The sequence below is a fragment of the Triturus cristatus genome, chromosome 12, assembly GCF_964204655.1.
Source record: "Triturus cristatus chromosome 12, aTriCri1.1, whole genome shotgun sequence".
Lineage (NCBI taxonomy): Eukaryota > Metazoa > Chordata > Amphibia > Caudata > Salamandridae > Triturus > Triturus cristatus.
The window spans coordinates 120,407,348-120,551,526 of NC_140595.1; the positions used below are offsets into that span (position 1 = coordinate 120,407,348).

At 45.1% G+C, this 144,179-nt stretch overlaps 2 protein-coding genes and 1 pseudogene across 2 annotated transcripts in view; all 3 read left to right on the forward strand.

The window, feature by feature from the left end:
• The first annotated feature begins 3,075 nt into the window (after positions 1–3,075).
• LOC146772833 (cytochrome P450 2J2-like) lies at positions 3,076–72,739 on the forward strand (annotated as a pseudogene).
• On the forward strand, positions 54,119–80,326 carry LOC146772834 (protein S100-A2-like). The gene is made up of 3 exons (XM_085637317.1): positions 54,119–54,270; positions 77,037–77,183; positions 80,143–80,326. The coding sequence occupies exons 2-3, from the start codon at positions 77,052–77,054 to the stop codon at positions 80,281–80,283; spliced, it is 273 nt and encodes a 90-aa protein (XP_085493443.1). The 5' UTR covers positions 54,119–54,270; positions 77,037–77,051; the 3' UTR covers positions 80,284–80,326.
• A 52,600-nt stretch (positions 80,327–132,926) lies between these two features.
• Positions 132,927–144,179, forward strand: part of LOC146772835 (rho guanine nucleotide exchange factor 11-like) — a 337,239-nt gene continuing 325,986 nt past the window's right edge. The window contains 1 exon segment of the mRNA XM_085637036.1: positions 132,927–133,008. Within this exon segment, the coding sequence (XP_085493162.1) occupies positions 132,927–133,008 (82 nt within the window).

Sequence of the window (144,179 nt, forward strand, 5' to 3'; positions counted from 1 at the left end):
ATGGTTGGTGGTGGCTCCGCCGTCCTGTGTCCACCACAGAGAAACAAATGTGCAAAATCAAAGAGATCACACAGGGCACTATGGGACGCAGCTCCAGAGTAGTGAATATTTAATGAGCCGGGGACAGCTGCTGCCTGTCTGTTTCTTTTTCCTCGCCGCATTGCCTTTTCTTTTTTATTTGGGGTGCCCACCCCTGGATGCCCCAGTAGGCTCCCGGGCAGGCAGCCTCTCCTTTGCTGCCTGCAGAGCCAGGAGTATTCTTCTCTCCTGCCTGCTCCTGAGGGCAGGGTGTTTGCTGCTGTGGTGGCCTGCCGCTCACCAAAGACAAGGGCACGGGAGCAGGGCCCACTGTAGGGGTAGAGAATCACCCGGAAGCGAAGTTCCTCTTGCTCAGAGGTCGCGCCAGGGGTCAATGGTCACATTCTTCTTCAATTCATATCTCGGGTCCCTTTGGGCAAATTTGCTCCATTTGGCCTCATTTTCCTCCAGGTGGCCTAGCCACCTGGGGCACTTTGCTTAGGCCTTCTTGCCTCTAAAGGGAACTTTGCAAGGGGCTGATTCTATTGGCTTCCTGCGCCACCCTTTGTTTTCTTTGGGCTACTCTCCTGCTTGGTGTAGAAGTTCAGTTCTCTACCCCAACTAGTCCTTTGGGGAGGTAAGGGGACCAACTTCCCTGATCCTGGGGAGACTCCACTGATCCTGAGGGCAACTGTAGATAGAGTCCTTAATCCAGACGGATATCAGGGGGGTCCTCCTTACAGCTGTCCATGACTGCCGCCTCCAGTGCCAGTGTCCAGCAGAAAATTACAACAAAGTGAGAGCTCTTCCACTTGTGCAGGGCCTGTTAAGGGGGTGATGAAGGTTCCAGAAGTGAGGCACCTCAGGCCTAGCCTGTGGTGCCACATCACCTCTCCGCCCCTGTCCCAATCTTCCTGCACAGCCTGCTGGGGCATTTCAAACTGGCGTCACCCTGGAATCCCAAGTCACATCTGCTCTGGGGGCCTAAGCTCTGCACCCTGCTGACATGGTGCAATGAATCTGCTTTTCACTAAAAGAACACACCCAACCCCTGCACTCCCTTTCTGGGAGGCAATTATACCACTGCACATTTAAAAATACATTTTGAACAGCACTTCCTAAAGACGAGGAAAGGACACAGCACTCCCTTTAGGCAAGGCAAGAAAAACAAATTCAGGTGCTGTGCAACAACACACAAGTTTATTAATGAACAGTAGGCCAAATATATCAGTAAATGTAGATTCATTAGTATCAAACACTTTTAAATGAACAAGTAAAATCTTGGGTTTATTACACAATGCTCTCTAAACAAAGGCGGTCTCAGATGCCAAATGCACAAGATTATACATATGTATACACAGCAGAGGATTACTCTGGATGTCCACCTCCCACACCACAAAGAAAACACCTCAAATGATCAAAGCCACTGGCTAAACATCACAATGGCAATAACCACAAAACTCAATACACATCTCCTGGTGCAAACACTGCTTCTGCATCTTAGCCTACCTCTGACCGGGGGAGTTCACAGCCGGGGGGGGTCACTTCGACATAGACACGTCTGCCCTCGCTCCGATTCCAAACTCCCAGTTTCTCAGTCTACAACCCTCAGCTTTAAACACACTAGAAGATTTGTGAAAGACCTCCTCCCAGCGACAGAGTAATTTTACCAGAACTGGCCAAGTTCCAAGCAAGCATCCCCATGGCAGTAAGGAGCTCTCAAGTCCCTTCCTCCATTCTCACATCTTCCAGCCTCTATCTTGACGAAGCTCTCACAAGGCCTTCCAGAGTATAATAAACAAAAACAATCGCTCAGGAAAACAGCAAGACCTTGAATGTGAATAACCCAAACAACTTGCAAGCACTGCGGTGCATGCAGAGAAACAAGGCAAAGTCAGACATGAGGCCCTGTCAAAGCCAATAGTCAAAGTCAAAGAACAAGATGACATTAAGCCACTCCAAAGCCAATAGTCGGAACTCATAATTCACATAACCCAAACACCATACACATTTCTGCACAACTGCTTATAGCATCACTTACTTTATCTCTCATTGTCCTATAGCATCACATACTTTATCTCTCAATGTACAACACCAAGCACATGTGTGCACCACCGCTCACAACACTGCACTTCAAGACCAAAGAGTACATTCCACACCTCTCTCTCCCTCTCACACCTTCTGATATTGGCAAGACTGTTCTACTCCGTGACAGCTCCCACTGAAAGACAGGAAGATTACGGGAAAGAAGAGAAGCAGGCATATGCAGGACCGTCCTACATTAAGGCTAGGGCAAAATGACACACTAAAGTCAGTTAAAATGGTGGTAGTTGAGGGCCATCAAAGGGTGCCAAATCACAAGAGCGCCTCTTTTATTGCACATGGTATCTCCCACCAAATCTTCAAAGGAAACCCCCTCTTGTGTTGGCTCCAGAGGTCTGGGTTCCCCCTTTTGTGTACTGGGCTTTGGCAGGCCCATCCCTAGTACAGTACAGTGTGACAGTTGACTGATTAACGCAGATCATTCCGTCTCACTCTTTTCCTCATCAGGAGCTGAGTGAAGCACTGTTAATTACTACCTCTGTGTGGGAAGGCCTCTATTCCTGCTGCTGGTGAGAAATGTAATTAACTTGGCACAGCAGAGTGACAAATGGCCTGGGCACTGATCCTGAACTGAGCTAGAGAAATATGACAATCCTGGATGACCCTTAAGCTGCACGGATATCTATTGGGAAATTGCAGAATTGATTGCCCTGTATCGGTTAAACCCCAATTCGAGGTGTCACTGTAGGTCAATGGTAAGCAAAGCTGCACTCTAAGCCTTCCCCATGGGTGAATAATAAAGTGTCATTGCAGACAAGACAGTAAACCACACAGACTTTCCATGGTCAATATCCAGTCCTGCAAAGTCCCCTCTGCACCAGGCTACCTGTGCGCAGTTGACCATGAGAGGAGTCTCCAACCCGCAGCCCTCACATATGTGCACATGTGTAACCAGATATGTGCCCCTTTGCCCTTGCAGAGGCCTTATTTTAAAAGTGGACACTGGGGGTAAACATGCACAGTCCATTTATCATGAGTTTACCATGGGTGAGTCACAGGTTGTGAGGTTCATCCATGGTAAAAAGGTCACATACCAGGGAGTCAAAAAGCAAAAAAAAAGTCCAGGTGGATTTGATGGGCAGAAGCCATTTCCTTACAAGTCTCATTCCCTCAATTTTATCACTTTCGTGTTTTTTTTAAAGATATGTCTATGGAACTGGGGGCAAACATCTTTTTGGCTGCCAACTTAAAGGCACAGCATTATAAAACCCTGTTTAATTTGTATTTTACCCCAGCTAAGCTGTTCAAATGGGGGAAAAGAGAGTCGGATGAATGTCCAAGGTGCGGTTTGGGCCCGGCTGATAGCACACATATGTTCTTCTCATGTAATTCTCTCAGTTTGTTAAAATGGGGGTGGATTGAGGAATTTTGGCAAGAAGTAACTAATCAAGTGATTATTATTACCGCACCCATGATGTTATTTGGATATGATAATCGGGCTAAGCTGTCAAGACCCTATCGAGATTTTATATTTATTACAACAGCAGTCACCAGGCTTTTAATAGCTTCAAGGTGGAAGGATAATGAACCTCCGTCATATATGGCCTGGCTCCATAGGCTATTATCCATCCATATGCAGGAGCTGGCTTTATATAAGTGTAAGGGGTGGCGGGCGAAAGAGAAAGGTCATCAGATCTGGGGGCTAATGACCAGTTGGATTAAAAAGGATCGCAGGGTTACCGCCAACAGGCTGGGAATCGGTTAATAATCCTTTTGATTTCAGCTACGTAGGATCTCTCGCCGTTTCTTCCCATGCTTTAACCTATTAGCTAATAACACAAAGGGCCCCACGACGTCAGCTCAGCCGCTGCGGTAACTGCAACTGTAATAATTGTTGTCAAGTTGAAGGGGGGTTGGAATAAGTTGAATTACAGACGTATCTTTTTTTTTTTTGTATGCTCCTAATGTATCTTGTTTTTCTTTTCTGGCTGAAACTAAAAAAAAAAAAAAAATTAAAAACAATTTCATCACTTTCACCGTTGTTTGGTCCATTATTATTTTTCTCTAAACCCCTCTTGGTGCTTCCAGGTGACCCTAGGGTCGCATGGAGCACTATAAAAACATAAGAATAAAATAATAGCAGTGTCCATCATTCTTAAGAAGAAAGTTGCAACCAATAAGCCAGTGGGTGAACCATGGTACTTTCACTCGAAGGAAGTACTACATTGAAATAATGAAGATTTTCTTTAAAATAGGGTAAATGGGTAGATAATCATGATCTTTTAAAATATTAACAGAGCGTAGTTTGCCTGCAGTAGAGGTGAACGAAGAAGTTGTCAGCTTTAAAGAGAAGTCTGATCATTTACAACAGCAGTAACCTCTGACAGAAGCCTAGATCCCAAGCAGTCAAACCGGCATCTCACATTCCCTCCCTAGACCATCCAGATTATCAGAAGCACTGCATAAAAGAAACATTCTAGGCCTGGGTGAAATGTAAATTACCTCAAAGTAATTATGACATTCAAGAATCTTGCGTGAGAGCAAACCTCAAAATTTCCATTATGGGATTTCATTTAGTTTTCTCCTGCTGAACACTAAATTGCATAGAAAATGTTTTGCCTTTAGACATTTTCTGCTTGAACACGTGTTCTAGTAACTCGTGTATGAAAAAAGTATTGCAACAGATGGGCAGTCCACAAATCACACTAAAATTGCAATTTCACAAACCCCTCAGTTTTCGACCAATTGGGTCACGGTATACCAGTTTTGCCTTTCTGAGCAATAGTTATTGAGCAATACACTTGTTGGAGGTTTATATCAAAGGGTGTGTCGCAAACTATTTTTTTCAAACCAGCGTGGAATGGCGCAATAGACCCTCTTATACATCAATGTTTCCTGACTTTTCTCGCCGCATCCCCACAAGGCAGGCACTCCCTTCCTGCCTCCACCCTAGTCCAAATATGATAACCTACACGGCTTGACCGGAATTTGACACCCATGAGCAGAATTATAAAAGCTGTGTTTAGGCTCTACTAGGCTTCTGGAAATGTATGACAAATTTCAGATCTGTGTACATGCAACCTGTTTGGCAGCTGAACTCAAAATCTAGCTAGTGCTCAGTGTGACATCCTAACTCAATAAAATGAGTGAAACTGATTTGGGTGATAGTAACCCCTGACTAAAGAGGTACCAACCTACAAGACTACGGTAGATAGTCCTTATAGAAGGGAAAATCTTTTCAGAGGGTTTTGGAGGCACAAAACTACTCACAGAACTTTGATACCCCATTTGTAAATTGGTTATTTGGGATAAATCCGAGGCACGGTTTTAGGAAGTAAGGAAGAGAATAATTTAAATCAACATTGACTGAGCCGATTCTTTCGTTTAGGGAAATATTTTAAGCATGTTTAAGTGGACAATGAGAACATTTATGAGCTAGACAGCAGTGAGGAGCTACGTAAACTTCCCTAACATACATGGTCAAAATGCAGTGTAAGATTCTCAATCATTCACCAAGCTACCCAAACCCACCCACCTCTCCCATACCCAGGTACAGTACTGAATGCGGTATTAGTCCTTCACTCCCCTGTCCATGTCAGATCCGTGTTCTTTTTTTTTAGCTTCACTCATAAAATAGTAATGTGTGAAGCCTCACTAACACACATGTGATCTGAAGTTTCATCACTTGACTGTTGTTAATCCTCTTTTGCATCATAGAAGCAACTTAACAAAAAAGTAACTTCCCTTGTATGATGTCAAACGAATGAATAAAACGTAACTATAGCGGCCACGCTCCTTTCTTTATTTACTTTGCCAGCATGATCTGCTTTAACTATAGCAGCCGCGCTCCTTTCTTTATTTACTTTGCCAGTATGGTCCCCTTTGACTATAGCGGCTGCACTACTTTCTTTATTTACTTTGCAACGGCGGTCCACTTTCACTAGCCAATGGCGGCCTCACGGGCGCAAGGGAGGCACACATTTTGCACATAAGTGCGTGGGGCCGCCATAGGCTAGTACTCCGTACTACCGGATCTCCCGTGCCGTGTCCAACACCAAATGCTAGTTTCATTTGTGAACGGAAAATTTGAGAATACAACAATAGTCAATAATACCTTGTTCTATACAGTACTCCATGCTGGGCGAGTCTATAGCCCAAATTAGATAGCATGATATGTATTTGTAAAACACATCTTCACTCCTTGGGGTATCATAACAGATGCCTCTTTTACTCACCTCAATGCTAATTCATTTTATTGACCTCAGAAGGATGAAAGACTAAGGGCCTAATTAAGAGTCTGGCAGTCCCTGGACCGCCAGACTCGCTGGGGCGCAGCGGTGATGGTCCAGACACCGCTACACCAGCACCCCAACCACTATGTCACAACTTTGGCGGTTGGACTGCCATTGCACAGCCACTAGGGAGCCGGCGTTCCCCTGCATTGGCATAGTAATCAGGACCTCAGTATATGCTGGTGGTGCCGCTGTGGCACTGCCATGCATCTTATGAGTTTCAGGACCACCAGTGTGGTCATGAAGGTCTTTACTCCATGAAAAGTCGACGGTCCTGAAACAAAGGTGGCCCTACAGGCACCCCTGTTCTCCATTTACATGGGAATGCATGCAGTGGGCACAACATGTACACCCCTGTGTGCATGCACCCCAGTTCCTCCATGGCATGGACTTTACAGTCCATGCCATGCAGGAACTGTTTTTGGCATTCCCATTGCAGTGCTTGTTTTCAGAAGCACCGCCGTGGGGCGCCCAAAAATTGCTTGCCAGACACAAGAAAACTCGTAATCTGGCGGGTGGTGGGATCAAGGGTTTGGCAGTGAGGGAGCAACCCATCGGCGTGGCGCACCACTCCTGGGCCACCAAACTTGTAATAAGGCCCTAAGTGGAACCACCTGGAGACCAATCTGTGAAAATGTGGTCAAATAAATCCCTAGAGGAGATAAAATAGTTCTCTGAGAAGAATGGAAGGGTAAGCTAACTATGCAATAACCAGACTGGTCACCGACAGATCTATTCAGGTTCCATGTGAAAGCTTTCAACTCACTCAAAGTGGTGATAGAACACATTTGTGTTTTGGGGTGCAGCTATCAAAATTACAATACTGCAGTTATAGAGAGTGTGAAAAATCCCAGCGTCACAAACAATAAGTGTAGCAAATTAGGCACACCCATTCAGAAGGAGAGTGGTAAGGGTTTAGAAGTTAGCTGCTGGTGCAATTTGAAGCACACTGTTACTAATATATTGCTAAAGTATAGTGTGGTAGTGCACTGTCATTTAAAGGCAACACATTTTTCATTGAAATGGCCACTAAATTTGCAGAGATATGCAGTTGCACTGATAAATATATATATGAATCTATATAAAGCCCAAAAATTGCCTTTCAGAGACTATTTATCATTTGCACATCAACAAGTAAAGTGTCTTGATTCAATTAAAACATGCGCTTCATAGTGCTTTCCTAACTGCCATTTTTTTTTAAAATGCATACCGTTCTTTTACAGGTATTTATATTTTATTTAGTGTTTTAAAAAAATGACATCCTATAGCCTAACATATTACACTCCCTGTGCCTCAACAGGATTGATATATTTATATATAGTCCAGTTTCCAAAACCCTCTCAGTTTCAGGCAGAGGAAGAGAAAGAGGTGCCAACTAGAAGATTATAAAAACAAAAGGAGAAATATGACAGAAGACATAACTTGACATTTGATCTCTCGCTTTCAATGTAGAGGAGACGAGGTAAAAAAGCCTCTTTATTTCCCATTCACCTTCTGAAGCTCAGCATATTGACTTTGACGGTGCTGAAGCACCCTCCCCATCCCTACTTTCTAAGCAATCCTTCTGGATAATGACCTCAGCCATTTAAAGATGGCAAGAACAGTAGTGAACAAGGATATCATTTTATTCTATAGGACACATCCTGTAGATGAATAGCACAGGGAAAAAAGCATCACATCCTTAAAAAATAATATCTATTGATGTGTTTTCATAGAAGTACGAAACTGCAGTAAACGAACCTTGAAGGTCAATGGTACCCTTGTAGGAATGGATGTCTTCTTAAACTACGTGCCCTGCAATTATCAATGTCATGTACCAGTCTTGCGATATTCTGTATTACGCATGTAAAAACTTTAGGTGCTCTTGGAACTTTGAGCCCATAACAAGCCAAGCTTTCATGTAACTTCTGCCTTCCACCCTCAATGTACCCAGGATGTGGTATTACGGCGAGAGCTTCCAACTTTGGAGCTGAACAAGATAGGTTCAAGTCTCGGGGTTGGCTCAATATCCTGTAATTCTGGGTAAGTGTGCAGTGCCTAAAAGAAATTAACGTGACCATGTGTAATGTAACCGGTATTCATATGAAGCGCTTTAATACCTCTAGGTTGAGTTGGCACTACATAAAAACTGCAGGAAAAAAACTGGACAAAGAGGTCAAAACAAAGCATTAACATAAAAAGTATAGACAAATAGATGCCATTTAGTGGCTGATTTGTACAAAGTGAAAACGTAAAACCTGGATAAATTGCAGCTTCCCCACAGAAATTGTGTGATCTTTGGCAAATATTTTTTTTTCAGCAAAACTATTTTTCTTCATCTTTCTGCATAAAGCACATTCAAATACATAAATCAGAAAACCAACTATACAAATACCCATTGTGTTTGATGTAATAGACTAACGTTGCTCTATAATGATCTGGGCCGCTGTACTGCTTGATTTTCCTGGCCTTCTTGTGTTGTAGAGCGATCAATATGACTTCAGTCTCTTTCCATCCAAGTCTAAGGACTAGAGTAGTGAATAGGGCCTATCTATTAGACACTTTGACACAATCCCGTGCTCCTACCCATAGATCAGGGCCTACATACATAGCCTAGGGGATAGATTCGTTAGCATCGAGGATAACTTGCCCTATAGTGAGGGTATTTCATGGAGTCGTGCTGAATTCAGGCCTGGTAGGCCTCAGACAGGAGAGACTCCATCTTTCTTTCTGCTCCGGCAGCTTGGGACACTTCTAGAGGGAGGGCGATGTTTTAGTTATGAGGTGTTATTCGCTCGGAGAGAACCGGTTCAGGCCGGCCCTTATCGAAGGAGTGTATTTTTCCCCTGCCGAAGACACTACATCAGGCTGGCCGGCTGGGAACGTGTCCTTGGCACGGGGAGGTACAGGAATTTGGTGGGCGGCAGGTTTCGAGCTGGAAATTTCCATGAGAGAATGCACCTCTATATTAGTGAAAGTCTGAGTTAGATATGGGTACTTGCTTCTAGACCATAGGCGGCATCTGGCCGTTAGCAAAAAAGCTACTACTTATTCCAGGGAAGACAGATGACGAACTTGAATCTAAAGAGGAGAGAGTAGCCGATGAGGAAGAGGTTCCAGTGACTCGGAGAGGGAGAAGGGAGTAGATCCGCGACTGCGGAGGTGTGACTTCCAGGCGAAGCCGAGGCACAGAGAGAGAAGGGAACCTAGATGACCATTGAGCACAGGCTACATACAATTCAGGTGATGTCGACCCCTTTTTCTTTGAAGTGTATAACTTAACCTTTCACTTTCCTTGCAGGTTATATATATATATGATGTATTCTGCGAATGTGCATGTGGCATTTAAATAAAGTATTTAGCTTGTCGTGAGTTAGCATGTGTTGTGTATTTTTGTATAGGAGGATAGCCTATTCTTTTAGTCAGAGTTAACTCAACATGAACAGAGGTTAATCCTGGTCAGGTAAGTGGTAACTGGATGAGGGGGAAACGAGCCCCTCGAACTAGAGAACAGGTTGTGCTCAACTAATAGTCTTTGTGTGATCTGATATATAGTAATCCCGATTCCCCTGTCATGTACTGCGGTAATAATAGGATGAGCTCGTGCTAAGGCTGCCGTCTGGTAGGAGATTCTGGGTCTGACTGAGGCCGCGAGACTGTGTGTGTTGCTGCCGTCTGGGTAGGAGATTCTGGGTCTGACTGAGGCCGCGAGACTATGTGTGTTGCTGCCGGCTGGGTAGGAGATTCTGGGTCTGACTGAGGCCGCGAGACTGTGTGTGTTGCTGCCGTCTGGGTAGGAGATTCTGGGTCTGACTGAGGCCGCGAGACTATGTGTGTTGCTGCCGTCTGGGTAGGAGATTCTGGGTCTGCCTGAGGCCGCGAGACTGTATGTGTTGCTGCCGGCTGGGTAGGAGATTCTGGGTCTGACTGAGGCCGCGAGACTGTGTGTGTTGCTGCCGTCTGGGTAGGAGATTCTGGGTCTGACTGAGGCCGCGAGACTATGTGTGTTGCTGCCGTCTGGGTAGGAGATTCTGGGTCTGCCTGAGGCCGCGAGACTGTGTGTGTTGCTGCCGGCTGGGTAGGAGATTCTGGGTCTGACTGAGGCCGCGAGACTATGTGTGTTGCTGCCGTCTGGGTAGGAGATTCTGGGTCTGCCTGAGGCCGCGAGACTGTGTGTGTTGCTGCCGGCTGGGTAGGAGATTCTGGGTCTGACTGAGGCCGCGAGACTGTGTGTGTTGCTGCCGTCTGGGTAGGAGATTCTGGGTCTGACTGAGGCCGCGAGACTGTGTGTGTTGCTGCCGTCTGGGTAGGAGATTCTGGGTCTGCTGAAGGCCGCGAGACTGTGGTTGGGCTGTGAGGTCTTGATATATATATATATATATATAATAGGAATTCCCTGTCCTTAGGTGGTACATATATATGTGGTCATTTAGGTGTAAAAAGGCCCTAGGGAGGGGGTAACGTTCTGGTTTGGGTCAGAAGGGCTCTGTAGAGCGGGTTCCATCCGATCTGAAAACCCAAGCAGAACATTTGGCGTCACGAACTGTTTACGAAACCTGTGTGCGTTGTCTTTGTCTTGTGTTTGCTTTCAGCGTGTGCGTGGTTTTCTTTTTTATATATTTGCGTGTATAGTTTTTTTCTCTCTTTCTTTCTCTCTTCCTTTTTTTTCTTCTCTTTCTCTGCGTTTCTTTTTCTTACTTTTTCGCGATGTTTTCTAAGAAATCTAAATCTACTCTTAAATTGTCCGTTGATATTCCCGGATGGGATTCAACGCCTTATGGAGCCTTAGCCCGTGAGTGGGCTGACTCTACTGGTCTGAGTGAAAATTGGAACTCTTCTTTGGAGTCAGCGGAACCGGCTGACGTGATTACTTGTTTGCAGACGGCACCTGTATTGAAGGGTGAGGAGGTTCCCGCTTTGGGGCGCAGAGGTTGGGTTATTCTGTCTGCGTATCGGATTCTGCATGAGAGATTGTTGAAATTGCAGATCTCTCTTAAGGATGTGGAGGCACACTTTGTTGAGATTCAGAATTCTAATACTTTATTGCGGTGTCAAAATAAGTTGCTTTCTGACAAACTTGACACTTACCAAACGGTTGCCGAAAGGGCGGCTGTGCGGATTGCTCGTTATAAGTACAAGAACAGGCGTGGTCGAGTTTCGACGCGTAAGGTGCGTCTGGTCGTGGCGAAAGCTGGACTAGATTGGAACCCTGATGAATGGGATGGTAATATCTGGGACTCGACTACGTCTTGTTCCTCGGGTGAGGAGTCTGTCAAGCACGAGTCTTCTCGTTCCCGTCATGAATGTAAGTCTGCTTCTCGCACCTCTGATGGTGCCCCCCGTGATTACGCTCGCTCTTCGGGCGGCATCGATGCTTCTTACACTGATTGTCCCTCTACTAGTACTGCTCGAGCTCCTTGTGATGCTCGTCCCGTGGTCTCTGCGCATCCGGTTTTTCGTCGGAAGTTGCAGCAGTCTCCCAATGCTCCGCAGGGTGTTTCTTTAGACTGTTTAGAAGATTTTACCCAACAAGAAATTAGTGACATTTTGCTGCGCTTTCGGCAGCGGACTGGTGAGGCTTTGCTCACATGGATGGTGCGCCTTTATGAACTAGGCGCTGCTGGTATTATGTTGGATACTGGCGATTGTTTGAAATTTTGTTCTTTGAGTTTGGATTCTACTGTGCAAGATCATTTTCGTAACTATAATGGTGGTGGTCAAATTTCTTTGCTCCAATTGGCGACTGAGGGTTGTAATTTGAAGTATCCTACTGAATCTGACTGGCCTGTCAATGACAAGCCATGGTATACCTTGCGTGATGCTGCGCAACGTCTTAAGGAAGAAGTGATGAAAACGGCTATTTTTCTGGGCACTGCTGACAGGTTGCTTGATGGGATGTTGACTTCTTCTGTGCGAAATCGTATCATTCGCTCTTCTCCTGTTGCCTACAAGCAGGTCATGATGACTTTGTTGATTAACCAGACTGGTAATGTACTATCTACAGTGTTGGAATCGGTACGCCAACTCGGTGAGTTGGGTGACTGGTTTAAACCTGAACGTCAGTCCCGGCCTGACACTCGTACTCCTGGTGAATATAAATTTACTAGACGTGATATCTTTACTGGTCTTTTGGCTGATGGTGTGCGTCGGGAGGACATTGATGGTGAGACTACTGCTCGTTTGTGGGAGATGTTTCGCAAACGGGGCTTGGATCGGAAGGAGGGTGCCCGGCGTGTTCGAACGACTGCGTGTGATCGTGGTTGTTCTGATGGTAGCAGTGATGATGATCGCCGTGGGCGCTCTGATCGTCGTGATGATCGGCGTCCTGTACGTGATCTGTCTCCCCGTCGAGAGCGGGACAGGGAGAGAGAGGGGGAAAAGGAAAGGGGGAGAAATGATCATGCTTACAGCAGACGTAGAGATGATAGGGATCAATCCCCTGAGTTGAGAAGGAGAGAGGATCGACACAGTTTGGCCGATCGAAACCTGCAGTACAATGCAGAGGACAGGAATCCATTTCGTAATAGAGATGGATATGAACAGGAGGTATCGATACCTAAGAAACGTGAGAGTCTTTATCCTGATTTGTCCTGGTACACAGAATGCAGTAAGAATGACTAGGAAATAGGTCAAGCTCCGGTACACAGATGGGCTCACAGAGATAACAGACCCTATGTAGATATTGATATTTATTGGAGACATCGTAATATCCAAAGGGCCCGAGCATTAGTTGATACAGGAGCGGAGGCCACTCTTATTCATGGAAAATCAAAGAAATTTACAGGGCAGCCTTTTACTATTACCGGATTAGGAGGAAAAGAAACCCCTGCAGTTCAAACTTTGCTTGAAATGAGAATAGGTAGAATCCCTAGAAAGGAATATTCTGTATTAGTGGTGCCACTCTTAGAATTCATAATTGGAATTGATATTTTGAAGGGAATGACGTTGCATCTTGATGATGGGTGTTACCAATTTGGAACGACGCATTATATCTCGTCCAGACCTATACGGGTTGGTCGTTTAAGGATGCCCCCTATACAAGTTCCCCAGGCGACCAAAGTGGTTTGTCAGAAGCAGTATCGTATTCCGGGTGGTCATGAAGAGATTAGTACCACCATTCAGGAGTTGGTTGATGCAGGCGTTATAACTCCAGTTACTTCTGCTTGGAATAATCCTGTTTGGCCGGTGCGTAAGAGTGATAATTCTTGGCGCATGACTGTTGATTATCGAGAATTGAACAAACACACGCCCTCTTTGACTGTTGCAGTACCGGATGTTATCACCCTGATTGAAAGAATCCAAACACATCCAGGTACATGGTATGCGTCCATCGATATTGCTAATGCTTTCTTTTCTATTCCAATTGCCCCTGAGTGTCAGGAACAGTTCAGTTTTACGTGGAACGGGCGTCAGATGACGTTCAGAAGTCTTCCTCAGGGCTATGTGCATAGTCCTACGATTTGTCACCGGCTGGTGGCAGAACATTTGGCTGAAGTACCAGTTCATCCCAAAATTCAGATATGTCATTATATTGATGATGTTTTGATCCAAGGCGAAACACAAGAGGATGTTCAGACACAATTAGATAGAGTCATTGAGTGTCTGCGTGGGAAAGGTTGGGAGATCAACCCGGATAAATTACAAGGTCCGTCTCAAGCTGTAAAATTTTTAGGTATTAATTGGCACGAGGGACACCGCGAGGTGATCCCTCAAGTTAAACAGAAGATTCTTGATTTTTCGGTTCCGAGGAATAGGAAGGAAGCCCAGAGCTTCATTGGCTTATTTGGTTTTTGGCGCCAGCATATTCCTCATTTGAGTCAAATATTGGCCCCTTTGTACCGAATTACACGTAAAAAGAATGCATTTGAATGGGGTAAGCAACAGCAAGATGCATTTAGTCTGGCGAAAGAGGCAATTCAACATGCTATGGATCTATGGCCTGTACGTGATGGTGATGTGGATTTGAATGTGTCTGTGCAAGGCCCTTATGCAAATTGGAGTCTATGGCAGAAACAAGGCAGGAGTAAGGTACCGTTAGGGTTTTGGACCAAAAAGCTACCTGATGCTGGTGAGCGTTATACACCCTTTGAGAAACAGCTACTTGCTTGTTATTGGGCTTTGGTGGATACTGAGCAATTGACTTTGGGACATGACATATTTTTGCGTCCTGAAATTCCTATTATGCAGTGGGTTTTGAGTTCACCAAAAACTCATCGAATTGGGCATGCTCAGGAGGCGAGTGTGATTAAATGGAAATGGTACATACAAGACAGGGCACGTGTGGGTCCGAAAGGAGTTGCGTTTTTACATGAGCAAGTGGCGCAAGCACCATCGACTGAGACTGAGAGTGAGTGTTCCGTACCTTTAGAACAGGAGTCCCCTGTCAAGTGGGGTAGATCTTTTGATGATTTGTCCGCTGAGGACAGAAACCATGTTTGGTTCACAGATGGGTCGGCGAAGTTTATTGGAACGACACGGCACTGGAAGGCGGTGTCTTATAATCCGATCACACAGAAACTGTTGAGCACAACTGGTGAAGGGAAGAGTAGCCAATTTGCCGAGCTTTACGCTGTTTACCAAGTTTTGAAACAGGAGTTACCTGGTACATGTCATATCTTCACCGATTCCTGGTCCACTGCCAATGGACTGGCTGTTTGGTTGCCGACCTGGCATTCCCATAATTGGAGGTTACACTCCAAAGAATTGTGGGGAAAAGAGTTATGGCAAGAGATTTGGGAGATGCTCCCACAGAGTACTGTTACCATCTTCCATGTGGATGCTCACACCCCAATAGACTCCCTTGACAAATTTTTTCATAACATTGCAGATGAAAAATCTAAAATTGCTGAGGCAGTGGTGGACAGACAAGATCCTGATATTGCGGGATTGGCGAAATGGGCACACCAGAAGGCAGGACACTTTGGAGAGAAGGCCACTAGCAGGTGGGCTGCTGATAGAGGAATTTATATTCCCCTGGATCTAATCAAAAATGTTATCTTACATTGTCCCGTCTGTCAACATATCAGACAGCGTAAGGTACCCCAAATTGTTAGAGGCCATTTACATCGCGGGAAACTGCCCGCTCAAATTTGGCAGATTGATTACATCGGGCCCCTTCCCATGAGTAGAAATTGTCAATATGTTTGCACAATTGTCGATACATATAGTGGCTTGCTGGTAGCTCTTCCATGTAAGCAAGCCACCCAATTGAATACCATAAAAACATTAGAATTGATTATGATGTATTATGGTGTGCCATTCCAAATTCAATCTGATAATGCATCCCATTTTCGTGGAAGATTGGTACAGGAATTCTGTGTGGAAAATAATATTGAATGGATATTTCATATACCCTATTACCCGCAGGCCTCAGGCCTGGTGGAGAGATTGAATGGCCTGCTAAAGGATCAGTTACGAAAGTTAACAGATGACAAGTATAAAAATTGGCGAGACTTTTTACCCCAAGCACTATTGATCCTGAATAATCGTCCTTTTTTAAATGCTGAATCTCCGCTTATGCGTTTGTTTCCCCCAAATGTTGAGACTATGCCTAATGTAATCAATGAAACTGTGATGTATTGGGAAATTACTCCCGGAGCTCTGGCTCCATGCAGAGCGACCCCAGGGTCGGCAGGTTTAGACTTGCATGCTATGGATGACACCGTTCTGGAAAGTAAAAATCGGGTCATCATTGCTACCGGTGTTGGTATTCATATACCACCGGGGAATTTTGGATTGATCGCCCCTAGATCGGGGCTGGCTGTAAAAGGCATCCAGGTGCTTGGAGGAGTTATCGACAGCGACTATCAGGGAGAGATTAAGGTACTTCTGCTAAATAGCAGTGAGATTGACTTGCTGATACATCGTACTGACCGAGTGGCTCAATTACTCATTATGCCTGTTTTCAGTGGTGAAATAATGAAAGGCACTGCCCCAACTTTGCTAACTGTACGTGGCCAGAAAGGCTTTGGCTCTACGGATAACCCTGGGGCCAAGGTTTGGGTGCAATCGCCTAAGAATCCCCCTGAACAAGCAGAGGTTATTGCCACCGGTCAGGATAATACCATTTTGGTTATGAGGCCAGGGAAAGATAGCTGGGAAGCTGTCCCAGCTGATAAATGTTATTTACGAGAATGATTAATGCCTGTATTTGGTTCTTTTTCAGATCATTCTTTGGATTGTTGCTGCAGGATGTGCCGGCATTGGACTCCCTTCGGACTACTTCGGCGAGAGAGAAGGGATCCCATCAACCCGGGATGAACTGGGAACCCGAGTGTTGCGTTCCTTCAATGCGTGGGATTCATCATCGAACTTTTGGACCTTACTGGCCAAAAGAGTAACTGATGCCCCTCACTTCTGTTTGACACCGATGAGATCTGTGCACGATATTCTTGCGACCTGCCTAGTTGCTGTCCCCGCCTCGCTGGAGACTTTAATCAGTATCTTTAACATTTCGAAGGCTCGTCCGAATATTATTCTGGGTGATTTTGCTACCCATGTATATTGTCCTTTGTGTACTGAACTGCCGAATGAGCAACTCCCCATCCAGTCCCAAATAATTACGTATAATATTACACAAGGTGACCTATGCTTCTTTCTTACATGTAATCCTAATGCAATTTCTGAATGCCTACGCCTCAAGTTAAGGGGCGCCACTTCCTTTACACCTCACGAACGAACTTTGTGTTTCCAGAGGACACCGACGACATGTGTCTCAGTCCAGAACAATATGACTTGCAATAGTTTGGTAGTTACTCCCAGTCACTATCGTGCGATGTTGCTACCTGCCGGATGGCTTTTCTCATGTGGTAATACTTCCTGGCCATATGTCCCCGCAAACATTTCCGGAGGCCCGTGTGCCATTACTAGATTGAGTTTATTAATGTTTTCATCACATCCAAATGCCAACTCTCGTGTGCTTCGAGATACAGTGATGTTACCAGAGGATTGTGACTCATCTTTGCATTTATATTCCAAGTCTGAATACCTTAGCCTAGCTGTTTCAATTATTGGTGTTCCTGCTTTGGCGGTTTACAATGCCAAATCCATTGGGAAAATGGCTTGCTGGATGGTTAAATCTATTAATCATACTTCTACAGTCTTGTCTGACTTGCTATTAGACGCCCAGGGTGAACGTAGGGCCATTTTGCAAAATAGAGCAGCCATTGATTATCTTTTGCTTAAACATGGACATGGTTGCTCAGATTTTGAAGGCCTCTGCTGTTTTAACTTATCTGATCATACACAATCCATTCGTACACACATAGATAAATTGCATGACTTAACCGATGAAGTTAGAAAACACATTGATCAGGGCTGGTTTGACTGGCTCTTTAATTGGTTACCGGACATGCATATGCTACGCTACATATTAGGTGGCATTTTGATTGCTATTGCTGTTTTGATTTCTATCTGTTGTTTTATTCAGTGTATCCCTTCACTGCTTCAATTCTGCACATCTGGTACTAGACATAGATCGGTTAGTTTTGTTTCATATTATTCTTCCACCGATGTTAGTTCTGTTTAATGTATGTATAATAGACTGAAGTCAAGGGTGAAATGTACTGCTTGATTTTCCTGGCCTTCTTGTGTTGTAGAGCGATCAATATGACTTCAGTCTCTTTCCATCCAAGTCTAAGGACTAGAGTAGTGAATAGGGCCTATCTATTAGACACTTTGACACGATCCCGTGCTCCTACCCATAGATCAGGGCCTACATACATAGCCTAGGGGATAGATTCGTTAGCATCGAGGATAACTTGCCCTATAGTGAGGGTATTTCATGGAGTCGTGCTGAATTCAGGCCTGGTAGGCCTCAGACAGGAGAGACTCCATCTTTCTTTCTGCTCCGGCAGCTTGGGACACTTCTAGAGGGAGGGCGATGTTTTAGTTATGAGGTGTTATTCGCTCGGAGAGAACCGGTTCAGGCCGGCCCTTATCGAAGGAGTGTATTTTTCCCCTGCCGAAGACACTACATCAGGCCGGCCGGCTGGGAACGTGTCCTTGGCACGGGGAGGTACAGGAATTTGGTGGGCGGCAGGTTTCGAGCTGGAAATTTCCATGAGAGAATGCACCTCTATATTAGTGAAAGTCTGAGTTAGATATGGGTACTTGCTTCTAGACCATAGGCGGCATCTGGCCGTTAGCAAAAAAGCTACTACTTATTCCAGGGAAGACAGATGACGAACTTGAATCTAAAGAGGAGAGAGTAGCCGATGAGGAAGAGGTTCCAGTGACTCGGAGAGGGAGAAGGGAGTAGATCCGCGACTGCGGAGGTGTGACTTCCAGGCGAAGCCGAGGCACAGAGAGAGAAGGGAACCTAGATGACCATTGAGCACAGGCTACATACAATTCAGGTGATGTCGACCCCTTTTTCTTTGAAGTGTATAACTTAACCTTTCACTTTCCTTGCAGGTTATATATATATATGATGTATTCTGCGAATGTGCATGTGGCATTTAAATAAAGTATTTAGCTTGTCGTGAGTTAGCATGTGTTGTGTATTTTTGTATAGGAGGATAGCCTATTCTTTTAGTCAGAGTTAACTCAACATGAACAGAGGTTAATCCTGGTCAGGTAAGTGGTAACTGGATGAGGGGGAAACGAGCCCCTCGAACTAGAGAACAGGTTGTGCTCAACTAATAGTCTTTGTGTGATCTGATATATAGTAATCCCGATTCCCCTGTCATGTACTACGGTAATAATAGGATGAGCTTGTGCTAAGGCTGCCGTCTGGTAGGAGATTCTGGGTCTGACTGAGGCCGCGAGACTGTGTGTGTTGCTGCCGTCTGGGTAGGAGATTCTGGGTCTGACTGAGGCCGCGAGACTATGTGTGTTGCTGCCGGCTGGGTAGGAGATTCTGGGTCTGACTGAGGCCGCGAGACTGTGTGTGTTGCTGCCGTCTGGGTAGGAGATTCTGGGTCTGACTGAGGCCGCGAGACTATGTGTGTTGCTGCCGTCTGGGTAGGAGATTCTGGGTCTGCCTGAGGCCGCGAGACTGTATGTGTTGCTGCCGGCTGGGTAGGAGATTCTGGGTCTGACTGAGGCCGCGAGACTGTGTGTGTTGCTGCCGTCTGGGTAGGAGATTCTGGGTCTGACTGAGGCCGCGAGACTATGTGTGTTGCTGCCGTCTGGGTAGGAGATTCTGGGTCTGCCTGAGGCCGCGAGACTGTGTGTGTTGCTGCCGGCTGGGTAGGAGATTCTGGGTCTGACTGAGGCCGCGAGACTATGTGTGTTGCTGCCGTCTGGGTAGGAGATTCTGGGTCTGCCTGAGGCCGCGAGACTGTGTGTGTTGCTGCCGGCTGGGTAGGAGATTCTGGGTCTGACTGAGGCCGCGAGACTGTGTGTGTTGCTGCCGTCTGGGTAGGAGATTCTGGGTCTGACTGAGGCCGCGAGACTGTGTGTGTTGCTGCCGTCTGGGTAGGAGATTCTGGGTCTGCTGAAGGCCGCGAGACTGTGGTTGGGCTGTGAGGTCTTGATATATATATATATATATATAATAGGAATTCCCTGTCCTTAGGTGGTACATATATATGTGGTCATTTAGGTGTAAAAAGGCCCTAGGGAGGGGGTAACGTTCTGGTTTGGGTCAGAAGGGCTCTGTAGAGCGGGTTCCATCCGATCTGAAAACCCAAGCAGAACAGCCGCATACAGGGTCCACGAGACAACTGTCTTGCCTGTAGGTTCACTAATGGCACTATCTCCAGTGTGAGGTCGGGGCAGGTATGACTCTAAGCTCATGTTTAAATTTTAATAAGTACTTCTCAGTGCAGGGCTACACTATAACATATTAGAACATTGGAATGTTGGGAGCTCCATTGAAAACAATGGAGCGCTCCGGGCTTATAATGGCTGGTATAAGCCCGGAGCACCAACATTCCAATGTGTCTTTGTTCACAGCTCTGGCTGTGAACAAAGACTTCAGGGAGCCTGAGGGGATTTCAATCCCCTCGCGCGCCCTGAAGGCTTTGTTTTGTTAGAACATTCTGCCCTCTAGTGGCAGAATGTTCTAATAGCCTTATAGCCCTTCGTAGCAGGGTTATACCGGCTTTTAAAGTCCCTCTGCTTTGTTAAAGTCCCTCGCCTTCGGCTCGGGCCTTTAACGCTGCAGCGGGCCTTTAACAGCCGGTATAGCCCTATAAGGCTTTATTAATGTCAGTGTGAGGTGCTTGCAGGAATGACTTGAAGCTCATGTTAAATTTGAATAGGTACTGCTCAGTGCAGCGCTACATTATGACAGTCAGTAGTGGCCGGCATGGAGCTCGGGTGGAGGGGGGGGATCAATAATCCATAAAAAAAATGTTAAAACCTATTTTACGCAGGGTCCTGCATCTTCTCCTCTCCTGCTCCAGCATGAACAGGAAGCAGGCAGCCAGGCTCCCTCCCCTCAACCAATTACAAGCGTTGTGATTGGTCGGGGTGGCGCTTAGCCAGGGCTAGAGGGGTGGGCATGTTCTCCATGCAGACTGCATGGAGAAGGGCAGAGTGCGCATAACTGGTTTGCGTGGCAAGAGGGGGCCGACTAAACAGTCTTTGCGCACTCAGGAGTGGGCAAACCACTCCTCCCCGGCCCTGCTCGGAGAGCAGAGCAGGTACGCCCGCTATGCGCAAAAGCAAACTCCCCTAGCGGAGGGGCCACCCCTGATTAATATCAAAGCTTCCATATGTTAAAGAAATTTAAAAAATGAATTTTGAAGTGTCTGTGTCGTATTTTATGTGATGTCTGTTGCATGCTTTACTTAGCAAACATTTTCAGGATTCGGCACGAGCATGGGCTCTAAAACCCAAGCCAGAGCCTTCAATCAGCTCTGGGGCTCTCCCTGTTAATTGGTGAGCTCGCACATCTCTACCCCCAAACCACTCCGCTCAATTTCAGTTTTAAAGACTGAAAAAAAATGGCAATGTGGAGGAAGAACTTAACAGGTGCCTTTTCCGTAGACTCTTCTTCCGTCACCGGCTGGGCCAAAGGTCATGTTTGTGTGGGCCTGGCCCACCCGGCCCCCATGCTAGAACCAGGCCTGTTCATAAGGTCTGAAATGTCCCACAAAAACGCACTACACAAATGGGAAGGTTTCACAAAAGCAAACTGAAAATTTAGCAGATATCTATCCGAGACATCGGCCTTTCACTGCGACTGACCCAATCATGAGCACCTGCCTAGTACCCCCTGGGGCACCCCGCTGTCCCCCCTCCCCCATAATAGGTTACCCAAATGACACACACAAGACAGTTGGTGTTGGGTAACAATGCTGCAGGTTTATTACATAATTCCAGAATATGTAATGGGTGGGTTATCTTACGGGCGATCCAAGAGCAGGCAATCAACTGGGTCGCCTGCCCGCCTGATGAGCCGGGCAGCGCGGGAGCGATGCCCGCCGTTGCTGCCCTCCAGGTGATTCTTTCTACGATCACATGCCGTTGGTAATTCTACTCACGCCCCCCCTCTCGGGGCGGAGCGTCGCATAGCAAGCCCCCGGTTGTTCAGGCCCACAACCGCCCGCAGGACTAGCAGGGCGCCGACACGGCTTCCGGGACCTCCCTTGAGGCTCCTCGGTTTTGGCTCAGGCACCCCCTATGGTGCCGCGCAGAGGTACCCTTTGTACCGGCCTGCTTCCAGATCGCCCTGTAACTCCGCCTGCAACGAAAAAGAAAACATTGCAACGCTCAGAAACCTGTAACTATTACCTACCACTACCTTCAGCCCCAGTATGTAGATCTACAGAAACATGGCAACATAAGGGGATTGCAATTATTCAAACACTACTATGGTATGAGCTCTGGCATAATCAAGGAGGCTATATCAGAGCTCTTATATAATTAGATTGCTACCATAATGTGTCGCTGCACTACATGGCACCAAAGGGGCAAGTGGATTTTGTTACAGGACAAGTAGATTTATGAAGCGTCCTGCCCGATGGACAAGTAGATATTTTATTTAGTTCCACACCCCTGTTTGTGTCCGTGTTGTTACAACAGATAATCAAACAAATGGTATATCCCAAGACTCTGAGTTGGGTAGCTTTTGATTAGGAAATTGGTTTGTAAATGGAGATAAAGCAGTCCTGGTAATATGCCTAAAGCAATGCCCAGTCAATATAAAGCACTATTATGTGCAACTAAAGCCGCTTTCATTCCTGGAAAAAAAATTATCGTTCTATTGTGAGCCTATTTCTGTGGTCTTGTCATTCATGTTGCACGAATGTTGTTCCTCAGACAGTGTCTGCTCCCAAGCTCTTTGTGACAAGCTGGCCACCTCTTTCTAAGATTGTCGATCCTATATATGAACGCATCGTCTAATTTTCCCCGAAAGTATTGTCTGTTCCCTTATCCTGCTACTAATGGTTCGCACAAGGAACAGTTTTGCAAGAGGTGCCACTGGATGATGTTTGGAAATTTCTCATTAATCTCAAGTTCCCTGGAAGACCCATATCCAGTTCCCATAATTTACTCATTAGTGCCTGGCCTTCTGCTAATACTATCCCGTGTTATCAATTACTCTTTTAGTAAAATAACGGTTTCCAACATATGCAAGAAGGGGATTGTAATTCCTCTTCCAAAGAAATCAGATCTGGATCCCAGTGACCCTAAAAGTATAGGCCTATTATGTACCAGTTGTCTCTGAAACCATGGAACAGAATCTAGCTGAATAGCAATATTTCATTATTTATTGTATCAATACACTTGGTCGATCAAAGGAGGGCTTCCAATTGAGATACAATACCAAGTCAGTGTTGGTCGCGATGCTTGATACATTTCAATCCATTCCAAATCAGACTCCTTGCTTTCCTGGTGCTTTTCAACCTGTCAGCTGCCTTCAATACAGTTTATCATTCCATCTTGTTGGATTGCCCGAGAGGTGTGTGACTGGCGTCTACGGCCACTGATTGACGGGCCGGACGCAAGTTGTGTTGCTGTCTCTGTTCCGGTCAGCAGAATTTAATATTGACTATCTTCCATCTTGTTCATTATTTATGTGCAACCTTTTTGGGGCACGGATCCATAGCTCCAGGTTTAAAATCTTGTCCTAGGTCCATGACACCCAACTACAGCCAATCCTCCCTCCCAGGACCTTGATGACAGACTGAGAAACCGTTTCTTTAAATAGTGCATTCTTGGATGTCAGATTATCTCTCAAAATGAGTGGCAGTAAGAGTGTTAGAGATATGTCTTTCTGGTCCAAAAGACTGTGCTCTTCCTGCAACTCCCAACCTTACATGCCACATATCTAGGGGTTTGATTTAATTAAAATGTACATTTCGACATCCATACAATTTCAGAAAATCTGAACATCTTACTTCCTTCTTGTAATGACCTGGTTCTTGGAGCACTGGGCATTCGGAGCTTACTGGGCTCCGGTGCATCTTATGGACTCGTTTACAATTGGTGTCCTGGTACCACTGTACTCTGGCCACAAAACTATATGACCGAGTACTTCTCTCAAGCACTCCACTCTCTCAGGGTAGCGTGGCAGCAGGTGGAAGCTTCCTCAAGGAGTCAAGGCTGGTCACACACCTCAAAGTACAGCTTGCCCACTAATATGAACTATTAAAATCAATGTCAGTTACTTCTTAACTTTATAAAGGAAAGCACTTTAATAAACACAAGAAAAATATTCCACACATAAAACCTAGATGCGCAGTGAAGACCAGCAGTCGCGACGACCCTCTGGGCCAGAATTCTGATGCCTAACAGTGTTATAGCACCAAGATATTAAGCACTATAAGACCAGTTAACATTGGAATACACAGTCGGTGTTGCACATGCTTACTCTTCAAAGCTAAAGCAATAAATAGCACTGATGTTTGGCTTCAGTAGTTGATATGAACCCAAATGTTCTGGTCTGCACTCTCTCCACCCACCAAAAGCAAGAGAATTCCCACTCTTCCTTGGAGAGGACACTGCTCTCACGGGGTCAGGTGTTTGATGATTTGTGGTAAGTGTCTAGGCACAACAACTGGAATCCTACCAGTCCAGAAGCCACTGTGTTAATTAATAATCCAGTCGTCAAAAGTTGAGTAGAAACGTAGTTTTTTAGAGCAAATGCAGCCCCACAGGATAGCATCCAACTCCGTCAATGGTAAGCTTCAACTGCCCACCAGAGAAGCGGCGCGGACCCAAGACTCCAGAATAGAGTTAGAATGAAGGGCCCATGCTCAGAACATAATAACATCAGACACAACACATCTTCCCCCTTTAAACAAAAAAAATAAAAAGCTTATTTTAAAAAAATGCCACAAGTAAAAGCATAAGTAGAACATCCACAGAGTGCAAAGACGGAGAGTAATCCTTGGAGAAGTCCTCAGGCTGAGCAGTAAACAAAGTAAATCCAGCCGTGAGGAATTGAATCCCCCCACCCCCCAAAAATCCAATAAAACGAGATGCATATGTAGGTTCGTATGGTGGTGCTGCCGAATCCCGGATCGTCGCCAAGCTTAAGTAATAATCCAGTTGTCAAGAATGAGTAGAAACGTAGTTTATTAGAGCAAATGCAGCACCACAGGAAAGCATCCCACTCCGTCAATGGTAAGCTTCAACTGCCCACCAGAGATGCTGCTCGGACCCAAGACTGTAGACTAGAGTTAGAATGAAGGTCCCGTGCTCAGAACATAATAACATCATACACAACACACTGGTCTAGCTATAGAAGGGTAGTTGCTGGTCAAGATGCCAGTACAAGATGACTTGTCAGAAGGGGGCAGGAGCCTGGACCTCAGAGCCCACTTGCCTCTGTCCTGAGTTTCTAGTGGCAGGCCACCCAAAGGGAAGGTGCTACTGATGCATGGCGAGAAAGAGCAACATCTAGAGACTGTGTAAGTCCTGAGTCTGTGGGCAGGGGTTCAAATAGTATATTCTTCAATATGGCGATCCTGCCACAGACTGTAACTGGAAGGCCGCCAAAGGCTCCTAAACACATTGGAGGGGTCAAGGACAATGCAGTTTCACCTTAATCGAATATAAGGAGGTTTCCTCGATGTTTATGTGCAACAGTTTTCTTTACCTCAAGCAGCTGCTGAGTCTCATTGGCTTCAGAGTGGTTGTTCTGCCGCAGGCGACTCTCACGGGTCCTTACAGATAGTTGTTTTTTGTGCTGGGCTTCTGTGAATTCCTTCTCCTTACCTCAGAGTGGCAAATTCATTTCCACAGGCCCATCCGTCACAGAAACACCTTCCCAAACCCAGTCCATATTCCCAAGTGTGGCACGGTGCATGTCAATCCACAGTGGATTCCACACCAAGATGTCTACTTCCCTAATCACCCTGGTGAGTAGCACCTCTCAGGAAACAAGTGAAATGTTGAAAGACCCACTAGCCATCAATGCCATGCTTTCACCATTTTGTGAATGACGAGCTGATCAAATCATCTGTGTACTACTTGTGAATGTCTGCTTCACCTCAAATCCTTTATGCATGTTTTCCTGAATGTCACTGCATGGGGGGAGGATGTGCTGTCCTCTGCCTATGTCTATGGTACCTGTACCCACTATAGCCATGATGGAATGTTAATCCGCTTCAGACAACGGGTCCCTGGCTCAGGAGATTACCAAAAACAAAGTGAGGGTCAGCAGGAAGTCTGACCTAAAGGCAGATAAGGTGTATTTTCACCCCAGCCTGCTGAGCTCCTGCATGGCCTGGGGAGGGTCACAATGGAGCTGGAATGTCCAGTTGAAGAGATACCAGCTCTGTTTCCACTACAAAACAATGGCTCACTAATCCATTCTCACTGGTGAACACATTCAGTCTCAACACACATCCCAGACATAGGAGGCCATCAGACCCCAGGCAAGAGAGGCTGCACAGGAGGGAGCTGGGGCTAGTCGTACCTTTGACTATAGGTTAATGCTGCTGCCACTGTCCTACTACAGCCTGAGTAGATAACACAGTAGCTACTCTGTAAAAGCGGGATGCACTTCCATGTCTCTTCAACCTCAGCACTAATCTCTGTGATCACTAGCATGTAAATAGAGAGACCCCTAGTGAACACATGTGATTGTCGTATTACTGAGGTAAATTCCAAAAACTAAAGCAACCATCTAGTGACTTGCTAGAAGATCAACACAAGGCAGGGAAGCAGGCTTTTCAAAGCCATTTAGAACACACTTCTTGCAAACTTTAGGGAAAATCCTTCCCTTTTTTGCCTAAAGTAAAATGATCCTAGGCCATAGGATTGCTGATTCTATCCCACTGGGACTGTGGGAACAACATTTAAATTGTACTCCCCAGAAAACAACAAAGGAAATTAGTGTCCTCAAATCACAGCGGTCCACTTGGTACACGACCTATGTAAGTATAAACATGTCTCCGAAGCTCGTCTGTCGCTACATTTAATACTGATTATGCAAAGGGTCCATCACATGGTGCAGTGTTTCGGACTGGGCCAAAGTGTCTTTCGTTCTAGCTGTCCAGTTTGCCCCGTCCCGCACTATACCATCTGGATCTTACTCTCCTCTGAAGATCCTTCGGTCAAGAAAGCATAATGCGATGGAAGAGCCTTCACAGTATTGGGGGCAAACTCCAGAATGTTCTTCACTATCACTAGCATGTAACATTGGAGCATTATGTCTATTGTAAAGCATTGAAGTTTTTTTTGTGAACTTCTATACAGATCTTTCTCTGGTGTCTTTTGTTTTTGGCTGCTTTTGTCAGGTCCTTGGTAACAGGTTAGTTGTCTTTTAGCTTTTATTTATTTTTTGTGCAATGATGCGTACTGTGATGTGCACTTCAGAAGAAATAAACAGAAACAACTTGACAGCTATTATAAATACATGGGTTGATACTGATATAGTAGCAAATAGAACTATGACATTTCTGGAGTTTTGGAGTTTTGGGAGAGGAAGTTTACTTAGAAAATGCTCTTAACATGCGTAGAAATTCTTTCATTAAAAATGGTTGCTATTGATGGTAAGATTACAGATACTTTCAGCTAAACTTGGATTGTTGTTGGTTATGTCTGTTTTTCAGATTCATCGAAAACATCGTGACATGTGCACCATCTTTTTGGGTCGCACCTCTGTTGTGGTACTCAACGGTTACCAGGTGGTCAAGGAGGCCTTGGTGCAATCTGCTGTGGAGTTTGCAGGCCGACCAGTTATGCCCATTCTGGACTGGATTCTTCATGGTCGAGGTGCGTTCTAAACCTCTATTATCTCTTATATTAAAGAGCAATGTTGAACTAACACACCTTCCTGCTGGATTCTCTCCAGCTCTGTATTATTTATTATGAAAACCCATTTACTCCAGTGTCACCAGTTTAGCATCCATTACTACCTGTGTGATACTGGGAAACATTGCACTCCCTGTGCATTACATGAACCGCACAAATCATGCAGAGACTGACACAGTGTGCTTTGTCGGTCTTAACCTAACCAAGGACTAAATAATGGAATTACGGAAAAAAAGGTATACCAGTATTGCACAATGCATATTTATTTCGTCCATGTCATACTGTTAATGTTGCTGTCTCACCAGAAGGCCCTTTTGGCATAATACCCTAAAAAGAAATGAAAATGTTGTGCTTCTTCTGAAGTCAGAGGGCCACTTGAAATAAGGGGAAAGTGTGATATACAGATGGAGTTTTATGAATACATAAACATAAGTTTCTTTTACAAAGAAGGTTTACTATTTCAATCATGTTTGTTACATATAAAAATCATAGATTTTTTTTCCTTTTTATATCAAAATCCTCGATAAGTCTATCAGTTTTAAATATTAACACCCCCTGGTCAAAGATCTCACACTTTACCTGAATAAAGCATTCAAGAGTAGGGAAGGTATCAGTCAAGTTTTGTAAAGTGTTGAGTGGTTCACAGTAATCTATGCATAAAGATTTTAAGAACCTTTAATAAATCTCAGCTAGAAATAACCTTTCTGATGTTGCAATCTGTAGTTTTGACGGCATATTTGGGGGCACATCTGCAATAACTCAGAAAATATAACAACTGTGGTATTGCAATTTTCCAGTGAGACACTTATGGTCACACGTGATAGTCCCAGTCACTGAAGTAAAAACCTAAAGCAACTTTCTAGTGACTTGATAGCTGTAAGGAAAAAGTTATTTGTCAAATGTGCTAAAAAATTATAGTAGTATGAACATGCTAATTTGGTCTCAATGTCATTCAAGCATTATTGAAGCAATTATTAAAAAATTGAGACCCAGGACCTAACGGGTTGCCAAATGCCCTGTTCCGGCATAATTCTTCATTCTGGTCCGAACTCCACACGCCACTTTTCTCTTCCATCTTAGCATCCTGTACCATCCCAGATTCTTGGAGGGGCAGTATTTTGAACCCAATACACAAGTCAGGTGCCCGTTCCGACCCCTCCAACTACCGTCTGATAGCCTTAATCGACGTGGAGACAAAAATGTATGCATCAAACTTGTTGGCTGACCTGGAGGACTGGGTCAGAAGAAGTAACCTCATTCCCTACACCCAAACCGGATTCAGGGCAGGGATGGGCACACTCACGAACATCTCCGCGGTCACCCTGCTAGCCAACCAAGCTCTCGCAAAATCCAGGCCTTTGTATGCATGCTTCATAGACCTCAAAGCAGCCTTTGACAAAGTCCCGAGAGCCAAGCTATGGGTAAAAATGCATAACTGGGGTGTCCCAACCAAACTCTTGGACGCCATAATCAATTTGTATTCCCTGAGGTGGGTTCAGGTCAGGAAAGGAGACGGGCACAGTATAACCAAAAAGTTCCAAACCCTTAACGGGTTAAAACAAGGGTGTCTGCTGGCACCCTGCTTCTTTAACATCTACACTGCTGACCTTGATAAACAACTACGGTCAATCCAATCTGACCCCCCAAAACTGGGCAACGTCTCCACACCAAGTGTGCAATACGCGGATGACATTGTGCTCCTTGCACAAACACCTGTAGGCCTGCAGCGACTCATCACCAAACTAGGAGCTTATACCATCATGGCTCAACTAACCATCAACCACCAAAAAACAAAAGTGATGTGTTTCGCCAGACGAGTCAAAACAAAGGCACACCGCAAATTCATCTGGCACCTGGATGGGCAACTTCTGTCCCCGGTAGACTCCTACATATATCTAGGTTTCCATATAGACCGTAACCTCAATTTCAAATTACAATTGGGACAAGGTCGTACCAGAGCTAAACAACTGCAGTTTGCCTTCAGAGTTTTAAAGAATAGACTTACTGGGTGTTCTACAGGCCATTTGCTCAAAGCCATTTCAGCAAAATTCCTACCCTCTATCTCATACGGCTCGGAAATTCTAAACCTGAAAGATGCCACCTCCTTAAACTCAGCACAATCAACCTTCTTTAAGGACCTGTTCTCAATCCCCCGACATATTTCACAATCCCAAATTCGACTCGAGTACGAACTAAGAAACCAAACTCCCGATAGACAAGGGGCATTAGCCAAATACTACTGGAGAATGAGGGAGGCAGAGGACAACACCCTTGCGCATCACTGTTGGGAAGAAATCGAAACCCAAGCCAGGCTAAACAACTCAATGTTCAGTGTTCTGAAGGATTCCCTCCTGGCATTGCAGCTAGAGTAGGCCTGGCTTACCCTCCCCACCTATTCCAGTTTTTAAACCGTAGTGAATAAGGCAATCAAAAGGACCTCCTTATTAATAGACAAAACAGCTTTCTCAAAACAAAACCATGCCTGGGCCGTGATCCAAGGCTATCAGCGGCTGAAACCCCAACCATACCTGCTAGACCACTTTTCCCAGGAGAAAAAGCACTATCTACCGTTACTGCGGCTGGGGTCATTTCCATCAAAAGACTTGACACCAAAATGGAAATACCCCTGGCAATCCAAGGAATGTCGCTTATGCGGAGGATGGGACGAGTCTTTTCTACACTTACTATGCATCTGCCCTACCCTGGTAGAGACCTGAAGAACCGTCCTCCAGGAAGCCTTTAGGAAGGAACAAATAAGGTCATGTAGAGTAGCCGTCATGCAATGCCTCGGAGGACTATCAATCCAACTGTCCTGTAGAGCCATAAAATTCCTCAAAACCACAGCAACAGAACTAGAAAAAAAGGAAACCATTAACTAACTAATAAGTTTCAGTACACCTCATCCAGAAACTCACTTATTGTAATGTCTGTATGTTTTGTATTCACCTGTTTTTACTCCAAAATGTACATTTCATGAATGGTGGTTCTCCACCCTTTTGTGATATATATATTTTTTTAATGAAATCAAATAAAAGTATTTATTCATTCATTCATACTGAACTAATATTTAGCACTTTATAACATGTCTTTGGTACACAGAAAAAATACTCTGTTTAACTAGAGTATACCATGGAAGTATTGCACCACTCTGCAGTCAAATCATAGCCTGTAGGAATAATATTTGGTAATGTTCTACTCCGCCTTGCAATGTACAAAGAAAATGGATGATTGCTTTGTAAAACTCTCAGCATTCCAAAAGTTACAGTTTAATCTAGTGTTCTGCGTCCTCAAACATCACTAGTATGAGATGTTAATGGATGAAAATTAACTTAAGCTTCCTTGTCCTTCATTGTGCCATCAAAGTCATCCAAGTAACTGATCATGTAAAATTCCAGGGTAGTGCTCTTCGGTCTTGGTTTGTGACTGGTCTGGTGATTAATGTTCAATGTAAAGAAAATTCATTGATTTACAGTATTATTAATATACTTTCTTGGTTGTTTTGTTTAACATCAAGATGTTGCCTATCTGGTACTACAGTAATCCTGTGTTAAATTTGGCTCGAGAATGACACTCTAATACAAGGAAAATACAATTTTCTCTCAACATTATGGAAAGTACAATTTTAAGTCTATCCTAGAACTAAAACCACTTCAGTTTCTTCTTAATTTCCTGATTCCAGAAATCTGGATTGCTTCTGAAAATATCATTTGGATTTTTGTCAACTAGGATCTCCTATTTTTTGGATAATTTCATAAAACCAGGTGTACAATTGTCATTTATCTTGACATCCTTAATATAAAAAAAGGCCACGCTAGAGAAGAAATTGAACTAGTGGTAATGCTGGCTTTAAAGACAATAAAGTGCAAACATCCAGGCCAGTACTCGGATCAGAAATATAACTTTATATTTGCACCTTGAATCAAAATACAAATCAGGCTACTGTATAACTTACACAACTCTGGAGCCTATTTTATTGTGGCTATGTTATGAGTATCATTGCAGAACATTCTTTGATTTCTTCCCCCCCCCCCCCATATGTTTGACAACATATTTTTAAATTATTTATGATGAAACCCACATGGCTTTTCTCTTGTATTTTGTCATATGGGTAGGAGGAGGAAGAGCTTAATTACTGTCGCATACCACTAGATCATCCCAATGGATGCGGTCATTGGTTCTTTTCTTGTGAGATTTCAGACTCCTAATCTATGTCAATTTTCACCTCAACAAAATGAGCTCCTAATAGTTTCTTCATATTAAGAATGTTGTATTGAGCTGATTTAATCTACAATGATTATATGCAAAATTAAAGTGCATTTGACCCCTCTGTTTTGTGCTTGCATTACTTCCTAGTGTGACTTCCTCATCCCAGTCCTGACAAACAGGTATCCCTTCCCACAGTAGACCGAATTTCCTTGCCTATCCCTTTCAAAATTGAAAAAAACACATCTCCCTGGTATGTAGGTAAAGACCCTTCTCTTCTTGCTTGCCATACGAAGGGATCAGGAGCAGCAGACTTTGTTTTTTCTGTCTCGCAAACTTGATAGACAATGTTGATCCTAACTTTTACAGTTAAGATTTTTACTCCTTTTTCCATGTGTGCCAATAGTTAACAGACCGGAATTTCAAGAATTATTTTACCACTCTCTTGGTCCTCCGATGGACCTTGCTGGATGCCAAGAGGAATTGGATATAAAGGGTCCTAACAGTCATCCGATAAGGACCAGGAATTGGACAACTGAATTGCAAAGTTGATATCAAGCTCATGTAGATTACTCTCAAGACAATAAAGGTAAAGAATTATCACTGCAAGCCCAAATTTCCTGAAGAAATGTAGTCGAGCAAAATCATACATACCAAAAGTTCAGCTAAAACTATGCAGAATGATAACATTAGAAAATTGATGCTCTGAGATCTCTCTAATAGGATCTCCCTTAGTCATTAGTAAACCAAAATTGGAAGTGCACACTCACTTATATAAAGATAAATCATGACCGCTGAATCAAAGTAGAATATTTAGTTTAATTTATCAAAATTTAGAAACATAAGTGTATCAATAGACTGCATAGGGTAATAAGACAAATAAAGAAAGGTTAAAAATAAGTACCAAAAGCTCAAGAGTTCATCAAAGGGACAATTGTGCCAGTTCAAGTAGGAAGGGACCACACGCGTATATAGCATATGCACCAGTTTGAGAAAGAAGCCAGATGAGTCCACATCAGGCAAGTTAATTTGCCAGGAAATCTCTGCAAATCTCCATTAGCAGTTTGTAATCAGCAGGATATGCAGAAGATCAAATCGTCCGTCACCATTTTAATAACATTTTTAGAGAGAGAGAGCTATCCGTTAGGTCAGGCAATGTTATATTCTTAGCATTTCCGGGGGTGACACCTCCTGGAGTCACCCCATCTGGTCAGACCACTAAGCCCATTGGTCAGTTCGTATGGAGTGTTTGTCAGGTGACATAAAGAAGCACAAGTTGCAGAGAAATTGGTGGGACAATTGTACAGTCCTTAAGCCATGCAGTATTTGAAACGTTAGAACAATGCTCCTTTACGTAGAACATAGGAGAAAGTTCAAAGAGTACAGTTTCCCAAGCAGATGTCCTGGAATGGTAACCTAATTGTATCAACATCTTTCGTTCAATACATGTGAACTCAGTAAGGAAATACACTGTTGCACATAATTTGTTATACTGAAGACATCTCTCACAGACAGTGAGCTTAGCAAGGCAGAACACTTTGTGAATGTATTAAGGCCTATATTAATTTAGACTAACAACGCAGTATATAGAATTTTATAAGCACACATTCATAAAACAACATAAAGATGTCATTTTGTTTTGTATAACTTCTGATGCACTTAGAAACACTTAGTAGAATTAGAATTGATACATGTCAGTATAGGGTACTTATAACGTTTTGTATGTACCAACGTGTAAATACATTTCAAATCATACATTTTAAACATAGGTGAAGTACATTCTCTATAAGTTTCACAGGAGCATCATGAAATAGAAATGTGTAGCACCTACTTTTCTTTTTTCATTTTCGGTGCACACGGTTACACACACAAAGAAGTAGATTTTAGTCAAATGTACTGTCATAATTGGTATCAATCGTACCATTTGATAAATCTCATTAGTTATTCTTGCATATAAATGGTATTAGAAATATTTAGGCAAACTTTTTATAATGTAAGAGTTCATCCTGTGCATGTTTTTCTAACACACATTAATAAAATATAGTTCTTTTTCTTTAGTATAACACAGCTTATGTTCCCTATACGAATGATATCACCTATTCTACTCTTTTTTGCATACTTTTACGATGCAGTAACTAAAATTCTTTGTTTTCCTCATCTTTTCTATAACGTATGAATTTTTCTCTCAGAGTGTCATGTTCGGTCTCTCCTGTCCTTAATGGTAAACATTTATTCTCACCACCTGTATCCGCTGGATATCAGTTGCTATCAGGACGCTCTTTAAGCTCTACTGCCGAGTTTGCAAGCTTGGATGTGCATTCCTGGATCTTGAGGGAGCCCCTGCAGTAGTAGGGTTTGTTCCTTTTCCTACTCAGTTGCTCGATTTCCATGGTGTCCTGCCAGAGTCATCTGGGAGCTTAGACTGGTAACAAGAGCGGTAACCGATATGGTAATCGGAAGGAGTCTGCATCTCTGAAGATGACCTTCTGTGAGAGAGACCATTTTGTTCCTCTCAGGATGTACATATGGCAGTCATCCTCATTTCTAAGGGTCGCATGATTGTTCTCTGTGACATTCGGTAGAATGAATCATGATGATCTGTAGGTATTTATCACCTTCTTGTCTGTGTTCAAGATATGGTTAAATGCAAGAGAGGCATTGGACTCTGTTTGTTCACAATGGGTTTCAGACAGCTCCTTTTTGATGTCTCTGGTCAGTAGGTTTCATACAATACCTTGTGAGGTCCGTATGAGAGATGCTTGTGTATATAATAATATACTTCTACAATCTGTAGATTTTCTGTACTTCAACTTAGTAGTGTTCATGCACTTTCTAATTTACTTGCTGTGGTGGTTTTACTCTGTGCACATGTTTACACTTTTAGGAATAATTCGATTTCAAGAATGCTTTCATGATTCCTATGTGGATAAGGGGTTTCTATTTTTAAGGAGGAGACATGTTTCCTTTGTCAGTGACTAGCATGGTTTCTTTTTAGGGGTAGAGGGAGGTGATTGAGTGGCTTTTGGCCCACAACTTCTGGCACAATGCAGTTGGCCTTTCAGACTTTGCTGTCCATGCTGTATGGACCCCTGTAGTGGGATTTCTCTGAAGGTTTTTCTATTTGAGCGTCAGCCGTTGTCTATTCCCTCCCCCTTTTGGTGTCCGATTCATCCCATCCTTGTTTCAGACTCCGCCAGAACCGATGTTCTCAGCCAGCTTTTAATTTCTTCTGCATTCTAGTCAACTGCTTGAAGGTTGGGGGTTTCAGCCCGTCCATCGTTTAGGGAACTTTTCATCCATTCACTGGGTGTTAGATATCACTTTTTATGCCTTTGACTCAATCCAGTCTTTGTTTACATCAGTATTTTCGTTCATTCCAACATATGAATTGGTTCTTTACTTCCTTTGGTGCCTTGGTATCTTTTTATGTGGACGCAGGTACGACTTAATGATTTGGTCGCTCATGGGGTCTTCCTTGCTCGAGGTTCAGGAACCAATACTTGTCTAGTGTGTTTCCTCTACCCAACATTGTTGCTCTGCTAAACTTGATTCCTGGGTGGTATTGGTTTGAATGGATCAGTCATTCTTCTTTGATTGACATGACTTCTCATGTTGACCTTTAACAGAGTTCTAGGTAAGAATAAGGGAAAGCGTTCCTTCTGTATTTTGTGGCTATTCTATGTAACACCTTTTACACAGTAATGCAAATGTGGAAGGGAGGCCTTATTAAATGTTTGGGTAAAAAATACTAGGCTAACTCTTTCTGTCTTTCCTGACTCCTTTAACATGCCTACACACACACAACAGACACATATTATCCATCACTCCTGTTTTTGATATAACCCATTGTACTTCCTTTGCTTAACATTCTCTCTATTTGCTAACTTATCACTAGCATTAATCTTGTTCCACATCTTTCTGTCCTGGGTGGACACACTTTAGAACTTACTATAATACCAAGCTATAAAACAAAGTAGCCTCTTCCATGAATAAATGGGTATATATTGCAATAATTCCACAACATCACCTTCTTCCTTACAATCTAGGAGATCATTTTACAACACAGTTAAATCCTCTAACTCCTTCATTGGCCCTGGTATGATACAAGGTCATCGTGATACTTGAGTCCACCCTTTACTGTGAAGTCTGCCAATTTCAATTGATAAAAACAGAGAATTGCCTCTCACTACCACCACTTAGGACAATATTGTTGCATAAAAATAGTAATCAAAATGTGATGAAACCTGAAATTCCTATCACTCTTACAAATTCCTATCTGTGTAAATGATACAGTACCAACAATACAATTCTAGGTAAACTCTTCTTCACAATTACAAAACCTTATCACAGCTGTCCATCTAATCAAATTCCAGCCATTTCATCCTAAATTACTTTAATGTTCTAGTTGAATTTGGGAAGTGGTTCAATTATTCATAAGAACCAGCCCACGTAAGAGTCGCATGAACTGTCCCATATTTCCCAGTCTGGATATCTTTTCTGTTGCTTCCGCTAATCTAATTTCTGGCTTGATGCCTTTTTTTATTAATATCCGAAGGTCTAAATACTCCACAGCAACGTTGAACTTTGTTTTGTGATTTCACTTTTCCTAAGCACTTCCAAGGCTTGTGCTCATCCTTATCAGACAACTGCTCCAGTACGTTATTTTCCAAATTAGTTAATTTAGAGAGAGGACAGAGGATGCCCTTCAAGCATTTTTTAAAATGTAGATTGAGAACATCAGCACACATCCTAATTTATCCGTTAGTTTTATACACCAGTGCAATATAGGCCAACAATTTAGAGATAATACCTGTCTGGGCAGTATTATTGTCTCCAAAATGTTGCTGTTCTCTCTAAAATGAACCTCTCAACACTACTAGTACCATATAATGTTTCATATCAGTAAACGAGGATTTAGATATAGCCACAACTTTTGAATATTAACTTTGTTAATCTTTTTAAGATATTTGGCATTTACCACCCAGTAATCCAAGTCCACCATATAACAATTTTCTTTTTTTTACAGTATGGATCATTCAGTTCATACAATTATAAACAAATACTTAATGGTTTCTAACCATTAAAAACACATTTTTATGTAACAACTGGTGCCTTTGATAAACTGCTTACATTGTGGGAAATTCCCAGAGTAACCTTTTTCTTGAGTCTAACAGTGACGTAAGAGTGAGGTTTATTTTTCAGTTTATATATCTGATGCATAAATCTGTAATGATGGCTGTCCCAGGGAAAGTCTAACTGTGCTCCAACAACACAGAGCAAACGAGGAAAAAAAATGCCTTGTCTCACGTAACTGCCGCACAATATTATCTATGCCTGAATCGCAGTGCATATGTTCGCTCTTTTGGAAATTTTGTAAGGTAGTTCAATGTTACAACTGTTAGAAACTATTATTAAACCGTTCCCTTTACTGCTCCAAACTCTTCACTTAGTGGGACAGTGATAATATCAAGTTTTACTATAGCACGTGCCCACTGTCCTCAATGCCCTCTGAGTTGTCAGGTGTGAATTTCTTGGTGTTGGGTTAATCCACATAGGGGCTGTTGCTATGGGGAAATGTTTTGTGACCCTCAGCTCAGGGCTTTAATTGGGCAAGGTCCTAACAATGCTTAGCGCCAGCAGTTCTACAAAGCAGGTACTGAGACTGGTGCCTATCGGGCTCTCTGAACTTTTGTTTCCGAACTTTCATTCTTTGTGTGCCTTCGGCTCCTCTAAATACGAACCTTAGGTTTGCAGAGCATAATTAAGAGTGTACTTTATGAGCACCACCAAAACATCACTCCGCAGCAGGGTAGCACCATCTCAGCATCTCTCTGCACCACCTCAGCAATGCTCAGCATCACCTCACTGGTACTCGGCACAAAAACAGCACACCTCAGCAGCAGCGCACCACCACAGTATCACTCGGCACCACCACAGCATCACTCAGCACCAGCGCCACATCTCTTCAGCACCAGCGCTGCATCTCCTCAGCATCACTCAATACTAGCACAGCACCATCTCTGCACCACCTCTGCATCAATGCACCACAAGCCCAGCACCAACTCAGCACCACTACAGCACCATCGCAGCACCACCTCCGCAGCAATTCTGCTTTTAATGCAGCACCTCTTCAGAATAAGTACAGCACCAGCTGAGCACAGCACCACCAAAGCATCACTCAGCACCACATCTGCACAACCACACCACCACCTCAGCAACACTACGCACCAGTGCATCACCACCTCCGCAACACTACACTACAAAATTCCATTACACTTAATACCATTTAATTACTATCCAAATAATTCTACAGCACACCATGCCACATATTTCCACTACACATCTCCTCACCACACAATTCCACAACAAACCATTCCAGTACAACCCATCCCTGCCTCCCACTACCCCTTTTCATCTTGCAATCCCACTGGCCCTCTCATTCCTCCCTCATACTCTCTATCTCCTCTCTATAATACCTGCTCACACATGCTACCTTCTGGTAGCCCATCGCGGTGTGCACTAGCCAACCTCTCTCTTCACCCTCCCCAGGGAACCCTCCCATCTCTCTCCATCTCTCTCCATCTCTCGCTCTCGCTCGCTCTCTCTTTCCCCCCCCCACCTCACTTGCTCATACACTCTTCACACCTCTATCATACGGTTAACTTCAGATCTTTGAGCACAATATATTTTCTGTGCCTTTTCAAATTTTTCTGTCCCTCAAACCCACACTGTCTTCCTCTTTTGCGGGTGTCTTCTATATACACAAACACTCCCTCTTTATACCTCTGTGGCCTGCTGTTCACTTCTCTCTCTCTTTCTCACACACTCTTGATGATCATCTGTCTAGAGTTCATTCACCACTTCGTGCACAAACTACCTATCCCTCTCTATCTTCCTCTAACTCTATTTTCTGAAGCTCTCACCCCTGTTCACCATGCCACACAAATACACTACACACCACACAATACCAACTCAAACAATCCCACAAATACCAATTCCAATCCAACCCACATAATTCCACTCCACACCACTTACATCCACAACACTCCAAACAAAACACAGGGGTAAAAGACATTACCATTTACAGTGCCAATAGCTCTAACTCCCGCAAATGAGAGACCTATTGCATTGCAAATGCTTGTTATAAATTGGTATTGGATTTCTTGTTGGTTTCTTTTTCAGTTGTTTTGGAGCTGTTTAAACTGTTCTTTGAGTAAGCCTTGCTGCTCAGAGCCACAGCTACCCAGGGTTGAGCCGAAGGTTTTCAAATGAAACTTTCTGGGTTAAAGGGGTTGGTAAGTGTATTAAATGGTGAGGTTGCACAACCACACCATGTAATACTCCACGATTTGTAATAAATATGTTTAAAGTACTAGCCTTCTATAATAATGAAACAAACAGGCTTTAAAAAAAACAACCATATTCAAAATTATTTATTTAAAAACCTATAAATAATTTCCTATGAATGTTGAAAACTATGGTTTTTCATTTCAGGGATACTGACTGCCAGTCAGTCAGTCAGTCAAAAGCTTTTATTTCGGCATAATGCCATAAAAAGACATAAATAATTCTGTACAATAAAAGACAATTAAATCAACATATACATAGAGTGCAGGCCATAAAAACATTAAAACTTTATGCTAAAAAATTTGCACAGAGAAACAAAGGTAAATTATTTCCACAAGAAGCCAATTTGTTGGAACTGTGACCAAAGCCCAAAATAATCTCAGAGCACCAGCAGATTCTAGAATTGCAATAATAATGATACTGGAATCAAAAGGGTTGTGGGACAATGATCATTTTTTTGGACCTGGTGAGCCACATGGAAAAAAGATATTTGGCCATCGCAAAGACTATCAATGGGGTGGTATCATATTTTAAAATTCTAAAGACTACCTGGTAGTCCCTAAGGCCCCTAGACTTACAGAGCTGAATAATCCATTTCTTCCTAGCCTTGATATAAAGAGGGCAAAAAAGAACAACATGCATCTCAGTTTCACAAATATCAATACAAGCAGGACACATGCTTGAACGATCAGATGCGTTAGACCATCTACATGTAAAGGCCCTCAAAGGTAACGAACTGTGACGAAACTGGATGTAAAGTTTCTTTGCCAGGGGGGGTTGGATAACATCCAGGAAGGTTTCGTACTGGGGGCTGGACTTAATGTCCAAAAAGGTGCCTGTAAGCCTACCCAGAGAAGAATGTAATAACATTTCCTTCCGATAGAGACACAAAGCCTCACTCAAAGATTTCTTGGATAATGTGCGGCTTGTCTCTTCCGGGACGGACCAAAGGTCCCCCTTCCCTATGGCATAACACAGGGTCTTAACGTAAGTTAGCCAAGGAATCTTTTCCAGTTTCCCCCTTGCCAATATATCGGCCAGGTCAAGCCTATAGCTTGCAAGCTCAGGTGTTGACCAAAGTCGTCTTCAGAACAGGAGAGGGCGATTCAGGGCAATTTCTTCTATAGGAACTAAGCCTAAATCCAATCTCAAGGGGATTAGGGGGGTACTTGCAGGTAATTTCAGCAGACGCCTAATAAAGGAATTCTCAATTACCGCTAAAGAAGCAGGAGTAGAATACCCCCAAAGCTCAGCGCTGTATAGCGCGCCCCCTCTTGCTTGGGATTTATAGATTTCCATAGGGGGGCCCAAAGGTTTGGAAGAGGTGTTATTAAAAACCTTCAGTAAACCCCCCACTGATTGAGCTAGCTTCAGGTTTGCCTTTGCCATGTGAGACCCCCATTTCATTTTATCATTGAGGGTCACCCCTAGATAGTCAAAGGTGGCAACCCTATCTAGTTCTACATCTCCCATCTTAGGGTGGGGACAGTTGATTAACTTGGAACTGAAAACCATAAATTTTGTTTTGGATAGGTTCAGTTCCAAATCCCTTTTTTCGCAGAAAGAGCAAAAGGCCTCCAATGTACGCTGGACGCCCATGAAAGATTTGGATAACAAGAGCGTGTCATCCGCGAACATAAGGGCCGGTATCCTACGCCCCGCGAGGATCGGAAAATCCAAATTAGCGGAGCGCAGGAGATGCTCAATCATCCCATTGATAAAAAGGGAGAAAAGGGTGGGGGCCAGGACACAACAAGGTTTTCGAATGAAACTTTCTGGGTTAAAGGGGTTGGTAAGTGTATTAAATGGTGAGGTTGCACAACCACACCATGTAATACACCACGATTTGTAATAAATATGTTTAAAGTACTCGCCTTCTATAATAATGAAACAAACAGGCTTTAAAAAAAACAACCATATTCAAAATTATTTATTTAAAAACCTATAAATAATTTCCTATGAATGTTGAAAACTATGGTTTTTCATTTCAGGGATACTGACTGCCCCATATGGACCTTCTTGGAAACAACAACGGAGATTTGCCCTGACGACTAAGACATTTCGGCTTGGGGAAGAAGAGCATAGAAGCACGGATATCTGAGGAATCAATATTCTTGATCAGGGCCTTTCAAGTGCCAAAAGGTAGGACAAGTTTGCCTTTGTTCAGGTAGCTTTTTTACTGGTTGCGAGGGCCTTCTGTAAAATACGGTGCCCATCTCTTGGTGTCCGTTGCTCTCTGTTGGCAGCTGTGACCCTGCAACCACTCAGATGGTGGCTGGGCCAACATATGCTGGAGATTAGGCCTAACGGCTAGTTTCTGGGTCTCTCTGCCGGCCGTGGGGCAATCTGGTGGTTAAAGTGGCTCTTGTCTGATGTGGTATGACTTTTTGCTGTTACCGAGGAGGCTTTAATAAAGGTGTTTTTTTGAGGGGCAAGTATTTTGTTTTGGTTAAACACTATACTGGGAGCATAGTCTCTTAACTTTAGTTGGTGGATATTACTTATTACAGGAGCTCATTGCAGGCATCAAAGGCTTTTTGCTGGTAGTGGGGACTCTTTGTTGGTAGTAGTACGGTTTCATATAGTGGTGCTGGATGCTCTTAGATAGTGGTGGGCTCTCTTAAATGGTGGTCTGCTCTCTTTGCTGATGGTGATATCTCTTTTTGCTGGTGATTTTGAGGTTACTTGCTGTTTCTGAGGACAACTGATGAGCCAGGTTTTTTTTTGTAAGGTGCTGGGGTCCATGTTTTGGCCTCTGGGATTCTTTGCTGGTCTCAGGATACCTTTGTCATTACCGGGGTCTTCTTATTGGTTTTAGGGTCTTTTGTGGTATCAGATGCTTTGTGCTGGCGTTGGGAGGCTCATATACACCAACTCCTGGGCTTGAAGTGCTCCTTCATGGTATGAGTGAACGACAAAGTTATCCTTTATGTAGGATAGAGCCTCTTTAACTTCCCAGTTTTGAACCCTCCTTTCCAAACCTTTGTCCTCAGGTCAGCCATTTGATCCTCAGTTCAAAGTAACCAACGCTGTCTCCAACATAATTTGCTCACTCGTCTTTGGAAATCGGTTTGAGTACAGCGATGCCAAATTCCAGTACCTTCTACATCTGGTTAGCAACAATGTTCGTCTGGCTGGTGGATTGGCTGCTCAGGTATGGCCAAGAACCACGGTGTTTTGTTCCTTCCACAGACAGGCTTCTTCCAAAGTATCTTTATTTCAGACAAGTAATACATAAAAAATTAACAAACCCTTTCCTGTAATGTGCAGTAGGAGAGATGTTCTCTTAAGATGTCCATTTGACACCATTTTACTGAGAGACAAGATTATGTCACCCTTTTACCAACTGTATTCTTGTTTTGTTTTATGTGAGCCAATTAAACGAATACACTTAATTCCACTAGTTTATAAAAAGATAGGTCTAAGGTGGCTAACACAGCATCAGAGATATGAAGTCATATGTTCTGTTACAATATTTCCTTACATATGCACAGTAGGTACCTCTTTGCAGCCTGTTAGCTGGGGTTTTTACCCCAGAATGGAGGCTTTGATGGAGAGGTGAAAATATACAGCCTCGAATAGTGTAGATTACCATAAGGAAAGGTTCTTTACTACAGGCCTCCTAAGAGTGACTTGTGTTTGGAAGCGCCCACAGACAGGCAACAGATATTGAGAAGGACGTATGAGGATTTAGAAAGCTGCATGTTTAGGACATGTTTGTATTCTTTTAGCCTGTCTTGTTTTTTCAGATGGTCAATATATGCCCTTTTTTGAGACACTTTCCTGGGCCACACCAGAAAATCTTGGAGAATGCTTGTAAAATCTTCCAGTTCATCGACAAGGCCACCCAGGAGCACAGACAAACACTTGATGCTGAGAACCCACGCGACTACATTGATGCCTACTTGCTGGAAATGGACAAGGTAAGGGGCCAGAAGTCCATGAGTGCCCACTTGGATGCTGGTACATTGTGCTATGAGTCTGATTTGCGATCTTGCTTCCGTGTGGCTTCATCCTAAACCTGTGGTCTTACGGAGACGAAACTCCCGATGAGATTTAAGGGCATAAGGGTTGTTAGTCATGATGGAACAGTAGAAATCCACAGCTCATTTAATTATCATGATACAAGTGGACATTTTAGTTTAGTATTAAATATGTCTCTTGTTTCTGAGAATGCAGTGGCTGGCAGTAAATGTTTGGGTGAGACAAAGACAAGTGGACAGACCCTCCTGGTGCGCAGTTTTAAGGCTTGAGTTAATGTAGGAAGCTGGCTCTGTATATACTATACCAAAATGAGGTATAGTGTGCACAGAGTCCAGTGGAACCCCAAAGGTAGGCAGAAGTAAAAGTAGATTGCACCTTACTCTCTATTTGTGGAAGTGTGGGCGAGCAGTAAGGCTTTATCAGAGGACAGTGTTAAGCATTTGTTGTACACACTCAGGCAAGAAAGGATGTCACACACTCAAAGACTGAACTTAGACCAATTTGATTTGAGTAAAAATATTACTCAGTTATATTTATTTTTCTAGAACCAAGCAAGCCTGGCACAGGTAAGTGTAAATGGTATTGTTCAACCTGCCTTGAAAAGTACAAGCAAGCTGAATGAAAAATGACATTGTAAAAGGTTTATAAATACGTTGAATAAAGTGGAAATTACTGTTAGATTACTTTTCAGATTACTTTATGGATTACTTTTTCTACTCAGTGTGATATGCCTAGATATCACACTGGGGCATTTACTAGAGAAAAGGTAAGTAAAGCAGTTTTTAGATATTAGCAGTTTTTCAACTTCTCATACAAAACCAACTTCACACAACATTTTTCACAAGAATGCAGTCAATACAGTTCTATAGGAGGAAATGAGGTTATTGGTTTCAAGGTAAGTACTTGTATTTGGTTTTCTGGGGTTAGAACCAGGGATCCCCCAGGGTCAAGGCTGCACCCTCAGCAGCACTAGGACGGCCGGGTGCAGAGTGGTGAGGCACAATGTTATCCAATGGGGGATAGGGGGCCTCCGGTTGGTGGCTGCTCACGAGCAGGCCACAAGGTTGTGATATCAAAGCTCCTGCTGTTCGGCTCAGGGCAAAGGGGGATCCGAGTTAGCACCCAAAGTGCACCTGCAGGGGCAGCTGGGTGCAGATTGCTGTTTTGGCGTACGGTGCTCTGTTGATTTCGTTGGAGATTCTCCGGTCGCAACAAAGACTGCAGGCTCGGGGACGAAGATCTTCTGGAGGTGACCTCCGGTTGGAGAGGTAAGTTGGAATTTCTGGGGATGCTGGGACACTGTTGGTTGGGCCACCCAAGGCTGTGGGACGTCAGGTGCAGGGGTGTCTTTAGGTAGTGGGTTATGTTACCAGCTCCTGGTGACACAGATGTAGGATTATTAAAGATTCTCCCCGTTTCTATTACTCTGAAGCAAAATGCTCGGCTTTCTCGTATACCTCAGTACAAAATTTCTCCGGCAGGCGAGAAGGCTTTGCTCTCCATCATACAAGATTTGGTAAAAAGGGGTGTGGTGGAGGAGACAGCTGCTAATGTGTGTAACAGCCCCATTTTGCCTATCTTAAAGAAGGCCCCTGTTGGAAGCGATCCTGACTACACTGATACCTATCGTTTTGTGATTGATTTGCGTGAAATTAATAAAATAGTGGTGCCCCAATATCCTGTGGTTTCAGACATCACTACTATTCTCACTATGATTCCTCCTACTGCTAAATATTTCTCTGTGATTGATTTAAAGAATGCTTTCGTTAGCAGTCCGATTCATCCTGTTAGCCGCCATACTTTTGGCTTCTCATTGTCTGGTCGCAGCTTCCGGTTCTTTCGCGCTCCGCAGGGGTACAGAGAGAGTCCTAGTATTTATAATCAAGCTTTGAAAACATTGTTGGATGATTTGGTCTTGCTGGTAATGTGCTTTTGCAATACGTAGATGATTTGTTAGTGGCTTCTGATACCGAGGAAGGTTGTAAGAAGGCCACCGTACAATTATTGTCTCATTTGGCTGCTAATGGCAATAAAGCATCCCTTTCTAAATTTCAATATTGTCGACAGGAGGTGACCTATCTCGGTCATCTACTGTCGAAGTAGGGGAGGAGACTAACCCCTTAGTGTGTGACTACCATTTTTAATATGTCTGTACCTCGTACTCAGCGTGATGTTCGTGCATTTCTCGGCATAACTTCTTACTGTCGCCAATGGATCCCTAATTTTTCCCTTCTTACTAAACCTCTTCTGTATTTAACCACTAAAGATGTGCATGAACCTTTACCCTGGACTGATGCCTGTCAAGATGCTTTTGACTCTTTGAAATCTGCGCTTTGTTCTGCACCTGTTCTTGGTACTCCTGACTACCGAAAGCCTTTTGTGCTTTACGTACACGAGATGGATGGTTGCTCGCTTTCTGTGTTAACACAAGGATTTGGTGATAAGCAGAGACCTTGTGCCTATTTCTCGGCGGTGTCGGATAACGTCGCCAGAGCACTCCCTAGCTGTTTAAGAGCTACTGCTGCGGTTGCGGTGGCTATTTGACAGTCGGAAGGGCACGTTCTGAACACTGACCTCAGAGTGATGGTACCACACGCTGTGGATACATTATTGAACAAAACAAAGACCCAGCACCTTACGAGTGCGCGTCTTACCGGATGCGAATTGACTTTGTTTGCTGCACATATTACGATTAAATGATGTGCCACTCTGAACCCTGCTACGTTACTACCCCCCCTTCGAAAGAAAAGAACAATGATGTTCATGATTGTATATTTCGGACTGAGGAAGAAACGAAGGTACGGGTAGACCTGACTGACACTCCTCTATCTGACCCTCAAGGGGAGTTGTACGTCGATGGCTTGCAAGTTACCAGATGGCACGACAACTGCTGCATATGCGATAACTACTCTCCATGCTATAGTTGAGGCTTCTCCAGTACCCTATCAGTCAGCACAGGTGGCTGAATTAGTGGCATTGTTTCGGGCCTGTGATTTAAGTGAAGGACGGAGAGTAAATATTTACACCGACAGCCAGTACGCCTTTGGCGTGGCTTATAGTTTTGGCCGACTTTGGCCAGAAAGAGGTTTTCTTACTCCTCATGGTCAGCGAATACAGCATGGCCCCTTGATTTTGCGATTACTGACAGCATTGACGTTACCAGAAATAGTGGCTGTAGTCAAATGTGGTGCACACAAGGCAGTGGTTGATGCAGTGGGGGAGGGTAATGCCTTTGCCGATCAAGTAGCTAAGGAAACTGCGAAATCCAAATTGACCTCAATGTTTGTGACTAGCTCTGCTAGGTGGGTGGCTGAAACAGAGATGTTTGATAATACCATGGAGAGTGTCCGAGAAATACAGAAAGAAGCTACCCCTATTGAACTGGCTCACTGGAAAGAGCGAATTGGGAGATTAGATGCAGATAGTTGTTGGATTGATCTGACAGAAAAGCAGCGGTGGCTATTGCCTAATGCATTAGTGAATGCGGTGGTGACAATGGCACATGGTTCAGCTCATATTGGGCTGAAAGGTATTTGTGCATTATTAGATCCTGTATGGTACAATCCCAATATTTCTAGGACCGCTGCTCATTTGGTACAATATTGCATGGTTTGCTTGCGACATAATCCAGGGGGCAGGGAGCCTGTTCTGAGTGGAAACTTTGCACCACCATCTTTGCCTTTTGAGGTGCTTCAAATGGATTATATCCAGCTGGAGCGCGTTAACAATTTGAAGTATGTCCTGGTCGTGGTATGCGCTTTCAGTAAATGGGTGGAAGCCTACCCGACAAAAGAAAACACTGCTTTGGCAACGGCAAAAGCGTTGGTAAAGGTGTATTTCCCTCGCTACGGATTCCCTTGTGTGATCTGGAATGATAATGGAAGACATTTTAATGCAGAACTCATCACACATATGTGTAATGGACTAGAGATTAAACAGAATTTCCATGCGGCTCGACACCCCCAGTCCGCTGGGTTGGTCGAGAAGTATAATGGGATATTAAAGCTCAAATTAGCTCAAATTCAAGAAAGTACTGGATTGAGGTGGCCAGATGCTCTGCCGCTGGCATTAATGTCAATACGAGTTACCCCACATTCTCGTTCTGGTTTGTCTCTGTATGAGGTCATTTTTGGGCGCCCTGCTAATGTTTGGGGCATGCCGAGACCCAGAACGTTTCGTGATATAGAGTATCCTATGCTGACAGACTATTTATATGCTTTGACTAAAGATCTTCGTTCCATTCATTAACAGGTCTCAGCAGTTTTGCAGCCCCTGCCGGAGGGTCCTGGACATCGCTTGGAACCAGGACAGTGGGTTCTGGTCCGTAACTATCAGCAAAAATCCAGCTTGGATCCTCGTTGGTCTGAACCGTTTCAAGTCTTGTTGGCCACGCGGACGACGGTAAAAGTGAACGGCAAACGACACTGGATTCATGTGTCACATCTGAAAAAACTACCCCTCCCGCTTCCATATGATCAGCAAATCCAGGACGGGGTTCTGACTCAGGAAAGGGAGCGAGTTCCTCGATTCATCCCTTTTTCTGACGCCCAGGTAATTGGAGAAGGGCAAGGAGAAGGTGCACCGGGCTCGGAAGGGGCTCTGTCATCAGCACAATTGATCGCCCCAGATTCTGTTGTTCCTACAGCTAACCCAGAGGCTCGCAGTGCCCCTGTTTCACCGGATTCATCATCCTCTGTTTTGTTCTCTGATCAAGAAGTGCCCGGTCATACTCGATACAACCTGCGGCCTAGAAAACAACACGGTACACCAGGTGAACATGGTAGGAGATAGGAAGAGACTTGAGTGATAGGTTACAGACCTGTGCTATGAATGTCTGTTAGATACGCTTCTGGTGTACTGAGCGAGACACTGGACTGAACGCGCTGAGAGCCTTGAACATTTGTTTGCTCTGTTCAGAAAGAAAGACTGAATTTAATGTTCAAAGGGGTCCAGGTTGTGTTTTCTTCAAGGGTTGTGTGAGAACATAACTCCAACGTGAGAAGTTTGTTTTGGTATTATCTGTGATGAACGATAGGAGCCTGCCTGTGAGGCTCTAAACGGACACAGGAAAGAAGCACCCTCTTGCAGGTTGGACTACATTGCCCTAGTTTATTGTTGGACTTTTAGTTAGCATGTATCCCTTTGCTCGTTTTGTTCCTGAAGAGGAACGTCCTTTTGTACCACGCTATTTTCCTACATATATGCCTGTTTTTTCTAGTTGCACCAATCGTGTTAAAATTGCATTTATAGTTACTATAGCAATATTGCTAATTATATTTCTGGGAGTATTCATATATTTAGAATTTCGCCACCCTATGCATACTGTTTTAGGAACAACTACCCCACCTATGGAACATGTGTTTCATACTTTAGCCCCTCATAAGGAAAGGCATCGTCAGACTTATGTGAAAAACGCATTCATTGAAATGCTTCATCAAGCACACAGTGCCACCAATACTACAAATTGCTGGGTTTGTGGTCTTTTACCATCTGTTATGCACAAGCACGACTTATTTATATCCCTACTTTTGTCTGATCTGGAAAGTTGTGAGGCTTGGTTCAAATTGCTTTCCATGATGTATATGCATTACACTGTGGACGCTCGAAGGTTGTCAGAGAGGTATTATGAAATGATTTTAGCATATATTGAGGTTCATCAAGGATTCAACCCTGAAGGGAATAATGGAGCGGGAACCTTAGATCCGAATGCTTGTATGAATATGTATATAACGCATGAAAATACCACTTGGTTGAAAAATGAAATTTTGGACTTTGTTGAATTCAATTTCACTCAGTATTTTCGACACTTTCAGGACCGTAATGTTACTGAAGATAGGGCTATTCTAGTGCCTGTATTAAACAGTACCTCTACGTTTTGTGTTCAAGGAGTAGGGTACATATCAGTAGGAGAAAGCCGATGTAATTACACTTATCAGTTGCGTACCTTTAGCAGCCCTCCGTTGTTAACCCCTCCTAATGTATATTTTGTCTGTGGAGAAAGTGCCTATACTTGGCTTCCGCGAGGTTGGACTGGACGTTGCTACCTGTCCTTCCTGTACCCTCCAGTCTATATTGCCCCTTCTAATTATCACAAGGATCACTGACTAGATAAACGTAGCGTGCTTATTAGGAGAAATAAAAGGGTGATAGATACCACCGATATAGATCAGACCGATACTCCACTGCAGCATTTCACCGACATTATGAAGGGGGTATTACCCTTTTGGGGGCCTATGATTACTAGCCGAGAAGTACGACGTTTGTCTAGAGTAGTTGAAGGGGTAATTAACACTACTGCAGGAATACTGACCAATATAACAGTAGAGCTACAGGCGACCAGACTCGTTTCGCTTCAAAACCGTATGGTTTTGGGCGTTATCTTGGCAGATCGAGGAGGAGCATGCCGTGTGATCGGATGCTCTTGCTGTGTTTATATTCCTGACTCCGCCCCCTCCGTTCATTTGGCTATACAGAAGCTACATCGTTTAGCCTCCGAGATACATGTAGAAACTGGTACGTGTTCTCTCTCTGGTTGGTTCTGGGGTTTGCTGTCTACTTGGGGATGGAAAATGTTGATGGTGCTGGCATGAATAGCCGGTATCATATTCACGTGTTGTGTTTGTGTACAATGTGGACCTGCATGTTGCTCTTATTGCGCAACAAAACTCACTTCCTCTGTGTCTGGTCCATCCCCAACAATGGTAAAAGCTCAGCTAGTTCAGCAGGAGCTCAAAGACTTAATGCAGATTGATGAGGGAATATTTGAAGATTGAACTGTTTTTGTTAGCTACATCATGCTAAAAGGGCTGTTCTGAGGGATAAAAAATTAGATTTCCTGTATATAATGAGTATCGGACCTATATTATGTTAGCATGATGCATCTATACGTGTACTCCCTGTTTGATATATACTCGTTTATTTCCTCCCTTTATAGCTATTGCTAAAAGAGTAGGCCAAGAACCATACAGACGCCATCTTCTGATCATATGCTCGAGCACGGGCCGTGATCACGCGTTGATCACGTGCAGTTGTCAGGCCCCAGTTCATCTGAGTTACTGGTAGCAGCTGAAGGTAAGCTGTTTTACTCGACTGTTCCAAGACTCAAGGTCGCATCTGGCTTTGGGGGCAATAAGCGCATTCCTGGAGGCGCCGTGTCTACACTCCCAGGCACCAAGACGAAAGGGAGTCACCCCTCCTGACCTCATCTGTAATAGATAGTCAAGCCTTTGTACTGGTCTGATGTGTGCCATATATGGTCCTTTCCTGGAGCTCGAGGGCCAACTGGTATTTTTCCTTTTACAGTGATTGTATGTGTTGAACTGAAAAGTATATAACCTCATGTTTGAATACGAGCCAACAGACTTCTCGGCGCACCTGATGGGTGAGGTTCGGAGAGGCTCCTCTACAGAGTATTTTGTTTAATAAACGATTGAACCTTCTTCACTGCCAACTGACAGATTATTTGGTAATGGCACTGGGACTATTAGTAGGTATAGACCTTTAGTTTATTTTTATGGTTCATCAGATTAATTACAGCAAACTGTGCTGTTCCCCTGCGAGAAGCCCCAAGAGTTTGAAAGTTCTTGGGGCCAGCTCGCACTTCTCTTCTGAACTCCACAGGATGCAGCATCCCCTCCCCGACCTCACAAAGGCTGTGGACAGGCCCATTGTCATTCTGATTGAGGCCGATTATCACCTTTGAATGACGATGGGCCGTCTGCCTTTAACATAACATGTGGCAAGTGAGTGCCTTGGAGGCAAGTGACTAACTTGGAGCCCGTAGATTGCATTTACTGATTACAGAGAAGCTTTCCCCATTCAGCATACTGTGGGTAACTTGCAGGGAACTTGCGGCCTTGTGCAGTTTGCCAATGTTGTTCATTGATAGCCCAACATAAATAAATCACAGTATCCTAAATATCACTATACCACCCACATCCGAGCAAGGAAAATCTCGTTGGCCCCAGTGCTGACAAAATACTTCCGCATATTACTATTGGATCACTTCACTGTTTTAGTTCGTATTTATTTACTTCTAAAGTATTAAGTATAGCAGGAGCAGTGACTGAGCAAGAGGAGTGATAGGGCAGGAGCAGTGACCGGGTACGAGAAGTGATGGGGCAGGAGAAGTGATGTGGCAGGAGCGGTGACCGGGCATTAGCAGGAGCGGTGACCGGGCATTAGCAGGAGCAGTGACCAGGCAGGAGCAGGAGCAGTGACCAGGCAGGAGCAGTGATCGGGCAAGAGCAGTGACCGGGCAAGAACAGTGACCGGGCACGAACAGTGACTGGGCAGGAGCAATGACCGGTTAGAAGCAGGGACCGGGCACGAAATGTGACTGGGCAGAAGAAGTGATGTGGCAGGAGTGGTGACCGGGCTTGAGCAGGAGCGGTGACCAGGCAGGAGCAGTGATCGGTCAAGAGTGGTGACCGGGTAGGAGCAATGACCGGCAGGAGGGGCGACCGGGCATGAGCAGGTGCAGTGAAAGGGCAGGAGCAGTGATGGGACAGGAGTAATGACCGGGTAGTAGCAGTGACCGGGCACGAGAAGTGATGGGGCAGGAGAAGTGAAGTGGCAGGAACAGTGACCAGGCAGGAGCAGTGATGGGACTGGAGCAGTCAATGGGCAGGTCAGTGACTGGGTAGGAGAAGTGACGGGGCGTGAGAAGTGACGGGGCAGGAGAAGTGACGGGACAGGAGCAGTTGACGGGCAGGTCAGTGACCGGGTAGGAGAAGTGACTGGGCAGGAGAAATGTCGGAGTACTATGGCACTGCGATCCTCGTCCTAGTTTGAGGAGAGCTGCAACCTCTTTTAAGCTAAGCAAAGTCAGAGAAATCACAGAGATGGCAGAGGCTGTTTTTGGACACCCTCAAAGCGGATTTGGGGTTCCCCAGTCTGCCCTTCAAACTAATCCTGTTTATTGCTTGAGTTCAGAGAAGCCTGTGAATGCTTGAGCTGAAGCCCTAACACACACTAGAGACAAAAATGAACAAATGAACCAGTGGAACCTGCCGACCACAATAACGAAGCTGCAAAACACAACCACTGGACATTGCATTGGTTTCCACACCAGCCTGCAACACATGGGGACGGTTGAATGATTTCTGCCCTTTGTGTGATACTTCATGTGGGATCAGCCCGAGCAGTGACAGATCGCTGGACCAAGATCTCAGAGCAGTTGAGGGCACTGTGCCAGTGTGGCCAGAATCCTGGGGGCCTTGAACCGCAGCACCTCGGGCTGTAAAACAGGTGAATGTAAGCAAACAGCCAAAGAGCCAAGAACTTTAGAAGGGTGCCTGTGACGCTGCACAAATATTTTCATCTACGCATTCGTTACCCGTGCTGGACACATAAGAAAACAAAATTACTGGAGATGGCGAAAGTACAAAGCCTGGCAAGAGAAGCACTGAAAAAGCAGCATATGCTAGAGTACACCAGTGGGATTTGGGAAGAGAACCCCTAAGCAAAGCAAGATTAGTCCACACAGACCCACATTCTGGGTCCACAAGGGGTTCAAAGGCTGGCTCCCACCCCAGACTCTCCCCAGTACATTACCCGATGCATGAACCAGGAACCAGGACCATGAACTGTAAACAAAATATCAGACTGGACAACCCAGTGCAGGAACCATACAAATAGATTATGATTATATGAAATTCCACAAAAATACTTGCACAGTTGATCAAAGCTGCGCCCATACTGGATAGCCGTGAAGTACAAGATTGTTTCAACCTAATATAAACATATTTTGACTTCTACTTATGTTCTTTGCCTATTTACTTACTTATATGCTATTGCATGACCTCCTCTGATGTCTGTGAAATGTAAATTTTATCCCGATTTTTTCACCTGAATTTTGACCTTCTGTCCTGAATTTTTGTCCTGAATTTTGACCCTTTGTCCTGAATGTTTACACTCACCGTCCTGAATTTGCACCCATGCCAGTTGGTCACCCTAAGAGTGAGAAGCAGGTGTTTGTGTCGAGGACTTCAGGATCCGGTGCTGCCTTTACACACAATCCAAATGAACAAACACACACTGTTCTCTCAAGTGCCTGGAAGCCGTTCAGTCCAGAGTAGGTGCTTCATAAAATGTATCCATACGTGCATTACAGAGGGCTTAGTTACTCCCACAGAGAAATAAGGTCAATCATTTCTTTAGCAAGCATCCATGAGATGTATTTGGTAGACAAACAATAAAACGTCTCCTAGGGCAACCAATTCACCTGTTTGTGTTTTAAGGCGTGGACAAGAAATCATGGAGTTCCCGAGTTTTCCTGTACATAGTCAGTGGCTCATCCAGTCCAGGCCTATTCTCTGCACTCTGAGATTTGTAGTCTCTCTATTCTAATGGGATAATCGGGACTACAAATCCCACAATGCACAGTACAGACATGAACGAGGTGAGTTACGCATGGATCAGGGAACTGGAGAGCCCTGGAAATACTCCTTCTTGTGTCAAGGTGAGTGAGTGATGACAAACTGAGCAGGCCTACTGATGCGACAAACAAAGGGAGAAAACGTCGATGAAAGTGATGCTTATAGGGCTGTCGTTTCTGTATATGTCTAAATACCCAGAGGGAAAAAATATAATTAATTATGGAATTTAGTGAACTCAAAGACCTTTCTGGAAATAAACTAAATCAGCTAATCTGGTGTTTGCTCTCAGTAGGCGTCAACCAGGGCTAGGGAGGCCGAAGAATCGGTTTCGTGATTTTTTTATATTTATTTTTTAATCGATCGCTCCAAACCTGTTGAAGTTGAACAGGATCGGACCGAGATATAAAATCGGACCGGACACCAAAATAAAAGTGCCCCCATTTGAGAATGAGGAAGCTAAAGAGTGGCCCATATTATTTGCAAACTGGGGCAGTTTTCAGAGTATAAAAAGACACGCTGTGTCCGCGTTTTGCAATGTAGGGCAGACTGCATGGATGTGATGTTGCTGCAGACAATGTGTGTTTTAATATCTGAGAAATTAACTGCAAAAAACAGGCCCAATAGATAATTATATAGACCCATAACCGCGCTAAAAACGGCCCCACACTCTATCAGCGAAGCCCGTCGAGCACTGACTGACTGCCCTTTGAGTGAGTCCGAGCCTGTGTTTGAAGCCGGCCGTGCGCGGTCCTCACCTGGAGTAAAGGGGAGGGGCTGGGGGCTTTAAAGAGGCCAATGAGACTGGCCGTCTGCTACGCTTCTCCTTCCAGGCTCCTGCGCTCACCCCGTGTGAGCTGAGACTTGCGGTAAGAGCTGGGATTCGCGTTTGTGGCTTGTTCTGGGTGAAAACAGCGTGATACTCCGCGGGTGTGGTCTGTTCTGGGTAACAAGTAGTCTGTAGTGGGTGATAATCCTGGGGTGTGTGTTCTGTTCTGTGTGGCAATAAGAGGTCTGTGGCTCGTTCTGGGTGATAACGTGACTCGCCGTGGTATGCGGGGTTTGTGGTCAGTTCTGCGGGACTACGATCACATTAACTTTTCCGAACGCACCACCCATGAATTCTCATAGCTGCCGAGTGTCCCAGTCCCACGGGTGATGAGTTGCTCCGGTCCAGGCCTCGTCCCTTTGCCTTTTGGAGGTTGTGCCCTGGTTTTATAATGGGTGTCGGGGAGTAGGGTCTGCTATCCTATGGTCACCCCAAATTTTTGCTTTCTGCTTCACTGGTTTTTGACATATTGAGGCTGTGGGCCTGCTAATCAGACCCCCAGCCTGCTGTTCTCTCTAACTAAATTGACACTATGCACCCTAGGTGCATAACCAATTGGAATTGGATCACCCTGTGAGCCCCTGTACCAGTGTACACTAGGTACCCAGGGCATTGGTGTATCTAAGGCCTACCAGGGGCTGAAGCATGTATTATGCCACCCCAGGCCTGGCCTAACAAATTTGACACAACTGGCTGATCACTCAGCTGGGGTAAGTTGGTGTAACCACCTCTTACTTAGGTGTAGTATACCTATACCTAACATTAAATGGGACACATGGTAACCTATAAGTCACTCCTATGGCAGGCCTTAACAATCCTGAAGGCAGAGTGCTTGGTTCCATGTGAGATGGTGCTCTGGCATGAGCTGAGCCTGTCTGCAGTGGTCGGAACAACTTCCTTCTACTGTTTCCAGATATCGTCATACCATATACTCTTAAGTGCATTATGAACCTCGCGGTTAAATGCTAACTTTGGTTTGGCTTTATCAAAACATGTCGAGTAAGGTGTCATACGAATTGGAATACTAACCCCTCGCCAATTCTGGCGACGGGGTTAGCATTCCACCCTTCTAGAGGGACACGACATGTACAGTACCTGAAACCCGGGAAAAATCAGACATAGCCTCAGCTCCACAAAATGGATGCTGCCACCACAGACACAAGTCTGCCCTCCTGCTGCTGGGAGTCCTTCCAGCTTGGGAGACGTGGACAAAGGGTTTCCTGCCAGGGGAGGTGCGTGCACCACCCCAGACAGGATTTTGTGTATTGGTCAGGTAGGGCTTGAAAGAAACCAGACATGCCTGAGGCTCACAAGGAGCCTCGGTGCATATGCCAGTTCAAACCGGTCCTGGGGCACACCAGCCCCGGACCTGGGGCGAGCTGGACAAAGGATTGGGGGTGTAACCACCCCCCTTCCTGGTCCCACCCATAGGGAGGGACCTAGCAGGTAGTCCGGCCCCTAGAATCCGCTTAAAGGTAGGAGCTGTGTCCTAAGACTTCAGACATCCTGGAATCAACTTAACCACAAGAAGAAGACGGGAACTTCAACGCTCTGCTGCACAGAGGACTGAAGGAAATCTCCCCTATGGTCAGGGAGTGACCATCTTGCTAACGCAAGCACCAACCAGTTATTGAACATCTGCTTTGCCGCCGCCTCCTGCCGGAGCCCGAGCCCAGAGCCCGACAAGACCTGGACCTCCAGACCTCTCAACGCCCGATCCACAGTCCCTGCAAAGAAGGAACCCATGGAGGCACCGAGACACGTGGAGCCAGCCATCTTGGAAGACCGACGACAAGCTGCAAGCGCAACGACAGAGGCTCCCTCCAAGTTGTGCTTTGGGTCCTGAGAAGCCCAACCACCGAGCAGCATCTGCACCAAAGGTGAGCCCTCCAGCATCTCCACGATCTGCGTGGGGCCCCTCTGCACTTTGCATCTCGACACGCCTGCCCGGTCCCTGGCCCGTTGGCTAGTGGCCATTTTGGCAACCTATTTTGAAATCAACGACACTGGTCTGGTTGCTCCAGACTGGCCCTAGCTGCTCTCCAAAAGAGCAGCCCCTCCGACCTTGCTGGTCAGAACAATCAGCTTTCCTCTCTTTCCAGGACTCCTGCCTTTGCCAAGGCTTGTTTGCTCCTTTTGAGTCGCCGACATCGCCGATAGCAAGAGCTTGCGTGGGAGAGCTCGTGACTTGACTCCTGGACGTCGTCGACCTTCAGGGACCCCGTGGCTGCGGAGACAAGCTACATCTAACCACCTGTTTGCACCCGACATCGCCTGGTACCTACCTGGTGCCACGCCGGTCACTGGCTAGTGACTGTGAACACTGTCCCCTCTGCTTTCAGGTCTTCGACAACTCCGATCCACCCTTGGATCCAACGCCACTCTTCTGGACCGACCGCCTGCAGCATCTTTGTCATCAGGCTCCATTGAATCGATAGAAGAAACCCGACGCACTTCGAGACCTATGCACCCGCTTCCTGTGGGTGAGGTAAAGCTGGCACTCCGGTGCCCAAGTGTAGAGAAACATCTCTAGTGTCTGTGTTTTGAATCTTAAGATCGTAGTCCATCCAGAAGACCCTTTCTGCAGTAACTTTTAAACTTTTACGCACCCATTGAAAACCTATGGGAGCCCGCGTGTAACTTTCCTCACTGCACACGCGACCCGTGGACCACCTGGTCACTAACTGAAGTTAGCTCCTTGTAGGCCCAGCGATTCTAGAGGCCCTAGGCCTTTTCCCTTTCCTGTTCGTGGTACTTATACCACTATTTTAGTATATGGTTTGAGTGGCCACCAGGGCCCATCCATATAAAGTGCAACTTCTGTATATTATAACGTTGTCTTGTTTAACGATTTGTGCTCCTGTGCTCATAAAGAGTCTAGGGGATACTTTGAGAAATAAATACATATATATTTTCAATATATATCTGTGTGGTGTTCTTTCATTGGTATAAAGGGGGGTTACATTTGGTAAAACAGCCTGCTTAACACGCTTTAACGAGTTTAGCCTCAAAGACTGCTTAGCCTATGCTACCACTAGGGCAGCTAGTCCGAAAAGGTTGACTTACAACCACACCATAAGGGTTGCTTGGCATGGTACAAGGTGGTCACTTTAACTAGTGAACATCATATACCAGGCCAACTTCTCACATTGGTGAGCAGCGGTTGGATTTGAGCTTGCTGTGTTTTACCATTGTAATCTCTTGGTTACCAATTGAAAGATCACATAGGTACCTGTAGGTACATATAAAACAAGATAGATATACTTAAGTTCTACTGAACTTAGTTGTTGTAGAGCAAAGGGAGTAGCACACCCTGACTACAACTACTAGATAGGTTTAGTAGGTAAACCCAAGTGTAGGTAAATTGGAACACATCCACCCACACTTAAGAGCAATGGAGGGGGCAGAGGGGTCCAAGGTACCCATCTCTGTCGAGAGTGACCCCTAGAGGGCACCAACTCTCTTTGCTACCCTAAATCAAAATGAGCTCAGGCAGTTGGCAAATATCAGGGGCCTTAAACAGCCCAAGAACCCTACTTCTGCTGAACTCAGAGAGCTTTCTCCTATGCTGACGACACACAAATCATGGTGTCCCTAGCCCACCCTGTCAGTGTTTCGGCGTCCAGTTTTAGGTCCTGTATGCAGTTGGTCGCGGACTGGATGGTGTCAAACTCCTTAAAACTGAACGCCGACAAAACTGAGGTCCTTGTCTTTGGTAAAGACCAAGATATCTGGTCTAGTGATTGGTGGCCTACATCTTTAGGAACCTGCCCTTCCCCTGTTAAGTCTGCTAGGAACCTTGGAGTCATTTTTGATACTTCATTGACTATGAATCTCCAGGTCAGCAGGACGGTTTCTACATGTTGGGGTGTCATTATGACCCTAAGAAAAATTCTTCATTATCTCTCACCATTGGCACGCAAGCAAACTGTGACTGCTCTTGTTGGCTCGAGGTTGGATTATTGTAACGCACTCTATGCGGATACTAATAAACATCTCATCCAGCGCCTTCAGGTTGTGCAGAATGCTGCTGCTAAATTCGTTTTGGCTCTTCCGAAAGATTCCTCTGCAACTGCTGCTAGGAAGCACTTACATTGGCTCCCCATCCATTTCAGGATTACTTTTAAACTTCTCTGTCTTTCATACAGAGCTCTTTCCGCTGGCCCTTCTGATGCTCTGGGGTCCCTTCTGGTACGTTATATTCCTAGCAGATGTCTCCGCTCTTCAGAGGCTAATCAATTGGTAATCCCCCGAAGTAAGAAGGTGAGATGGGGTAGTAGAGCGTTTTCCATCGTTGCTCCACGACTTTGGAACTCTCTCCCTTTGCAGATTAAGTCCCAACCCTCTTTGGTCCTTTTTAGGAAAGCACTTAAAACCTGGTATTTTGTGAAGGCCTACCAGTAAGTTCCGAGTATTTTCTAAGTCAGTATTGTTTGGTTAGGCGCCTTGACGCCCATTGGGCTTAGTTGCGCTATACAAATTTGCTTCATTCATTCATTCATTTTACAGGCTGATGAAGATCAGAAAGCTCTCAAGAAAGCCTCCCAGTTAGGCCCCATAGGGACTGGAACAGGAGGCCCCCCTTCTGAAGATGCTACTGAGGTACCCCTTTCCAATAGTCACCCCTTAGATGAGAACCATACTACAGAGGATGAAAGTGATAAGGGTACTGATACAGAAGGTAGTGAGGATGAAGGGAGAACTAGCCCAGTGCCAAGTGTTATACGTGGCCCAGCTAACCTAAGGCTATTGGGGACTGACAATGGGATCATCCCATTGGATCTCCCCAGTGGACTTCACCAGGGGCTTGGGAGGCAAAGGAATCACTTAGGTGAATCTAATGCTTCTCATACCTCTAGAGGCTCTCAAGGTCACTCCAGGAGAAGGATGACCACCCCTCAAAGGAGGGAGCATGAGGCCAGAATGAAGGAAGCTCAGCTGAGAATCAGGAGACAGGAGCTAGAAGTAGCTCTGATGGAAGAGAAACTGAGTAAGGCTAGGCAACCTAGAGAGAGTGGGTCTATACCCACTGGTGGCAGCATTGTCCCTAAGGACAAAGATAGGGTCTTTGACAATAGGAACCTGTCCAAGGTTGTGCCCCCCTACAAAAGTGGGGATGACATCCACAAATGGATGACTGCTCTTGAGAGAGCCTGCAAAGTGCAGCAGGTTCCTGAAGACCAGTGGGCAGCAATCTTATGGCTCTCCTTTGAAGGAAGAGGCAGAGATAGACTCCTCACTGTTAGGGAGGAGGATGTCAGTAACTACAGAGCCCTGAAGAGTGTCCTAGTTGATGGGTTAGGCTTAACCACTGAACAGTACAGGTTAATGTTCAGAGACACCCAGAAGACACAGACTCAGGACTGGTCTGAATACATTGAATGTGCCACTAAGGCTTTGAAGGGTTGGTTGCTGGGAAGTAAGGTATCTGATTATACAGGATTGTACAATTTGATGATGAGAGAACAGATTTTAAATAACTGTCAGAACCAGCAACTGCATCAACACTTGGTTGACTCAGATCTGACCTCTCCCCAAGAATTGGGAAAGAAGGCAGACAAATGGGTCAGAACCAGGGTTAAGCAAAAGAACCAGAACCAGGGCCAAGGGGGTGATCAGAAGAAAACAGACCAAAAGGGTGGAGATCAGAAATCTAAAGACCAGAAGTCTTCAACAGGGCCCCAAAATAGTACTAACGAGGGTGGGTCCCAGCCTAAAGGGAAGAAGAAAGAAGGTCCAAAGAAACCCTGGTGCAAATCTTGCAAGAATACAACTCACTGGACTAGTGATTGTAAGAAGGGTGGAGCCCCCAACACTGTTGCCCCTAAGGCACCTGCTCCCAGTACTACTGTTAGCAGTGTTGGTCCCCAAACAAAGGGTGTAGTGGGAATCACTATGGGAACTGAAGGAGATTCTGACTTAGACAGAACCCTGACACAGGCAGTCTTGATCTGTGATGGGGACATGGATTTGTCCCTGACTGTGAGCCCCAGTAACCTGGGCAAGTACAGACAGACTCCTTTAATAAATGAAAAAGTGGCTCAAGCCTACAGGGACACATGTGCCAGTGTCACTATGGTGACAGCAGGCTTTGTGGACCCTGGACAGTACATACCAGGTGAGAACTACCTGGTGACCAATGCCAGCAATGCCACTACTTCACATAGGGTGGCAGTTGTTAACTTCTCATGGGGAGGGGTAACTGGTCTCAAAAGGGTTGTGGTTAGGGCAGACCTCCCAGTAGAATGTTTGTTGGGCAATGACCTAGAGAGTTCTCTATGGTCAGAAGTGGAGTACAGGACACATGCAGAGATGTTAGGTATATCACCACATGTCCTTGCTGTGACCAGGTCACAGGCCAAAAAGTGCCTTACTGAACCACAGGTCTTGGATCCTGGAACAATGGACCAAGCACCTACCAAGAAGAACAGGAGGGTTAAGGCTGTGCCTCCCCCTGCCTCCAAGTGATGATCAGCCTTCCCAGGAAGATGATCTAGAGGACCCTGAAGGAACTGTCCCTGAAGAGCTTGAACCTGATCAGGTTGAGTTTCTGGGGACAGGGGGACCTTCCAGGGCTGACTTGGGGCAGGCTCAGTTATCCTGTCCATCTCTTGAACCCCTCAGACAGCTGGCTGCTGCTGAGGCTGCTGGGAATGCTCAAGGTACCCATAAAGTGTATTGGGATGATGGGCTCCTTTATTCAGAGGCTAGAGACCCAAAACCTGGTGCAACCAGGAGGTTGGTTATACCTCTGCAATTTAGGGGCTTCCTTCTTACCTTGGCCCATGATATTCCTTTAGCAGGACACTTAGGCCAGAACAAGACTTGGGACAGGCTTGTCCCTCACTTTCACTGGCCTCACATGAATGAAGATACCAAGGAGTTTTGTCGCTCCTGTGTAACCTGCCAAGCCAGTGGCAAATCAGGTGGCACAACAAAGGCCCCCCTAATACCACTACCTGTGGTGGGGGTCCCCTTTGAAAGAGTGGGAATAGATATAGTGGGTCCCATGGATCCTCCCACTGCATCTGGGCACAGGTTTATACTGGTGGTAGTGGATCATGCCACCAGGTATCCAGAGGCAATTCCCCTTAGGACCACTACAGCTCCTGTTGTGGCCAGGGCCCTGCTAGGAGTATTCTCCAGAGTGGGGTTTCCTAAGGAGGTGGTTTCTGACAGAGGTACCAACTTTGTGTCAGGATACTTGACAGCTATGTGGAAGGAATGTGGTGCCAACTACAAGTTCACCACTCCTTATCACCCACAATGCAATGGGCTTGTTGAGAGATTCAACAAGACCCTAAAGGGTATGATCAAAGGATTACCTGAAAAGCTCAGGCGAAGATGGGACATCCTTCTACCCTGCCTTCTGTTTGCTTACAGAGAGGTCCCACACAAAGGAGTTGGCTACAGCCCCTTTGAATTGTTGTTTGGGCACCCTGTAAGAGGCCCACTGTGTTTAGTGAAGGAAGGATGGGAGTTACCTCTCAAAAAGCCTAAACAAAACATAGTGGACTATGTACTTGGTCTCCGCTCCAGGATGGCTGAGTATATCGAGAAGGCATCCAAAAACCTTGAGGCAAGCCAGGCCTTACAGAAAGCTTGGCATGACCAAAAGGCTGTCTTGGATGAGTTTCAGCCAGGACAGAAGGTATGGGTGTTGGAGCCAGTGGCCCCAGCAGCACTCCAAGACAAATGGTCTGGACCCCATACAATCCTGGAAAAGAAGGGAGAGGTCACCTACTTGGTGGACCTAGGAACTCCCAGGAGTCCCCACAGGGTACTCCATGTTAACAGGTTAAATGCATATGTTGACAGGGCAGACATGGGCTTGCTCATGGCTACAGATGAGGGACTGGAGGAAGAGAGTGACCCTCCCCCAGACCTGTTGTCTCAGAACCCTGAGGATGGTTCAGTTGAAGGAGTGACCCTTGGAAGCAACCTCACTGACCATCAGCAGATTGAATGTAGACAGGTTCTACAATCATTTCATCATATGTTCTCACTGATACCTAGTCAAACTGACTGGTGTACCCATGTGATGGACACTGGTGACAGTCTGCCTGTGAAGAACAAACTTTACAGACAACCTGACCACGTCAGGGACTGTATAAAGGCTGAGGTACACAAAATGCTGGAACTGGGTGTCATTGAACCCTCAGAGAGCCCCTGGGCTAGCCCAGTGGTTCTGGTCCCCAAACCTCACACCAAAGATGGCAAGAGAGAGATGAGGTTCTGTGTGGATTACAGAGGACTCAATGCTGTCACTAGGACAGATGCACATCCTATTCCAAGGGCAGATGAGCTCATAGACAAACTAGCTTCTGCTAAGTTTTGAGCACATTTGACTTGACAGCTGGCTATTGGCAAATCAATTAGCTGAGGAGTCTAAGGCCAAAACAGCATTCTCAACCCCAGGTGGGCATTATCAATTTTTGGTGATGCCCTTTGGTCTGAAGAATGCACCTGCCACCTTCCAAAGGTTGGTGAATCAAGTCCTTACTGGGTTGGATGACTTTTGTGCAGCATATCTTGATGACATTGCTGTCTTTAGCTCCACCTGGGAGGATCACCTGATCCACCTGAAGAAGGTACTTGAGGCTCTGCAAAAGGCAGGCCTCACTATCAAGGCTACTAAGTGCCAGATAGGGCAGAGTAAGGTTGTGTATTTGGGCCACCTTGTAGGTGGAGGCCAAGTTCAACCACTGCAGAGTAAGATACAATCCATCAAGGACTGGTCTCCTCCAACCACCCAGACTCAAGTTCGAGCTTTCTTGGGCTTGACTGGGTACTACAGGAAGTTTGTTAAGAACTATGGGTCCATTGGGACTCCTCTTAATGATCTGACATCCAAGAAGATGCCCAAAAAGGTTCAGTGGACAGTAAGCTGTCAAAAGGCATTTGAGGACCTGAAGAAGGCCATGTGCTCTGCACCTATCCTGAAAAGTCCTGACTACTCCAAAGAGTTTATTGTCCAAACAGATGCTTCTGAGTTGGGTGTGGGAGCTGTGCTGTCACAACTTAATGTAGATGGTCAAGACCAACCCATTGCTTTTATTAGCAGAAGGTTGACCCCCAGAGAGAAGAATTGGTCAGCTATTGAGAGGGAGGCCTTTGCTGTGGTGTGGGCCCTGAAGAAGCTGAGGCCATACTTGTTTGGCACTCACTTCAAGATTCAGACCGACCATAAGCCCCTCTTGTGGCTAAATCAGATGAAGGGTGAAAACCCCAAACTGCTTAGGTGGTCAATTTCCCTACAGGGGATGGACTTTACAGTGGAGCACCGGCCAGGTACAGAATTTGAATTTAAAAACATTTATTGAGCGCACTTATACCAAGCGGTTTCATGGCGCTTTAAGTGATGCAGTAGCAGTCGGCGATAGAAGGCTAGACATTGTAGGCTAGCTCAAATAGCAAGGTTTTAAGATCCTTCCGAAATAGAGTGTAGGAAGGAGAAGTACGGAGAGCGGCAGGAAGAGAATTCCAAAAGAGCGGGGCGAGAACAGCGAACTTCGCTCCGCCAGATTTCTGTTTCTTGAAACGAGGAATGGTCAGGAGAGCCATGTGGGCAGAGCGGAGTTCGCGACCTGGAAAATATGGTTTTATGGCAGAGCGTATAAACTCGGGGGCTGTTCCCGATCTAGCCTGGAAGGTGAGGCAGCCGAGTTTAAAAAGAGCACGCTCTCTCACCGGGAGCCAATGCAAAGCTTTAAGCAGGGGAGTGGCTCGGTGGTATTTGGGTAAGCCATGAATCAAACGAGCCGCTTGGTTCTGAATGAGCTGCAAACGATGGATCGCATAAGCAGGGGCTCCATTGTAGATGATATTGCCATAGTCAATTCGTGATAGTACCATGGCCAGCACAATGATTTTTAACGCAGAAAGGGAAAAAAACGGGAAACTTTCCTGATTAGTCTTAATGAGAAGAAACAAGCAGAGACCACTGAACCAACTTGTGAGTGGATAGAGAGTTGTGAATTTAGAAAAATCCCGAGAGTTTTGACCTTAGGGACCGTAAGAGGGGGAACACCTAGTGACAGGGGCCAGTGAGAAGGGGACCATGGGCTGCAACCACCTCCGGTCAGGACTAACTCAGTCTTGTCCGGATTGAGTTTGAGGTGGTTGCAGTTCATCCAGTCCTGGATAAATGTCATTACTGTCCGAACATTAGAGGCAGATGAAGAGGAATGCAGATGGTCTCTTCAGGTACTTCCACTTAGGACATGAAGACGAGACTGGTCAAGGCTAGTTTAATGTCCCTGCGTTTGGGGGGGGGGGGTTGTGTAGGAGAGTAGGGTCTGCTATCCTATGGTCACCCCAAATTTTTGCTTTTTGCTTCACTGGTTTTTGACATATTGAGGCTATGGGACTGCTAATCAGACCCCCAGCCTGCTGTTCTCTCTAACTAAATTGACACTATGCACCCTAGGTGCATAACCAATTGGAATTGGATCACCCTGTGAGCCCCTGTACCAGTGTACACTAGGTACCCAGGGCATTGGTGTATCTAAGGCCTACCAGGGGCTGAAGCGTGTATTATGCCAGGCCTGGCCTAACAAATTTGACACAGCTGGCTGATCACTCAGCTGGGGTAAGTTGGTGTAACCACCTCTTACTTAGGTGTAGTATACCTATACCTAACATTAAATGGGACACATGTTAATCTATAAGTCACACCTATGGCAGGCCTTAACAATCCTGAAGGCAGAGTGCTTGGTTCCATGTGAGATGGTGCTCTGGCATGAGCTGAGCCTGTCTGCAGTGGTCGGAACAACTTCCTTCTACCGTTTCCAGATATCGTCATACCATATACTCTTAAGTGCATTATGAACCTCGCGGTTAAATGCTAACTTTGGTTTGGCTTTATCAAAACATGTCGAGCAAGGTGTCATACGAATTGGAATACTAACCCCTCGCCAATTCTGGCGACGGGGTTAGCATTCCACCCTTCTAGAGGGACACGACATGTACAGTACCTGAAACCCGGGTAAAATGAGACATAGCCTCAGCTCCACAAAATGGATGCTGCCACCACAGACACAAGTCTGCCCTCCTGCTGCTGGGAGTCCTTCCAGCTTGGGAGACGTGGACAAAGGGTTTCCTGCCAGGGGAGGTGCGAGCACCACCCCAGACAGGATTTTGTGTATTGGTCAGGTAGGGCCTGAAAGAAACCAGACATGCCTGAGGCTCACAAGGAGCCTCGGTGCATATGCCAGTTCAAACCGGTCCTGGGGCACACCAGCCATGGACCTGGGGCGAGCTGGACAAAGGATTTGGGGTGTAACCACCCCCCTTCCTGGTCCCACCCTTAGGGAGGGACCTAGCAGGTAGTCCGGCCCCTAGAATCCGCTTAAAGGTAGGAGCTGTGTCCTAAGACTTCAGACATCCTGGAATCAACTTAACCACAAGAAGAAGACGGGAACTTCGACGCTCTGCTGCACAGAGGACTGAAGGAAATCTCCCCTATGGTCAGGGAGTGACCATCTTGCTAACGCAAGCACCAACCAGTTATTGAACGTCTGCTTTGCCGCCGCCGCCTCCTGCCGGAGCCCGAGCCCAGAGCCCAACAAGACCTGGACCTCCAGACCTCTCACCGCCCGATCCACAGTCCCTGCAAAGAAGGAACCCGTGGAGGCACCGAGACACGTGGAGCCAGCCATCTTGGAAGACCGACGACAAGCTGCAAGCGCAACGACAGAGGCTCCCTCCAAGTTGTGCTTTGGGTACTGAGAAGCCCAACCACCGAGCAGCATCTGCACCAAAGGTGAGCCCTCCAGCATCTCCACGATCTGCGTGGGGCCCCTCAGCACTTTGCATCTCGACGCGCCTGCCCGGTCCCTGGCCCGTTGGCTAGTGGCCATTTTGGCAACCTATTTTGAAATCAACAATGCTGGTCTGGTTGCTCCAGACTGGCCCTAGCTGCTCTCCAAAAGAGCAGCCCCTCCGACCTTGCTGGTCAGAACAATCAGCTTTCCTCTCTTTTCAGGACTCCTGCCTTTGCCAAGGCTTGTTTGCTCCTTTCGAGTCGCCGACCCCGCCGACAGCGAGAGCCTGCGTGGGACAGCTCGTAACTCGACTCCTGGACGTGGTCGACCTTCAGGGACCACGTGGCTGCGGAGACAAGCTACATCTAACCACCTGTTTGCACCCAACATCGCCTGGTACCTACCTGGTGCCACGCCGGTCACTGGCTAGTGACTGTGAACACTGTCCCCTCTGCTTTCAGGTCTTCGACCACTCCGATCTACCCTTGGATCCAACGCAACTCTTCTGGACCGACCGCCTGCAGCATCTTTGTCATCAGGCTCCATTGAATAGATAGAAGAAATCCGACGCACTTCGAGACCTATGCACCCGCTTCCTGTGGGTGAGGTAAAGCTGGCACTCCGGTGCCCAAGTGTAGAGAAACATCTCTAGTGTCTGTGTTTTGAATCTTAAGATCGTAGTCTATCCAGAAGACCCTTTCTGCAGTAACTTTTAAACTTTTACGCACCCATTGAAAACCTATGGGAGCCCGCGTGTAACTTTCCTCACTGCACACGCGACCCGTGGACCACCTGGTCACTAACTGAAGTTAGCTCCTTGTAGGCCCAGCGATTCTAGAGGCCCTAGGCCTTTTCCCTTTCCTGTTCGTGGTACTTATACCACTATTTTAGTATATGGTTTGAGTGGCCACCAGGGCCCATCCATATAAAGTGCAACTTCTGTATATTATAACATTGTCTTGTTTAACGATTTGTGCTCATAAAGAGTCTAGGGGATACTTTGAGAAATAAATACATATATATTTTTAATATATATATGTGTGGTGTCCTTTCATTGGTATAAAGGGGGGTTACATTTGGTAAAACAGCCTGCTTAACACGCTTTAACGAGTTTAGCCTCAAAGACTGCTTAGCCTACGCTACCACTAGGGCAGCTAGTCCGAAAAGGTTGACTTACAACCACACCATAAGGGTTGCTTGGCATGGTACAAGGTGGTCACTTTAACTAGTGAACATCATATACCAGGCCAACTTCTCACAATGGGGTGCACATGGCTGTCCTCCTCCAGAATGCAAAGGCGGGCCTGGGGTGGGAGACCCTGCCATACATTGAATAGTGGCAGCTGAGCCTTTGTGGGACTAGAGCGGTCTGAAGATGGGGAGGGAAAAGTTTGTATCAAATGACCCGTAATGAGAAGTCAAGTCTATAAGTAAAGACCCAGCACTTGATGGACGCCAGTGAGTGTGTGGCTGTTCTTGGCAAGTTACACCTTGTTTCCTGTGCATCAACCTGTTGTGCGGTTAGACGGCATTCTGGGGCTTGTAGTTTTAACTTAGTTTAAATAAGTATGGGCCGAATGAAGCACTTTAGAATTTTCCACGTCCAAGCTGTATCTTGCGCTGTCCAGCCACATACCTATTCCACATTTTGATACTTTGGGGTACATATTTTATGGGCTGTGACAAACCTTGCAAGCTTTATTATGCAAAGGAAGATGGGCCTGAAGGTGCGACTCGCGCATTGACCCAGAAAAATGTGAGCTCTTAAGATTGTTGGCTAAACTGGAATGCACTCTGATCTGCTTGACTGGACCCTACAAGTCCTGCTTCCTCTGTAATCTGGGGCTTGCGTTCATGCTTTTTCTAGTAAAAAAAATAAATTACAAGTCCCAGAATGCAAACGACCTGGGTTGGGGCATCTGACGATGCGTGCACCAGAAAGTGTGGTTGCTTTGAAATGACCATGACTGAGTGTAGCTAACTAAAGTTGACCACTCAGCAACTTTGATTGGACGCAATTTAAGGTCCCATCGATCAGGACTTTGATTAAGCTGATATATTCATCCGTCCAATGTTGCATATAATGCCATATTCCACAGGCGCATCCATGACATGCTGCTCCGGTCCAGTTTTTTTTCATTTTCATGTTGTAAGCTGGATTTAATGACTGAATCAACACGACTACAAGTCTCAGAATCCAAAGAAAAACCCTGGACTGTCACATGGGCAGCTATGAAGAAGAATTCGAGTGACTCGCTCCTGTGGTATTTGGCTAAAACGGAACCGCAAAACGTCTTCAAACCACAGGTCTTCTGGTGGGATCTGCGTCTTAGTAAACTAAGTAGAGCTGAGGATGAGTTCGCTTAATTCTTAAGAATAAGGCCTGGGGCAAAAATATAGTCTCCAAATTTGGCTGTCTAGTCTTCATTTCCGCCTCATGCCTCTTTTATCCACCATCATGCACTGCTAGCCTCTTTGGCTCTTGATCTCTTTAAACCCTTCTTCCTCACTTTTAGTTTTGTTTTTTTAACCTATATTTTTTTGGGGGGGTCGAGCAAGCATCTCGCTTGCAAGACACTATAGCATACAAAAAGTGCTTGGCGCCTGCCCAGTACCTCCCATTCGTTGGCTTAAGTGTCACTTCTTCTTTGCTGCCTCCTAATTAGACAGCCCAGGCAAGCATCACTTCCTGTATTTTTAATTTTTTTTTCTCTGGAGATTGATTGTGCTTAGTCTCGCTCTACTGCTCCTGCTGTGATTCAGGTCTTCTTCCCCCTCCAATAGTGCATGCTTGTTTACAGGGTATTCGCCTTTCATCATTCACCATTTTTCAGAGTTCACAACGTCCATCTCTCTGGCAGGGAGACAAAAGCAAGTCGCTTCTGTGAGCACTTTTGTGCACCTTTTTAGGTCTCGACTAGCATTGCTGCACATATGTTAGGTCTCGGCTAGCGTTGCTGCGCATGCGCAGCTCGCGCGGCGAGATTTAATGAAACTGAGTACTTTTAGAAAAGGGCTTTAAGCCTCGCCCTTCTTTTCCATTGGCTGGTGTCACCGTTTATGCCAAACGGTGGCCATCCATTGCAAAAGAGCTTTGTATTTTGCCTCCCTTTGGCTTTTTGTGACGGCCCACTTGGATGGGCTCACCTGCTTTCCATGCGTCGTAAACGTTTTATCTTAGTGGGCGTGTGCACGCGCCAGTCCAGCTCTGTGAATGGGCATGTATTAGAAATCACGCTGCCTTCACACCGCATTCCCAGGCTTGTTATTGCTTCCTTCATTGACTCTGAACGGCAAGGGCTCATGTTGCAGGCACAAGTCTGACATTACGACACAAATTGCTCTGTTACCTAGACTCTGCTCGTTAACGTGGGTGCTCAGTAAGAGCCAGCGCGACAACTCTTCCACCCTGGCCATTACCGACAGCTGACAGGCCAAGGAATCCTTACCGAGAGTGGGAATCATGGCTGTGCCGAGACCAGTCTGTCTGAGCTGGTGCCTCACACACACCCAGCTCTGCCTGGGGGCTAAAATTATTGCCATTAGCCTGCCCAGCAGTGTTTTTTTCAGTCAGAAATGAGTGCTCTCGGCAGGGCTGGACTGGGAACCAGAACTGGCCCTGGCAAGGTGCTCGGCCGGCCCACACCCCCTGGGGGTTGGGGGTACCGCCGAGCTCTTTGCCAGGGCCGGTTTTCAGCCGATTTTGTTACAGGGCTGATTTATTTTGAACGGCCCAGTAACAAACTGCCCCCCAGGGGCCCGAAACCACCCCCCCACCCATGCAGCCCACCAGGGATTGCCCGGTGCCCGCTACAGCCAGTCCGGCCCAGGCCCTCAGGGAGGCGCACCGCGGGGAGCGCAGGCAGGACGGGCATTAATCACACAGCCTGACTTCAGATCTTCCGGTGATTGGTAATTCCCGAGCATGGCACGCTCATTGGATTTTTGTCCTTCACTTGCCTTGGCCCCCCCCACAGGTTGTCTTACTGGGGCCTCACTTGTGAAGTCTTCAGCATGGGGGCCTCAAGATGGAGAGTGTGGCGGCAGAGGGGGCCCCCACCCTCTAATCTCTGCCCTTTCTCCAGCCGGGTCAGGCCTTGTTGCTATGGTGCCTCTGAGGCCCTCCACTGCGCTCTCGGCACCTCTGGCAGCAGACTCGGGGAGGGCTGCACCTGGCTTATTCCCCCCCCCCTTTACCCCTCCTCCGGCACCACCATGCTGCTGAGCCCACTCCCACCAACGCACATGTTCAGCAGATTCGTCCTGGTCTCTGGGCCCTATGTGAATGTTCACCCTGCCCTCGTCTGTGTGCGCTTCCGTGGGGGGGCGGGGGTCTGTGCGGGGGTGTGTGCCCGCGCGTTTGTGTGGGTGCACATGTGTGTGCTTTGAAGGCCCTAATCACATGTGGGTATATGTGAATGGGTGTGTGCATGAAGAAGTGCATGTTTCCTTCATCATGTCAATGATTGCTTCTGTGTGTGCTTGCACGAGTGTGCACGTGCTTGCTTGCACAAGTATGTGTTTTCTTGCACAAGTGTCTACCTGTCTGTGCATAGATATAAGTGTTTGTTTCCTTCTGCATGTCAGTGTTGGCTTGTTTACTTGCACGAGTATGTGTTCAAAGACACCGAACAATGTGCTTCCATCACAAGTGCAGATTAGCACACCACGTTACCCCCATTCCTGGGAGCAGACCTCTTCCCAGAGGTCCCCGCGGTGTAGTATTTATATCGCCCGCAGCCATGTGTTGGTAAACTCCTCGATCTGATGAGACCTTGATGCTCACTGATCACCTCCCACAGCAGATATCGTAGCAGACCCACATCACGGAGACGCACCACCAGCTCTCGCCGCACTCCTCTGTCCATGTGTCTCTGTGCATTGAAAATGCAATGGGTTTCGCCTTTCATTAAGTTAAAGCCATTTGCTTTGCTCTTAGAGGAAGAGATGCCAAGATCCTTGATAATACAATAACAGCTGCCTACAGAATCATCTTCAGCCTGCCCAAGCAAACTTCACCAGCTCAAATCAGGCTTGAATTTGGCATTGATCAACAGATCCTGGCAAGGCAGGGAGCCTACATGATAGCCTGGGACAAAGTGAGGAAATCGAAACAAGGAACATTAAATGAACATCTGTGGATGGAGCTAGCCCAACACCCGTCCTCAGCAGCAGCCAAGTTCCTACAGGACAGCCTGAAGAACACGGGATTAGAGCAGCTCTGGGATACCCCAGAAAACCACACAACATTCAAAAAATTGATCAAAAAATCGATCAAACAACTATCATGGGTTCAAGACAAGGCAGCCCTTTCTAAAAGAACGCATGGCTGGATGATCTTAAACTCGTATTCAACTAAGGCACCACAGAGCTATTTTGGTGAGGGATATTCTAAATCCGCCAAAATGTGCTTCTTAAAGCACAGGCTGGGCCTGCTCCCCTGCATTCAAAATTTTCCAATCTGGATTAAAATAAAATAAAAACTGATCCTCTTTGTCGGCTATGTGGTTTGGGGCAAGAGGATATGCTGCACTTGATCTGCTCTTGTGAGAAACTACGCGATGAACGAAAACACTTGTTGAAACACCACTTTAATCAGCAAGGGATCCGTACACGAAGAAAGGCAGTTCTCGCTTGCTTTTCTTCCCACGATCCTCGCATGAATTGCAGCTTTGTAAAATTTATGAAGGCAGTGGAAAAAAAGATGCCAAAAATTAATCTATAACGGTCCCTGCATCATCGACTTAACATTGCTTGTCGATTGACATTACTGATCATACAAACTCATGAGGAAACCGAGAAAGAAGATATAACCCTATTAACACGAAGTGCTAAATTTAAAAAAAAAAAAAAAACTTTATACTCAAGAAGCTGTTGTGTGTACAGTCTATCTAAGGAAATGCGATTGTTTTTATTCTGATTTTACTTAGAATTGTATTTTTACCGTACCTGTTCTTAATTTATTTTTTATAGCAATGGTTTTAAGTAACTATGCTAATAAAATTACTACTACTACTTACTTGCTATACAATACCATAAGCAAATGGCTTTAACTTAATCAAAGGCGAGACCTATTACATTTTCAATGCTTGTTCAAATGTGCTGTGCTTTTGAACCATAATTTTCCTCCATGATGCTGCTGGTTTCTCCCCCCCCCCCCCCCCCCCTTTGATTCTTTGGAACCTGCTAGTATTTCTGATCCCACTCTAGGCTGATGATTCCTCCCATCTGAAGTTGAACAACCTCTCCCGTGTGTAGATGGGAGAGCTCTTCTGTCACGAGGAACAATCTCTGCTCTTTGTATAAATGAGAGTCATCCATCTGTTTGTGTTTTCCATGATACTGCAGACTTCATGTCTACTCAAATTAATGTGGCTTGTGAGTGGGCACCTGAGGTCCCTGTCTCTCTCTGCTTGTGGAGAACTCTGTGCAGGGCAGTCTATCATATCATATCTCATCAGGGCTGTCAGTTTAAAGCACCATGTGCAGCTCGCAGTCCACCTTACTGTGCGCTTCAGTCCCCTCTTATCCTCCCCCCCCCCTTGCTCTCACCAATGTGTTTCTTTACCCTCCACCGTTTTCCATATTGACTCTCTGACTCGTCCAGGAGCTTCTCCCCAGCCTACATTTTACTTCCATGACCCCCTTTCCTGTTAGAATGTTGTACATCTGTTTCTTTGTAATCTAGCTGTCCATCTCCAGGGAGCTGCAGCTAATCTCGCAGGTTTTCTTAAATCATCATAGCGCAGTGGAGCGACGCTACAGTCCTAGTTCTGAAGAGCTGCAGGGCTGCACTGGTCCGAGTCTTACTTCCACCACCCACCTAAGGTCTCGAAGGAAAGTGCCATTGACAACACACCCCACCCACACAAGAGTACGCATGAATAAATACACAACACAACTTTCGTTTGGGGAAAAATATTGCTGCAGGTTTATGCCATACAAAAGTATGAAATCTAGTGGGTTATTTTACGAGCGGTCCAAGGGCAGGCAGCTGTAACCAACCTATGCTGCTCTGCCTGCTTGATGAGCCAAGCACTGTGTAGAACACCATCAGTGCTACACCGTATGGGGTGATCCTCTTTCCAGATAACGTGACACATTGGTCTCTTATTACTCAAGCCCCTTTCAGGGCGGAGCTTAGCAAGGCAAGCCCCTGGTTGTTCAGGCCCACAACCTCCCAAAGGACTAACGGGGCGCAAACGTAATTCTTCCAGGACCCTACCATGAGGCTCCTGGGATTTGGCTCTGGCGCCCCTATTGTACTCTTGCCAGAGGCGCAACTAGAGCCAAATTTCGGGGGGGGGGGGCTAAGAAAAAATTTCGGGGGGGGGCTGAATCTTTTAAGCCATAGGCAGAGTGGAGCTGCAGGGGCTCTTAGAAGGGGTGAAACAACAGCAAGGCCTCATTAACATGCAAGCCTTCCAGATCACCCTGTAACTCCGCCGCAGCTCTGGAGGCAGCCCCCGTTGCCTAAAGAGCCCCACCACCAATACAGCTCCTTTCTCACCTGCAACTTGCCATTTCAAGGCTTCCTGCAAATCCCTGGGCAACAGTACTATCCTCACAGGTGACAAGTGGACCCCATCTTTGTCACAGTAGCCTTTAATATTGGCCTGAATCTGCTCGTGTCTGATGAATCCCAGACCATTGCGCCTTAAACAGTTCACTCTTTTTCGGGAATAGTCAACGGCCTCCTCTGACTTAGCCCCATGCCACACTCTGCGGGGGATAATCTCAGACCACCAGAGCTTTTTACCCAAAAGTGCAAAGTGTCATTGGTTGTCTTGTCTCAGTTCTATCTAGCACATACTAGAGCTGATGGTATCGGAGCGCCTTACCTGCGCACCCGTTACAATATACAAGGACTTGCGCCACCTTACCAGCGCAGAGATTTACATGGCAGTGGCTCCGCTAATTATTTTGGCCAGAACCACAGGATTTCGCGCCGGCACGTGGACCTTGTCCCTCAGCTCCCAAGTCTTTTGCTGTTACACCAAGCACTGCCTCGAAGACTAAGTTACATCTGCTTTCCCAAGATCACACAATTCTCTTCTCTTAAGCGGAAAATCTGGGAATGGAACTCCCGATTCTACATTCAATACTGTCTCCACCCCATTGCCCCCCCTATTTGGCCATGGTAAACCCATCAATGCATCTACATCCCTGGTCTTGCCCTTTTGAAAGGCGTTTTCAGTTTTTGTTTGGTGCACACCAGACAAAATATTTCCCCACGGAGCGAATCAGGCGAGCCACGTGCTCCTCGCCTGCCTGAGTCCCATGAAAACTGCGTAAAAGGACCCCCCTGCGGATACTTTCCTGCGGCCAGGGAGCTCTCTCCCTTGAAATGTACATGGAAGCACTTTTGTTTTTCACCCCGGAGAGGTGCTGCGAACTCCTGGGGTATGTTTAAAGCACCTACATGCAGGTGTCAGAATTGTGCGAACCTGTGCAAGGGTAAAGGTGGCAGAGTGTGGCCAGTGAGGGCCGCTTGGCAGAATCGCTGCAGTGCAGGCTGCCTCCCGCGACTCAAGACTCCCCAGCAAAATTTCTAATAGGGCAGTTGCCGTTTGCCATGGGAGGGACCAGGCACAACGAGGGGGGAGGGGGGCTCACCTAGCCCCTCTTTGCCCACACCGCCCAGGCCTGCAAGGGAGCCCCGGTGAGTACCCTAGACGGGCCCAGGCAGCGACATGCGCGGCACCGGGCCTGAGCCTGTATCCCAGGTTCTATGCTGTGAGTGCGAATACCCCACACGGCAGACCACCACCTACAACTGCTGCCATCTCTTCTAAGTGCCTACTGGGGGAGAAGGGGGGGGGGGGTTGTTTGCACTTGCTGCGTGCAGCTCGTGTGGTACCCGTCGATCCCGAGTATCACAAAGAGGGTCCAAAATGGTGTCAATTGCAGCGACTGCATGTCCTGGAGAACGCGAGGGCTGACTAGACCGTGCTGCCATTATGGCAGTCACACCAGTCCCCGGCCACTAGTAGGGGGGTGGGGGGAGGGAGGCCGCGTCAGCAGATGACGCGGTGCTCCCTCCCCCGCAACGACCAATGGGTGAGGCGGCCTCTGTGAGCCGGAAGCACTTGGGTGCTTCCGGCTCAAACGTCCAACTTGCGACCAGGCAGACTGCTCTCATCCAGTCAGCCTGGGTGCCCTCTTTAAAAGGGGGTTGTGGGGAGCAGAACATTCTGTTGTTGCTCCCCACAGGCAACGTCCACCGGGCCAGCTGCGGGCCCGTAATCTTCTTTCTTTTCCCACCCACCATCCCCTAAGGCAAGTATTGTTGGAAGGCTTGTTTTCGGTTGTGTGTTATGGATTATTATTTTTTGTCCCCTTTTCCCAATTTATTTGCAGGGAACAAAGCGATTGTATGTAATTGATTCTGTAGTAACGTATAAATAAAAGCACAAGTTTGAATTCCTCTTTCAGTCAGATATTGTTGTATTTAGGGTGTCTCTGGTCAGGCGGTAAGGTCATGATTGGTAAGCATAGTCTTCGGTCCTTAGCGGTCAGCACCATGTAACTCCAGGGGGTAGTGACAGCTGGTAAGTAGGCTGTCGGGGTGCGGGGGCCGGGGGAGTCATCCTTCCCAGTGGGCATCAAGGCACCATTCTGCAGAAGTCTTCAGCCCCCTGTAATGGAGTGTAAGGCACAGGGCGTAGGGGGGGGGGCCCCGGGGGAAAGTATCCATCCGATAAGCTGTACCCCCTGCGCAACCTTATTAGTACACTGGGATCGGGGGAGCTGCCAGTCATTGACTTTGCCGTAGGCTCTAGATGGGACACGCAGAAAGTAAATACATGCATTGATAGATTTACGGTAGGAGTGTCTTGTGTATTAGACTGTGTTAAGGTTAGCCGTGGAATATCTGACCATCAAATGTATCTGTACTTTCTGCGCAAAGTTTCTGTATATAATGTTTTTAAAATTGTTTGTTAATTTTAATAAATACAGCCGGGGTTACTCCCCTAATCCAAAAAATTATAACTTTTGGTGTGGTCTCCAATACTGTTACGCTGGGGGGAGGGGGGGGGAGGGGAGGTAAGTGCCAACCATAACCCCAGGGTCTGTAGTTGGAGTAGGGGACATGGTTAAGTACCAGACCATATGCTCAAAGGGATGCTAGGATGGCTGGGGAGGCATGAATACCCACCCCACCTCCTCGGCGCACTAGAAATGATGTGCCTAAGGCAAGGGGATTCCTCCCTGAGTCCCGGCATTAGAGGTGGTGGGTTAGTGCCCAAATGGCACTAAAGGGCTGCCCTTTTAAGGTGGCCCCCTGCGTGGGTCGCGGGCAGCCGCAAAGTCTTAGATTTACACATTTCTTCAAATAGATCTGCAGTGTGCTTAAAACCATTGGCGAGACCCATTTGCTTTGCCAATGCTTTTTTATCTCTTACTCTGGGTCATAGTCGGATAATAAACACAAGTCCTAGTCGCCAAAATAAAGCACTGGTGGGAAGGGTCGGACTGAGAACCTAAAGCAGCTCTTGCCAATGTTGTCACACCAACCGAAACCAGTGGCGTAACATAAGCCCCCACGGTGTGTGTGTGTGGGGGGGGGGTCGCAAGCTTCACAGGTCCCGCCCTCAGCACAAGTTGTTAGCCAGGTAGGGGGCACATCCGTGCTCTTTGCTGGGAGGGGGGGGGGGCTCGTTTCATTACATGCTGGCTCAAACAATGCATAGCGAGAGCCTGACCACTACAAGGTGAGATTTGGGGGGTGGGGGTGTCCCCCAAGACAATGTGTGGAAAAATGGTGCATTCTACAACACTTTTCATAATATATTCTCTTGCATTAGCTTTTAAAGCACAATACATGATCTTCCACTGCACCAGGATACCCAGTCGTACCCAGACACTCTTATGATGAACACAAAAAATAAAATTTCTTCCATGAAACATGAATTTAAATAAAACATAAGTGCACGCACAGACTGTTCAGCACAGCCAAGAAGCAAGAGAATGCGGCTTTGTCATTTTAAAGCTGGGATATTTTGGACCCAGACTGAGGGCTTGTGTACTTGCTTTACAGATTGCAACAGTCCAGATGCATCTGGAACAGCAGTGTGAGGCTATGATCCTGACATTCAAGAAATGCTCTGGAGCTGATGGTAAGGATGGAGAGCTGAACCAGGAGGATCTGTCCAAGCTTCTGAAGGAGGAGTTCCCAAGTCTATCTGTGAGTACAACCTATGTTTATCTTTAAATATACACCTATTGAATGTTTGCCAGTGGTTTCAAAGAGCGTGATTTAAAGGTCTTGCTGGGAATATTTCTCATAATTCAGTGCCGAATTAATTTGCAGGATATTTTAACTTTCCAAAACAAAAGTTAAATGCAGGTATTGTCATGCTTGCACAATATTAGTGCTGTTATTAGAACATGTATTACCATACTGGACAAGCCCCCCTGCAGGCCCACCCTGATGCAAACCTTTACCAATGAATCCTCCCCGTGTGTGAAACTAGGTAAACCAACGATCCGGTCTGTAAAAATGTACTGTCCCTCATCGCACTTTATTTTCTTTTAATTTCCTAATCCTATATCGTTGTACTACGAAAATGCATTTTAAATTGCTTGTTTAATTTCCTTATAATGCTCTTTGCATTTTAAAATCTGATTTAATAATTTTTTGTAAATATTTTCCCCAAACAAAACCCATATTTCCCAAAACATTGACCTGCCTGCGGTATCGGTCAAACATGAATTAAAAAAACTGATCAGGCTTTAAATCTATCTGAAGCGACATACAATCAATTCTAATGTAAAAAATGTATACAGTGTAACATGTAATATTTCCCAATATAGCAAGGGGGGGGGGGGTGGTGAAGGGGGGGCATTCAGGTTACATTGTTAAAACTCTACCTTCAGCCTTGTGTTTTGTAAATGTCACCAGAACTGCTTGATGGCAATATAGGCCCATATTGCACAGTTAATCGGTATGTATTCTCTCCCCTATTTATTATAGGGCTTATTAGCCAAATGTATACCTCGACCTTCACAATGCTGCTTGCAACTTGCAGCTCAGCAGGTGCTTTCTGAGTTCCCCTTCATGTCTCTGGTTGGGTGCTGGCTTGCCAGTTCGGTTATCTTTTATTGGTACCTTCTACTCTATTGAGATTGGATTGTCTATGTAGACTTGAAGCTTTAAAGGCTGGATTTAGAACAAAGTACAGGATAATCCTTATAGAGACACTAGTACTGAAGTCCTCTTCCACCACTGACTTTTAACATTTGGCAATATTCCAAGCTTTTTGTTTGTATGAATAGCCTCTCTCAATCTCTTGATGCTTTGCTCCAGTACGTTTGCATCATAGCTGTGCAGAATGATTGTCTCCTCCAGATGTGAAATGTATTGTTTAGCTCCTACAGAAGGCATGCACAGCTGCCTAAATGTCACTGTTCAAGATTACCTAAGTAGGACTGTTTGGAAAGCACTCGTGCTCTCCACCTTTATAGTAAGCCTGAAGCTTGGGGTGAGAAGTTTAGAATACAATTCCAGAGTGCTAGCACTTGAGCCTTGAAGGCAGTGCACTTCTGCCATGCTATTTGGACGCCTTCCTGTCTACCACACTTGTTTCAGACAAGCAATGCTTTGGTATAATTTGAATGTCTAGAGTTGTGTGTACTTTAACCACGTTTTAGGATTAACAATGTATTTGCCACGGAGAGCTTGTAATCCAGAAAATACTAGCTTCTGGGAGGAAGCCAGGAAGGGTGAGTACATTTATTACATTTAATATTCTACAGATACTGTGAGCTTGGTTCACCCAAATGACACCTTCCCAGTAGCCTGGCTGGAAACAATGGGTAGGATTGGGTCATCTACCCGCATGGATGAAAGCACTTTTGTATCCCAAATTAAGGCGAAAATGAGTTAGTTTGAGCTTTCTGAAAGAACCTACTTTCTATAAATGCTGATGGGTAAAGATGGCCAACGCTCCAACTACCATGATTGAGGTATAGGAACTGGCCCAGTATGTGACCAACTTACCTGCAGTCTAGTCAAATGACTAATGGCTGAGCAAATGTTTAGCCCTTTATAGTTATTGCTAGTAGACTGTTCTATCTGAAGTGCCTCCTTTATTACCCTGCCCTCCAAACCTCCATTTTATTTTTCTTCTCCTAGTTCAGGTCTGGAGGAGGGCAGTGGTTGTCAGGTTGTTCTGAAGAAATAGAAGGCAGGATGAGCATGAACCAACTACCCTATTAGTTTCAAAGTTTGCAATCCAATTCCCCCCCCCCCCCCCCCCAAGGTTCCTTTATTTAGCTCTTGGATTACATGCAATCTCCACAACACTAAATGTCCCTAGGTATATTTAGCTTCCCTCTATGAAAGGAGGGATAACATTCTAAACACAAATGTGACTTTTGGTTCAATCCACAAGTTTACAAATTGAGGGCAGAAGGACAGACTATGTTGGCTCTAGTGGTTCCAGGTAGGTGTACCTGGATGGCTTGTAACACTCCTCCAGTGCTTGAGGCTGAGGGCCGTTGCTGGTTGAAGGCCGTGGGACACCATGGATGCTGTAAGGTGTTGCAGAACAAGCAAACGCTCTAGGCAATTTCTGTGCCACAGATTTTTCTGAGCTGCATGTTTTCTCTGCAGCTTTTTCTCTCTAGAGAATGACCCTGTAAATGAAGTCCGTCTCTGCCCCGGACTTTCATCTGAGATGGTTCTTCCTTAAGGCAGCAGATGCAGCAACCCCAAGGGTGGAGCTTTATACTTGACTGCGTTCTAGGAGATCAGAAGCTGGACTGTGCTGGGAAGGTTTGTTTGTTAATAACCCATAGAACTTCCACTTGAAGGGTGTGTGTGCGCGCCCCACTTACCAGAGTCTGACATGGTATAGGGTTTGAGCAACCAGTACTAATAGACCTCTCCCTTGTTGGCTAGCCCATCTGGTCAAAAGTAAGATCTGCGAAACATTGGTTTCTGGAGAATGGTCTTATGAAATGAGTTTGTTGTACTGAGCCTGACAAATCAGTGTATAGAATAATGCAAACATTGAGGGATGGTGGAGGTTTTGGGAGGGAAGTGTCTCCACTTCCTTCCCAGCGAGAAAGTAGAATGTTCTGAATATAGTGCATTTCATTTTACCAAACCTTCTCCTGTGTGTTCCCTCTTCATTCTACAGGACTCTGGGAAGGATGAGGACATGATGGCAAAAGAGGTGATGAAAGAGATGGACTTGGATGGCGACCAGAAGGTTTCCTTCAGAGAGTTTACTGTATTTTTAGCAACTTTGAGTATTCTAATGGAGGAATGTGAATCGTGATCTAAGCCCATTTTTCTCTGTTGATTAAAAAATAAGTATGCCATTTTGTTAGTTTATTCCTCTTTTCAGTAAGATGTCGGTCTTGACATGTGAGTTTTTCACATGGTTGATAGTTAAGGGGTGATATCCTGAAGTGTTTCCTGCTTTCCTGGTCTGCATGAGTGTGGGGAAATGGAGCAATGCAAGGCTACAAATGTGGGGTCCATGAATTTCCTATGTACTTTCCACTTTCTAATTGTTTGCAAAAGAGTGCCAAGTTAGAAGTGCATACATTTTGTCTTGGAATAAAGTAATTATCATAAATGTGTGCAGCACTCTCCCGGTTCCCCCCTCCAAATTCCAGGCTGGTATGGAGTCAACTAGAATGTGCCTTAGGGTTATTGTAATAACCTGTAATGAAATTACATAAAAAAATGTAAACCTAAACTGGCCCTCTGGAACATGGTTCGCAGATGCATTCAAACCAGGTATCCCTACCGTAACTCATGAATCCTTTACTGGCTTTTAGTCAAAGATTTGTTTATTTTTCCAAATAGTACATTACACAGCATGTATGCAATTCTTACGGTGTCCATACTCCTCGATACAGGAGGTTAACTGGTATTACCAAGAGTAGTGTTCTTACAGCCTTGAGTAAGGAGACACAGCTTGAGAAATTAACTGTAAAACAAAACCCTCCAAGGCATCTCCTCCCTTCTCCGCACCCCCCCCCCAACAACCAGATACAAAATGTAGTACGAGTGGCATGTGTCATCCAGAAATGGGTTCAAGTATCACATCAGTGATTGGGGAGTTCTTATCCTTTCATGCCTCCATGCATGTTGTAAATCCTCCGAGATGGCCGACAGTGTGGTCGTGGGCTCAGTCAGGGAGAGCAGAATATTGTCTGCAAAGAGCAAAACCTTATGGTGGTCGCCTGCAAATTGTATTCCACAAATCTTTGGGTTCTGTCCGATCGTGGCTGCTGAAGGTTCTAGACTGAGCGCAAACAAGAGGGGACACCCCTGTCGCGTTTCCCTTCCCAACGGAAACACCTCAGTGCTTACCCCGCTTACCAGCACTCTAGCTGCTGGAGAGGGGTAGTTCACATTGACCATTGTTAATTTATCACAAAAGCCAAATTTAACGTTCGGTAAAGGAACCCCCCCATCTCCCCCCCCCCCCCATGTCAAACACCTTCTCAGCGTCTAGTGCCAGAAAGACAGCTGGTATCTTCATTTTGGAGACTCTCTCAATGATATGGAGCGTCCGTTGAATATTATCATGGGTTTGTCTTGCCTTTTTATAAACCACCATTGTTCTGGGTGGGTCAATTTCGGGGAGTAAGCCATCCAGTCGAGTGGCTAAGAATTTTGAATATAGTTTGGCGTCCAGATTCAACAATGCTATAGGTCGGAAGGAGCCACATTGTCTTAAATCTTTGCCTTGTTTAGGGATAAGACACCAAAGCCTCACCCATAGAGTAATCGCCCTACCCTCACCTGCCATGTAGTTGAACTGTACAAGCTTTGGGGCCAAATCCACCATATAGGATTTGTAAAATTGGGCTGTCAGCCCATAAGACCCTGGAGACTTGAGACATTTGAAACTTTTTATGGCATGCGGACTTCATCGGTGATAGGGCTGCTCAGTTGAGTATTCTGGGCTTTCTATACTCTAGTGGTTTGCAAGTATTCAGACTGTGCGGCTTCTGTAGCTGGCTCTGCTGTGTAGAGATCTCAATAGAATTTCCCAGGCTTCCCCAGTATCCTGTCCCACAATTGTGTTGTGATCATCATAGATATCTCCTATGTGTTTGTAAGAAGGTAGGATCTGACTGCATGGTTACCCCCACTTTTGTTCCTGGTGTTTTGCTGGTTTTTGACTAGTCTGACTGGGATCCTGCTAATCAGGACCCCCCATCTGCTTTCTCCTTTAAATTGACATGCATGTACTTTAGTACACTCAGATAGGATAATGGGGTACCCTTAGAAGTCCTTACTATATGGTACCCAGGGCATGGGTACTCCCATGGGCTGAAGCATGTATTATGCCACCCATGAGAGGCCATGCAAAATGGAACTCTTATTACTGCAGCCTGTGTAAGCTGGTGCTTGCACCTCTTACTCTAGATATAGTTTACCTATATCTATTAGTCACAACACTTAAAACTTATAAGTCACCCCTATAGCAGGCCTTAACAATCCTGAAGGCAGGGTGCTGGGTTTTTTGAGACGGTACCCCTGCATGAGCAGAGCGCCTCTCTGCAGCCTTCGGAGACAATTCTCCAGGGTTGTCTGACTCAGCTGGACATATAGGCAGAGGTGCATTATAACCTTGTGGTAAATGCATCTCCAACAGCTGTATAGAAACATTTTGTGTTTGGTATCAAACACCTTGGAATCATACCTCCACACCAGCAACTGGTGTGGGAGGTATGATTCCACCCTTATGAAACAAGCTTCATGGGGTCACTGGTCTTACTGGTGCTAGCCTTCTCGACCTGGACAGCACAAACTGGATGCTGTCGACCAAAGACATTTATGCCCTCCTGCCGCTGAGCCAAGGAAGGTAGCACAATAGGCATCCTGTCACAGGGAGATGTGACCACCACCCAGACAGGATTTAGTTTTTTGGGGCTGGCTGGGTGCACTCAGTGCCTAAAAGTCTGCACTAGGGCCACATTTGGGGTCACTGTGCATAGTCCAGCTCAAACCAGTTCTGGGAGCCATTGGCTCCTGCTCTGGCGTGAAACTGGACAAACTACATGGGTGTAGCCACCCCTCTGTCCTGACCCTCCCCTAGGAGGGTCCCCTAAATCTGACCAACCCTCTCCCGTGGGTATAAAAGGGATTACCTGGTTACAGGGCATTATCTTGTACATGGACAAGATTCTACGAGAAGAAATCACTGACCTTCGACAGTCTGGACACACTAGACTTTGCTGGACCTCGACTTGGTCCCCCTTTCCTGCTGAAGCTTAGTTTGTGCCTTTGCTCCATACAGGCTCCGTGCAGGACCTGTGGTGCACTTAAAACAGAAGAATCTCCTTGGAGTGAAGGAGTCACTCCCCTGCTTCGCAGGCACCTAAAGCACAACTGACTGGTCTGCTGCTCCTGACCTCCTGCCGACTCTAAAGATTTCAGCAACACAGGAGGTGGGTTCTTGAGGTTGATCTGCCCTCTCACCAAGTTTAAGGCCAGTATCCCTCGGTGACTGCGTAACCCGAACCCCTGTGCACTGTCCATTTGCAAGTGGCGTTGGTCATGCCTGAGCTTGTGCATTGGACTCCGTGTAGTCCTGACCCTGTGAAGTATTTGCACCAAAGCACTCTGCCTCCTCCCACCAAGTTCTCCGTGGGTTGGTACTTTGCAATCTTGCTTGAGGTCCCCTTGTGACTTCTGGTCATTAGGCCTGTGGGTCCTCCTGAGGGTAACCTTGCTTTCTCTTGGGCTTTCCTGGTTGCTCCAGACATGCCCTGACTCCCCATTGCTTGGAGTCCCCTGGACCTTGCTGGTCCACACCGTAACCTGCTTGACCTTCCTGCATGGATTGCATTTGCCAAGGCTTGTTGGTGCTCCAGCTGGACACTGACCCCTCAGCACTCAACATCCTTCGTGGGACAGCTTGCATCTGGCTCCTGGTCATCCTCTGTCTCCTGGTTCTCGTGGCTGCAGAGTACAGCATCCCTTTTTCGCAACTGAAGCACCCGACATCTGTGGCCATTCTCCTACCGAGCTCCTGGTCACTCTGAAGAGACCCAGACTCTCCTCTCTGCTTTCAGGTTACTTTCTTCTAGAATCCAGGCTTGGATTCCACCGGACACTTTTCACCTTCACGGCAGCAGTACTTCACAGCCTTCCATTGATAACGATGAGAGCTTCAGATGCCACTTCAGACCTATGCACCTGGCTCCTCTGGGATAGGAAGATATGGTACCACAGTACCCATTGGTGGGGTGGCATCAAACTCTGAAATTCCAAATGGTTTGCTAAGTACTCCTAGAAGGGTCCTTAAACTTTAATAATGTAACTGACTTCCCCATAGAATTGTACAGAGCCTGCGGTCATGTTATCACACTGTACCTGGCCTGTGTGTGTGGGAGGTCCCCCTTACTTGGGTGGTGCCTTGGGGTCCCAGTGATTCTACGTGCTCTAGACCTTTTCTTGATATGTCGTGACTGTTTATAGGGAGAGTTCTGTTTTTATGAATTGCATTAAGCTTCCCCCTCAAAGCTGTGACTTTCCTCTGCATAACCCATGTTGGATTTTCCTTATGGAGTCTCTCTGCCTCTTGTAATTCTATTTCTAAAGCCTGCCTGTCCTTAATCCGTGACCTTGAGGGCAGCATTTAGCGTAATGCACTGCCCCCTTAGGCCTGCCTTAAAGGTGTTGATGGTCACCCTAAGGGAATTCTCTAGTACTCTATCCCGTATCATTGACTATGGAAAAAAAACGCACTTGCATTTGGGGCACAGCATCTCCCAGTCCAGGCATGCGCATACTCTTCCAGCAGGCATTTAGTGAACGATTTTGGTCTGTCCAATGCCCACCACCGTGGCATCCTGTGTTTGGGCAGATAGTCACAAGATGGGCACTGCAAATGGTCAGCTTGCCCCCTTCCTTGGATCCTGTGGGTGCCTGAAGTGGGTCTCTGCATGTGTGCACTCTCCGGTCTTCTGGCAGTTGGCTCTGGTCTCACGCACTGTCGCACATTGCTGGGTAAAGTGTTCTGCTACAGGCTGTAGTCCCGCCAGAGAGGCTGGCTTGCAAAGCCCTCGTCTGCTGTTCCGGTCCTCCTGTGTCTGTCCTCCTCGTCAGTGTCCGCAGGATGATCTCTCTGGTGTCTAACCCCTGGGTGCTCATTTTAAGCTGAGCTCGGGGAAAATGCCACAGAGCCCTAGTGGATCATGTCTGCACGGCCATCTTGGTTGGCCACGCCCCCTTACTGGCTTTTAATGATACTCTGTCCTAATTTAGGATAGTAATTCTCAATGCATGTTTGAAGGAGCGCTTTGAATCACAAGTACCTCACCCAACACCTACCCATGCAGGACATGCTACATCCTTCCAACCTGACCCTAAGAAGGGGCAAGGGATGTGAATCTAATGACTTCAGTGGGGCTTGAGATGCTGTACTACTGCAAGTAAATCTTGTCATGCACCTGAATCCGGAGAATCCATAGTGAACTGGTAATTGAATCTACTGCACTAATGTATCCCTGAGACCATTTCAAACCGGTCTACAGATTCTCAGTTCAAAGAACAATCCATGTTTTCAGATTGGAGTCCAATCTCTTGTGCACACTACGGTTATTAATAGCAAGTTCTGATGACTTCAAATAGTCACTATCTAAGTCATAATAGTATAAGGCTCCATAAACAAGGTGCGCCACATATAGTGCCGCATGTCTAAGGAAATTGGTCATGTGGTTCCTTTCAGATACAGTTGTGCACTCTGGAGCTTCTGGCATAGTCTCCAAATTAGATTTGACATGCTAATCAAAAAAGGTGATGGAGCATAGATGCGTAGTCAGCAGACTGAACATGTTTGTTGTTCAGGAAAACGTCTTGTAAAACTTACTCCAAAAACAGGACATCATGCCTCTTGTGGAGTCTCCGCTTATATCTGAACATCCCCGTCTGCCTCCATGCATTTGGTGATCCATCAGGAGTTGTACAGTATTTATAGTGAAGGAAATCCTTAAACGTTTGTAATGCTGATTTTTCAAGTCCATACATTTGCAAGAACTTTTTGTTACAACCAGATTCAATATATAAATAACATCCTAATAAGGAATAATCCTTAACTGATAAAATGGAATTCTGCTTTTACGTCATAATCGAGTATTGATATTAACTGGCATTTAATCTCTACATGCTCTAAAGACCTCTCATGCCACCTTATTGGTGATAAATACACCTATGGTTATTTTATAGTAGGCACTTTTAAATAGACTCAAAGTTTTTTGTTTATTTTGTTCAGTTTTAATTGGACATTTGGCCCCAGCACTTGAGTACTTGTAGACATTAGAAGAACTGTGCGTCTACAATAAAAGGTATGTGTAGGCTGTCCTGGTTTAGGTTTAAACTTATAACTGATAAAACCCAACTGAAAGAGAAATAGCTCTCACCAGTAAAACCATATTAACACTGAAAACGCCTGCACAACCGCAAACTAAATGCCTTTCGAAGAAAGGAAAACATTAATTTTTTCCTTCTTGAAGGGGCCAATACAATGTAACTTTGTTATACAAGCTAGCAGTAAAAGTCTGGGATGACATTATTCTGCTTGGGTTTTGTTTGGGGATGCCACTAAAATATTGTTTCTTTCAATTTTGTCGTCTTTGGTCCAAAGATGCAGTGTTTAGAAGCATGTTTTAGAGCTAGTTTAATTATTTTATAAACTGTAGAGAACCAGGAAATATCAATCGTATTGTGGCTGCGTTTTGATTCTTTCACTGAGGGGTAAAATGGCTGTTTTCATAAGAATCTTTCCTAATGTGTCATCACATCTACCCACAGAGAATGGGTAAAAGCCCCTTAATACATCAGTCCCCAGTTTCTAGTGAGTCAGTATTGATAGTAGGCAAATTGCCAACACCTCTGGGTTAAACAGTTAATGCAAGCTATAGTGACAAGTATATGTGAAAAGAGGTTATCACAAAGTATCTGGGATAGTGGTTGAAACATGACACCAGACGTTTGGAAAACATGGAACGCAGTGTCACTTGGAATGCTCTGCAAAAAGGTTATTTCCAAGTTCAACAAAGACTGGAGTGATACTGTTTGTATTTGCAGTGATTCAGCTATTTATTTGAAAAAGTTGTGTGATGACTATCATAATTGATACCTGAGCTGAAGTGCTTCCTTGTAAGAGATCCTTGCCACTTGTTAGATGGTATGCTGAAAGCATCTTTACAATCTTCCAGGTTAATGAGGAATGCTATTGACTGACTTATTTAGTCCATTCTGGTGCACTGTTTTCTTAAGCACAGGACCTGAAACTCAAATATTTATTATTTGTTTCTTTGTGTGGCATCAAAGAATCATCCCAACTCTGTCCCTTAGCTGATGGCGCTCAGTCCAAGGGGCTATGAATGCTCTATTATCCATGTGGCAACTGTTTTTGGAATTTTTGCTGAGCGATGATGCCAAAGACCAGAAATATAAGGATCTTTGGTCACATAATGATTTGAAAAAAGTACACTACTGAATTCTTAGATTTGTTTTTATAGGAAAACATAACTGCTGTAGTGAACATAATAACAAACTAGATTCTGGAAAACACGCTTGTCTGTCAAGTGTTCAGCATAATTGATGTAGATGTGAAACCTCTTGAGAGTAGGCTGGGTGACACCTTTGGTGACTTTGGCACTGAAACAGGTTCCATGTTAGAATGCTTGGTAAGCAATGGTGAAGAGCAATTCAGGAACCTGTATTTCTCAATGTATGAGAAATGGCTTGCAATGATGCATAGAAATGTCCCTTCACCACCAATGGTATTTTAAGTTAATGAAACCTCACTGTGGTACTCTGTTCTAGATCCCTTCTGTAAAGGAATTTCCTCCGTAGTTTCAAAGTGCTGCTTTATTTTTGACCGCTTCAATAACTCTGAGAGCATAAGCGCCTAGATCAGTGCAAATGTTGCAGAACCTGCCCTGAGAATCGCAATCTTCAAGTGAACCAGTATTGGCATAGAAAGCTGTGTCAGTGGCCAGAGCTAACAAATTGCGGACTGGCTGTTTTGTCGTTAACCAGCTCAAGTGCCAATGTTGAAAGCTTTTTCACAGAAGCTTACATGGGAAGGAAAGAGTCGGCGCACATGACCAAAGAATCACTGAAGTATTGTATGGTGTACAACAAGTTTATTTGCAAAAATCTATTTGGACCTCATATATATATACACACTGTCTATATACCATGCAATATCAGTGCAGAAAGCAAGCAATAATAAAAGCAAAATGCTCCATAAACACTGTTAAAAACACTTGCTGTAGTTTTTTAATGGCGTGAATGTGTAGCCACTGAAAACCACTGTTTTTAAGATATTGAAATCACTGGGGAAAAAAAACACCAGAATTTACCAAAAATAGAAACTGAAAACAGGAAAGCCTAGGTATGTGTAGGAAATTGGCTTACTTGTTGAGGGAGTGTAATCCTACTCGAGCAGCAACCACCACATTTCTTTTCCGGGTGAAGTCACAAGCAAACCCCAAATTATCCTGTGCTCAACCCTCTGGTAGGTTAGCACAGAGCAGCCAGTTTTAACCCGAAGGCAATGTGTAAAGTATTTGTGCAACACTTCAAACAGTAAAATAGTAGTTTTTAATAAAAAAATGAGACCAAAATGACACATCCCATCATTTCAACAGGAGATGTTACATTTTAAAGATTTCTGTAAAAACAATGGCCCCACAAAGACTCAAATTGTGGATATCTGGTTGTGCCAGACTGGGTCAAAGTCACAAGTTCAGGCTGACCACGATGGAGCATGGGCTGGGTACTGGGACCCAGTTAGGTTAATTGACCAAAGTACCTAAATCGTGCTTTGCAGAGTGTTGTGAGGGTCGCAAATGTCTATTTGAGATGCAGAGAGGTTATGATGTGAGCTCATCAAGAAGCTCATTGATGGCTTTTAATCCAAAGTCCGGTGTCAAGGATGCAACATGCAATGGGGTGGGGGGGGGAAGCGCGCGGCGGTGACCATGCTTGGAATCTGAAGAGCTGCAATGCAGAGTCCAGTGTCATCGAGGCTGCCTGCACGGAGGATGTTGGCAAGCGGTGGTTCTGATGATGCGACCTTTATGACAGAAAAGATCCACACAGAAGTGAAATTGCATTGGTTTGTCTCTGGGTTGGTTCCACTGAGTCTGGCAGAGCACCTTGGGCTCAATTCCAAGGGTCTAGGGCTGGGGTGGCCCCACTTAACACAGCAGAATTACAGATGGTTAACTGCAGGTGTTGGGAGCTTTCTGGTCCTGAGCCTCCAGTCAGGAGGCCAGTCATCTAGCCCTTGGAGTCACGCTGGGGTCCTTGGTTCAACAGCTGCAGGTCTAGTACTTCTCACCCAGGTGAGACAAAAAGGCCAGCCCAGGAGGGCAGCTGTCTTTTCAGCACAACAGCTGTCCTTCTTCTGGGCAGCGTATCCATAGGTCCAGAAGGGTTCTGAAGACTTTGGGTCTGAGGTCCAAATATTATACCCAATGCCTACTTAGAAATTAGAGCAGCTTCTACAGGTATCCACCCCAAGGTTTCAGGCATCCCCTGCCTCCCTGTCCCAAGCACAGTTTGTCTGGAGTCACAATGGGCTAGTGACCAGGCCTTTGTGAGCACTCGGGTCAGAGCCTTTGTGGTGTGCAAGTGTGGCAGATAACAATTGTAAACTGAGAGTAGCCTATCCTGCAAGCAAAGCCTAACTTCCCTTGCTTCCACTGTCTGAGAGCAATACACAAAGATCGACTGCACCTAGTCATGTGACCCAGGAACAGGCTACATGCACCAAACTATCAGGATAAGAAAATGGCAACTTTCTAAAAGTGGCTTTTTCAGTATTGTGATTTAAGAATCTGACTTTACAATTAGAGTGCTTTTAATTACAATTCTTTAGACCCAAATTCGACCTGTCTACCCGGTCCCAATGGAAGTCAGTGTATTACCTGTAATAAGGTAACTCCAATGCTCTCTTATGGGAGAGGTCTTCTTGCAGTAGTGAAACATTTAATTTAAAGAGTTTCACTACCAGGACATGTACAACTCAAATACATGCTTAACTTTAAAAGCACCTCACCCTGCCCTCTGGGCTGTTCAAGGCCTGCCCAGGGGGTGACTTGTATGTGTACACAGATATGGTTTGGGATGTGTATAGGGTGGTAAGGGAATTGGGCTGTAACACTACAAAAGGTAGGGTTTGAGGGGGATTTCCCCCAGAAGAAAATATTCTTATCTTTATCATTTGGGAGCGTTACCCCATGTAAAACAAAGTATGGATTTAGTTTACCATATATACTTGCCATGCATTGTAAATGTATTTGCTTGGTAAGGGCATTGCGTTTTAATGGATGCGTCCTAAAAGCATGCATTGTAATGCATGTGTGGTTATGTCATACAACCCTCCAAATGCTTTGCAACATTATGTGTGAGCTGGAGGATCCTTCCTCATCTGCCCTGAAAACAATAGTCTTGGTGCTGATCTTGTTCCTCAACTATTACAAAATCTCTAGGTGGGACTGCCTGTCTAACTTCTGGACGAACTACAAATTGTCCAGAATGCAGCAGCTTGGGGTCATTCTGAACCCACCCCCATTAAACCCTTGCTCCCCATGTTGCGTAGGCTTCAGATTCGACAACTGCACCTTGAAGGCTGTCTAGCTGGCTTTTGAAGCCATGGCAGGCAAGGGTCTAGGAAAATGTGTATCTACTTCCCTGCATGCGCCTTATGTTTAGGTCCACACTTCTGCAGGACCTTAAATGTAGACAATACCACAGAGTGTGTTTCTCCTTTGATCATGCTGCTAAGCTTTGGAATTATGTGCTCCCCTCCTAAGGTTACTACATGACTGTTTCAGAAAATCCCTAGGTTATTCCAACAACTGTGTAGTCTTTCTGATGTCTCTTGCTGTAAAGCCAGGAAGCACCCATTTCCAGGGGTAACTGCTTGCTCTATAAATATTTTTTGATTCATGGTTTCTTAATTGATTATGGACTTGTGTGTCATCATGTATCTTATAGTCCAATTAAGTCGAATCTAACTAACCTCTTGTGGTAAATAATTTAATTACCGGGACTTAATTTGATACAGAAACATAATAAAAATAGCTCAGTAAATAAGAGGCAAAATCCGTGGTATTAGAGGTTCGGAATGGGCTTTATTCCAATGGACGATTCGAATCGTTGAATGAATGAATGAAATATTATTTATAATGCGCAACTATGCCCAGTGGGCGTCAAGGCGCCTAAACCAAAATATAGAGCTGATAGCAGACAGAAACAGAACCTACTGGTATGCCTTAATAAAGAGCCAAGTTTTCAAGGACTTCCTAAAGAGGTCAAGGGAAGGAAGTCGTTTGATTTCAAGGGGGAGTGAATTCCACATTAGAGGTGCCAATATGGAAAAAGCTTTGGACCCCCATCTAACCTTCTTGGCTCTGGGGATTACCAGTTGGTGTTGCTCGCTGGAACGTAAATATCTACTCGGAACATATCTGGTAAGTAATGAACCAAGAGCATCAGCCGAGCCTGCAGTTAGAGCCTTAAATGTAAGGCAAAGAAGTTTGAAAGTGATCCTTGACGGAATGGGGAGCCAATGGAGGTTCTTCCTCGCTAAGGTCATTGATGACAACCAGGGCAAAGCGAGGGCAAACCGCGCTGCAGCGTTCTGTATGACCTGTAGACGCTGGAGCAAGCCCTTGTTGGCCCCGGCGTACACAGAGTTACAGTAATCGAGCCTTGAGCCAACAAGGGCAGTCACCACCTGTTTCCGCGCCTGAGGGGACAAATAATTCACAATCCTTTTTAGGGTCTTGATGACACCCCAACAGGTCGCCACCGTTCTATTCACCTGTAGCTCCATGGAGAGCTGGGTGTCAAAGATGACACCTAGGTTTCTAGCAGATTTGGTAGGTATAGGGCAGCTGCCTAAAGAGGGGGGCCACCAGTCATCTGACCATATGTCCTGGTCCTTGCCAAAGACCAGGACCTCTGTCTTGTCCCCGTTCAACTTTAGGGAGTTGGAGACCATCCAATCCGCAACAAGTTGCATGCAGGCCCTAAAGTTAGAGGCAGTTTTACTGACAGAGTGGGTCAGGGATACCATAATCTGCGTGTCGTCCGCATACGACACTACCTCCATCCCCTGAGATCTTACAAGTCTTGCAAGGGGGGCCACATAGATGTTAAACAGGGTCGGGCTCAATGCTGACCCCTGTGGCACCCCACATTGCAACGACTTGACAGGGGAGAGGTATTCACCTAGCATGACACGTTGCTCTCGATGTTGTAAGAAGGAGCTCATGAGACTGAGCGCTGGTCCGACTACCCCTGCCTCCCTTAACCTGGATGTTAAAGTCAGGGGAGACAGGGTGTCGAAAGCTGCTGAAAGATCAAGCAGCACCAGTACGGAGGTAAGACCCAAATCTACTTTTCTGCGGATGTTATCCATGACTTTTGTCAATGCAGACTCCGTGCTATGTAGCTTTCTAAAGCCGTGTTGGGACCCATCCAAGAAGCCAGAGGCGTCGAGGAAGTTCGAAAGATGGAAGTTCAAGTGGGTCTCCAACATCTTAGCAGGGGCTGGCAGCAGAGAGATGGGTCTAAAATTTTTCAGCACTCCAGGGTCCAAGGTGGTCTTTTTCAAAAGCGGCTTTACGATGGCTCTCTTCCAAAGTGATGGAAAAATGCCCTGTTCCAAGGCTCCATTCATTACCTCAAGCATCGGAGGAAGAATGATTTCTCTGCAGTTTTTAAGCACCTTGAGGGGCAGTGGGTCAAGAGGAGATGAAGATTTAGTTTTATCCAACAGGCTGTTGAGATCTTCTAGCGTAAGAGCCGGGAAGTGTTCAAGGGACTGAGGGGAATCTACATTCCAGGCCTCCAATCGTGTGATTTGCACGGAATCCTCCAAACTGAGTGAGTTCCTCTGCGTCTTTAGGGCTATGTAAATATCGTCTATCTTTGTATAAAAAAAGTTCGATATATCGTCACATAGCTCCTGGGAAGCAACTACTGGATCAGGAACCTGGAGGGAGCAAAGGGAGTCTACAATTTTAAAAAGCTCTCTGGAGGATGTTAACGAACAGGTTAAGTTAGAAAAATAGTCCTGTTTTTCCTTAATGATTCGCTTTCTATACTCCCGTAGTAGACTCTTATAGCCTTCTCTATCTTTTAAATCCCAAGATTTACGCCAGCCACGTTCCTTCTGTCTACAGAAGGAACTCCAAGTTCCATCACCACGGAGGTTCAGGAAGTGAAGTACATACTTTATTGATAAGTAATCACTTTTATACAATAGGCATTACAGTGAAGCAAATGCAAGAGGCGTAACAATTGATAGTGAAGAAAAAACATACATACGTAGCAAAAGTGGGCGTAACTGGGTGTAACTAAAGAACGTCATCAGGTGTGATGTCATAATAGGGTGGTTCCATGAAAGAATTTCGCAATGTCAGCAGAAATACTTGGCAGAAATGCGCGCGCAGCAGCATGACGTGTGATTGACGTGCAACTAGGGGGTGAAGGGGACTTGACATTTAGCTCTACATGTGGCGATAGAAGTCTGGAGGGTCAAGTCAACCTAATCCCAAATCATATCTGACATCCTATGTTTAAAGAACTATGTTATCCAAAAGAGAGGTCTCTTAGAGTAGAATCTTATTCTATACTGACTATACTGACTGTTAGTGCGTGTACAAGCGTCTAAGTGTCTACACTAGATGCGAGGGCAGAAGTCTTCCATAATAATAGGGCTATGAATTACTTGCATAAAGACAGAGAAGCCGGGCCTTTGCTCGGTAGCTGGAAGAATGTTTACTTAAACTACTAGACAGGAATGCATTGGGCAGGGAGCGGAGCAGATAATTTCGAAGGTGAAATACAGTTTTTGGCAGGCAACAGGCTGATGTCAGGCATCGTGAGCCGCGCAGGGAATGAGACAAAGTTCATGGTCACAGATGTAGGCTCAGACTGGAGCTTTCAGAGGCAGAAGGCAAGAAAAGCTTGACGACAGAATCAGGGCCTACTTGCCCGGACTGTAAAATGGCAAAAGTGAACCATATAAAGCCGGTGGCCTTTCATACTTAGGAATGGAATATCCGGCCTATTCATGGCGGATCTGAAAGAGGACATGTTGACGGTGGACGCACATGTGTTTGCGTCTTCATAACTGGAACTGGAGGGAACATACATGTACTTGTGATTCATACATGAAACCGTTGGGGTCCAAGATAGGGGACATAACTGATCAGAAAAATCCATATTTCCACATTCCCTCCTTGTCCCCTACTTGCCCGTTAAGAGATATCAATCTTCATCAATCCGTTGATCTGTTCATATAGCATCATTTGCTCTTCTTTTTTCTTCTGGGATGAATGAAATCTTGGTGGTGGAATACACGATGTGGCACACAGACCACAAATCGCTGGTCCACATTGTAGGCATAAGCAGCAACTGAATAGTATGAGAAAGCCAATACCTAGGAAGGATAGGACCTTCCATCCAAAGGTAGATAATACACTCCAAAACCAACCGGACCAAGTCCAGGTGCCTGGATTCTGGTGTATCTGGCTTACAATCTTATGAAGGCGAGTTATGGCTTTATATACAGATGGCGAATTTTCTGGTATGAAAATGCAACAACTTGATCCGATGACCCTACAAGCTCCGCCCCTATCGGCCAGGATGACGTCAAGGACAAGACGATTTTGAAGCACAACAATCCGCATAGCAGACTGCTCTTCTGTTAAATTGCCTAAGGCGGAAATAGTTTCGTTCACTACTGCTTCAAGGGTTCTAGTTAATCTACGTATCAGCTTACTATTAGTAACGGTACCTATATAGGGAAAGAGACCTTTATTGAAATCTGTGTATTTTTCCCATGCTGTTTCAGTGTAATCGACTATTGGGAGATCTCTCCTTTCTCTATTGTGTACTAAATGAGTATTTCTGTGATAATCAGGAGGAGCTAGGAAAACAGGTGGCAAAAGGAATCCGATGTAGCAGGTACCATCCCAATCTAGAGGCAAACGTACATATGCCGTCTGACCACATATGAAATAGGAATGGCGGGAAGCTCTAAATGTAGACTTGCCTTGATCACTAAATTCTATTACAGTGGTGCATCTACTATGGCCCATATGTATGGAACCATTCTTTCTTACACATAATTCACCTTTTACTGGAAATATTGACATAGCGGGCAAAATTGGAGTAGCTTCGGATTCGACATTTAGGATCATAAGATTAAGCGTAAAATTACCTAATCCATATACTTCATTTTCTAGATCAGTTCCTGTTCTTTTGGGAAGTCCCTCCTTGTTAGGGTAGCAGACTTTAAGTAAAACTAAGTTCAAATTTCCCCATACCCAGTTGTCTTGATAAACTGCAGAATTCGAATCTAGGGAATTAATTAAACTAAACCATGCTCCACAGGAGCCGTTGTGTGTGAACGGGTATGGAAAGAGAGGTAGAATTCCTTTATAATTCTGATAGGGAGGGAGTCGGCCACATATCCAACAATTTGTAGCATTGCTAACCTGATGGGAATGATGTAACATACTAATAAACGTGTTATTGCGCAGCGCAAATCTATAAGACAACTCATGCGGAGGTAATTCACTAAAAGAATGTTCAGCAGTAACATTATAAACATGTCTAGAAATAGGGTAATATATGTGCAACAATATACTTGCAGTAATTATTAAAAGACTTAAGAAAAACAAAATTAATAACGTCACTGTGCAATAACTACGCAGTGATTTACAGTACGCATGTCGTTTCAACATTTTTCGGGTTTTTTCTCTATTCAGGTCTAAGGGATACATGTCAGAGACAAATTCAACCGCTTCACCTTGGAGAGGACTTAAACAATCAAATTGTCCGACTGGTTAGACCTAAGTTTTAGTTTGTATTGTTCGTGATTACTTGATTCAACCAAAGGGAGCTTTGAGTCAATGGGTGAAGACACACGAGGTGTGGTATTTACATCCGATGGTAGTCCATGAAATTTCTTGATATGACTTGAATGTACCCAGCCTTTTCTGCCTTCGATCTTCACGGCTGTCCTCGTCGTCAGCAGTACGAGCTGAGGCGACCTCCACCTAGGATCCAGCTGGGACTTCCGATCAAAGTTCCTCACTAAAACCAGATCCCCCGGAACTACGTCATGGGGTTTCACCTCAGTGTTGTCAGGAAAGGCTGCAGCTACCTGTGAACGACAAGATTGTAGTGCAGACATCAAGGAAGCCAAGTAATCTGTCAGCATATTACAGTCAATATCAGTTATTTTGCGTGGTATAGGCGTCCCCCACATATTTGGTGGCCTGCCAAAGATCACCTCATACGGGGATAGCCCTGTTCGAGAGTGTGCTACCATTCTCATGTAAAAGAGTGCAACTGGTAACGCTACTACCCAGTCGACACCTTTCTCCCTGCATATTTTGGACAATCTAATTTTCAGGGTCTGATTATGTCTTTCCACGAGACCTGCTGCCTCGGGGTGTCGGACACAGTGGAATTTCCACTGATAGCCTAACAAAAGTGAAACGTGTTTCATTAGTTCGGATGAAAACGGCTGGCCGTTATCTGAGTAGACAACACGTGGTAAACCGTATCGTGGGAAGAATTCTCGAACCAACTGTTTGGCAGTAGTCGGGGCAGTGTAATCTGAAACCGGGTATGCCTCTGTCCACCGGGAGAGAGCACAGACAACTACGAGAACATATTTGAATCCTCGACATCGTTCCATCTGGATATAATCCATCTGGAGGACTTCAAAAGGGTGATCAGGAGGCTGAAATCCACCCTGTTCTACGGGAATGCTTTTTCCTGGGTTAAACTGACAACAGATCATACAGGTACGAACTTTTTGTTTAGCTGCTGCTCGTAAATGTTTGTTGAACCAAATGTGTTGAATGCTGTCTAGCATAGCTTTTTCTCCTAGATGCGCTGGACTATGTATAGTGTTAATAATGACTTGGACCATTGAATCAGGAAGGAACCACACAGATTTTTCCTTCGTCATCCATCCTTGATCCGTTTGCATCCCTCCTAATTCAGTCCATTTCTTTATTTCGTCTGGTGTAGCATGTGTCTGTATGTCAATTACGTCAAGAGTGGGATCTTTAACCGTCATACAATGTGTTGGCGTCGGGACTATTGTCTTTGTCATGTCGGATGTTTGAGTTTGAGCAGTCTGTTTAGCTGTTTTGTCAGCTAGATCATTGCCTTGAGAAATGATATCAGTAACTTTCGTATGAGCTTTACATTTCATAATTGATATTGCGGTGGGTAGATGTATTGCATCTAATAAGGCATGAATGAGGGGTCCGTGCTGAATGTGGGCACCGTGAGAAGTTAAATAACCTCTCTCTCGCCACAGCACGCCGAAGTCATGTACAACTCCGAATGCATAACGTGAATCAGTGTATATGTTGACTTTTTTATTTGTGGCTTGAATACAGGCTTGTGTCAGAGCGATGAGCTCTGCTGCTTGAGCTGACAAGGTATTTATGCAATTTGTTTCAATGATTTCAGTGTCTGTTCTGACTGCGTAAGCGGCCACTAACTCTCCTGTACTTGTTCTCATACATGAACCATCTACATACAACGTCAGGTCTGGGTATGACAATGGGACATCTGTCAAGTCTTGTCTGGGTTTCGTCGTGATTGTAATAACTTCAATACAATCATGAGCTAGTGGGTCTGTTCCGATTACAGGTAAAAGTGTGGCAGGATTCAATGTGTTACAACGTCTGATTTCTATATGTGGCTGAAACAATGTTAATTCATACCCTGTAAGTCGCGCTATAGTCAAATGTTGTGTTTGCGTTCGATTCACAAGAACCTCTACTGCATGTGGTACTTGAACTGTCAATGGATGTCCTAACACTATGGCATCGCTTTGTCTGATTGCTAAAGCTGTTGCTGCCACTGATTTTAGGCATGCAGGCAAAGCCTGAGCTACGGGATCCAATGTACTAGAAAAATAAGCACATGGTTTGTATGATCCTGCTTGTTCCTGTGTGAGTACTGACAAGGCAGTACCTTCGCGCTCTGTAACAAAGAGTGTAAACTGTTTATTGTAACATGGTGTTGCTAAAACAGGTGCTTGGCATAAGGCTTTCTTTAGGCTTTCAAAAGCTTGTGCATGTTCCTGAGTCCAAGGGAGAACAGTCGATGTGGCTGCCTCCTGTGTTGTCAATTGAATGAGTGGTTTTGCTAGAAATGCATACTGAGGGATCCACTGCCTACAATATGAAGTGAGGCCTATGAAAGCCCGCACCTCCTTTTGTGTCTTGGGTATTGGCATATTAGCAATTAGCTGGATGCGATCTGGTGTAAGCTGCCTTCCCTCCTTGGACAGCGAGTGTCCAAGATAAACAACTCGCTGGACACAGAATTGCAGCTTAGAAGGGGACACCTTGTGCCCCTTTTCGGCTAGAAATTGTAAAACTGTCAGTGATGCTTTCTCACATTCAGGTTCGCTTCTAGCGGTGATCAGCAGATCATCGACATATTGAAGCAGGGCAGTGTTGACTGGCATGTGGATACTGTCGAGTTCTCTTTTCAGTGCTTGACTATAGATGCTGGGGCTTTCTGTAAATCCTTGAGGTGCGCGTGTGAATTTAAAGCTACGTCCATTTAAACTAAATCCGAACAAGTATTGGCTTTCCGGATCTATTGGGACACTGAAAAAGGCATTCTTGAGATCAATTACAGTAAAGAATGTTGCTTCGGAATCAATAGCTGTCAGTAATGACGAGATATCTGGGACCACAGGGAATTGTGGCACAATGCATTTGTTCAATTCGCGCAGATCAATAACCAATCGATATACTGGCGGGGCCTTTGGATCTGTACGTTTAAGAATCGGAATTATCGGGGAATTACATACATTGGAGTCTGTTTCCACAACCACTCCTTGGGAAATAAGCTCGTCAATGATTTGCAGTAAAGCCACTACAGCATCTGGTGGTAACTTGTATTGTCGCATTCGTGGTAGTACCACTCCTGCCTTTAGTGTAACTCGATATGGCGTAATATTCATGCAACCAACATCAGTAGGGCCTTGTGCCCATAAATGTGTAGGTAAAGTCTGCAGTCGGGGATCCATGTCTCGAGACACATAGTGACCTTTGAAATCACGTAAAAACAATCTTACTCCTTCCGGAGAACAACATATTATAGCTCCTAGAGCTTTCAGTGTTTTTATACCTAACAAGTTTTCTGGACATGATTTAGTAAGTAATAAATCTGTAGTTCGGGTCAAGGGTCCTATCGTAAGTGGAAGAGGCTGTGATACTTCATTAACAATAGGTTTTCCTGAAAAACCAAGGGAAATATTCTGTGAGCCTGAGAGGGGTGCCCCTGGAACTTCACTACGTTTTATGGTTGTTCGACTTGCCCCTGTATCAAGTAAAAATTTTCTATCTTGGCCTAATAATTCACTATGTACATAAGGTCCTTCTTGGTCTACAGGGACCTCGATAAGGGGTAAGTCAACTTCCCTCTCTAGGCTGGTTCATGCGTATCGTTGATAATCAGGATAGTCGTACTGTGCGGTCTGGTACAGCTGTCGTGTCGTGGTTTGTGTGGCAGCAACAGGCAGCGCTGGTGCAGCTGGCACAAACTGTATAGACTGTTGTGGAGCTGGGATGGACTGTGCATGCTGCGGGGCTCCTTGTTCATTCTGATCCTGTCTAGGTGGCCGTGGTCTTTCCTGTGTTTTACCTGTGGCAATATTACGCTTTAGGACTGGGCAATCGTGTATGTAATGTCCTGGCTGTTTACAATAGTTGCATGTCCCTTTTACAGGTCCTGCTGAATCACCGGACTGTGTCGTACCCTTTTTATGACCTTCAGCTGGAACTGTCTGGGAGACTAGCATTTTCATTTTTGTATCTTTCATGCGTCTTTGTTCATGTTCTTGTTCCTCTCTAATTCTATTGTGATGATACTGTAACATTTGTAACATTTGTGATGGGGTGTTACCTTGCCATGTACTCTCGAATTTTAATACTCTATTCTTCACTTGGGGCAAGGAATTTTCAACTAATTTTGTCACAAACAGATGTGGGTATGATTCGCTACTTGCTTTTATGCCACTATTTATACCAAAACATTTTTCAAATCGGGCATAAAAATCACTAGTGTCTTCATCTTGCTTTTGTTTACAGGCTGAGATTGCACCCCAGTCTTCCTTTTTCGTAGTTAATAAACGTGGCAGTACCTGTACTAGTAAACCTGGTAGTGCTTTAGTTTTATCCCCAAGCCCTGCTCCTGCAGTTCGGGCCTTTTCTTCTGCTTCTAATGCTGTCCAGTCTATCTTTTGGTCTCCCACCTCCCACTCTTTTTCCTTGAGTTTTTCATAAATGCCAGCAGGCATTAATACCTTTAATATTGTCATAATGTCGGGATAGGTATACTCTCCCATGAGTAACATGTCTTTAATTTCTCGGTGGAAACCCGCTGGGTCTTTGTCATGACTGGGTACCACTTTCTTCATTTCTAACAATTCTATTTTCGATATGGGCGTATATACAAATACACGTTTGAACTCATTGTCCTCGCCTTTTATTGGGTGTACTTCTCGTAAGGGATTCTGTCTGTCCATGTAATACGTCGTTCTTTCCTTGATGGGCAGTGAGACATGTTCTGGGCATACAAAAAGAGTGTACTGCTTTCTTGATTCTAGTATTTCTCTAATTAACTTAGTACCTGAACCTCTCCATCTATTCGTGAGTAATTCAGTCAATATATCAGGTAAGGGACCAGGATCTGAATGTTGGCTTTTATATAGTATAAGGAGTTGTTGAATCATATAAATCCCAGCTAAACGCTGTTCATCTGGGGTGAGGTTCAAAAATGTGTGTGCTACTGTATCATCACCATATTTTCCGGGACTGTCAACCCAATGAACGGCTGACCTGGCTAATTCTTGTTCATCCCCAGAATCGAGTAAATGATAACCCCTTCGTTCTCGGAGTAATTTGTCAGCGGCTTGGAACGAATGCTCGGGGGACCTTATATTTATTATAGGTGTTTGGAAATTCCTGTTATTATCTGGACATATCGGACGTATCGGGTCAGAAAAACATCTAGTACTATTACAAGATCTTCCTCTACCTACATAGGCTATGGTTTCTGACTGTCCTGTGGGCAGTCCTGATCCTTCCTCCTCCTCGTTTTGTTCAAACTGGTCTACCGCTAATCTCTCTTCGTGTAGGCGTTCTATTTCTTTACGGATCTTTCGGCACATGGCTATTATACATTTTTGCCTATCATGTCTCCCTTCTGATATATTCTGGCTCCATCTGGTAAGAGTTTCCATTGTTTCCGGATCTACCCCCGGTCGGTCTTGATTTCTGATCACACAATTTATGAGGAAACGTAACAGTTCCCCCTGTATCTCCACTTTCTGGTATTCCATAGCTCTGTTAATACATTCAGAATCTCGCCCTGTTTGGACAAAATGGTATATATTATCTAGATGCACAGTCATTCCTGGTAACTTCCCTAAATACACCGCAGCTCATCTGATACGTAATGATGCCATGATCATTTCGTCCTCTTTGCCGGGCACAGGGTCATATCTACAATCTACAAGAAGTTCCTTAAGCGTGCGGGAATTTATGAGTTTGGGGGTACGTGGATGTGCTGATTCTTGAAAGGTAAGTTTATTTATTCTGGGTGGCGTGGAAAAAATGTTGGTAGCACCTCCGGTAGCCCCATCTGGGGTATCGGGCGTGAAAGGATTCGTTGAACGCGATACAGCAACTATAGGTGTGGACACAGCTGTAGAAACAGCTGTAGGAACAGATGTAGAAACAGATGTGCTTGCCGGAACTTGTGTCAGGATTTGTTGTTGTAGAGGTACAGATACAGGATCTTGGCGTTGAACCTCCCCGGCAGACGTTCTATGTGGGGCGGGGTTAGCATACTCGGGAGCTGCGTCATCTAAATATGAGGAAAGAAAAACATCTTCTGCGGTTCTAGGATGCCCCTTAGGATGCACTTTTATTGGAAATAATGGGGGTGGCAAGTCTTTTGGTATCTCCGGAGTAGCCTTAGGTAATCCCTCGGCCAGGAGGGGATACATACCATTCATAAGGGCATTTCTTTGTCTGTCTACTTGTTCTGATTTCACTCGTGTACCTTCTTCAATTAATAGATTTTCTCGGACTTTATTTGAATTCTCCTTATTTTTCTCCTCCTGTCGGAGTGCTTTTTCTGTACGTCTATGAGATTCTTTACGCCATAACTCAACGGCGTCTTTCTGTGACTGTCTGGCTTTCCTTTTCCATAACTCTTCCTCTACTTTCATGATGCACTCTGCATCCCAGGTCCCAGCTGCGGGCCACCTCTGACTTTCTGGTAATTCCTTGGTGTAGTCTACCCATAAATCAAGAAATAATATAGCGTCTAAGCCGTGTTTATGATACATGAAGTACCCTGGAGTGTTCCTAGGAGGAATAGGAACAGCTTCTTCGAGTACCCCTTTTCTAGTTGTGATCTGTCTTAATTTCGAAAAGAGCGGCATATTGAGAACTGATCTGATACTTGATCTTGAACAAACTTAATACAATAAACACAATAATGAACAGTCATTCATACCACAATATGCAGGACGTATTAACACATTTAACATTTAACATTTAAATGAGCAACAATGATGATGACGATCTAAGGAAACTTAATCACTAAACATAATACTCGGCATTAACTGAATTATTCTGAATTTATATACTTGATATACTAGATATACTGCTAAACAGTACAGATACACTGCTAGAACAGTGCAGACCGGATTTGTGTACCCAAACCCGTCTTGACCGGCACAACCTATGTGCACGTCAGAACGCCTCCCCAGTAATGGTACTCACCGGGTAGCTCGGAACGGAAGGCCTCGGAACGGAACTGAACTGAACTGGACTGGACTCGAAAACTTCGGAAACTTCGGAACATCGGAAACCTCGGAACTTCGGAACTTCGGAACTTGGTGGGCCTCTGTATACCTCGGATCTTGCTCTCTCAGCTAGGCTCTGGTCGGGATACTTCGCACTTCTCACCGCCTCGTCTGGGTGTTGATCGCAGCCTCAGTCGCCCCCGCTTGACCGGAGGGAGATACAGGAAATCCTGCTGGTACGCGTTGTTGTCCGTCCAGCTGTGGCAGGAGACCGGGCCTGCAACGCACCGCCGGCGCGTGAGATGAGAAAGTGTCCCTGTTCGGGCGCCATTCATGTGGTAAATAATTTAATTACCGGGACTTAATTTGATACAGAAACATAATAAAAATAGCTCAGTAAATAAGAGGCAAAATCCGTGGTATTAGAGGTTCGGAATGGGCTTTATTCCAATGGACGATTCGAATCGTTGACTCCGAGTTCCATCACCACGGAGGTTCAGGAAGTGAAGTACATACTTTATTGATAAGTAATCACTTTTATACAATAGGCATTACAGTGAAGCAAATGCAAGAGGCGTAACAATTGATAGTGAAGAAAAAACATACATACGTAGCAAAAGTGGGCGTAACTGGGTGTAACTAAAGAACGTCATCAGGTGTGATGTCATAATAGGGTGGTTCCATGAAAGAATTTCGCAATGTCAGCAGAAATACTTGGCAGAAATGCGCGCGCAGCAGCATGACGTGTGATTGACGTGCAACTAGGGGGTGAAGGGGACTTGACATTTAGCTCTACATGTGGCGACAGAAGTCTGGAGGGTCAAGTCAACCTAATCCCAAATCATATCTGACATCCTATGTTTAAAGAACTATGTTATCCAAAAGAGAGGTCTCTTAGAGTAGAATCTTATTCTATACTGACTATACTGACTGTTAGTGCGTGTACAAGCGTCTAAGTGTCTACACTAGATGCGAGGGCAGAAGTCTTCCATAATAATAGGGCTATGAATTACTTGCATAAAGACAGAGAAGCCGGGCCTTTGCTCGGTAGCTGGAAGAATGTTTACTTAAACTACTAGACAGGAATGCATTGGGCAGGGAGCGGAGCAGATAATTTCGAAGGTGAAATACAGTTTTTGGCAGGCAACAGGCTGATGTCAGGCATCGTGAGCCGCGCAAGGAATGAGACAAAGTTCATGGTCACAGATGTAGGCTCAGACTGGAGCTTTCAGAGGCAGAAGGCAAGAAAAGCTTGACGACAGAATCAGGGCCTACTTGCCCGGACTGTAAAATGGCATAAGTGAACCATATAAAGCCGGTGGCCTTTCATACTTAGGAATGGAATATCCGGCCTATTCATGGCGGATCTGAAAGAGGACATGTTGACGGTGGACGCACATGTGTTTGCGTCTTCATAACTGGAACTGGAGGGAACATACATGTACATGTGATTCATACATGAAACCGTTGGGGTCCAAGATAGGGGACATAACTGATCAGAAAAATCCATATTTCCACACTCTTAAAAACAAAAAATCATTGATGTGAAGTATATGGGCTTGATTTCATTTGGTGTGTGAGGTACCCCGTCACAAATGTTGTGGAGTACACTGTCCACTAAACTGATGGTCCCCTTGCTCTACTTGAGGGTGGGTGAACTCTCGCGTTTCGCGCAGCAGTGTACCCTTGGAGTATGGGCCCTCGGTGTTTATGTATCACACCTTGTGCCTTATTTAGAGCCACAGTCTAATGCAAACCTACTCGCCCCAGTTTAGGACTGCTGTGGAATTCAAGTGGCCACCAACTGGAAACCAATCAACATGGCACCACACATCCTGAGAGAGAACACTAAAGGTATCTGGGTCATTTCATTTTCGACAACAAGCTCCCACATTCTGGGCATTGTTTTTTAAAGCAAGTTTGTGCAACCATTCTAAACTTGGTCGGTTCAGCGGAGCTGCGGTTGCAGCTTCTCTGAAGGCAGAGCTCTCTGTAGGGCTGAAGGATGATGATCAGCTGTGAGGCCAGGGTTAAAAAGGCAACACCCTCTCCTACACTAACAGATTGTGGGTCATCTGCCATAGTCTAATTGAGCGCCTGTGCCAGCACTCCAAAGTGATACTCCAATCCTTTTATTCTATATACTTAAAGTATGGTTCCAAAGATAACCAAATATCTCTTTTATGAGTAAGATTTAAAATGTTTTGGATTAATAAACCAGATTGTGTGATAAGGAATCTGCAACGACTGCATTAGTAACAGAGAGGCCGTTTGACTAGTTATGCTGAAGTTGTGTCAACTCTGCAAAAAGGACACGTGTACTCCTATTGTGCTTATCAAAAATCTTCTGATATATGCAATCTGTTCTGGTAACTTGTTATTCCTGGGCTTTTCCCTACATCATTGATTGAGTCCTCCATGTTTAGACTAATTGTCCTAATAAAACCAACAGAACCCAGAGAGTCTGCCTCCCTCCATTCCGATCCGAAGCCACCAAGATCACCTGCGGCATACCCTAAGGATCATCACTCAGCCTGACCCTCTTCAACGTCTACATGACACTGCTCACCAACATAGTCTGATCGCACGACCTCAACATAGTCTCATACACCGATGACACCCAGCTGATCCTCTCCCTCATCAAGGACCCCGACACTGCCAAAACCAACTTCCACGAAGGGATGAAGGTCATCACCGAATGGATGGAGAGCAATAGCCTGAAACTGAGCAACTGAGCTCTGACAAGATAGAGGTCCTCATCCTCTGCTCCACCCCCTCCGCCTGGGATGACTCCTGGTGGCTGGCCTCGCTAGGAACCGCGCCGACACCCACCGACCACGCATGCAACCTGGGGTTCATCCTGGACTCTTCAGTCAATGACCCCACAAGTCAATGCCGTCTCTTCCTCCTGCTTTAACATCCGCCGTATGCTTTGCGAGTTCTACAGATGGATCCCCACCGGAATAAGAAGAACGGTTACCCAGGCTCTCGTCACCAGCAGGCTGGACTACGGCAATGCCCTCTATGTGAGAACCACAACCAAACTCCAGAAGAGACTCCAACGCATTCAGAATGCCTCACCCTCGACATCCACAGCCACATCACCGCCCACCTGAGGGACCTGCACTGGCTCCACAGCAACAAGATGATCACCTTCATGCTCCTCACCCACACTCACAAGGCACTCCACAACACTGGACCAGCATACCTCAACATCCGACTCGCCTTCTACACCCTGAACTGCCAGTTCCGCTCCACCGACCTTGCTACCGTACCATGCATTCGCGGAACGACTGCCGGTGGCAGATCATTCTCCTACCTCGCCGCCAAGACATGGAACACCCGCCCCATCCACCTACGACAGACCCAGGACCTGCTGACCTCTATATATATATATATATATATATATATATATATATATTCTCCTATAAAGGTAAACCAGAGGAGGCCGGGCAACCTTTTCTAAAATTGTGCTCACGCAAAAGTGGAATTGAAAACATTTTCCGATGATTACAATAAAATTTACAAAAAGTGTGCAAATCAGTTTGACGTGAGAGATCATCACATGGGCAACAAGGGAGAGCATTAGTAGAATAGACACCAGCAGGGTGGCTCAGTATTCACCGAATGTAATTAAGGCGAAACCTTAACAGAATAAATCTGTGCTGACTCTGAGGGAGTGTTACAAACTCCAAATAGAAAGATATTCCCTCACCTTGCAGTGGGCCGTCAAGGTATTTCCTGATAGTAGATTTACTATACTGTGAATTAATTCTTGCATCATTAGCAATTGATAGAAAATGGGTTTTTAAAACTTTTTTCAAGACAGATACATATTGGCCTGGTCATTCAAATGAGCCTCCTAGATCTAGAGTATGTAAAATGTTTTCACATCCTTTAACCACTGGATATTCTGTGTGTTCTAGGGATAAGCAATCCATTCTAATTTGTTGGGTAAGGGACACAGTATCTTCACGCCATATTGAATGCCAAAGGAGACTGGGTGCTATGTTTATTCGATCAGTTACATAGGGGATATTTAGCTCTTGATGTCATTTTAAAGTTGGAACAACTAATAGGGAAGCTCATCATTGATCTCCAAAAGCAATCCTCAATTGTTTGTGGCATCACACTCCGGCACCATATGCAACTACTGCACTATCAATCAATCAAATGATCTTTATTCGGATATGTTTAAAACATCCATAAAAGTACATAAAAGTTATTTTCATACATTCTTATACAAAGTGCAAAGTCAATGTGCAAATATGCAAAGGATACTTCTAAAAGCTAACAGGTCAAATCCATTTTGTTCACATCAGAAGCTCAATAAAATACATCATTAAAATATATAAAAAGATCATCCCAATGAATAGTAAAAATAAAACATATATTCGACACATATTGTCGTACACCTAATGGACAGAAATGCAACATACAGATAATAAACAAACTATCAGGCCACATTCATTATAATATGTAAACAGCCGTTATACAGGTATGTAAGATAATAGACATACTTCAAGTCGTATTCATTGAGGCACGGGAGCGGACAGCAGTTTGGAGAAAGGGACTGACTCTATAAATTACATCCTCATTGCTTAGTGTCCGCAAAATTCTAAAGGCCTCTTTGAAATCTGTCAGGGCATTGACTTTAAAATAGGGAATGAGAAAATGTTTAGTATATTTTTTATAAAAGCCGCAAAACAATGTGAAATGCATCAAACTTTGCTTACCGCCTTGGTTGCATGGACAGGGTAAATTTCTTAAATTATAGGAGTAACCTAGGGGGAAACAGAGTAAGTTTACCACGCTCCCATCCCTAAATCTAAACAACAAGCTCCTGTTCCATCTGCCCAGTACCTTACACAAATAACCTTGGGGTTTGTTAGGTGGCCTAGTACAATGTTCTTGTATGTGTAGGTTTCCCAAGGATGGCTGGCTTTCTAAATTCAACATTTTCTCTATTCGTTCGATACAAATCAAATAAGGCCCTTTTCACTATGAGCTTATGTGATGGGTTTATTGTATCAGGTGCTGAGAAAAGATGCCCCATTTCTACACTTTCTAAGCTCGTCTGTACCGCTTTAAGCCAAGGGATGTAATTTACCCGCTCACATTTTAAGCAATCTAAGATTATGTTGCGGGTCAATGAAGCAGCTTGGTTACGCCAGATTTTTAACCAAAATAAAGCGGGTCTTGATTTTATAAAATCCTCTATGTAGGGGAGGTTCAGTTCTCTGTGGCATACGTATGACGGAGCCGAAATGACCCCCCCCAGTACCTTCCTACAGAACTTATTTTCTTCTACCTGAATATTGGTGCAGCTCGAGTATCCCCACACCTCGGCGCCATAAGTTCCTGTAGGGACGCACTGGGTTTTATAAATTTGTAGAAGTGATGAGGTGACCTCGGCGTGCCTTGGTTGGCGTAAAGTGATTAAGGAATTAATGGCTTTACCCAGTTTGTTCCTCCCTCTGGCAACATGTGGTTGCCAGGATCCAAAATCAGAGAACAGCAAGCCCAAATAAGAGAAAGTGCAAGTGCTGTCTAGGATATTATTCCCTGCCATTATATGGCGAATTTTATGTTTCTTTGGCCCACAAGACATTATATAAGATTTTTTAAAATTTGTACATAAGTCGAGGTCGGCCATAAAGGAAACAAAGCCTGAAATTAAAGTGCGGAGTGCATTAGGTGTACGGCCTATGAGTACCGCATCGTCGGCATAAAGAAGTACGGGTAAAGGATTGCCATTGACGAGCGGGACATCAGTAGTTAGTTTGTCTAGTGATGAGCTTAATTCATTTATATATAAAATAAAAAGTAGGGGAGCCAGGACGCAACCCTGTCTTACACCCCTGCCAATTAAAATCTCGTCCGAAACCTCACCATCGTTGTTAATGCGAACACGAGCCTTTAAATCTCTGTGTAGATAAGCCAGAAATTGGACCAGAGATTCATCTAAACCATAGCTCAGCAAGGCTGTCCATAGACGAGATCGGTTGACAAAGTCAAAAGCAGAGCTTAAGTCCATGAAACCTAGGTAAAGTGGGGATTTTTTTGCTATGATATATTTATCTAAAACTAGGTTTAGGTTCAAGCACTGCTCAACCGTCCCTACGTTATTTCTAAAGCCTAACTGGCAAGGGTGTAAGATTTTGTTTTCCTCGGCCCAAGTGCTGATCTTATTAAAAATGACCCTGCCCAAAATCTTCAGTGTATTATCAATCAGTGATATTGGGCGATAGCAGCCAGGGTCGAGTCTATCGCCTTTTTTAAAAATAGGGACGATTGTACTGTTTGACCAGGTATCGGGCAGTGAGGTAATGGACAAATTGTTAAAAACATTACACAGTAATGGGGACCATAGGTCGGGCTCTGATTTTATTAAGTCGATGGATACTCCATCAGGCCCTGGCGCCTTGTTTCCTGCGCTTTGAAAGATTGCATCCTCCACTTCTGTTATTAAAATATTCGGGAACTTAAAAGGTTGGCGGTTTTCAGTGGGAGGAGTCGATGCCATATAGATATTTGTGAAGTGCTTCACCCATACATCCCCTGATATACTACAATTTATGGGAGTAATATTGGAACCAAATGTTTTCAAGTTTTTGACCTCTTTCCAAAACCCAGCAACATCCTTTGTTGCTGCAGTACGTACAAGTGATTCCCAATGAGTTTTTAGTAGCTCTTCAGATCGTCTTCTTAAGGTGCGTTTATAACTAATCCTCAGGGACCTCACCAATGCTTGATTGGGTGGATCAGCTTTTAGAGCAGCTCTCAAATCTCTATTTGCTCTAGAGCAGGAGTTATCGAACCATCTAGGATTAATATCAGAATTGATTATAACTGGCTTAGATATCTCCTTTTTTATGGTCCTACACAGCTCCGTGAATGCTTCTATAATCGCATGATCAGGACACTCGAAAGATAGACAGGTGAGTACTAATCTGGATTCGGATTTGATGACTCGGGCTAGCACCCCCTTGTTGTCAATCCCCTTCCAGACCACCCTGAGTTTGTCTGTTGATGCGACTAGGTTTTTTGCCCCTATTTCTATCCGATTCACCCTCTTATGGGGGAGTTTCAGAGTGGATAGAATCGGGTGATGGTCACTGTGTACAGACCTAGCTACTTTAGCCTCTAATAAAAGATCCACAAGTGCGGAGGTCATGAATACATAGTCAATTGTAGATGCACTCCCATGCCCGACATAGGTGGCCACGGGACAGTTATTTTCCATGATGTTGACCTTTTCCATAACATTAATTAAGTCCCTTGTGGCCAAATGATTAGATAATTCTTTGCCTCTTTTACAGGGAGGGGTTTGACGGTGAATGTGTGCGTTGAAATCTCCTCCTACACATATCCCATCAAGTTTACCGCACTTTTGTCCTTCTAAAATATCATCAATAAAATTAAACAACCTAATAAAATTCATATTGGGATGTGTTTTAAAATCATTATTATAAAAATGTATTAAACATATTCTAACACTACTAATGTGAAGCAATGCCTGGAAGTTCCTGTCATGTGTTTCCAATGGTTCAATTTTAATATCTGCGCCAATTTTAACCCATATGGATAGTCCCCCACTTGGTCTGCCCAACGCAGGAATTGGTGCGGTTTGGTTGAAACAACTGTATCCATCAAAGAACAAAGGAGTGGTGCACCAGGTTTCTTGAAACATCAAGATGTCAATTTTGGAGACCCAGTCCACCCAATCCCCGTTTGTTACTTTGGCATTTAAACCTGCTATATTCCAGCTCAGGATTGTCAAGTTATTAATAGGTGTTACCAAGGGGGAATCATAGCTCTTACCCTTAACCGCCTTGGCAGCATTAGCAGTCGTTTTGGTTGGATCCAAAGATAGATCCCCTGCTGGATCAAGTATATTAGATTGGTTTCTACTCAATGGGTCAAAAAAGATAATTGATGGTCAGTCCAGAGTACCCAGGTCAGACAATGCACTATACCTATTGTGTAGGGGAAGAGGTGATAAAGTAAGGCTAGGTAATCTATGATGCGGTCTATAAAAATAGCCCAATGGCAAAGAAGTTATGTCACTGGGAAGGGGGAAACGCATGTTAATACTACCAAGGATAAATTTGACTGTAGAGGGATTTCTAAAATTAATGACAATACAGTCCCCTTCTATATTCTTGGGTGATGGCCCAACCCAACTCACCCATCTAGTGGTCAAAATTTCTCTCATAATGTTAGGGCCTACCCTTTTATGTTTACATAGCCAGTCTGTGCATTTGTTGTTTAGTTGCATCCATGACTCGCTCTGCCCCTCCCTTAACTGTGGTACGCCTGCCAAGATTATCACATAGGGGCAGGCGTCGGGGGGCAGATGAAGGACAGGCCCTAAATGCGTTATTGGCCTAATAGTAGTTGTGTGGCCCTTATCTAGTCCAGTGGTAGTAGGTGCCTTCCTCCCTATGGATGACAAAGTGGGAGCATCATTTGACGTATTACTGACCTGACTAATGTGGCGTGTTGATTCTGCCTTCCTCCCTATGGATGACAAAGTGGGAGCATCATTTGATGTATTACTGACCTGACTAATGTGGCGTGTTGATTCTGCCTTCCTCCCTATGGATGACAAAGTGGGAGCATCATTTGACGTATTACTGACCTGACTAATGTGGCGTGTTGATTCTGTAGCTTTATTAACGCCTCTGGATACGGTACTAGGGGTGGTCGTTTTGTTAGAAGCATTTTGTCTTTCAATCAAAGTGCCCCTATTTGCGGCTTCTAGGTCTTTAATAAAGCGCTCACCCCTTGTTAAGTCAAGGCTAATAGCCCCCTTCCTTTTTGCGTCTTCATTTTTAATCATGGTTTCAATGCGATCTAATCTTTTAAAAATATTATTAAACTGTTTGATCATTTGAGATTCTAACTGTTTAAAAATGGTGTCCACAATAGTTTCCATAAAATTAACATTTGACTTGTTAAGTGTGGAACTTTCACTAACTGGATCAGTCTGTGTACATGTACAGTTTATTCGGGGGGTAGTGTTCAAGGGTCCTTCAGCCAAGTGCACTTGTTCAGTCCTGGCATTACTACCCTCTATTGTTTTTTGTTTCCCTCTGGTCCACATACTCTGTGGTGTGGGTTGATCCTTATTGCATGTGGCTGGTTTCCTTTTGTTAGTTGACTGTTTTGGGGGGCCTTTTTTCCTTGTCCCTCCAGTAGGTTTAGTTTTCGAGGATGCCTGGGGGATAGGGACATATTCAGTGACATCAAGCTGAGAATCAAGGATAATGGTGTCACCTTCCTCCTCAGGGGTGATAGATGGTGGATGAAACGTGTTGGGCTTAGTAACTATTACAGTTGGGGATAGGGGTGAGGTGTATTCTGTACTGAGTCCCCGGGCTCAGAGTGTGTGCGTAGGAGCCCCAATGACATCCGTCTCTCAGTGCTCGCGATTTCATTTGCGACCATATTAAAGGCATTATCCAACATGCTTTCTAATGATGAAGGTATGATGGGATGTGTCATTGCCGATTTGCCAGTTTGATTTGCAGGGCACTTCCCACTGATAGACATTTTCCGTTTCTCTCACCTGGTGATCCCCGATAGTTCAGCTTAGATGGGTGGCCCGCCCGACCACTGTTGACCTCTGAGGGCCACAGAGGGCCCGCCCTTTGCCCGGGCTTAGCCCGGCGCGTCCCGCGCGCGTCCTCGCGGGACGAGCAACCGCCCTCAGATTTAAACGCCTCCAGGCGCGGGAAAGCTCGTCAGCGGGAGCGGGAGCGTCACCTGGTCCCCCTGGAATGCTGGGAGATGCAGTCCCTATCGGTGGAACCCAGCCTGGCCGATCGTGGCGTGGAGGGGAAAAGCAGTGCAAGTGTGCTCAGCGGAGCACAAGCCCGGCCGCACACAAAGGATTCCAGCAACAGCCCACAGAGTCCTCGCCACCGCCCTCAGATTTAAACGCCTCCAGGCGCGGGAAAGCTCGTCAGCGGGAGCGGGAGCGTCACCTGGTCCCCCTGGAATGCTGGGAGATGCAGTCCCTATCGGCGGAACCCAGCCTGGCCGATCGTGGCGTGGAGGGGAAAAGCAGTGCAAGTGTGCTCAGCGGAGCACAAGCCCGGCCGCACACAAAGGATTCCAGCAACTGCACTAGATTTGGCCCTGAAAACCCTTCTTAAAATATCTGGATTTCATGTACCCAACTTTTTTGAAAATGAACGAATGGCATTTGTGCTCTTTTCAAACATGATCCCACGTTTCGCCACCATATTCATCCAGCATGCTCTATAGTCAAGTCACGCCTAGATAAGAAAATAACTCTGTCTACACCACTTTACAATAAAAAAGGACAGATATTTTCAACTTTTATCCTGCAATTAAAACAAATGACTTGGATTCATTTGTATGAAGATCCAGACTTTTCATAAATTCTACTTAGGTATTTGACAATTTCTGGAGTGACCTTCCCGTGCATGCAATTAAAACTGCATCATCTGCATGCAATAAAATTGGGATGCGCATCTTATTTATTCTAGGAACATCTAAAGGTGATTCTAGCAGTTGGGACTCCACCCCATTAGTATATAAAGAGTACAGAAAAGGGGCGAGAATGCACCCTTGGCAAACTCCTCTAGTAACTGAGAACCATCTAGTGCACTCGCCCAGTTGCCCACACACGCTTCAACCTTCGAATACAGTTGTCTTATGAAGGTAATTATTTCCTGGTCTACCCCGATTTCCCTCACGATCCACCATAGATGGGAATGGGGTATGCAGACAAAGGCTGTGCTAATATCCATGAAGGCCAAATATAAGTTACCTTGTTAAGCATGGGTGTACTTCGCTATAAGCAGACTCTGGTTCAGACACTGGTCTTGAGTGCCTCTACCTTTTCTAAAGCCATATTGTACTGGGGTCAGGGATCTATTTAATAGTACTCTGCCCATGAGTTTTGCTGTGCTATCGAGGAGGGAAATTGCCTATAGTTTCTGCAGTCTAGTTTGTCTCCTTTTTTTGTAACTTGGTATTAAAACTGCTTTATGCCAAGAAGCAGGAGGACCCATTTTAGCTATGCATTATATATGTTAGTAAGCAAGGGTCCTCAAAGATCAGGGCAATCTGTAAAAAAATATATTAGGGTGCCATCAATACCAGGCGCCTTAGTGCATTGTGCCAAAGCTACACCTATTTCCACATTATTAAAAGTAGGAGTGACATTGGATGAAGAAACAGGCTCTTCATCAGTCACCTCAGAGCCCTCTCGCATACCATTAAACATTTTACTAAAATTTTACACCCATGAATCCTCAGCCACATGGGTGACAAGTTAGGATCAGAATTTGGTTTTAGAAATGGAGCATTAATCGTTAACCAGACGTTCTTTGCATTATTTGTAATCCATGCTTTAAGTAATTTTTCCCAAACTTCTTCTTTCAATATCTTTAATCTATTCTTCTTGGCCATAGAATAATTTAGGCGGGCTTGTTTCACAAGGATGGGATTATTTGGCACCCACTTAAGAGATTGATGTATCTGGCAAAGTGCTTTAGTGCAGTTGTGGTCAAACCATTTCGGTCCCTTGTTTTTATTTGACCCACCACTCTTTTTAAAAGATTATTTTTCACCTCTAACAAAATAGTTCCAAAGGCCTCAATAGTAGACTGGGCGTCCAGATTTGGTCTAAACATATTACTATTTCTTTCATTCTGCTAAGTACTACCTGCAGAATAAGAACAGCCTTATCAATGCCCTCCCACTTAAGTGTTATCCCATTCTTCCTTGCTATAATGGGTTTTATATGTGAGAAATTGGGGCCATGAATACCTATCCAGTTCATATGCCAAGTTACAGCCGCATGATCACTAAAACCCAGAAATTCAACTTTCCTGTTACAAAGAGCTCCTCCCAATGTAGATTACAAAATCAATTGAGGAGGTAAAGTAAAATGTTTCTAGCGGGAGGCTAATGAGTTTATTTAGTGCATTCCCATAGTGGTTTTGGCAGAAGTGTACATTACCTCCTCCATCCCCATATGTTATACCAAAGACTGAGGTTAATGCAAAAGGGCAGTGGTGTACATTAAAATCGCCCATCCACAACACTGTCGGATCTTTTTCACATGAATGAATTAGCCTATGCATATATTTCCTCCACTATAGAAACAACTTTGTACGTTTCACCCCCAAATAAATTATTGTAAAAATTAATACTATGGTGTTGCCTTCCGGACCTTTAAGATCTAACATATTAAATATTGACAATGATAAAACTTCAAATCTCAAAGTGTTCTTTAAAAGTGTCACCATCCCACCCCTCGCCCTTCCAGCAGTTGAGGCAATTGCAGGGGTATAGTATGACCTATAGCCATCTCTATTAACAGGACCCATTACCCAGGTCTCTTGCAGGCATACTAGGTCAAAGGTGGAGATATACCTCAACCAATCTGGGTCTGTAAAGTTTACATATCTTTTGAGAGAGGGACTTCTTCAGCCAAGTCTCGTTCACTACAACATTCTGAGATCCCTTCCTAGTACACAGTCAATCACAGGCATCCAGGTCCGTCTATGCCATAAAGTGATTTGAGGTTGGTAGCAAAGGAGTAGTATTTCTTCTATACTGCAAGTGTGATTGGGTCTCCACTCTGGAAAAAGTAAAATCGTGAGCCTTGTTTCTGTGTATACCTTGCTGATGCATCAACTGTCTATAAAAGAAACCAAGAGGTAGTGCAAATATTTGTCGATGCTGAAGGGTTATTTGGTAATAATTGTAACCGCTTTTCAGCCATAGCCAGAGATTTCAGAGTTAGAACCCCACATGGTCACCTGTAATAGATTTGGCTTGTTTCCCAAGCCAATAGACTATGCGGGCAATTCAAATATTACAGAGTCCCTCTACTTGTCCATTCGCAGTTTTATAGATCCAGTGATGTGCTTTGTGGATTAGCTGGGCAGTAGTTTCTGTTTGGTCCCTTTTAAAGCTGGGTTATTTTCCAGAATGACTACATGGGGACATGCAGCTGGAGGGAGATCTAACCTCAGCCGCTCATCAAATCTTTGTGAAATTAGCCCCCCCCCCCTCTTAAAGCAGAAATCTCGTGTTCTATGCACCTGCAGTCCAGATGGGGATGGGGCAACGTCACTGATCTTGGTCCTTGAATCACAGCTGATACCAGGGAGTGGGGGGCAAGCAGCATTGCATGGAAGCTGGCTGACTGAAGCCACACCATGAGATTGTTGCATCACTGTTGGGCGGTTTGCACTGTTTACCATATCACTACGGTCACCTTCCACAAGATTTTGCAACTGCCCTTGGGGGTTCTCCCTAACCCCACCATCATAAAATGGCAAATTTCTTGATGATGCTATCTCCTTTTTTGCCCTTTCAATGAACTCTAAATGCAAAGTTATGGGAGAAAGGAGGTCTTTGAATTTTTCTAGAAAATCATTCACATTCAAGGCCTTAGATGGAATGACTATCGACTGTTCCTACGGTTACTCCACATTACAACTTAATACCCGAACTACCAAGCCAGGTTTTCCCTGGACTGGTAACCAGCATCCTGGGACCAGTTTAGTGTAACACCAGGGAGGACCTGGCCTGGCAGTTCGGGCTGGACTGTTCCTATGAGGCACAGGGTCAAGACTGATTTGCATATGATTGGGTCCAAACTGGGGTGGCTAAGTGAGCTAAAGAACGATCATGGATTCAGCCCAGATCTGTGACTGGGCGTAAGTGTGTGAAAAGTTTCAGCACTTCATCCATCTCCTTGTGTTTGCCTATTGTAACAAAGCAACTAGACAACAAAGATACTTTGTAAATATTTGTCCTTCAAACAACATCTATGCATATGTTATGGAACATAAAGAATACATTTAGTTTCTTCCATAGTTAATGTTAGTATTTATTTTTGCCCATTCCAGAATTATTTGCAATAATTTGACCTCTGCTGTATGCTATTAATCCCTCTTGGATATCTTCTTTCTACACTTAACTATATGTGGGAAGACTTTAGTATGTCCATCTTGTTTCTTTTTTTTGTGGACTATTCAATTTCATTGTAATTTAAGCTTAATATTCAAAGGTACATATACTACTGATATGGTATGTTCTACTGATAGAATTTTATTGATACTAATTGTAATCCATGAATCAGAATGTAGACAACCACAAATATTTGTCCTTTATTCAGTAGACCTGTCTATTGTTGACTATGAATCAAGAGTAAATTTAGAACTGCTCAATAACCATTGTAAGCTATTTTGTAAATTAATAGAAATGACATTGTAGAAGTTTTATTTTGATTATTTTAAATATTAGCAGCAATTAAGTTCACCACTGTTGCAATGCATCCCAAGTGATACATAGCTTATTATCCTGGTCCCATTCAAGTTTGTTTCTAAAGAAGAAAAAACAATTTCCTTTTCTACTGTTCATTGTGTGACACTTATATACAATCTATTATAGAATTTATATGGATTCATTCCTGTTGTGTTAAAGAAATTTATGGTTGGCTATTCCTGATCAAATTTGTGAGATCAATCAGAAAATGTTTTTGTCTGTAGTTAATATTGTTAAACATTTATTACCTCCTTCAAAACAGTCTCCTGTATATCGTACTTTGAGGCGAATCTCTTGAACGTGAAATTGGTCACCACACTTTGAGTAATAAAAAATACAGTTTAACATTAATATGACCAGCAATCAACCTATCGAAATTGAACCTAACCTCTCAATATGAATTCTAGTTTTATAATGTGGTACCATATCTCCATATACATTTGACACTGGTGTTAATCTTCACACCTATTGCTGTATCATTTGGACACCCCCCCATGCACAGGGTGTTTTTATGATCTAATTCAATACCTCAACACCCATACATTTTGCTTACTGATCATTTCAAAACAATTGTAGCTGATGTATTGCTGGAAGATCCTTACTTGCCACGAATAAGTGATTTTTGTCTGTGGGCTATGATTATAAGAAGCATTTAATCTCAATCCTGTTATGTAATATTTAGTCTTTATGTTTTTGCTTTTTTAAATCCCATAATATTCATGTCGCACGTAGACTAGCATGGTCATCCTCTGTGAAATCTGTGTTTTGCTTCTATTTGGAATCTAATTTGACTTAAATTGCACCTTTCTTTCAACTAATGTACAACTAGTGCATTATATTATGTTTCTAATAATTTTTATGTTCACTGTATTGAATATTCGCTTACCTTTTGAAGATCATGTTATGCAGATTTGTAGAGCACACTCACTCAGGAGGGGTATCGTGGTGCTGAACATGAGTCTAGGTGCCCCGTGGGCCTAGTGAGACTGTTCAAAGGCAGGTCTTCAGCTTCTTGAATTCAGCAAGAAGTGAGGAGGAGGCTCTTCTGTGAAGTGGCATGTTGTTACATGCTTTAGGAGCGACGTAGGAGAAGGTGCAACTGTCAGAACTGGGTTTCTGTATTCATGGGATTTTATCAAGTAGGAGTTCGAATGAACGGAGGTGTCATTGGTTTGTGAAAGCAGATGCTATTGTTGAGATATGCTGGTCCAGTGGTATGGAGTGGCTTGGAAGTGTGGTTAAGGAGTTTGAATTGTGCTTGTTTCTGTATTGATGTTTTTTTTGTTGAGCTCGGCATAGAGGGTGTCCCTTAAGCTTGCTTGTTGCCAGGGTGTGTGTGTGACTGTTTTCCAGGTGCTGATCGAGAACCATCTACAAATCTTCATTAGCATCTTAAGTATATAAAAGCATGAGGCCGTGACATACATTGGCTTGGGCAATCGTATAAAGTTTAAAAAATGATAATCCCAAAGTTCTTGGCGTGGGTGTTAGTCCTAGCTCTGTTGGCCACCAGGTGGAGTCCAACAGTGATGTGCGCCTCCTGAAGGTCTGTTTCGGTCAGGTCAGTTTTCAGCTTTAGACAGTTGGTCTTAATCCAGTGGGTGACTTCAGTATAAAAGGCACTGAACTTGATCCAGGTGCTGGTCGTCTTGTCTACTAGGAAGAGAACGAGTTGTTTCATCGGCGTAGGAGAGGACGTTGATTTTTGGCTAGAGCAATCAAATATGCATTGAAGATGAGGTCTCAGGTGTACGGTGCCAGGCTGACTTGGTCCTTCTAATCAGGAAGTAGCAGTTCCATTGGAGTGCATGTCCTTTGATTTGGATGTTGTGTAGGTGTTGGATAAGGATGGGATGGGAGACTGTCAAATGCTGCAGAGAGGTCCAGGATGAAGAGGGTCGCTGTGTCTCCTCTGTCCAGAGGAAGGCATATGTTCGACATGACAGCGAGGAGGGCAGTTCGTGCTGTGGTTGGGCCTGAAACCAAACTGAGTTGTTGAGGAGTTGGTTGCAGCTAAGGTATTTGGTGAGGTGTCCAATTTTTCTCTAAGATCTTGGCAAGGAATGGTTGTGGGGAGATTGGTCTGTATTTGTTCATTGCTGAATGAGCCACAGAGTATTTCTTCAGTAATAGGAGGACAGTTGGATGCTTTCAAGCAAGTGGGAGGGTTGCAGAAGAGGTAGAGGCATTTATAACATGTGAGCATGGCTCTGATTGGTTGCAGTCCTCTGGAGTATGTGTGTTGGGGGCAGGGGTTGGCTAGGGCCACTGAGTGGATGGACTTCATGATGGTGGCAGTGGTTTCTCCTGGGGTGGTGATGGGTCATGTGGTTAGCATTGGCACTTTGGATAAGATCGAGAGGTGTTTGAGATCTGTTTGGTCTGGTTTTGGGCTGAAGTTGCTGTAAATGGCAGTGATTTCATTGCTGAAGAACTGAGAGGGATGGCTGCAGAGCCCCTTCGAGGGGTGTGGGGGGGGGGGTAGTCAATTTTTGAGGCAGTCAATGGTGAGGTAAAATCTTTCAAAATGGTGCATATTACTTTGTTTCTGTTGGTGCTGGCATCAATGTGGTCCACTAGAGACACAAGCCCTTCTGCAAAACAATGTACTCATAGATACAGTTGGTGGTTTCAAATATAAAAAAGATAGGCAAAGCAAATAGTTCTCAGCATTGCGAGAGCTAATGGCATTGACCAGGTCTGTTAGCCATGTTTTACAGCAGCACAGGTAAAAGTCATGGGAAAAAGTTTTGAAATATGCCCAGCACCGGCTGTGTCATAGTCCTTTTTTGTCTAGCAGGAGGGGCGGGACAAGAAAGATAACATGGGGGGCCTGGGCAAGTAACAAAATATAGGTGGGTGGCAGGTGGTAAGATGGTAAATAAAAAGGCTTTTAGTATTTGCTCAAACCTCCCATGCACTTTGCATACATTTTACCAGCCTTGTGGTTATCTGTCATATTACACCAACTGTGCTACTTGGCTCCTGGATTTAGGCTACAATTTCAGAATTGAATGTATTGCCTATGTTTTGTGCACGTCTTAGGTGATAGACTGCCTCAGCTCTTTTACAACCAATTATCCATGTAGATACCAGGGAGAATGTCTTGCAGCAGAGTAGGGGCCCTTTCTGACTTTGCCCAGGGCCCTTGCACATTGCCATGGGGTGGCTTTTGAAGTACTTATTTTGGAATCCTCAAGAAAACAAACCTGAATGAGGGAGAGTGAGATGAAACGGGGACCAGGTGCGAGAAGAGCAGAAACAGAAGGGGTAGAGAGAAGAGAGAAAAGCAACATGAGCGGGTGGAAGGGGAAAAAAGTGACACAATTTAAAAAGCAACATGGATGGGGGTCGTTGGAAGTGAAAAAAAAGTGACAAGGACTGGGTGTGGCAAGGGGCCTGAAATAAGTACTGATATGGGATGTTTGAATACAAATAGAAAAAATTGTCCACAAACAGGAGCAGTGGAAGGACAGAAGTAACACAAATACTTGGCCTTCCCTCAAGGGGAGGGCCAAACACAAGAGGAGGACATGACACGTGTATGCCACGGAAAATGGAAACCTAGCAAATTAGAGCAATTCTAATGCTTACCAATGACAAGCTATAGGTGGGCTGTAAGCCCACTGTTTGTAAACATTGATCTTAATCTGTTCTAGATTTATTTCCCACTGGAACTTTTAAAAAGGTGAGACATCGAAACATTTCAAGTTTCAGTGCTGGTAATATCTTTAGTTTAGTTTGTTCTTAAATGTTTGCTCTAAAAGAGGCAACAATATCAAGAGTATGATGTATTTGAAGAAGAGTGGATCTTCATTGGATTCTATCATTTTCTGATGTTGTAAATGATCCTTTTAAGTTTTGCACTTTGCTCAGATAATTTTTGCTTGGGGGAATAGTCTTTTTTTGAATTTATTTTTTGGGCCATTTTCTTTAGGGGTTTTCAGGTATTTTGCCTGTGCTAATCCATATGCAGTGTTGAATGTACTGCCTCATTCTGAATTTACGTATCATCCTTTTGTTTCCCCTTCGCCAAGGAATTGTTCTGCATCTGACACCATTCTTTTTACTCAAATTAATTGTGAAATTTTTTTTCTGTTAAGTATTTGGGTAAAAGCTATGTGCATGTAACAAATATTTCAAATCAGTAGATTTGGTACACAGAGTAGTCCTCTGGTCATTAATCTTTTGTTCTGTTACAAATTAGAAAAAGATAATCTTAACATCTTGGCAGTAATGTTAACTCCTTCACCCAGCCTTCTATTTTGAGTACTTGGTCGTTTTTAAAATATTGTGCGTAATGGTAGTGGCATATGATGGAGATGCTTATATGCTCATGAAGTACTGGCGATTTGATATTATTTTTCTAATGATCTGCAGTTGTTACGATGGAGTACGTTCTTTGTGAATTCTATCAGGAATACAAAAATCGCTTCCATCCTCTGTATATATTGAGTAATGCCCTGTCACTCGAATACTTCTTGATGATGAATAGATGTATAAAAGAGGTAATCTCTAAGGTACAAATCAAGAACTCCTTTTGAGACTTCTGGTCAACATTTGTAAATCTATGGCATCTTAAAAATGTTTCAGCACTTTGTGGTATTTTCTGTAACAAAGCATCAGTAAATGGTAAGAGGTTCTTGTAATTAATAAATTGGAGATGATGAGTCTATGAAGTAGATTTTTTTTGTTGGCAGTAAATTAATTATAGGTACTCTTTGTGTTAAGTTTTCCCCCTCAAATCTAGCCTTGTTCTGCTTTCTATAATTTTTGTATTGTTCTCAGTAGTTTGGTGGAACCTTTTCCAATAGTATTTAAGTATTGGTCACTGACATTCATTTAATCTTATCGTAGCATACCATATCTTTGACTAGCATCCTATTTATCCACCAACTTATGTTTTCATAGTCACCTAGTTTCTTGAAACAAGCAAGCTCGCTTCTGGACAGATTTGCCATTCTTTGCTGCTTTTGAATGCTAAACTTTGCAAATCCCTTTAAACTAATCTCAAATGCACCTTCATTGGTGCTTTAAAGGTTGTTTTTTTTTTTTTATCAAGCTACTATCTTCTAGCATTGTTGATATATCAAAAGTATTTGAATGTTTCTCACAAAACGGTACCGTTCTTTTTTAGAATTTTAGTTTCTTGTAGTAGATTAACATAGGACAAATATTTAGGAAGGCTACGGGCTGTCTATATTGAGATTCGGCAATTTCCATAGGTGTCCTTAGGAATTAGTACAAAGTTCCTTATCAGAAGAAAACCTACCCGTAAGCATCAAGTGGTAGCATGGTAATGAAATTAATTATTCACAACAAATGAGACCACAATGAAAGACTCACCAGTGTCTTCCCACATTGTTAATGATCTCTGGAAACTTTTACATAGATACAAAGGAGAGACCAAAACCCCTGTTTATAGTGGCTGGTATGTTTGACAGTAAAGGTGAAATTGCTACTTTGGAACGCAGGTATTTAAATTAAAAAAATATATATATCCTTTATTACAAATGACATTCAGATGGTGTGTTATCCATCCAGACTGTACTTTTTGGTTTAAAGTAATAGGCCCAAATTCATTTGAGGTCTGAGCGTATTAGTGTAAATGTGGAAAACTTAAAGATCTGCCTTATGATACTACTTGCCACAAAACTCTAATTTCTTTTATTAAAATAGTTACCTCTCGGCATCAAGAACTCAGGCCTCATTTCTCTCATTTACAGTTATAGCTTGTAATAATTATGTAAACGCTGATTCAACACATGCTGTAATGGCATGTAGTGGATTAACAAATTATTGGAATAAGCCACATGTATTTTAATATTTGGACTGACTTCAAAACCAGCTGAATCATTTGCACAGTGATATTGCAGACAAGATCATCCTCTCTGGTGGTTGCCACTACACCATCACAGTACATATAAAGTGTAAATGAATTTTTGAAATTTTACCTATATATATTTTTTTAACAGCTAAGAAAGGTCTTGTATCGGAAGTAGGATTTCTAATATGTATGCATTGGTCTAGCGGTACCTCTTTGAAAGGTTATGTGATATGTTTTTACTGTGATGTGTAATTTGTTAATGTACATCTTTTATGGTTATTTAAATTGAAATCAAGATTAACTAAATAAAAAAAGGCAGCAGGTCTTTTCTATCTGTGCACATACGACCTGGAATAAAATCCCCCCCATACCTGTTCAGTACTGTCCCAATTCTGCTTTAATTTAGGAAAGAGTTGCCTCTATCACCTGCTGGCTTTATGCTGGTCTTTGACCTGGCACAGGGCTCTGCTATCCTTTGGTATGGCTTGCACTACAGAACAACCACATAGAATTGGAGCGGAGAATAATTGTTTCCTTTTCTGACTTGACATCACACAATTATTGTGATTCTAATCCAAAACAAATTAATTGTTATTGCAACAGGATTCCTTTCCATTGATCTTGATGAAACCATACACTATTTATTGATTTAAGTATTATTTTGGCCATATTGGATTGATGGCATAGTCTTGATGCAACCTTGAAAATTGTTTTTAAGAAGTTAATTTAAATTGTTTAACTTTTATTATAAACTACACAACATCCATATTTTTTATTTATTTATATATATATATATATATATATATATATATATATATATATATATATATATATATATATATAATTTCATGTTCCCTCTATGGGTATTGGAGAGTTTCTTTTCATAAATTGACGCTGTAGCCCAACGGCGCATGCAAGTGCACCACCTCGAGAATATTGGTTCTGTGCTGCCAGGAGAAAGATGGGTGGCTGGAGCCATCGCAGATGAACTGCGTAGAGGGCCTGCGTTGCTGTGAATACATGGTGACATTGGGACTGCTAGCTGGTGGAAATTGTTTTTTTAAAGGACACAAATAAGGTGAACCCACTTGGGCTTTGAAATAATGGAGATAAAATGATTCATCATATTTTGAAAAGCGGCTGCATACCTGAATATGTAATTGAAAGGACTGTGTTGTACCATCTTAACCACAATGCAGTGGGAACCAGCATGCATTGAGAATGTTTTCTACTGGTTGTCCCTCAGCAGGTATAAAACAATGTCAGCTGCTTTCGTAAAATTGTTTGTTGCCGCTGGAACCCATGATTAAGGTGTTAAGACTGAAACGCGTTGGGGAGGCACACCCGTGTTTGTGTCCTGGCTAAATAAAGGAATTGCTTGCAGTTGGGTGCATTTCGTGTTCTCTCTATGGGTATTGGAGAGTTTCTTTATATATATATATATATATATATATATATATATATATATATATATATAGATATATATATATATATATATAGATATATTTTAATTTTTTGGGAAAGCATAGATGTACCTCATCAATAATAGGGTTATGTACCAAATGAAATGTAATATGAGAAACATCCTTTTTTTTTCTTTAACACAAACTAAAAAAACGCTGAAATTAAAAATGTATGACACATGTAGAGAGGTTACTTTCCATTTCATACAGCAATCTTTAAATTAATGAATCTATGAGTGGATTGAAATGCTGTCCATCTGAAAGACGGTAGATTATAGATTACTTACCTTAGAATTACCCCCAGGCGTTAGACTGGATCTGGAGAATTTTTCTGTAGCAGTACCCCTGTGCATTGGTAGGTGGCGTCGGTTGACTCCCCGTCTGGCGGCGTCGTGGCCGTTGGGATGACATCGCCGTGTCTACTTAGACACCGCCCCTGCGCGCTGACATCAGTTATTTCTTTTTCTGCGTCAGCCAGCACAAATCCGGAGAGAGCATGCCCCTTAGTCTTTTTTGACTAACCCTATTTCGACTTATGTTGACGCGTTTTTTGAGTCTTCAACTCCTGGTGCATGACGGAATTCCCATCGTTGGACTGGCTACAAGTCCTGTAACTCCTGTCACAAGTTGATGTTGGTCAACGATTCGCACCTCGTGTGCCTTTGGTCCCTGGAGCGCGACCATGATCCCAAGTTGTCCTCCAACTGACGGGCCATGAACCCGAAGTCTTTGCGGGAGCGGTCCCAAAAGCTTTTGGAGGCCTGGCAGTCCACTCCATGCCGTCACGGTCCCTGTCAAGAGGAAGGTTGCGGGACTGGTGTCGGAGTCATCACTATTCCTCCTCGAAGTCTTCACACTCTTCCGGTAAGAAGGTGAAGATGCATCGTTGCTCTTCGCCTTCTTCCCGTCGGCTGATGCAACGCGGGACCCGGAGCGTCGGCGCTCTCCGGCTCCATCTTCGGAGCCCGCTGGGATGGCTCCACGCTTCCCTCACTTTCCCAGAGCCAGTGTCTCCCCTGCCCAACTTCGTGCCTTTTACGAAGTGCTCAATAGCGTTTTTGGGCAGCCCGACTCCGCTGGCATGCCTTTGGGCCCCACAGACTTGGCCTGGGACCCTGGGCCTTCTATGCTGGCATCTCCGGCCTTGGCGCCAGAGAGCCCCCTTGGATCCATGACTGGGTCTGGATCGGAACCGGTCGACCTCACGGTACCTTCCCCTGTGCCGATTCCAGTGGCAAAGCCGCCAACGCCGGTTGTGCCCCCACCCGGCTTCACCCCAGCCTCACACGACTTGGACCTGGTGCTGGACCGACATCGGTGGGTACTTTTGTACCCCTGTTTATCCCTGGCGTTCCCTATTGCCCCGAGTGGCAGCCTGAGGAGTAGTGGGAGGGGTCAGTTGGCCTTCCAGCAGACCAACTTGAGGAGCCGGACTGGTGGGAGGAGGTGGGTGATGCCAGTAGTCTGGAGACCTCCTTAGACCTTGGTATGCTTTCTTCCCCTACCTTGGCTACAGAGGAGGGGGGTTCCTACGCTGTGATCTTGTGTGGGGTTGCTGAGGCCATGAGCTTCCTACTGTAGCTGTCAGGACTAACCTCCTAACTGAGGTGCTTCAGCCAGCAGCAGCCTCTTCGGAACCCCTGCTGCCTTTTAATGTGGCTCTCACTGACATCCTCTAGGCACTTGGTCCAAGCCCAGCACAGGGGCTCCTGTGGACAGGAGGGTTACCCACTTTTCCTCTCCCAACACCCTACCCCTGAGAGCTTGATGGTCCAAGCCTCATCCTCAAAAGGGGTGTTCCCTACTGCCCCCCCCCCCCCATATAGGGAATCCAAGAAACTGGACCATCTTGGGAATGTTTTCTTCCGCCAGCTTAGGACTGCGGCTGGTGAACACCGCATGTCTCTTGGGCCGTTATATATACTCACGGTGTAGGATACAGTAATGCAAGTGCAGCCACAGTGCCTGGAGGAGGCCCAGGCCATGCTCACCGCGCTGTTGCTGGGGGTCGAGATGCAGCTAAGTTCACCATACGGTGTTGGCTGAATACCGCCGGCTCGCTGGGTAGGACGGTTTCCACGTCGGTAGCCCTGAGGCTCTCTGCCTGGCTGAGAACGTCTGGCTTCCCTGGGGATGCCCAATCCACACTTTTGGACATGCCCTTTGATGGCCGTTGCCTGTTCGGTGACAAGGTTGACAACGTGCTGTAGTGCTTCATGGACTCTAGGGCCAGATCCTTGGGCCTCGCTGCAACATCTTGCCCCATGCAGGCTGCCTTTTGCCCCTTTCGTGGCTACAGAAGGGGTGCCCCACCACGTTCACCAAGAACCACAGGGCTGCACAGGCTACCCAGCCTATGCGTAGCAAGGGATGTGGGACCCAGCGTTGCGGGTCTGGGGGCCAGTGGGTGGGCCAGTCAACCAATGCTCCCCTGCAGCAGCCTCCAAACCTTCCTAGTCTGACTTTTAAGTGCCACCAGTTGCCAGTGGGTTGCAGAATCTGCTATCACCTCCCCCACTGGCACAACATCACGTCGGACATGTTGGTTTTGCTGATAGTCTGAAGGGGCTACTCCATCTCCTTTGAGACTACACCTCCCCCATGCTACCAACACTCTGTTGCATGTTGGAGGATCACATGGCCCTTCTTTGCCAGGATGATACAGCTCTCTTGGCCAAGGGAGTCATCGAGCAAGTCCCCCTGCCAGAAGTAGGTTGAGGTACCCAAGAAGGACTAAGGCCTGTGTCCTATCTTAGACCTCAGGGATGTCAACCGCTTCCTTGGAAAGAGATGTTCAAAATGTTAACCTTGGCTCAGGTCCTGTTTGCCCTCGACCCTGGAGATTGGATGGTAGCGTTGGACTTGCAGGACGCTTATTCTCACATCCCAGTCTTGCCTGCCCAACGGCGTTGCCTATGGTTCACGGTAGGCTACGAGCATTTTTAGTGTACCGTGCTCCCCTTTTGGCCTTACCAGTGCCTTGTGGGTGTTCATGAAAGTGATGGCGGTCGCAGCTCATTTGCGCGGATCAGGGTTTCCAGTCTTCCCCTTTCTCGATGACTGGCTGTTGAAGGTGGGCTTTCCCCGGCTGTTGTCTCTCACCTCCAGAAAAAGGTGGACCTCCTGCGTTCACTGGGGATCACGATCAACGTGCCGAAGTCGCACCTGATTCCCTCTCAGAAGCTCCTCATCAGAAAAGTTCTGGATACAGCGCAATTTTGGACCTATCCTCCCAGATTTTGGTGAGAATGACTCTGAGGCTGCTGGGTCTCATGGTCTCATGGTCTCATGGCCTCCTGCATCCTGCTGGTAGCTCATGCCCTTTATACCCCCTTTCAGAGGTTCTCTTCTTCATTCTTTCTTTGGATGAGCGGGGCTCTGGGCATCTTAATGGCTATCTTTCGGCCTTTTTTCACCTTCCTGATCAGCCTTCTCTTTTCAAGTCCCCTATCTTTAACCGATTTCTGAAGGGCATTACTCATCTCTTTCCTCCTTCTCCTTTCTTAATGCCTTAGTGGGACTTGAATCTTGTCCTCACTTATCTTATGTGTGCTCCCTTTGAGCCATTACATATTTGTCCTCTTCGTCTCCTTACTTTAAAGACTGCTTTCCTACTTGCCATCAAGCACTTGGTTCGCAGACCCACCTCCGGGCTTTGCATTGCTGGGGTATCTATTCTAAGTTAAATCTATAACTACAGCCTCTTTCAGATGAACAAGTACTTACCTCCTGTAACCATGTATCTGTAAGAGACATTAGAAGTTATAAATTCCTTAACGCCCCACCCATCCTCCCCGCTCTGCGAACGGACTTCTAGGGATCGGGACTCCCTTACAGGGCCCTAGTTATGTGCACTAGTGGTCAGTGTCTTGCATGGTTCTGCGCTTCTGGCATGGAAATTCGTGTCAGAACTGACGTCAGCGCACAGGGGCGGTGTCCAAGTAGATACTGCAAAATCAAAGGGGATGATGGATGGAGTGTTGAACATTGCAAGAACTCACCCCCAGTCAACTGAACTGGGTTTAATACATAATCATTCTTTAGCTCACTCCACCACCCCAGTTCAGACATGGCCATATGCAAATCAGTCTGATCCTGTGCCTCATGGGAACAGTCCAGCCCGAACTGCCAAGCCATGTCTTCCCTGGACCGGAAACAAGCATCCTGGGACCGGTCTCTGGCTAATCAGCCAAACCGTGTACAAACCGTGTACAAACAGTGTACGGGCATTCTGCAAAAGTTGCAAATGCAAAAGTGTGATAGGAGCATGCCTAAATCCCATTTCTTTTAACTAAGGATTAAGCTAGAGTTGCCTAGGGAGCGTAAAATATTTTCATAAAATAACAAAATTGAAAATATCCTGTGGAGACCTATTGTCGCAGCCACAGAGCCCTCTATCCTCGGCTCGCGAAATAAAGCCTGGAGGAGAGGCCACTAAATGGTGTAACATATTTAATCTAAAACGAGTATTAAAAAACCTCTCATGGGCACTGGTTAAAATCGCGAGATAAGTCTCTATACCCTGCACCGATTGGACTAGAGCATGTGCTCTTCCCATGGGTTTACCATGCTCCTTGCCTTCACCTTCTGCAATAACTTTCTTAAAGAACAGCTCTTTGATAAATTCTTTATCCTGTCTCTTCATGGTCATATTTCGTGAAGATATCTAATTTTTCCAAAGCACAGAATATTTCTTTAAAATATCTTACACAGGATTTTTTTAAATCATGGTCCAAAGAAAGGCAGTCCAGAAATACTGCTTGATTAAAAGATGCCTCCTCATTAGACCAAACATTCACCCAGCACAGCAAAGGCTTAACTGTAACTAGATCAGTAATATACTTGGTCCCAAGTTCCTCATGTACAGAGTATGTGGGGGTTCCCTGGGGTACTTTTAAAATCTGTCTCAAAAATTTATTTTGCAATGTCTTTAGTTTGTCAACTGATGCATGCCCCCAAATCTCACTCCTGTACCCCCCAAATCTCACTCCTGTACAGGACCTTCGAGATACAAAAGGACTGAAATAATTTTATGATCCCCCCCGGGGACCATGTGCCCAATCTATGTGCTTAATTTGAAATAGCTCCAAGGGATTTTTCATGTCCCTTATCTTCTCTGCCTTCAGGTTATTCCAGTTTATTTTGTCGTCAAATAAAACACCAAGATATGTGAAAGCCGGGACTTTGGCTAGACTATAGGTGCCTGCTTTCTACATTTTTAAAACTAGTCCCTCTGCACCCTAGCTCCATCACAAATGACTTGGTGAAATAAGGAGACCAATCCAGCCCATTCATGAAGGAAACAAACCCATCAATTAGGACTTGCAAAAATCTGGGAGTACGTGCAATAACCACGGTGGCATCCGCATACAGCAGAACTGGCACTGATCTGCCTATTCTCGGGGTATCGGCCTGCAAGGATATCAGGGCAGATTCTAACCCATTAATATATAAAGTGAATAAAAACAGGGCAAGAATACACCCTTGACTCACTCCTCTTGAGCTTTTGAAATTATCAGTGAGTTCCCCCCCCCCCTCCCCTCACGGGTAAATCTGACTGTTGCATGGGCATAGGGAGTCATTAAAATATTTTATTATTGTGCGTTCGACTCCTAACTTGACTCTATCGAAAGCTGCAGTGAGATCCAAAGGCCTAGATAGATGGAACCTGATTTGGCAATTGTATATTTAGATATTAAAAGGTAAAGGTTCATACATTGATCTACGTTTGATTTACCTGTGCGGAAGCCATATTGAACCTCCAAGATGATTTGGTTTTCCTTTGCCTACTCAGCCTATTTAATAAAACCTGACTCATACCCTTAACAGTAGAGTCGATCAGGGATGTGGGGCGGTAACAGTGAGGGTTATCCCTGTCATCATTCTTAAATATCGGGACAATAGTGGCAGTAGACCAAGACGAGGGCATAGACAATAACACTGCTGCATTTAATACTCTAGTTAGGACCGGTGCCCACACATCCATATTATCTCGAAACAGGTCCGGCGGAATCCCGTCCGGACCTGGGGCCTTATTTTGGGACAGTGCCTCAATGCCAATTTTAACCTCCTCAAAACGAAAGTTAATCGGCACATTGCATAAAAGGGGCTCTAGATCATTGGTACATTGCTCCCCTTCCCCATGATTATAAATCACCTGGACATGATCCTTCAATTGGTCAGAAGTAAAATGATGACCTAGATTTGGTTTATCCGGCACATCAAAGCAAGGGCTATTAATGACCTTCCAGGTGAGGGTACTATCTTTTAGTTCACTTGCTTGTATCAGCTCATCCCAGGCTTGTTTTTGTAATGAGGACCACTCGTTAAGCGCATTTTTATAGTTATTGCGGTAGCTGGCTACCCGTGATCTATTACGGGGAGTCTCTTTCAGGGCCATTTTAAGGTTCATGAGTGCCTTAGAGCACCCACTGTCAAATCATCTTGGGCTGTCCAAACAGGGGGTGACTACTGGAGCTGTTAGCAAACTAGCAACTGACTGAGCAATTACAATAAATGAACTAATTATATAATCTTCTGAGGGTGATGTTTCTAGGCACTTCAAGATCTCCTGTTGCCATAGTTTGAAAAGGGAATGGTTAAGAGCATTGGTATCCACCTGCGACCAACTCAGGCACCTCCCCATATCAGTTGGCAGCATTGTCCCCACATTCCTGCTGGCTTGTACTAACTGGGGACCTTGTACCACCATCCCCAACGTCAAAGGATTATGATCTCTATAAGGCCAATGTAAAATTGTAAAGAAAGATATAATACGCCCCAGAGATGATGAGACAAAAATAAAATCAATAGTTGTAGCACAACCCCTACTTTTATAAGATGGTGGGTAATAACTATTAGAAGGCTTAACTGCATTCTTTAATGTGAAAATTAGATCATAAGTATTTAAAAGAGCATTTAACTCATGACCGTCTGGGGAATGCTCCATATGCTGTTCCCCAGATTCCGAGCATGTAGGAGTGTCTCCCATGCTTCGTCTGATAGCGGAGCATAAAGAACAATTAAAGTCACCTAACAGAATGAGATTCTCGTGTGATAAATCGCCACCCAGTAGTGATTCCATCAGCCCAGTTAACTCCACCAGACTAGAGGGGCCCTTTTTCTTGTTTTTTGCATTATACAAATGTATTAATGTAAACCACATTTCTCTCCCAACCACTAGTTTAAGGCCTTGTGCCACTTTGGAGTCCCAACTCAATCATTTCTCGGACGCACAAAGCCCTAGTGCTAGGAAAAGGACTAATCCTCCCTTTATTTCTCCCAGCAGGAGGGTCGGCCTCTGGTAGAGTAATGTCTTCTATCCTTCCAGAATGGTTTTATTTTCTCCTGGCCCAAAAGGTAATGCTTCCAGAGCTGCGGGAGAGCCCCAGGTGATTTTTAGGTACAGGGAGGACTGGCCCTGCCTCCCACGCTGCTGCCAAGACTGCTGGGGGACTGAGTCCCACAGAAACATAAAAGGAGACCCTTCTTACTGGATTTAATGTCACAATTGGTTTTACAAACTGCCAGGTATTATGCAAGAATAAAAATGACGTGAAACATGGTGTTTCTAGGCTGAAAAGCAATACATCAATGGTTTAAGATAATTAGGGAGGACAACAATTAGTAATCTAAGTAATCATAAGCACAAACACATTTAAATACTCATCATTACAAAAAAAAATGTATTTCCCCCAAAAAAACATAAAAAATAAAACGGAGGGTCAAGACCAATCATATTCTTATATATAAAATGGAGGCCTCTAAAAAAGCTTTTCATAAACACACTTACATAAAATCGTGACAATGTACTGACTGATTTTATTTTCTCTTTTCATATACATTTTTTGTAACAAAAAAAGATCTATTAAAGCACTTTACAAATTAAAACATGATTTATAGAACAAGAAAAATTGGCATAATTAGTAAAAACAGGAAAGAGATGTCGACACGGCATTTTGGTGAAAGATTGTTCGTCACCTTCTTCGGGATAGGTAAATAATCATATACAAACAGCACTTTTTATGAGTACGGGTACAACGCTATTACTACTGGTCTTTCACAAAAAAGTATAACGTTCTGTTTTCAATTACAGAACATATTGGACTTCTTCAAGGAATGTACACTTGTTGTTTTGGATCTTGTAGTGAGGTATTTAACCATTCATCGCTGTGCTTGGACCCGGAGTTATATTCGCTTATGTTACTCCGTGTCCTTGATAGAAGAGAATAAATTGCTTCTGTTTAGAAGACAAATGAGCTACCGGCAGACATCAGACGCGCCCCCTCCCTGAACACCTTCAGGAAGACCCTCAAGACCTGGCTCTTCAGCTAAACTGATCTGCGGAACTCCCACCTCCCCTCCCCCCCCCCCCCCGAGCCTTGAGACCCTCACAATTACCTGATTGATTGAACTATACTGGTGGTGCTGAGACGATGTCGAACTTGAGGAATGTGTTTCTGGCTGTGATGAACTGTGCAACTCTGGCTCTCAAAAATAACTACTTTCAGATTGAAGGTAAGTTCTTCCTTCAAACTAACGGGACATCAATGGGCAGCACATTTGTCCCTAGTGTGGCAGGAATCTATGTGTATGACTTTGAGAAAAGCCACATCTGCGATACCAGTAACCCATTCAAAAATCACATCTGATTCTGGCGGCGTTTCATTGACGACATCCTGATGATATGGGAAGGCCAAGAGGAGACCATAACCACCTTTATATCATGGCTAAATGGGCGTGACCCGTACTTGAAGTTTATGAGTAAGGCAGACAAGGGAAAACTCACATTTCTGGACTTAACCATTGAGGCAAAAGAGGATTATTTCAAAACTACCACTTTGTACAAACCTACAGCCGGAAACACAATTCTCAAGTTTGACAGCTTCCATCCACGATCCCTAAGGGAGAATCTGCCATATGGCCAATTCCTGCACATTAGAAGGAATTGCAGCAATATAGAGGATTACCACAAACAATTAAAAGAATTATCTGACAAACTAAGAAACTGAGGTTATCCCAAAAACTTAATTGGCACATCCAAAAAGAGAGCCAGGAATCAAAACAGGGATGTACTACTGGAAAAGAACCAAAGGATAGACACAACAATCCCCCTAACTTGGGTTACCACTCACAACACAATCTCCAACAAAATGTCCTTCATCATTAACAAACATTGGAAGAACCTAAATACTGGTAAACTGAAGTGGAAGAAATCTTTATTCTCGTTTCAACGAGCAGACACTCTGGAAGAACGCCTGATCTGGACAAGCTCAAGGCTGACTACAAAATCAAGGCACACTTCAGTCCTCAATGCTTGGCCTTCCCAGTGTGACAGGCCACTTTCTGTGTGGAAACTGCAGCCTGTGCCACCTGACTACAACCACGAAAACCTTGGAACTCTAACCAGGTAAGACATGGTCCCTGAGGAAACATACAAATTGTAATTCCACACATGTAGTATACATGATCAAGTTCCCATGTGATCTAAGATACGTCGGCATGACCAGCAAGAAAATAAAACTAAGAATTGGAGAACATAGATGCAATATTCGTTGCAACAGAAACACCACTAGAATTACTGATCATTTCCTCAAATCAGGACACACACAGAACAATATGAAATGGGTCATCATAGAACAGATCGGGGTCACGTCTGGAGCAGTAGACAACTTGTTACTAAACAAGGAGCAACATTGAATTTACCGTCTTTCAACGCACAAAAACTGATTGAATGGCAATATCCCATGGAATTCGCTTCACAGTACGTAAACTGTTAACAATGACATGCAGGATATGTGTTCACCCATAAGATCCTAATCTCGCAGTTATTTGACATCTGCTCCTTGTCATTGGGATACAAAGATCTAAAGATGCATGCCACATACTACAGCTACGAGAAAGTTAAATTAACAGACATTACAAACAGCCAGTCACAACTTAATTTTGACAAACAAGACCCCAATACATGAGGAAGGTATCTGGGTCTAGCATAATTACCACTTGTGACTCATGCTTTTGTCACAACTAATTGTCCAGATTTTTTTTTCCATTTCTCTTTCTTTATAAACAATTCCTTCTTAATGATGTTCCGTGTGAAATATTGCTTTGGCGCTCTCTAGAATTTGTAGCCATTTAAATTAATCTTTCACTCCACCGAATAGTCAAGTATACTAGCAAAATACAAAAAGCAAGGCACCCAGAAGGGTCTTTCTTCATGGTCCAGTACACAAAACCACGCCCCCTTGTGATGTCATGAGGCTGAGGACTGGCCCCGGAAGACTCCGCACTAAATACCGGTCTCCCAAGCAGCCGCACATCCTCGGGATCCCTACTGAAGGCCGCAACAGGTATAAATGGAGGGCAGTGGACCTTGACAATGTGAGTTAGAGCCCCCGGTCTCACCTACTGGGAACCTCACTGCATTGAGTCTTGAATGAGACAGCGGCGTGTTAACTCTATTTTCTGATTTCAGCTTCTGACTACAGCCACTGCCTCCTCACGGATCCATGCCATAAAATTAAAAAATTACTGCAGTAAGCATTACTTTCACTCTTATAAACCAAATACTCTACTCCGTAGGAGGAACGGGGCACAGTCCTCGCGGGGAATGAGACCAAACAAATTCGTTATTGCGCATTTTACTATTATGTAAGCTGCGCTGCATACATAGGTGTACCATTTTGTCACCGCCTCATAGATTAAATATACATCGAGCTTAACACTGCGTGTGCCACACATGAGTGCATGCCTGTCTCATGTTTATATACTATATGTTCTATGTGTGTTGTGGTGATTGTTTGTGTTTTGGCCTTTACTTTCCTTTACAGATTTCTACAGCACTATTAAAATACAAGAAGGAAACAACTAGTTTCTCTCCAAATATTTGCCCTTTAGAGTGTGCACCCTTTTTCGCAATTTGGTCCTGGAGAACCCACCTTGACCAGTTCATGCACTTTTTGCTTGGGTCCTGACAAAAGTCTGCATATGACACAGTCTGGCTGAAACATGTAGATCTGTTTTTTAGGATATCTGAGTCCATACATAAACCTCAACATCTATCCGCATAATCCAATTTTTAACCCAGTCATCGGGCCCGATATTGAAATTACTTCTATCTTTTGAAGGGGACCCTTGACAGAGTCCATAGATGTCCTGAAGGCTAGAAAGAAATGTGTTAGAGTCCCATGGTGGCAGCAACAGTGTCCCAAGAATCAGAGAAACTTCTTCTGACAATAGGAACCTGAGCAGGATAGTCCCTTCTAACCAGGAGCGGGATGATATCCATAAATGGATCACTGCTTTGAAGAGGGCCTGTAAAGTTTAGAGGTTCCCTCAGGAGCAGTGAGCAGCAATCCTGTGACTCTCCTTTGCTAACAACGGTAGAGATAAGCTCCTCAGTGTTAGAGAAGAGGATGCTGATAATTACTCAGTACTGAAGAGTGCTCTCATAGATGGGTTTGGCGTAACCACTGAACCGTATAGGATCAAGTTCAGAGACCCACAGAAATCACAGGCCCAGGACTGGGTGGATTTTGTAGACCATGCTATCAAGGCTCTGGAAGACTGGCTTCATGGAAGCAAGGTACAGGACGAGAAGGGATTGTACAATTTTATTATGAGGGAGCACATTCTCCCCAAGAATTGGGGAAGAAGGCAGATAAGTGTGTCAGATCCATGTTTAAGCAGAAGAACCATGGTAATGGAGGTGACCACAAGAAGCAAGATTCTTCTAAATCCCAGGATAAGGGTGGGGACAAGGGCAAAGATAGTTTTCTCAAGGCCCGCAAAAACCTGCATCTGGAGTTGAGTCCCAAAATTCCAAGAAAGTCAAAAATAAACCTTGGTGCTACCTTTCTAAGGTGAAAACCGATTGGAATAGGGATGCTGATTGTCCAAAGGCCAAGGAGACTACAAGTACCACTGCCCCTAAGGTACCTGCTCCCCCTAGCACAAGTACAAGTGGTAGTACAGCAACCGAGGGATTAGTGGGGTTAACCTTGGGTTCTGAGGTTGGTTCTGACCTAATCAGAACTCTAGCTCAGGCTGTTCTAGTCTGTGATGGTGGCATAGGCCTTCCAAACTTAATAGTTAGTCCCACTAACTTGGGCAAGTACAGCAACAGCCTTTGATCAATGGAAAAGAGGCAATGGCTTACAGGGACACAGGGGCCAGTGTCACTATGGTGACAGAGAAATGTGTGTCTCCTGATCAGCTCATACTTGGACAAATGTACCAAGTATCCAACGCTAGCAATGTCAGGACTGACCATTCCTTGGCGTTTGTGAACCTCAACTGGAGAGGGGTAACTGGACCTAAGAAGGCTGTGGTATCTCCAGACCGACCTGTAGATTGCTTGTTGGGCAATGATCTAGAAATGTCAGCCTGAGCTGAAGTGGATTTCAGGACTCCTGCATAGATGATGGGCATCCCTGCCAGTGTGTTTGCGGTCACTAGGGCTCCGGCCAAACAGTTCACCACTGACAAAGGACTGGATTCTGGAAAAATGGACCAAGTGCTTCCCAAGAGAAGGAGCAGGAAAGGTAAGGAATTGCCCTCCTCACAAACACTCAGTGAAGATCAGTCTCCTGATGAAGAGGATCTTAGCCCCTGTGAAGGAACTGTCCCAGAGGAACTTGGGCGTAGCCAGGCAGAGTTCTTTGGGGCAGGGGCCCTTCCAGGACAGATTTGAGTTTGAAGCAGCAGCCCTGCCCCTCTCTTGAACCCCTCAGACCGCAAGCTGCTGCTGAGAAGCGGGGAATATCAGCGGGTCCCATAGGATCTTTTGGGAAGATATACTCTTGTACTCTGAGGGTAGAGACCCCAAACTTGGTACCACCAGGAGGTTGGTGATACCTCAGAGCTTTCCTCCTCTCCCTGGCACGTGGTATTTCTCTTGCAGGACACTTAAAGCAAAGCAAGACTTGATACCGGCTTGTCCCTCACTTTCACTGGCCACATATGTCTGAAGATACAGAAGATTTTTGTCGCTCCTGTGCCACTTGCCAAGCCAGTTGTAAGTTGGGTGGCACAACAAAGGCTCCCTTAATTCCACTTCCACTGGTTGGTGTTCTCCTTGAGAGGGTAGGTATTGACATTGTTGGTCCCTTGAACCCACCAGCTGCATCTGGGCACAGTTATATACTATTGGTGGTGGGCCATGCCACTAGGTACCCAGTGACCATTCCCCTTACAACCACTACAGCGCATGTAGTGGCTAGGGCCCTCCTGGGAATCTTTTCAAGAGTGGGTTTTCCCAAGGAGGTCTTAACAGACAGAGGTACAAACTTTGTGTCTAATTATATTACTACCATGAGGAAAGAGTGGAGTGAACTAAAAGTTCACCACACCCTACCATCCACAGAGCAATGGGCTTGTTGAAAGATTCAACAAGACTCTTAAGGGTATGATCATGGGGCGCACACAAAAGCTTAGGTGAAAATGGGATGTCTGATTACCCTGTCTTCTCTTTGTATACGGAGAGGTTCCTCAGAAGGGGTTGGCTACAACCCACTTGAGCTTCTGTTTGGACATCCAGTTAGGGGTCCCTTGTGAAGGAAGGATAGGAGCAATCTCTCTAGCCTCCTAAACAGGACATTGTGGACTATGTCCTAGGCCTGCCTTCATGCATGGCTGAGTACATGAAGGCCAGCAAAAACCTGGAGGCCAGCCAAGAACTTCAAAAAGCTTGGCATGACCAAAAGGCGGCCTTGACTGTCTACCTGCCAGGTCAGAAAGTATGGGTGTTATTCTGTGGCCCCCGCAGCTCTCCAGGACAACTGGAGTGGCCCCCACACCATTCTTCAACAAAAAGGTGAGATCACCTACATGGTAGACCTAGGCACTCTAAGAAGTCCCCATAGGGTACTTCATGTGAATCGCCTAAAACCTTTTGTTGACAGGGGTGACAAGGGTTTGCTCATGGCAACTGATGAGGGACAGTAGGAAGAGAGTGACCCTCTCCCTGATCTCCTCTCTCAGAACGATGATGATGATGGATCAGTAGATAGAGTAGTCTTGGCAGGCATCCTCACTGATTCGCCACAAACAGAATGCAGGCAAATCCTCAATCAAGACAGACACATGTTCTCCCTGACACCCAGTCAAACCACCTGGTGTACCCATGAAGTGGACACAGGTGACAGTCTGCCTGTGAAGAGTAAAATCTACAGGCAGCCTGACCATGTCGGGGATTGCATCAGGACAGAGGTTCAAAAGAACCTGGAATTGGGGGGCCATTGAGCCTTCAGATAGCCCCTGGGTGATTCCAGTAGTCCTTGTGCCAGAACCTCACACCAAAGGTGGAAAAAAAGAGATTTTTTGCGTGGACTAGTACAGAGGCCTCAATGCAGTCACTAGGACTCATTTCCATCCTATTCCAAGGGCGGATGAACTAATATATACTTTGGCCTCTGCCAAGTTTCTGAGTACATTTGACCTGATTGCTGGCTACTGGCATAATCCGATTAGCTGAGAATGCCAAGCCAAAGACAGGATTCTCAACCCTTAGTGGGCATTATCAATTTATTGTGATACCCTTTGGTCTGAAGAATGCACCTGCCACGTTTCAGAGGTTGGTGAACAAAGATCTTACAGGCCTGGAAGCCTATAGTGCAGCATATCTGGATGATATAGCTGCCTTTAGCTCCACCTGGGAGGATCACTTTGTCCACCTCAAATGTTCTGGAGGCCCTGCAAAAGGCAGGCCTCACTATCAACGCCACCAAGTGCCAGACAGGGCAGAGGAAGGTATTCTACTTGGGTCACCTGGTAGGTGGAGGCCAAGTACAACCATTGGAGAGCAAAATCCTGACCATTGTGGACTGGGTTGCTCCCACTATCCAGACTCGGGTCAGAGCTTTCATGGGCCTGACTGGGTATTACAGAAGATTTGTAAAGGGATATGGGTCCATTGTGATGCCTCTGAATGAATTGAAATCTAAGAAAATGCCCAAGAAAGTTCAGTGGATAGCACGCTGTCAAAAGGCATTTGATGACCTAAAGCAGGTCATGTGCACTGCTCCCATCATGCAAAGTCCAGACTTCCCCAAAACTTTAATTGTCCAGACAGATGCATCTGAGATAGGGGTAGGGCTGTGTTATAACAACTTAATGCAGAGGGCCAGGATCAAACGGTAGCTTTCATCAGCAGAAGGCTGGCCCCCAGGGAGAAACGTTGGTCAGCCATTGAGAGGGAGACGTTTGCTGTGGTCTGGGTCTAAAAGAAGCTGAGACCATACCGGTTTGGCACTCACTTCATTGTTCAGACAGACCATAAGTCCCACTAATGGCTCAAATAGATGAAGGGTAAAAATCCCAAACTTTGAGGAGGTCCATTTACCTACAGGGGATGGACTATACATAGACCTGGGAGTAACCATGCTAATGCAGATGGACTCCAGATATTTCCACTTGGAAAATGAAGACTCAACTGGGCAAGGCCAGTCTCATCTCTTATTTGTTTTGGGGGGGGGGGGGGTTGTAGGAAAGTAGGATCTGCTTTTATGGATACTCCCACTTTTTGCTTGATGTAATGCTGTTTCTGACTGGTCTGACTGGGATCCTGCTAATCAGGACCCCAGTCTCTGTGCTTTCTCCCATAAATTGGTTTGGTGAGTACTTGGGTACATCCCTGATTGGACACTGGTGTAACCTTATCAGCCCCTAGTATATGGTACTAAGGTACCCAGGGAATAGGTACACCAGGGGTCTCCCATGGGCTGAAGCATGTATTATGCCGCCCATGGGAGACCACTCAATTTGTAACTACAGGCCTGCCATTGCAGCCTGTGTAAGTTGGTGCTAACAACACTTAAGAAAGATATAGGTTTACCTATATCTAAGGTTACTGCACTTAAAATCTATGTCACCCCCAAGGCAGGCCTTTCAATCCTGAAGGCAGGGTGCTTGGTTCTAAGTGTGAGGGTCCCCCTGCATGAGCAGGATACCCCTACAGCCTACGGAGTCCATTCTCCCGGGTTGTAAGTGAGACAGCTATATAACATATAGAGGGGCACCGTGTCATTATGCGATGACCATCTCGAAACTGGCTGTAATGAATCTTATGTTTGGGATCAAACATGTTGGAATCAAATACACCCATACCATAAATGGTGTGGGAGGTATGATTCCATCCACCGTAAAGCTCCTTTGGGTGGCCCTCAGTGCTCCCCAGTACCAGTCTTCCAGACCCAGACAGCAAGCTAGGGCTTCTGCCGGCCAGAGACATGTTTCTGCTGAGCTAAGCTCGGGCAAGGGAAGGCAAAACAATAGTTATCCTGTCACAGGGAGGTGTGACCACCTCCCAGAGAGGGTTTAGTGTATTGGGGCAGGTTGGGGGCACTTGCCAGCGCCATATTGTCCATGCATAGTCCAGCATGAACAAGTTCAGGGAGCCGTTGGCTCCTGCTCTGGCACAAAAATTAACAGGGGAGTATCCTCTCCCTTGTCCAGCCCCTCCTTAGGGATGACCCCTGGATCATTCCAACCCTTTCCTCAGGGTATTTAAGGGCTTACCTGTGGGTGGGTCCCTAGATTCATCATGGGACAAGATTCATTTCAGACATCACTTCTTCAATCGTCTTGGCACTCCAGACTTCACTGGACTGAGCTCTGGGAATCAAGGCTGCAACCAGGAAGACTCCTGCTGCTTGTGATCTCGTCACCCTGCTCCTCTGTCGCAACGTCCATGCCTGTGCACCTTACAGGAACCTTCCTAGGCCTTTGGACATCCAAGACATCTGAAGGAATCTCCCTTGAAGTGAAGGAGTTAGTTCCCTGCATCTGCTGGCACCGCAACTAAGCTGACCGGTCTGCTGATCCTGGGCTTCCATGGACTCTGAAAGGCTCAGCAACATAGATGGTGGTTCCTCACATCCCTCGAGGTAAGCCCTGTTCTCTAACCAAGTTTGAGGCCAGTTTCCCTCGTAGGAGCTGCAGGAACTGAAACCCTGCAAAGGCTTGTTGGCTTCCTTCCACCAAGATCTTTGCCCTCCTCACCACATCACTTGCACCGTGGGCCTGTATCTTTGGTGAGCAGCTCGAGGTCAGCTTGCGACTTCAGTGCCTCTGACCTGTGGGTCCTCTAGAGGGTCAACTTTCAATTCTTAAGGCTCCCCTGATTGCTCGGGGCCTGCCCTGACTCCATTGCTGATGGTGAGTCTCTTGGACCTTGCTGGTAATAACTTTGCACCTTCTTCAACTTCCACATTGGGTGTGCAGACAGAATATCGAGTTTAAAATATTGAGTTGTACAAATATAAAGTCGGAAATATTGTGGCTTAGAAATATCGACAGCAAGTATATCGTGGTCAAGAATATTGTATTAAGGTGAGTGACATGTTATATTTTTAGCAGTTATTAATTGTTTTTATTTGAATTTTCCATTTTTAGTTCCGTAGCAGGTTAAGGGTTTGTAGGGGAATAGGGTGGGAAGTAATTTAATTATATTAAATAAATTGATTATTTTTATTTATTAATATTTGTTTAATTGAGATGTTCTAGTGTTAAATGTGTAAATTAATTTATTATTGATTAATATTTGTTAATTGGGGGAGGAGCCTAGCGCGCAACCAAGATGGCCGCGTAGGTGCGAGGCTCCCGAGGACCTCCACGACCTCCTGAATTAATCCTGGCTATATCCTGTCCTTGTTGAGGGGACTGTATCGGTGAACCCGAGCTGAGGCGCCACCCGTTTTTCGTTTTCGAATCGGACCCCGGACACCGGTGGGAGCACCGATTGAAGGTTGCGGCCTTCTCCGCGCTGGCCCCCCGGATTGGAGTAGTGGGGCGATCCGGGGACAAAGCGAACAACAGCGGCGGGCAGGGCTGGGCGACTCGCGTATCCCGCGCTTTCACTTTCGCTTTTGCGCCCTCCTTGCCCTCAAGCGAGGTAGGGTTGCGGAGCGGGGTGCGGTGGTGTGGCCTTGTCCAGGTGCCCGGCTGACCCGCCGGCTGTGAGTCGTCCTGCGGTCCAGTGGTCGCCCTCCCCCCCCGGAACCCGTGAACTGGTTTATCGGCCCTTTCGAGGAGATTGGCACGACGGTGGGAGAGCAGGCATGTCCACCAAACAAGATGGCGACCGGGCGAAGGTGAAGACGACCCGCCGTGGCCCGGCGCATCAATCCAACAGTATGGACCGCTACACCCTCCAGAAGGGATCTCCGGAGGCATCGCGCACATCCCCGGCGGGCCCGACGGAGGCGTCTGCTCAGCCGGTGGATCTGACCCTCCGGGACGTCATGGGCGCCATCGCAGAGATGAAGGCCTCGGTGGACCAGCGCTTCGACACCCTGGCGCAAAAGATAGACTCGGTCCTTGTGGATGTGAGCCTTGTGAGGGCTGACTTGTCCAAAACCAACGACCGGGTCGATTCCCTGGCCCACACCACAACGAGCCTCACGACAGACGTGGTGGCCCTCCAAAAGGAGGTGCGCCGGCTTGGCCAGGCGAGCGCCCTGATGGACCGGCGACTGGAGGATTCCGAGGGTCGGGCCCGGAGGAATAACGTTCGCATTGTGGGGGTGCCGGAGGGACGAGAGGCGGAGGCGGCAGATCTTTTTGTGGAAGAATTGATCCTTACCCATCTCCAGCCCCGGGGGCTGAGTAAGCTTTTTGCGGTGGAACGTGCTCACCGGGTCCCTGGGGGCAGACCTAAGGCCGGTGCCCCGCCGCGGCCTCTCATTGCCCGGATTTTTAACTTTCGGGACAGAGACGCTATCCTGCAGACCTCCAGGCAACAGGGACCGGTCAAGCTTGATAACATGGATGTGCATTTCTACCCAGACTTTACTCTGGCGGTCCAAAAACAGAGACTGAGTTTTCTCGGAGTTAAACGTCGCCTACGGGACCTGAACCTTAAGTACTCAATGCTTTTTCCAGCTAAGCTAAGGGTGGAGGTGGATGGTCGCACGCACTTTTTTGACCGACCCGAGGCGGCTGGGGACTGGTTGGACACTCTGCCTGGAGATCGGGGCCGAGGGGGTGGGGGGGGTGCGGTTGGCGGGGAGGGCCCGCCGGATCAGAACTGAGGGGTGAATAATAGGCCTTGCTCTGGACAACATTCCTTTACCATTTACTGATCGTGTATGTTCCCCTCCTATGGAGGTCGTGCGGGGTCTGTTGGGGGCTTCCCTCCTCCTCTGGGGGACTAGTTAGTTTTTCATCTATGGGGCGACAGGCACACTGCACTTTGGGGGGGCTGTCTGGGCTCATGCAGGGGTGCAGGGAGGGGGGAGTTCTGTTGGGATGGGGGGGTGGGGGGGGTGTGTTGTTTGTTTGCACCGCAAGGCAAGCCCTTTACTGTATTGTTGCTCTCGAGATGCTCTGTGGGGGACGACTGATTGCTTCTACGTATGATGGGGGGTAGGGATTTGACTGTGTTGTCATGGAATGTTAACGGCCTGGGGGACAGGATTAAGCGTGGTGTGGTCCTGCAGTACCTGAAACGTATTTCACCAGATGTTATCTTCCTGCAGGAGACACACCTTATAGGTAACTCCTTTCATGCCATGAATCGGCGGGGCTATCGTTTGGTGGCCCACTCGGGCTTCACCTCGGGCTCGCGGGGGGTGGGTATCATGATCAAGAACTCGCTCCCGTTGGAGATTGATGAGGTGCGCCATGATGAGAGGGGACGCTACACTGTTCTGGTGGGTAGAATGGAGGGTAGAGTGTTTGTTTTTATATCA

Excerpts from the sequence above, each read along its gene's own strand:
- LOC146772834 (XM_085637317.1), top strand. The coding sequence starts at position 77,052 with ATGCATCTGGAACAGCAGTGTGAGGCTATGATCCTGACATTCAAGAAA. Across the intron at positions 77,184-80,142 it reads AGGAGTTCCCAAGTCTATCT|GACTCTGGGAAGGATGAGGA; the intron begins GTGAGTACAACC and ends TTCATTCTACAG.